Genomic DNA, 144,179 nt, shown 5'->3' on the forward strand with positions numbered 1-144,179 from the left:
TGGTGCAGCAAAAAAGAAAAAAAGGAAAGAAGCAAAACAAAAAGGAAACAAAATAAAGCACAATAGAACATGTGATTTTTAATTAATTGCTATTATTGAACACATATTCCAGGCACCATGGTAACCACTTTACATTTATTACCTCTTTAATCTTCCCAACAACCCCGAGGTTCTATCATTATTCCCACTTTATAGATGAGAAGCACAAGGTACACTGCCAAGAACACAAAGCCCATTAGAGGTCAGAACTACTAGTGTCTGAACCCTCCTACACTGGCTCCAAAGCCTATTCTCCCAAAATTTTAGACAAGTTACCTGTTGGATCCATGCAGCTTACCAATCTGGGAACTCTATTCTCAGCTACAAAGCCTCTTTCCTAGTTACTATGCTGCTCTGGTGACATCTTTCTGGGGGGTCACCTCCTGGGTCTTTCATTCTACATTATTATTCATTCCTTTTTCTCACCCACAATATAAAAATCCAGCTTAGTTAAATCCTTCTGTATCTGAATGCATTTTTTATCAACCTTCTCCTTTCTGCTTTAGCCCAAAATATAACAATAACAAGAAATCTTTTAGAGGATAAGAAAAAGACCCAGTGGCTTGTATAAAACATGAGCATTTGAGTCCTGTTAATCTCCAGTATACAATTTTAACTAGGCAGGGATAGATTCAGGTCAGGAGCCAGTGTTTTTAAGCATCACTGTGTACAAAGGATTTTACATCGGCAGTATTAGCATAATCTTTAAACAGACATCAGGAAACAAAACCAAAAGCTACAAGGAACCTTGAGAGGTCATCTCATCCCCCGCTGCTCTAGGAAGGGGTGGGCCTGAGCCAGCCAAGAGCGGCAGCTTTCTAATCTTTCATCTCTTCAGAAGGAATGTCTTAAGGTTCTTTGTTAATGCTTTATGGTTTACACTGCTTATTTTAGGGGAATTAATATCCGGATATGGCATTTTTTACCTTGACAAAGCGTTTCTCCTATTTAATAACAGGTCACATGGATGACACTATAATAGTAACTAATAATAATAGTATTAATAAACCTATATAGATATAGAAATATGAAATAATAAAATCCAAATCAATTGAATTTTCTGAACTTAGCAACCAAGCTCCTAGAGAATTCATTAATATGGAAAAGCCCACATTCATCTCTCAACAAAACAGCCACTCTCTGTATAGAGCAGGCAGTTAATACATTGATAACTTTATTTGAGGCTCAAAACCATTGTTGCATAGATAATATTACTGACTCTGAAACCAAGCAGCACCCTGTGGGGCCCTCCTGGGTACAAAAGCTCCTCTGTGTCCCCATTTGTTGTTTATAGAAAAAGGCTTTAGTCTCTTAGACCTTCCCTAAGCTCCAAAGAAAAGGCAGGCGCAGTTACTAATTAGGGAAGTATGAGATTCCAGAAACAAAAGAAAGCAGTTAAAGAAGAAAAAGAATGACAATAGTACAGTGATGAAACAGACCTGCGCTCCTCCTCAAGAAAAATACACAACGATCTGATGCATACTGATGCTTCTGAACTGTGGTGCCAGAGAAGACTGTTGAGAGTCCCTTGGACTGCAAGGAGATCCAACCAGTCCATCCTAAAGGAGATCAGTCCTGGGTATTCATTGGAAGGACTGATGCTGAAGCTGAAACTCCAATACTTTGGCCACCTATTGCAAAGAACTGACTCATTGGAAAATATCCTGACACTGGGAAAGATTGAGGGCAGGAGGAGAAGGGGACAACAGAGGATGAGATGGTTGGATGGCATCACCGACTCAATGGACATGAGTTAGTAAGCTCTGGGAGTTGGTGATGGACTGGGAGGCCTGGCGTGCTGCAGTCCATGGGGTTGCAAAGACTGAGCAACTGAACTGATGCATATCTCTGAGTAGTTCTGCAGGAACTAAGACCTCCCCGCAACCCAGGTGGAGGAGGGTCACTATAGGCTGAGCACAAGCACAAGAGCCCAGACTGGCTGGAACCAGAATGCTGATGATTAAGATTCCTGAAACATCACCCTGTCACCTCCCACAAACCAATCAGAAGAAAGTCATGCACCCTGCAGCCCTCCCCTCAAAGGCTGCCTTTAAAAGCCTTTGCCTGAAGACCATCAGGAAGTCTGGGCCCTTTGAGCATGAGCTGCCCATACTCCTTGCTAGGTGCCCTGCAATAAACACTGTCTTTTTTCCTTTCACCACAACCCAGTGTCAGTAAATTGGCTTTGCTGCGAGGCAGAAAGTGGACCCAAGTTTGTTCCAGTAACAACTCCAATTTATGGATGAGAAAAAGGAGGGGTTTTTTCTCCTTTTTCTTAAATAACGATTTAAAGCAATCAGAGGGTGGTTGATGAGCAATCAGAGGCTCATCAATCATGAGCTGATTGATTACAAAAACTGCAACTCCCCTCCCACACCTGACTTTTAAAAATGCTTTCCTGAAACCCAATAGGAAGTTTGGGCTTCCAGAGAACTAGCTGTCCCTGGGTGCCTTGTCTGATGCCCTGCAACAGAGACTGTACTTTCCTTCACCAGAGCCTGGTGTCGGCAGATTGGCTTTAACTGGGCACTCAGGCAGGTGGACCCAAGTTCAGTAACATCGTGAGGATAAAACTGCTGCTGCTACTGCTAAGTCACTTCAGTCGTGTCCGACTCTGTGTGACCCCATAGACGGCAGCCCACCAGGCTCCCCCATCCCTGGGATTCTCCAGGCAAGGACACTGGAGTGGGTTGCCATTTCCTTCTCCAATGCATGAAAGTGAAAGGTGAAAGTGAAGTCGCTCAGTCGTGTCCAACTCTTAGTGACCCCATGGACTGCAGCCCACCAGGCTCCTCCGTCCATGGGATTTCCCAGGCAACAGTACTGGAGGATGAAACTAGAAGACGTTAAGAAAAGTACTTGAAGTACTGCCCCACGTACTACACAAGCGGTATCTGTTGTTGTTCAGGCACCAAGTCATGTCCAGCCCCAAGACCCCATGGACTGCAGCACCCCAGGCTTCCCTGTCCCCCACCATCTCCTGGAGTTTGCCCACGTTCATGTTCATTGAATCGGCGATGCCATGCAACCGTCTCATCCTCTGTCGCATCAGCTATTGCTATTACAATTATTGTTACTCTTCCAGTCCCCAAATCCAGCCTTCTGAATTTATGCTGCAAAGTTTCTGGATCCCCTACTGGCACAGAAAGACCAGCTGGCTAAACATCTCTGAAAATGTACTCCCTTGAAGACTTAGAGCAGGAATTATGCAACCACAGCCCACTGACCAAATCTGCCTCCCGATCTCCAGCTCCCGCTCCAGGTCACGCCCTGCCACGGCCGCTTGCGTAAGTGTTGTTTATAGCTGCCTTTGCACTAGAAGGGCAGAACTGAGAAGAAGCAACTGAGACCATATGGCCCATAAAGCCAAAAATATTAACTCTCCAGCTCTTTACAGAAAAGAAAAAAAAAAAAACAAACCTGGCTGATTCCCAACGTAAAGGCATTTTGTTCAAAACAACATAATTAGGCTTTTAAAATTCAAGGTACGCTGCTTTCAAGCAATTCTAAAGAAGCTACCAACATACCCATGACCCTTCCTCCTTGGTCCCAGAGATCAAAGCTGAGCCTCAAATAACGAGAGAAAAGCATTACAGCCTCTGCTAACTACAGCCAAGGGTTCCACCCCCTGTACTTACTGGTGACAGTAAAAACAACTCTCTTGGTTTTTCCAAGGTCATGAACAAACCGCTCTTCATTGCTGTCTTCCTGAAACAGAGATATTTTAAGTCACTATCAGCGCTAACATTTTTGTTTGTACTGGTGTGTGTGTGTGTGCTGACGTGTGCGTGCGGCATGCTTGGCTGGATTCTGGGAATATGATTTTTGTTCCCAAGAACAATAAGATTTTTTTCTCAAAAAGTTTACATTCTAACAGAGGAATTTAAAAGCTCAGAAAAAAATATTTTTAAAAGGAGATCATTTCTAATAGTGATAAGAGATATGAAGAAAAAAACTGCTCTGGGATGGAGAGAGATTGGGGGGGGGGGGGTCTCCTTACGATTGGGTGCTAGGGAAGACTCCTTCAGGAAGAGGCATTTTGCTGAAACCTGAATGACAGGAGGAAGCCAATTTGCACAAAAATGAAAAAGGACAGAGCAGAGCAAAGATAGAGGCGGAAAGGAGCCTGATACGCTTGAGGAAGAAAACACAGTGCGGCTTGGCTGCAAGCAGTGTGAGGTGAGACAGAGCAGGGCCAATATTTCCCGTCACCCACTCTCAGGTGGGCAGCCACAGGCAGCTTTGCAGCCGAGAAAAGACGTGATCTGATTTACATCTGAAAAAGATCGATTCAGTCAACAGTGACTAAAATGGTGGCAGGCCCTTTCGGGGCCCCAGAATGGGCTCCTATCTAACACTCAGAAATGAATTTTCTGAGGAGACACACATGCTGAGAAAGCAAGAGATTTTATTGGGAAGGGGCACTCGGGTAGAGAGGGTAGGGGCGCCCAGGAGAATGCCCTGCTACGTGGCTCACAGCTGCAGGTTTAATAGTGATGGCTTAGGTTCTGGGTTGTCTCTGGCCAGTCATCTTGCTTGGCCCATATTAGTTCTGACTCAGGGTCCTTCCTGGTGGTGAGTGCTTCTCTCAGCCAAGATGGACTCCAGCACAAAGGATTCTGGGAGGTTGGCAGGACATATTATGGGTTGGCATCTTCTCCCTGCTTTTGTTCCCTCTGAATCCTCCCAGGAGCAGCACCATGCTTCTTGTCGGGGCCTTCTGCTGGGAGACAACTCAAGCAAGAGGTCATCATCATGCCTGAGCAAGGCACTTAGCTTCAATCAACAATTCCCTAACAAAATGAATGGTGCTTGGGAAGCAGTGAAAAGTGGAGGCAGGAAGACCAGAGATTTGCCTCTTGCAGGAACTCAGGGAGACTGTCAGCTGTAGTGGAGGTGAAGGGCAGCGCTGTGCAGGGGATATTTGGAGAATACAGTAAGTTAAGTTTTGGAAGGAGGAGCTGTGGGAAAACAAACAGGGGAAGAATCATGGGTGCCTCTAACCAGTCTTATGGTTGGTGGAGTAATTTTCTGAGATCCACTCATTTGTTCATTCAACAAACGTTTATCAGTAACACACTTTGTACCAGGTACTGTTCTAGACACCAGGGATCATAACAGCAAGTTCATTTCAGCTCAGTTCAGTTGCTCAGTCAGGTCCGACTCTTTGTGACCCCATGAATCGCAGCACGCCAGGCCTCCCTGTCCATCACCAACTCCCGGAGTTCACTCAGACTCATGTGCATCAAGTCAGTGATGCCATCCAGCCATCTCATCCTCTGTCGTCCCCTTCTCCTCCTGCCCCCAATCCCTCCCAGCATCAGAGTCTTCCAGTGAGTCAACTCTCCGCGTGAGGCGGCCAAAGTACTGGAGTTTCAGCTTTAGCATCATTCCTTCCAAAGAAATCCCAGGGCTGAATTAGCAGCAAAAATCCCTACTCTGGGGACTTTCCTGGTGGTCCAGTGGTTAGGAATGTGCACTTCAACTGCCATTGGCCCAGGTTCAATCCCTGGTCAGGTAACTAAGATCACGCATGCCAAGCAGCAAAGCCAAAAATAAGAAATAAATCCTACTCTGGTGGAATTTATACTCTAGGAGGGAATAGAAAATTCAGAGGATTAGAAGGGAAGCAAAGACTTTGGGAAGGAAGACAAGGGGAATCATTTACCAAATCCTTCATTTCACCGATTCTCTCTCCTAAACATTCCTTGCAGTAGTTCAAGCTGAAAACAGATGGCAGCTGCATTAAAGCCGTATTCAGGGTGTTAATCAAATAGGAGGCTGTTAGACTGATATGGCTCCAATGTCCTGGCAGCCTGAGTCAGCAAACCAAAATCTAAGGCTGAAATGCCTCAAGGTTATTAAAGCGAAACTAAGGACAGCCAATCACATTCACCCAGCCGGGCTTTAAGCTGTATCCAACTAGCAGGTCCCTGCCTTGCTTCCTACAAGCCAGTCTCTGAGCTCCAGCCGGTGAAGCTGCCTCAACACAGTTTGGTGCTGGCTGATTTGAATCAAAAAATGTCCAAATAAACTGTTAAAATATTTGAAATGCCTAAGTTTATCTTTCAACACGGAGCATATTCAAAAGACACTGAGGGGGACACTCCCCACTGGGCAGAGCTGCAAACAACGCCTCTGGTCCTTCACTTTGGACAGAAGTGAGACTGTATCAGTATTCCTGGGCAGTAGACAAAGGTCTGGGCTTTAGTCAGGGGTCTGGAAAGAGAAAACCTGGGAGATCAGAGACGAGACGATCTGGAGTGGAGGTACGCAGAGGCACACACGGACCCTCCATGGAGAGGATGGACTTGCGTGTCACACGTTCACACCCACCAGAAACACCCACATGGCACGCGGGTTGTGCATCCACTGAACAACCCAGGAGACAAAATGACTCAGTCAGCCGACGCTGTCAGCCATCGTCACTGGCCACCCAGAACTTAAACAAGAGGTGCGTGACGGAAGAAGTCACCGTGCCAGAGATGGGGCCAGAGACGGCCCCGCACTGTGGACTCGCGCTTTCCGAGGCGGATCAGCTGCCGCTGCCTCTGCATGTCCCAGCCAGCTGCGAAGGGAGAGCCTGTGGCCCCTCCGCACGGGTGTCAGGACTTCCCCAGTGGTCCAGTGGTTGAAACTCTGTTCTGTCTACACAAGGCACATGGGTTTGATCCTTGATCAGAGAACTAAGATCCCACATGTCGTACAGCATGGCCGAAAAAAAAAAAAAAAGGTAGCCTCACAGATGAGGATTCCAATTCCAGGCGTGGGTTTGCCTTTCCTGCCAGCTCAGCGGTCTCCATGTCCACAGGCATGGGACCCCTGACAACGCAGCTTCTGAGTGCTGGCTCAAACACTCAGGAGTTCCCCGGGGGATATCTGAAGCTGGCCCCCAAACACTGAAGGCAAGGAAGAACCAAAGCCAGGCAGGTAGGTGGCAGACTTAATAAGCAAGGGAACTTACATAGGAGGACTGGCTTGGGCCAGTCCAGGAGGTGTCTCCACCCTCCCAGCAGATCTTCACGTTCATGCAGAGACCTTAACCGGTTCAGTCGTGTGGTCAGTTCAGGAGGTCTCAACACCTCACTGCTCTCCCTCCAGGTTGCGTCCTTGCAAATGGGATTGTGGGAAAGGAAGGCGGAAGGTACAGTTCAAGGTTGGGGAGGGACTGAGGGGCCTCCGATTGCCTGGGGCCAGCACAAGTGTCAGCCCAAGGTTGCATCTTCTTTAAAACCTCCCTCGACACTGCAGGCCTTCCCAGTGGCTCCTCCAATCCCACTTGCACCCTTACTCCCTACAACGGGCTCTGAGAGGTCAGCAAGGCACTTAACCAGCATCACGATGGCTTGTGGCTTGTTCGGCAGCAATAGGCACATGAAGAGAAAACAGATATCAGAACAATTCCCAAATTAAGTAACACCTTTTCCCCATCAAGAGCCGCATGACCCAAACCATGGATTTACCAAAGTTCCCTTGGCTGGGGGTAGATCACTCAGGGTGTTCGCTTGTGTCTCCATGTGACTTTAATAAAAAAGACACACTCACAGATCCATCAGGTGTGAACATGAAACATCATGTTTAGACAACAAACACACAGGTGCCTCCTTGTGAAGCACTGAGAATGTCCCAGGCCATTTTAACTTGGAGGACGGCTTTTCTCCCTAGAGGCATTTCAGTGTACAGGGAGGGCTGGGTTTCCCGGCTATCATTCAAGGCTTGCTGGGTGAACTGGGGGAGGGCTTCTACATGGGCTAAAATAGCATCCAGGCCAATGGAGGGATGAAGGTGGTGGCCAGGTGATGACACCAGTGGAAAAGAGAACAGGCCCGCCTGTCCTCGAGGAGGGGGAGTTGGGCAGCTTTAGGACCTGACCTGGTTGAGCACACCACACATGCTGGCTGGGGGAGGCAGCCCTGTCAGGTGTGAGATGGACTAGGGAGGGGTCCACCAGACCAGGACCCCCTCTCTCCGTGGGTGCACAGTCCACTCCAGGCATACTGCATTTCCACAGCCAGCTGGCAGCACCACAGGGGTCCAGCGGAGACTGAGCAGTTCCCCCGGACACGGGAGTAGGAAGCAACCCTCCTACCTGGGTGGGACGTCCCACTATAGCTTCCCGTGGACACCACCTGTCCCGGGTGTGGGGGCTTGGTGCTCCCAGCAGCACAGCACATTGACTCACGGTGAGAAGCTGGGCACTGCTGTCTGCTGACGCTTCAATACTTCACGGGGTTGCGATTTTCGGCAGGGCCCCCAGGCTGGCCTAGGGGGTAACAGTCCCTGCCGGTTGATCACTCAAGTGCATAAAGTCTGGGACAGCGTCTCAGTCCACCCAGGCAGGGTGGTTGGACCTGTTAGTGATTTAATCTGCTGCCTGCAGGTTTGAGGGCAGAGGGAACCTCCTTTGAACACCATGCTCCTTTGCTAGTCTCACAGCCCAGCCTTTGACACGTGACCCCCATCACTGTTTGACAAAGGAGTCAGCTCATGGCACTCTGCTTCTCTGATCACCAGAGGGTGGCGGCCTGGTTCATGTGGTGACAGAAAAGCTTGAGTTAGGCCAGAAGCAGTGTCCACGCAAATCAAGGCATACTTAGAACCCTCACTTAGTTGATGTAATCCGGTTGCTGACCGATCGCTGGTGGGGAACTCCCGGGGGTGGCCCTGGCCTCCTCTGGCAGCTGCCGTGGGCACTGTTTAGAACAGGAGGTGCTGCTGCTGCATTAACCAACTCACTGTATTTCAAGGCAATGCAGGATCCTGGCAACACACCACCCCATGCTGGTGCTGCGGCAGACGCCGTTCCTGTGCATCCCACCTACTATGATTCTACTAAAGGCCAGTAACCAGGGCTGGTACCCAGACTGGGGCATCAGCCTCCTGATCGCCAGGGGTGTCAGCGCCTCGTGAATGGGGACATGGAAGACAAGTGAGGTGCCCAGTCTCTTGCAGGGGGGATGCAAACGTCTCTCCATACATCCTGACCACACCAGGGGTTATTTATGAAAATCCACTTCCGGGTCCTTGTTGTCCAAGCCACCAGGTTACTCCCTTGAGAACAGCCCGGCTGTCAGGACAAAGGGCAAATGGCCAGGGCTCAGGAGGGACCACCAGCTCAATGCTGGCTTCAGCCCTCAGCTGCCGCAGTTCAGCCCCTTGACAAGAACAGATTCTTATTGAATTTATGCAAATAACTGTATTGCCATGAAAATAAGAATACTCGTTCTAAAATTTTCTCAGTTCTGGAGAGATCAAGTAGGGAGGAAAAGATAAATGTTTCATCTTTGCTCCCAAGGGTATAAGTCAGCAAATTGCTGATAGTTTAAAAGACAAATGGTTTTCTTAAATCTGGAGAAAACAAAACACTGAAGAATCAACGTTTCCAATAAAGAGTCATAAAAATCATAGTCATCCTCAGCAGTTTTCCATCGGAACTCTGTGACTCTGTATTCAGTTCAGTGGTGTGATCTTAGTTCTCAGAAAGCTATGAACTGAAGTGAAAGTGAAAGCCGATCAGTGGTGTCCTACTCTTTAGGACCCCATGGACTCTACAGTCCATGGAATTCTCTAGGCCAGAATACCAGAGTGGGTAGCCTTTCCCTTCTCCAGGGGATCTTCCCAATCCAGGGATCGAACCCAGGTCTCGGGCGGATTCTTTACCAGCTGAGCCACAAAGGAAGCCCAAGAATACTGGAGTGGGTAGCCTATCCCTACTCCAGGGGATCTTCCCGACCCAGGAATTGAACTGGTGTCTCCTGCATTGCAGGCGGATTCTTTACCGACTGAGCTATCAGGGAAGCCCTTTGGAAAGCTATACTTTTCCACAAACCTTGAAGAAACGCTTCAAGATTCTTCTTAGAGGAACACTTTTGCAAAAGCATCAGAGCATGACGAATGTCTGTAAATGACAGAAGGACTTTAAAATGGCCGTGGATGAAGATCCAATGAGAGTTCATTATGGCACAGTTGGCAAGGAAATCTGGTCACCTCTGTGATTCGCATCCTCCTGACGACCTCCTCCGACACTGAACAGCAAAGACAGGCCGAGGGCAGAGGCCAAGGGCACGGGACCCCTGGGTTGTGCAACATACCCTGCCCTGCGGAAGCAGCCAGCCTCCCAGAAGGCCGAACTGCCTTCCAAAGGACCCTGGATCACCAGCTTAGAGGCAGCTCCTGAAGGGATGTGGCGCCTAGCCTCAGGATGCAGTGTATGCTTAAATCAAAGACTTTTCTTTCTCTCTTTAGTTGCTAACTCGTGTCTGACTCTTGGGACCCCACGGACTGTAGCCCACCAGGCTCCTCTGTCCATGGGATTCTCTAGGCAACAATACTGGAGTGGGTTGTTGTTTCCTTCTACAGGGGACCTTCCCAACCTAGGAATCAGACCTGGGTCTCCTGCATTGCAGGCAAATTCTTCATCAACTGAGCTATGAGGAATTCTGTATGGGGCTAAGTCCCCAGTAAGAAGAACCCCTGGGTACAGAAAGGGGCATGGGGAACAGGAGTGACCCACTCACCATCAGTCCCACTGATCCAGTCACGATAAGGAAATGCATGCTTTCCATCCTTGCCACCCTGAGCTCTGCAGGGTTAAAGCTCTGATCTCCAAACGGGACACACTCTCTGGCCAGGGCACACAGCCAGTGTCTTATTAGAATCAGAACACTCTGGCCTCCCGGTGCCCCAGGGACCAGAAAGGCAGCATACTGGCTGTGGGATTTGACCCCGACCAGCTATGAGAGGCAGTGCTTTTTCGCAGTGGGACGGGGAGATGAGGACACAACCCCAGCGGTCCACTTGGGTGCCTCCTGGTGCCCCCAGGCTTCCTGATGCCAAGGCTCTCTGACCCTGCAGCAACTGCTGAGAGAAGGGTGTGTGGTGGGACTGCCAAGGGCTGGCTTCCAGGAGTAAAGGTTTGAGCCACCAGGCAAGCCGCCAAGTCCTGCCGAGAGAATGGCTGAGGGCGAGGGGAATTTAGAAGAAACAGTGGCTTAGGGAGAGGGTGGCTCCCGACCAGGGCACACCTGAAAACAGACGCAGGGCCAGGGGCTGCTGCTGATCCCACTGACTGTCCTTTTCCGAATTTTCCTGCAGAAACGGAGGCCCGCAGGAACCGGAAGGGGCTGCCCCCTAAACCAGCTGGGAGTAGATGCCTGTGGTACAAGGGGTGCAACATCACAGCCACGAGACATGCGCAGCTCAGGAACCAAGGAGCATTCATTCTATAGAAGTATATTTGTATAAAATTCTAGAAAAGGCAAATCTTATCTAAAGTGACAGTAAGCTCTTCTGGAGGTAGGGCGACCGACTGCAAAGGGGCACGGGGAGATTTCTGCAGTGATGGAAACGCTCTATGCTCTTTTACCTTCAATCCTCAGGAGTCCCTTTATTGTTTTTGGCTGTGCTGCAAGGCTTGCAGAATCTTGTTTCCCCAACCAGGGATGGAACCCGCGCTCTGTGCAGCTGAAGTGTGGAGTCCTAACCACTGGACCACCAGGGAATTCCTGGAAGCGCCCTATATTCTGATTGAGGAGGAAGTTCCACAAGCGGAACTATTTTTATCAAACTTATTTGACTGTGTACTTGAAATGGGTACAATTTACTGCATGTAAATTATGCCTCAATTTACAGGCTCAACCGCCGCCTCAGCACAAGGCTGTCGGCCAGCAAAGCCACAACCCACGTGAGCTACAAAATCATTGCTGCCTCCTCTGCACCTTGCGAATCGCCTACAAGAATCTCTCAGGGCCAGCCCTGACCAAACATAAGGGAAAGTGAATTCTGGGAAATGTATTCATGGTTCAGCCTAGCCAACTTGACAGCTTACAGAACCATCACAACACTCCAAACATTCGATGGCTTCCAACTCCTCTCAGTGCTTATAAACTTACAAGGTTCTGGGACTTCCTTGGTGGTTCAGTGGCTAAGACACCATGCTCCCAATACAGGGGGCCGGGGTTCGACCCCTGCTCAGGGAACTAGATCCCACATGCTGCGGCTAAGATCTCACATGCTGTAACGAAGACCCACTGCAGCCAAATAAATAAATATATATATATATATATACATAAAACGTATATGAAAGAATAAAACATATATGACAATATACATAATTCATAATATCTATGAAAGATGAACAATATTATTTTTAAAAGTTAATTTTGTGACCTGATTTCCAGCAGACCTTCTGGCTTTCCCTCCTGCCCACTTCTCACGTTACATGTATTGGCATTCAGTGCTGGTGTCTTTCTAAATTTCCCAGTCTTTCCACACTAGGCCTCCTGGCTGGAATAGTCTTCCTTCCGTCCCTCTATCCTGGCTGAGACCTGTTCACCCTTAAGGCCTCAGCTGCTTTTAGGGAACCACTTCATTCTTGGTGGCCAGTATACAAAACCACGTCCACAGCTGGCTCCTAATAAACTTCAACTGAACGAACTGTGTGCCAGTGAGAATTACAACTGACGGTCAGTGAAAGAATATGGCTGGAGACTCGGGCACATAGGAGATAAAGCGCTATGGCAAAGGTCAGCGGGAAGGTAACACATGCAGCCTGTTAACATCTCACTTCTGTGCCCCCAGCCTCCCAGGAAACTCGTGGCGGTGCCGAGAGACATTTTTGGTTGTCACCGCTGGGGAAGGAAGGGTCACTGGAATCTAGTGAGCGGGGACTTGGAAGCTGTAAAGCATCGTACGATGTATAGGACAGCTCCCCTTTTCCCAACAAAGAAGTACTCTACGCAAAACATCCACGGTGCCAAGGCTGAGAAACCCAGACAAGAATAAAGGGTGCCTGGGTATCATTATACAAAAATATGCGTTTACATAAATGTATTATTTCTCAATGCAGTTTACAACAGTTAAAAACATCAATATTTAATTACATGTGATTGTCCTACATGCCAGCAATACAAAGTGTTGCATTAGTACCGCCGAAACCGAAAGAATTGGTGAGTGCAATTCGTCTGTTCTCAGCTTTCCAGTCCTGTGCCTTGAGTGGCACGTAATTGAGATCAAACTGCGGCTCTGTGCAGTCCAGGTTTAGAGTAGGCGGCAGTTTCCGATGGTAACAAGCCAGGGCGGTAAAGGCGGCCTCGGCCGCCCCGGCAGCCCCCAGGAGGTGCCCCGTGGCTCCCTTGGTGGAGGAGATGGCAAGGGCGTGTGCGTGGTCTTTGAAAAGCTGTTTGATGGCTTTGTTTTCAGCAGCATCTCCCAAAGGCGTGGAAGTAGCATGTGCATTGATGTAGGATACCTCTTCAGGTTGGATGCCTGCATCTTTCACAGCAGCGGCCATGCACCTAATAAATAAGAAAAAAGCAGTTGAACTCATCAGAACGACACTTCATTTTAACAAGCCCATCATCTGTGGGCTTCTCCAGTGGTTGGTTCAGTGGTAAAGAACCCACCAGCCAATGCAGGAGACATGGGTTCAATCCCTGGGTTGGGAAGATCCCCTGGAGAAGGAAATGGCAACCCACTTCAGTCTTCTTGCCTGGAGAATCCCCATGGACAGAGGAGCTTGGCGGGCTACAGTCCATGGGGTCACAAAGAGTAAGACATGACTGAGCGACTGAACACACACTCATTGTCCGTATGACTACAGATAATGGCTACAGAAATACCCAAGTACACTGGATGAAAAGAACCCTTTACGTTCTCATAATAGAACAGCATCTTGGATTACCACGTGCACTAGAATGCCATCTGCATGGGAATACCAAGGCACCCCCAGTACCCTGGACTGATTCATCACTGTGACATAAACATATAAGCCTATGGATTTTATAATCTCTAATAAAACATATTTCCATTTTATTTGAACTGTCCTTTTTTCCTGGAGGAAAAAGCCATGTAGACTCAACCTCAGAATAATTTTTCTTTGGGGAATTTCTTATCAGTGGGGTATGCATATAGAGTTAAAATAAGGAGAAAAGATTTATAACTATGTTTTAATTTTTTCTTTCACATTTAAATGTAAAACTCTGCATATTTCCCAATAATCTAAAAAAAAAAGTCCACACAAAAACGTGCCATTACCTTAATGCTTAAAATATCTTTCAAAACCTTCTTATTCAGGCCATAAGAATTCTAAGTCAATGAAGAAGTACAAAGGCAAACCTCCAAAAAGACAAATTGAAAAGTAAAATATTTCAAAAAAAATAAAACATTTCTTTGGGAAAACCTTCGAAAATCTCATGGATGTTAACACCTCCTTTTTCAGTTCTGGGCTGCCTCGATTTCTTAGAAGGAAATATAAGGGTATAATCTGAAGTGTGATGAAGGGTTTCGACCATCTCTTCATCCAGCTGGCTGCTACGCTTGACATTTCCAGTACCACTAACTACTCAATAAAACTCAAAAGGATGTTCAAACGTTTTCAAATATTTCAAACACGGTAAAACACCAAGGCTGGATACTACCATTTCCCCTAAGTTGAGACTCCAACAGTCTTAGCTGAAGAAATGGGAACACACGAGCAGTCTTTACCTGAAGGCACCCTCTCCTCCAGGGTCGGGGGCGGTTATGTGGCCGGCATCCCCGGAGAGTCCGTAACCCACAATCTCTGCGTAGACCCGGGCCTCTCTGCGGAGCGCATGCCCGTGTTCTTCCAGGACCAGCACAGCCGCGCCTTCTCCCATGACAAACCCGTCCCTCTGGGGGTGAAACGGTCGACAGGCGGACTTCGGATCCGCGTTTGTGCTCAGAGCCCGGGCTCTGGCGAACCCAGCAAGGGACAAGGGGCTGATGCAAGAGTCCGTCCCCCCGGCCACCATCACGTCCGCATCTCCGTGGGCTACGAACCTGAACGCGTCTCCCACCGCGTGAGCCCCGGTGGTGCAGGCCGTGGAGACCGCGTGGTTGGGGCCCTTGAGTTTATGGCGGATGCTGACTTGGCCTGCTGGCATGTTGACCAGAATCTTAGGGACGAAGAATGGGCTGACTTTACTGTAACCTTTGGTCTGAAACGTTAAAGCGGTTTCGGAAATCACTTCGAGAGGAACCATTCCCATGCCGATTGCGACGCCTGTAGCTGCCTGGTCAGCTTCTGATTGAGGGTGCCAGCCCGCATCTTTCAAGGCTAACTCAGCGGCAGCGATGGCCATCACCGTGGGACGAGACACGGACTTAGTATCTGACTTGGACACAAAGTTTAGCTCGTTGAACTGCCCTTCATCACAACCTCTTGGCACATAAGCAGCAACGCTGCACGGGATGCTCTGGTACTCGTCGCCAACCAGGGAGACGATTCCACTCTCTCCCCGGACAAGGCGGTCCCACACCAGCTGAGTTCCAACGCCAAGAGGGGTCACTAAACCGATGCCAGTGACCACGACCCGCCGACGCAATTCTGGTGCTGATGCGGTTGCCAAAAACCGCCTTTCATTTACTAATCGCTGGCATGATCTTGCGTGTATCAGATGACGTTTGGTAATCCTTAGGAAAATTTGCAAGCCATCGGACAGCATGGTTGAAATTCAGAGGGTCAGCACCTTTCCTGAAACAGACCACAACATGCCCAGCAGGTATATTCACTGTGGTTTAGAACACCTTAAAAGGTCTAAAAAACAACATCCAGGGTGTGGTTTTCAGGCGCTCGGTTGTGAGCTGTTAAGGGAACGCAGGGAAAATAACGTGACTTCATTTTAATTTATACTTATTATCGAACCACCTGTTTGCACGCAGCCCTTTTCAGACTCCAATTACCCTAAAATATTCGAAGACAAAGGGGTGAAACGACGATTCATTCGAATCACAGAAACAGAACTTGACTATGAAACACATACGGGCACTCCTGGCCTGATACAGGCTGCGGAAAGCACCCTTTTTCAGGATGGCTAAGACCATATTACATTTAATGCTTCTGGTATTAACGGAGTAAAACACATTTCGGGGCGTAGTCTTCGAAGTAGGGGTGAGAGGACTTTTCGGATCCTCGGCACGGAGAGAAACAGGATTTCTGCGACCGCGAAAGTCAAGGGCGAGGGGAGGCCGGGGACAAGCGACGGTGGCCAACTCCCAGCGCCGCCCCAGACACCCGGGGAGGGCGTGGAGAGAGGAACAGACAGCAGGCCGGGGTCCTCCACGCCGCTCTCCGCACCCGCCCCCGCCCCCGCCCCCGACCCGATGGATCGCTGCAGCGCGAAAGCCAAAGAGGGGCGAGCGGGACTACCTGCACCTGGCGCGGCCCGCGCAGCCGCAGTCCCCAGCGCCCGGCGGGCGATGCGCACGCGCACACGAACTTCCGAGCTCGCTGGCGCACGCGCACAGGCACGTCCGCGAGGGCGCGCACGCATGAACGCGAGGGAGCGCGCGCCCGCTGGGCCGAGCGCCCTTCCCTCCGCGTCCCCTTGGCGGAGGTCAGACCTGCCTGGGGCGGATCCCGGCTCCGGGCCTGTGGCCACCTCGGCCGCTCCAAGATAAGCTGGAACGCGCACGAAACGCAAGGAGAGAGCATTTTGCCCGTCAAGAGGGAATTTTTTTATTTTTTTCTAATAATGCCCAAATAGTCTCCTGTTGTGGGGAAAAGGGGCACCGTCAGATTCTGCTGGACTCCTAGGGAAGAGTTAAAGACGTTCCTGTGTCCTTCCAGTGATTTCTGGATCGCCCACAGCTGTTTGTAGTAGCAAAGTAGGCCGAAATAAAATGCCCAGCAGCAGGAAGTCGGCTGTGAGTTTTGTTGTTCGGTCGCTACATCCCGTCCGACTCTTTGCGACCCCATGCACCACAAAGCTGTGGTACACCTAAATGCTCTGCGGCCACTTGAAATAATTCTGCGTGTGACTATTAATGTAGGGCTTCCCGGGTGGCTCGGTGGTAAAGAAAGGCTTGCCGGGGCAGGAGACAACGGGGTTCCATCCCTGGAGAAGGAAACGGGGCAACCCACTCGGGTGTTCTTGCCTGGGAAATCCCAGGGACAGAGGAGCCTGGATAGCTACAGTCCACGGAGTCGCTAAACATGGACTTATTTATTTATTAGTGTGGAAAGCATTTATTAATGTGCAAAGCCATTGATACTTTGTTAGAAGATCCAAGTCGTAACTTGTGCTTTTACTTTTTAAAGGGGATTTGGGTTGGGCGGGGGGGTTGTCTGCAAAGTATGTACAGTAATAGTGATGTCCCTCCCACACACACCTTTTTTTCCCAGCGGTGCAGAGACTTGAGGGATCTTAGTTCCCCCTCCAGGGGTGGAACCCAGGACCACCCGCAGTGGAAGCGCTGAGCCCCACTGAACCTCCAGGGAATTTCCTCCCACCCTTATTTTTGCTTAGTGTTGTTTCCTATCTTGTCTACAGTATACAAATAAGCCTTTCTAATAATAAACATGTTTACTTTTAAATTTTATTTTCAGATCTTGCGTGGTGCTCAAAATATCACACCCAGTGTCTGACAAGAATGGAGACAGGAATAGAAAAAAGAAAAACGTAGACATTTATTTCTAAGTCTTTGAAAAATTCAGCAACTTATTTGCTCAGAGCTGACTGAATTTATGAAGGGGAAAATAACATGAGGGTATTTTTTAAAATGGAAGAAGTCAGCAAGGTAGTATTTAATGGAAGAGCAAACTCATTGGAAAAGACTCTGATGCTGGGAAAGATTGAAGGCAAAAGGAGAAGGGGGGAGTCAGAGGATGAGATGGTTGGACGGAATCATCAACTCAATGGACATGCATTTGCGCCAACTCTGGGAGATAGTGAAGGACAGAGGAGCCTGGTGTGTTGCAGTTCACGGGGTTGCAGAGTCAGACCTGACTTAGGGACTGAGCAACTACAGCTCATGTGCTGTCCCAGGTGAATTTTGTGTCCTTTTTCCTTTTTTAGTTTTTGGTCCTGCTGGGCAGCTTGCAGGATCTTAGTTCTCCAACTAGGGATTGAATCTGCACCCTCATCCCTTAGCAAAGAAAGCATGGGGACCTAACCACTGGACTGCACTGAATTCCCTGTCCTTTTCTCTCCTTTAGATAAAGGGTTGACTATATACTCTGCGTCTGAACCTGTCAGAGTGTTTGTTTCTTTCTGGGCAATGTCTCTTGAAGCATTTTTTTCCCAAGTAGAGGGCTTTGCCATCTTTCCCAGCTCTAGAGGATTTGGGAGGAACTTAGCTTTTCTTGGTTAGTAATGGATTTAAATGTGTCTGGAAATAAACTTTTTCTAAAATTGCTCCCTAATATGACCTTGAGTCATCCTTGATCCAAGGCCTAGTCCATCACTTCTTAGTACAACCTTCTTTCAATGATAGTAGAGTTACTTTAAGAGAAATTAAAACAAACATATGGTTATAAAATACAGCTAAAACTTAATGAGTGAGAAGTACCCAAATTTGCTCTCTCCTCTCTTCATTGATATACAGTGTTTTCGAGTCACAGTGTGAAAAGACCTAAAATATGTTTTATGAAGCCAAACTCATATGTAACATACAGTTTTAACACGCTGTTCTTTTTTCTTTTGTACACCACAAAATTATTTTGCATAACAAGTGACAAGTTGATTAAAATATTGTAGAAAAGTAAAGCCACTGATGAGTCATTTCATTTTCATTCCTCCCTCTGATCTTCCCTTTGGTCTGGAAAGGGGTGAGAAATTTTATGATATTCTAATAGCTGTATATGATTTAGTACCATGTGTGTACATGTGCTTAGTACATGTGCTTAGACTCAATCGTGGCTGACTCTTTGCGACCCTATGGACTGTAGCCCACCAGGCTGCTCTGTCCATGGGGATTCTCCAGGCAGGCATACTGGAGTGGGTTGCCATTCCCTACTCCACAGGGTCTTTCCAACCCAGGGATCAAACCCAGGTCTCTCTGCATTGCAGGTGGATTTTTTACCATTTGAGCCATCAGGGAAGCTCTTTAGTACCGTACTCTTTGCCAAAATACATTGGTATTTTATCTAAAACAAAAACCTTCTAAACAGCCCCACTTACCATAGTCTCTTGTTCAGCTATAGGTTTAAATTTTTGTGATTCGGTTCAAAACTGTATTTTGAGGTATAGTTCCCACTCTCTGTTAAAACAGATGTCCACCCAAGATGACTGTTCTCTTGCTCTGCGCACCTAGAGTCTGCTTCACCTACATCTGTTCACATGACTGACCTTCCTACATACTTGCCCCAGTCCCAGCGAGTGATTGTTCTGATCTTTAGATCAGAACCTCCCTAACATGACAGTTTATCAAAGGGGCCATGAGGGGTATGCCCCTCTGCTTTTTTCTCCTGGTAACCTATGAGCTAGCTGGATGCCAATGTGGGCCCCCTCCCACCGGAAGGAAAGACCCCTGCCACATCCTGCCCACCTGCCCACCATCTGCGGCACACATGTAAGATCCCTCTGTCCATTACACCATCAATGTCCCTGGGCTCTTTTTTCAGTCTTGAAGCAAGTACAGGATTTGCAAGCCTATGGGGTGCAGACCAACACCCAGCAAAACTGAGCTTATCGCCTCTGGATGGACTTCAGCTTCTCTTTTTTCATCTCTGTATCTTTGCTTGTACTTTCTTTTCTTCAACATTTCTGCCTAACCTGAGCCAGAAACTGGCATATGAAAATGAATAGGGTATGGTTCCTGCTTTCAAGAAATTCATTGTCTAGTAGAAGGAAATAGCCGTGAAGACAAATACGTGCCAAGTACTGAAACAGGTGCTATAATAAAAGAATATAACAGAATTATAATAACATGACAGAGACAACATAATACCATGGGTCAATACTACCTTCCAAAGTCAGGAAAGTCTTCCAAAAGGTTGACCTTTGAACTGCATTTTGAAGATGAGTAAATGTCTAGTAATCTCGGTGGGAAAGGGCATCCTGCCAGGCAGAACAGAACAAACTTCTGAGATCTGGTATCTTCTACAACCTGCTGGTAGTAGTTCAGTGTGGCCAACACTGGATTTGAGATGTGGGACAAAGCAACAGGGAAAGTCTGAGAGTGAAGAATGGGCTGATGGGAACAAGTCTTGGGTTTTGTGCAAAAGACTTCGGATTACTCCTGTGGGTCAGAGATGGTATGTGGGCAGCCCCAGTCTGCAACCTATGGACTGCAACCTTCTTTTATTGAATCTAAATTCCTCTAGGAAGGAAATGGTACACTCTCTAATTCCCTACCCCAGGCCCTCTGCTTCTCCTTTTTGTCTTGAACAAAGCCACTTACGTTCAAATTTCTCTCCTAATTCCTGACATCACTTGACTGTAGAGTGTGCTGAATTGCTGAAATTTGGTCTTTGTACGCTTGCGCTGGATTAAATCTCGGGGACAAGATTCTGAGTAAAACAAAAATAGCTTTATTGCTTGGCCAGGCAAAGAGGGTCATAGCGGGCAAATGCCCTCAAGACTGGGTGTCCTGCCCTAGAAGGGGTAGTGAGGAATCATGGTGTTCAAGGATCAGGGCATGGTCAGCTTGTGGATGTCCTTCTGAGTGGCTGGTGGAGAGGTAATCCAGAGTCAGCATCATCAGCCTTCTGGTTCCAACTGGTCTGGGGTCTGCCTGCTTGTGGGCAGCATGCAATTAACTTCTCCACCTGGTGGGGGTTTCAGAATCTGAAAAACAGCTCACAGGCCAAGGCTCAGAGTATTATCTATAGTCCTTGAGAAAGAACTAAAGGTCCTTGACTTTGTTTAATGGCCAAAGTATTGTTTTGTCCTGCTTCACTGTTTCCCTTTGACTAAAGTCTTTCTATAGACAGAAGGCAGGCAGAGGACATGGGTAGGGGGGGTCTGTTCCAGGAAGTCTTTATAAGGGTCTTGCTTAGTTACATGTGGGCAAGGGGTAGCCACAGAAGACTTCTCAGCAAAGAATAATATGATCAGAGGAGTGATTTAGAAAGAGCATCATTGCAGTATGTGCAGGGGGGTTGGAGGGTGTGGGAATGGCCATGGGGAAGAGAGTGCAGACTGGTGGGGCCTGAACGAGGGCAATGGCAAGGAGGAGAGATTGCTAGGATGCTGTCCTTAAGTGTGTGTGTATTTGGGGATGGACGGTGATCTCCCACAGCTGGTATGTTTGCCCCTTCCTCACCCCATTAACTTCCAAATTAAGGGTTCTGTTCAAATTCTTCCTCTTCCATGAAATTTCAACGACAGTGGAATTTTCCTTCCTCTAAATGAATACTTCTCAAACTTTACTGGGCACCTGAAAGGCTTACTGCACAGATTGCTGGGTCTCACCTGTAAAGATGGGGCTTGAGAGCTTCCCAGGTGGCTCAGTGGTAAAGAATCCGACTGCCAGTGCAGGAGACAGGGGTTCAATCCCTGGTCCGGGAAGATCGCACATGCCCCGAGCAACTCAGCCTGTGTGCCGCAACTACTGAGCTTGTGCTCTAGACCCCATGAGCCACAACTGTGGAGATCCGAGCACCCTCGAGCCATGCTCTGCAACAAGAAAAGCTCCTGCAAGAAGAAGGCTGCACGACACAGTGAGAGAGGAGCCTCCACTTGCCACAGCTAGAGAGAAACCTGCACAGCAGTGAAGACCCAGCACAGCCAAAAATAAATAAAATTATGAAAAAAAAAAGAGATGGGGCTTGAGAACATCCTGATGAATTCCCTGGTGATGCTGCTGCTGGTCCAACCAATGAGCGGACTCACAGGGACTCCTGTGAAGCCAGCGGGCCCGTGCTTATCTCCACCGCTTCAGTGTGCAGCACAGCACCTTTAGTAGCCACTGCATAACTATTTGGTGAGTGAATGAATTACAGAATGAATGGATAAACACATACACGTATGCATACGCCACTTTGTACGTTTCTTACCAAATGGTTTTTTCACAGTGGCTCTTTTTGTTTCATCAACTCAACAGCTATCTGTGTATAAGGTATTATTATTCGTTTTGTCCTTCCTACTAGATTAAAGGTTTCTTATGTCCTTCATCTCAGGCTGCTTTGCAGAGTGTGTGCTCAATAAATAGGAATTGGTTATATACGTAGTACGATCATGCAATAGTGAAGCATCACATTCTCCCGAAAGGCTTCAACCCCTCCCCTTGCCAGTAGTCTTCATTTAGGCCAACATTTTCATTTTTTATGATAAAACCTGTCCCAGGGAAATTTTAGTCGTATCTTTATTTCATCTAAGAATAGTGCCACCATATGTCATATGTCTTCTAAAGATGGTGTTCTTAATAAAGCTGGAATCCTAAAAGGAAATTCATTACTCTGAAGCAAAAAAAAAAAAAAAAAAAAAAAGTGAAAGAACAGAAAGTTCAAACCTGATTTAATACTAGAATATCCTTTTATGTGTTTGAAGCAGTGGTGGGTATAAAGAGATTAAGAGTAGCTTAATATCTTTGATTTTTCTACAGGAAATTGAAAATTCAAAATATTTTCAACTTATGTAAGCAGAAGAAGCAGACAAGGAAAAGAATGAGTCAAGTCCCTTATTATAATAAATTCCTTAGTAGCCCCATAAATGGTATCCTAGAGAGATTTTAGTTACTCAAAGTAAAGAGTAATTGGAAAGGAGTAAAATTTCAGGTGAATTAAAATAAACAGTAACTCAGTGAATTACCCTTGAAATGAGGATTTTTATTACATTATGGACTGTATGATATTATAATAGCATTAATCTTGTCATTATGATTGCATGTTTCCCACAGAAGCACCCCCAAGACCAACAACTGTCAAGGGAAAAGCTGAGTTGCTAATACTCTACTCCTCCCCACACCACATATGCATTCCTGCTTCAATCCTAGAGTGCTTCTACTTTGGTGTTTTATATATACTAGGTTTTCTCTTAAGATTTTATTTGGGGGAAAAAAAAAGAGGTGTTCTAGATCTTTAAAAAAAAAATCCTATTAGATAGTATATGGTAACCTTATATGATTATTATAGAATAAATACGTTGATGGAAAAAGAAACTCCAGGAGAATACAGTCTGTGATGGAGACAGCTAATCACAACCCCAACTCCCACCTTCATCCTCCCTGCTTGAGGGTTGTGGGTGCTCCCTGTCCAGCTAAGGACTACATTTCCCAGCCTCCCAACCTCCCCAACCCTGGCAGACTTTTACCTAGTTGGGGCTTCCTTTTCACCAGTGATACAGTAAAGAAAATGCTGTTTGTCATTTCTGGCCTCATGAAGCAGATATGCCTTCTTTGTGCCCAGCCACTAAGTAAATGCAGAAGTCTCTGAGGCCATATAGCAGTAGTTAACAAACCACAAGCTAAATCCAGAAGGCTGCTTGTTTTTGTAAATAGTCTCATTGGAACATACATAGCTATACCCATTCATTCTAAAGTACATTTCACCCTTGAATAACATGGGCTTGAACTGCCTGGGTTCACTTAATATGTGGATTTTTTAAAAATGTGAAATGCTACAGTGCTACATGGTCTGCTGTTGGTTAAATCCTCAGATTCAAACCCACTCAATACGATCCACGAGCTACAGTGGAAGCTCACATATATACAGAGGAAGTTACAGAATTTGACTGCCAGGGAGCGTTGGTGACCGTAACACCCCATGCTGTTCCCCCTAACACCCCATGTTAGGGGAGTTAAGAGCAAACTACTATTTGCTGCAGAGGCAGAGTAGTTACACAGTTGAAACAGAGACGGTATGGCCATAAAGCCTTAAACATTTACTAAATGGCAGCCCTTTCCAGTATTCTTGCCTGGCAAATTCCATGGACAGAGGAGCCTGGCATGGTACAGTCCATGGGCATGGGATTGCAAAGAGTCGGACACAACTAAGCAACGGAGCATGCATGCATATGGCCCTTTATAAAAAATGTTTGTTGATCTCTATGCTATGGGATGAAAGGAGCCTGGGGCCCTGAATCATTACACGGAGGAACTGACAAATGAGAACTGCATTGTTAAACTGTTGTGTGAACAAGAAAGGTATTTACGTTAAATCATGGAAATCTTTAGTTACAGCAGCTAACAACAAATTATCAGTTAAACACACTATTCTTGGGACCTGGAATATTATATTTATTAACATACAAATATTAATATATAAATAAATATTTATTAAAATCTTCTCACACATATCTGGCAATTGAACAATAATTGAACCTGGACTATTATATTTATTAACACAAATAAATATTAATATATAAATAAATATTATATTTATTAAAATCTTCTCACACATATCTGGCAATTGAACAATAATTTAAGTAGATAGTATAGCTCAGGGCCTTGCTCAGAGACACTGGAAGAAAATTTCGAACTTAAAAAGCAAACTGAAGATAAAGCATCAAGAAAATTTAAAGAAACTAACTTAAACAAAAACTAACCTATTTAAAACCTATCGTCAAGAAATATTTGTTGAGGTTTGGAAAGGAATTTCTGCAAAGAAAGGAGGCATTGGTAAAGCACATTTTCAAAGGCATGGAGAGGCAGAGCATGGATTAAAGTGGTTAGGATCCATCTTCTAAGAGGAATAGAGGACACTCATCATAGCCTCGACCTGCACAACAAAGTCACAAATTGATACATACCCTTACTATATGGGATGCATAACTTGCTGTCTCCCCTTTCCCCTCTATCCTATTGTCATTATTGGGTCTGTGTTTTATTTTGGTCAATAGAGTCCACCACCTGCAACCTGCAGTTTCGAAAAACACTTCTTTACAGAAGCACAATACTATCTGGGCTGGGAATGATGCAAGAGATTTTCAATAATTTATCTAGTTCTAAAAGGAATCCATAGAGGAGAATCCCAGCAGAGTTCATAGCTATGCCTTTGGTTTTGAAAACTGTTTGCTCCTTCCTCCTGGGGTCTTTCGTCCCTATTTATTTAGGAAGGCCTGACAACCTGCGAGGAGGAAGCCGTAAGATATTTTCATTCAGGAAAAAGCTGGCGGTTGGAGTACAAGGAGCTTCCCCACCGTCTTGGCTGGATCTATTGAGGCCAGCCTTGGGACACAGAGGAACCCAGGTTTCTGCGATGTACCAGCCAGCACCCACTAGCCCTGGCCAAAGCCCACAGCCCCCTGTACCAGCCCTTCCACCCCACCCCTGGCCCAGACTACTGAGTCAATTCCCAGGCAGGTTGGTAAGAAGCTTTCTCTGTCTCCTTTCATACTTTAATGAGACTCTGTTACACAAAAGTTCTTGAGTGATCAAGCCTGGTCCCTGGTCCCGAAGGTAACTCTTCTTCGGAGATCACGAATCGGATATATTTACTGGAAGCTATCACCACCAGACTGCTACTGCTGCTGCTAAGTCACTCAGGCCTGTCCGACTCTTTGCAACCCCATAGACTGCAGGACCCCATGGACTGTATCCTTCCAGGCTGCTCTGCTGCTCATGGGTTTCTCCAGGCAAGAATACTGGAGTGGGTTGCCATTTCCTCCTCCAGGGACTCTTTCCAACCCGGGGATCGAACTCGCGTCTCCTGCATGGCAGGCGGATTGTTTACAGCTGAGCCACTAGGGACGCCCAATACCCCTGGGCAAAGCCCCTTGTTCTGGAGGATCAAGACCCCGTCCCGGTCTGGTGGAAGCTCCTTGGGCCCTGACCACCAGGTTTCTCTCTCAGTCCAAAACCTCAAAGCTCCCAAACAGCCCCCAGCAGGCGGGGACAAGGCCCCCGCCCCGGAAGACCCAGTCCCTGGAGACCAGCCCCCGCCCTGGAGACCACTCCCCCCTCTCCCCGCCCCGCCCCCTGCCCCGCCCCTCTCCCCGCCTCCCCCCTGCCCCGCCCCCTCCGCCTCCCCCCGCCCTCCGGACCGGCCGCGGGCGCGGCGCGCCGGGGCGCCTGCTCAGAGCGCGCGCGGCGCGGGGCGGGAGCGGTCGGCGCGGGGCGGGGCTCGGCCGCGTTCGAACATGGCGGCGGCAGCGGCGGCGGCGCTGGGCGGCTCTGCCGGGTCCCCGTCCCCGGCCGTGGCCGAGCTCTGCCAGAACACCCCGGAGACGTTCCTGGAGGCCTCCAGGTTGCTGCTCACCTACGCGGACAACATCCTCAGGTGCGGGCCGCGGGGGGACGCGGACGGCAGGCGGGGCGCGGCTCCCGCTCGGCCCGGGCTCGGGGGGCGCCCGGCCGGTGGCGCCGGGGCGGGGGTCGGGGGGCGGGTCGCCGGTCCCGGGCCCCCCAGGACGGAGACCCGGCCCGCCCAGCCCCGCCCGAGGGGAGGCGGCGTCCCAACCTGACCTGGCGTCGCGCGGGGCGGGGACGGGGAGACGCGCCCGGGGCTCCGGCCGTTGAACCGTCTTCCGAGTCCGGACAGAAGCGGCCACAGGCGTCTCACGCCCCCTCGGGCGTTTTCCCCGCCGGGCGCCTTCACCTGCCACGGGCGGCTGAGAAGTTCGTTAGGGGCGCGCCGTTCTCCGGCCGGCGTCTTGCGGGCGTCCTCGCGCCGCCGTCGTGTCCGCGAGGGCAGCCCTGGCCGGGGGCGCTTTGTTCACCCCCAGAGCTCCGAGGGACCTCGCGGCTTGGGGGCGTCGGGAAGTGGAGTTCGGACGACTTCCCTCGGCTCTTAGCTCCCACGACGTGGTGCCCAGAGGGACCTGAGGAGAGGGGGGCGGAGGGCCCCTGAGGAGGAGGGTAGAGGGCACCTGAGGGAGGGGGGCAGAGGGGAGCCTGAGGTGAGGGGGGCAGAGGGCCCCTGAGGGAGGGGGGCAGAGGGGAGCCTGAGGTGAGAAGGGCAGAGGGCCGCCTGGGGAGGGGGGCAGAGGGCCCCTGAGGGGAGGGGGGCAGAGGGCCCCTGAGGGAGGGGGGCAGAGGGGACCTGAGGTGAGGGGGGCAGAGGGGACCTGAGGTGAGGGGGGCAGAGGGCCCCTGAGGGAGGGGGGCAGAGGGCCCCTGAGGTGAGGGGGGCAGAGGGCCCCTGAGGGAGGGGGGCAGAGGGCCCCTGAGGGAGGGGGGCAGAGGGGACCTGAGGTGAGGGGGGCAGAGGGGACCTGAGGTGAGGGGGGCAGAGGGCCCCTGAGGGAGGGGGGCAGAGGGGACCTGAGGTGAGAAGGGCAGAGGGCCGCCCGTGGAGGGGGGCAGAGGGCACCTGAGGGAGGGGGCAGAGGGCACCTGAGGGAGGGGGGCAGAGAGGAGCCTGAGGTAAGGGGCAGAGCGCACCTGAGGGAGGGGGCAGAGGGCCCCTGAGGGAGGGGGGCAGAGGGCACCTGAGGTGAGGGGGGCAGAGGGCCCCTGAGGGAGGGGGGCAGAGGGGACCTGAGGTGAGAAGGGCAGAGGGCCGCCCGTGGAGGGGGGCAGAGGGCACCTGAGGGAGGGGGCAGAGGGCACCTGAGGGAGGGGGGCAGAGAGGAGCCTGAGGTAAGGGGCAGAGCGCACCTGAGGGAGGGGGCAGAGGGCACCTGAGGGAGGGGGCAGAGGGCACCTGAGGGAGGGGGCAGAGCGCACCTGAGGTGAGGGGGGCAGAGGGCCGCCTGAGGGAGGGGGCAGAGGGGACCTGAGGTGAGGGGGGCAGAGGGCCGCCTGAGGGAGGGGGGAAGAGGGGACCTGAGGAGAGGGGCAGAGGGCACCTGTGAAGGCTCCGCCCGCCGTCCCCCCTCCCCGCTTTTCCCCTCCCCCTTCTCCCCGCTCTCCCCCTCGGATCTTCCCGACCCAGGGGTCGAATCGGGGTCTCCCGCATTGCGGGCGGAGTTTTTACCAGCTGAGCCACCAGGGAAGCTCTTCATACAGGTAACCTTCATGACTTTACAAGTGAATCGAAGGAATAACACATGGAGCCCTTGTCCTGAGCCAGGTGCTCCGAGGGGTGCAGTGTGCACAGCGGCACGATTGTGACCTATGTGGGGGCTGTTTGCCTCCTCTGTGACATCTTCTCTGCCCGCCTTCCCTACCCCAGGAGGTCGAACAGCTCTTCAGAGCTCAAGGCTGGTGCCAGAGGACTCTGCCAGGAGTGAGCCCCGAGGCAGAGTTCTCCAGAACCCATGCGCCGCCGGGACCTCTCGCCTGGGGAGCCACCCAGCTGTTCAGACCCTGTTGTTGGGAACAGGGAGTTGGCCTTACAATAAGGATTCACTTCTGCTTTCAACCCCGTGAAACCACAGATGGTGAGATCAAGGTGTTGTGAGGAACGAAATCCTTTTGCATTGCAGTCATCAATAGGAATGTTTACCAAACTCATAGAAGAAATTTGGCATGCTGTTGGTGCATGTTATAGTCTTTACCATGGTTTATGTTTTCTGTCTTAAAAAATGTAAGTTAGAAGTTGAACTCATATAAGTGGAGATGGTGTGAAAAACTACCTGTTCTAGTTTGTCTTAAGTAGTAATATGAGTTCCCTGCCCTCATATTCTTATAGTTCAAACTCCTTTGGTCTTAGTGGAGGCGACCCATGTTTTCTTCCCCTTCCAAGTCCATTTACTAGCTTGTTTACAGAAAAGCCCCAGACTTCTTGAGCCCTTAGCCTTTCTACACTGCAGGTATGCTAGAGAACAGAGGAGACCACAGTTTTCTGTTTGTTTTGATGCTTTAAGAAATTCTTTGAACTTAGAGATAAGGGAGGGGGGGTTGTCTTGATATCCCTTGCAACTACCTCAGGGTAGTTATAGTATTTTATAGGGTGAATGCTGAAATGAGGATTTCATTTGCAGTTTGTTTTTGAATAGCAATATTTGTCACTACACACAGGTGAAAATAATACTTTGGGTTAAATTTTAAATTTCTGCTTCGGATGATGCTTATCCTGTTCCCCAACTAAGAGTCATAAAGCTCGTGAAATTATAAAATGAAGTATATGCTATATTGCGTGCACAATATACCATGGGTTAGAACCTTTTTTTTTTTTTCCAGTTTGTTAACTTCTTGATAAAAATCTGCTGTCCTCAGTATCTACCTTTCAAGAATCTGTAATAGTTTTACTGACATTCCACATGGGCTTCCTGGAAAATTTGCTTCATTCATTCTTTAAAAAAACATTTTATTTCCCACTAATTTTCTTTGCGAACTGCACACAGTTACTGGTTATGAACTGCACTGGGTATGATTGGGAAGGGCTAAGAATGGAAAGTGGTTTCTTTCTTCAAAGATAATATGTCTAGGAGAAAGACACAGATACAGAAAATAGCCATAGCATAATACCTGGAGGACAATTCGAGGATGATGTTTAAATGCTTACATATTTATATGAGAGGAGATAGCAGGGACCTGATGTGGAACGGTTTTGAGAAGAAAGGTTTGATAAGATGACATATATTTGATGTGATAGGCAACAGAAAGCACTTGTAGTTTCTAGACTCAAAGCATAATGAGAGATTCATGTAGAATGATGACGTAAGAAGACATGGGCATGGGTTTCACGTCTGAAGTTGTTGCAGTCAGCATGTGCGTAACTGGATGAATGGAGAGAGAACTGTAGGCAGGGGCTGGCAATCCTTGACTGAGTGCCAGGGGTACAGCTGGTAACAGGAGGAAACAGAATGCCTGAGATAACTTCCGATTTCTCATCTGGGTTACCACTGACACCTGGAGAAACTGAGCCAGGCAGTTAACGGAGAATGGATGAGTTTGTTGGCAACTGTATGGTGGAGAGTGTTTGTAATCAAACCAGTGAGTGGGTTTAAGTCCCAGTCAGCCGTTTCCTAGAAATGTGATTATAGGCAATTTATGTAAACTCTGGGTATCAATTTCCTCATGTTTAACAACTTATTGACCAGAGACATATTAATACATCTTTTGTTACCCAGATGTTATTGACCAGAGTGTTTCAGTACTCAACTACAGAAATCATTGGCCACCGGTCTTAGTTTCTACAAAAATCCCCTGGTCAATAATGTGTTAACAGAAAAGAACAACACTTAAATTATAAAACTGTCGCAGAAATTAGAAATAAATAAAGGACATGGCACACATGTTTGTTTCTCTCATTCAGATTTTCATGTTAAGCTGGGTTATGTGCACGTTTCCCATGTTGTCAGCTACAGAGAATGGTAAAGTTAGTTAGAGCCAGAGATGGTTCCTAGATGATTCTGAAGGCAGAGAGATGTTTTTGAAATTTTACATGTACGTCAGAATAACAGTTTTTCAGAAGGTCTAAGAAATAGTGTTTCAAATGACCTACAAAATGACCTCTGTGATCAGTGATAAAAATACAAGATTATAGAATTCACTCATGTACTAAGTTTCCATTTGTGAGAGGTCTTTCTGGGATTGTGCATTCCAAAGAAGAGGACAAGTAAATTGCTCAGATATACTTAATTCCTAGCATTTCAGAAATTCTGAAGTAGAAACATTTATGTTTTCCTTTTCTGAGAAAAGGAAAGTTGTGACTCAGTGGGAGGCTTTTTGCTAGTATGTCTTAAAATCTTAGAAATACAGTTGATTATGACTTTTAGGGTGAAAAGCAGGGGTTTTTCTTACTATTCAGTTGTAAATTGTTGTTCAGTTGCTATGTCAGCAGGCTCCTCTGTCCTCCATTATCTCCCAGAGTTTGCTCAAATTCATGACCCCTGAGTTGGTGATGCTATCTAACCATCTCATCCTCTGCCGCCCTCTTCTCCTCCTGCCTTCAGTCTTTCCCAGCATCAGGGTCTTTTCCAATGAGTAGGCTCTTTGCATCAGGTGGCCAAAGTATTGGAGCTTCAGCATCAGTCTTTCCAATGAATATTCCTGGTCAGTTTCCTTTAGGATTGACTGGTTTGATCTTCTTGCAGTCCAAGGGACTCTCAAGAATCTTCTCCAACCCCACAATTTGAAAGCATCGATTCTTTGCCACTCAGCCTTTTTTATGGTCCAGTATCCGTATGTGACTACTGGAAAAACCATAGCTTTGACTGTATGGACCTTTATTGTCAAAGAGATGTCACTGCTTTTTAATACACTGGCTAGGTTTGTCATAGCTTTCCTTCCGAGGAGCAAACATCTTTGAATTTCATGGCAGCAGTCACTGTCCACAGTGATTTTGGAGCCCAAGAAAATAAAATCTGTCTCTGTTTCCACTTTTTCTTCTATCTTCCATGAAGTGATGGGACCAGATGCCATGATCTTAGTTTTTTTTTTAATGTTGAACTTCAGGACAGCTTTTTCACTTTCCCTTTTCATCCTCATCAAGAGGCTTAGTTTCTCTTTGTTTACTGCGATTAGTGGTGTCATCTGCAGGCCTGAGGTTATTGATACTTCTCCCAGCAATCTTGATTCCAGCTTGTGAGCCATCCAGCCCGACATCTCGCATGAAGTTATCTGCATGGGTGACAATATACGGCCTTGACGTACTCCTTTCCTAATTTGAACTAGTCCATTGTTCCACGTCCAGTACTGTTGCTTCTTGAGCTGTGTACAGCGGACCACGTTTTGTGAGAACTTTTCACTATGACCTGTCTTGGGTGGCCCTGCACAGCATGACTCAACTTCATTGAGTTAAGCAAGATCCTTTGCCATGACAAGGCTGTGTGATACATGAAGGGGTCAGTTGTAAATACAAACACTAATTTTTCTATAGATGAAACAATTTGGTAATACCTGTGGGTAAGACAACTCACAAGACACCAAAATGTTTTCAGAGTGATGGTTGAGTGAGATTCAGGAAATTTTGCTGCCCATTGAAGCCCCATATCTTCAACAGCAGCATCTAGCAACCAGGGGAAACCTCAAGCCAAGGTGCAAAGTAACTGCTTAACAAGCAAGATAAATACTGGAAGTCGTAGAAATAATTAATGCTCAGCAGATATAGGAAGAAAAACATCAAAGAGTTATAGCACAAAAAAGACTTGAGAAAAATCTGCAGAGAATTAACAGAATATCAGACAAAACTAAAGGTGATCCTTAGGGCTGCTTTAGACACCACAGGGTAAGAAGAGTAGTAATGAGCTCAAGGAGAGTAGCTGCACAAGGCTTAAACTGTGAAGCTAGAGTCTAGGCGTGTGTGTGTGTGTGTGTCTGTGTCTGTGTGGCGCTTTTCCAAAGGCAGGAAATGGGAGCTGATGGGTTTGAGGTCTGAAGGTCCTTAAGCCAAGTTCTCTAAGCCTTTGAGGGCTTAAGAGGTTGACTTTCACATCAGTCTATACACACGACCATGGCTGGTCTGCTCAACACATTTTAAAAGAGGAAGATAGGATTTGGGTAACTGGACGTTATTGCCATTTTTTTTTGTTGTTTGCAATATGCATTGAATGAGAAAAACAGATGAATAGTATGTGAGGTTCAAAGATAGTGTAGAAAGATAGGAAATTGCCTATTAGATGCTAGAGAGGAAAATCTAAAATATACAAACCCCATATCAAAGATGCTGCATCGACAGTTACTTTGAAACACATCAAACTAATTAGCAGAACAGCTTGTGTAAGTTCTATAAGAATTTTTAAACACTAGTGGAAAGGGGAAGAAAAATTAAAAAATTAAGTACGGTAAAAGACTGATTATGTAGAAATCTGAGAACTGTTGGGAAAAAGTAGATTAAGAGCTCCGGCACTTTTGCACCAGTAGACTGTACCATCCTGGTGGTACTGCTTTGTTTATCACCCTGTGGGATGTGTTGAGAATCATGAAAAGATGCCTCATTTATGTGTAACCAGCTTTGATAAAGGTAGGGTTATACTGTCATTTAATGTTTACATTGTAAGAAAGAGTGGCATACTTGTGACATAGTGTAGCAGAGAAGCCAGGGATGCTAAACATTTTCCTGTGCCCAGGTAGCCCCCACAACAAAGGCCAAAGGTCAGTATTGTCAAGATTTAGAAACTGATCTAATACACAGAATAAAATAGTAAGGCACCTGTCTCTCCTTGTGTTTCTGTCATTTTATGGCAGTGACCATTTTATGACCTGCAGTGAAGAACAGTGCTTTTGTTTTTAATTTCCAATCCTTTGTGGACCTATAACTTTGTGAAATACAATGAAAATTTCATGGCAATGTCAAGTTACTGTAATAATTAATAATAATTGAATGCTCTCAATTTCTGTATTCCTAGGCTGCAGTCCATGGAGTCACGAACAGTCAGACACGACTGAGCGACTTCACTTTCACTTTTATGCATTGGAGAAGGAAATGGCAACCCACTCCAGTGTTCTTGCCTGGAGAATCCCAGGGATGAGGGAGCCTGGTGGGCTGCCATCTATGGGGTCACACAGAGTCGGACACGACTGAAGTGGCTTAGCAGTAGCATGGATGAATAGCAAAGAATAGATTAGCACCAATCTGGACAGTTTAAAGAACACTATATTAAAACTTTTGTCTCCAAATATTCTGTAATAAACTTGTGTAGTTTTTGAAATTAAGGAAAAGAGGTTTTAAAAAAAAGTTTCATGTAGTGTTTATGACAGTTTTTTAGCAACGGGAGCTGCTCGATGGAAAAAAATGTGAAATTTGTTGAAACTTCCACAATTAAAAATCCCTATTTTGGTTTTGTTTTTACATCACAGTATAGAGAACATGTATAAGTTTAGGACTAAGGTGGCTGGTTATCTGCTAGCATTTGTCCACCCTGCCATTCCAGACCCCAGACTGATGGTCTCAGGACTTCTGTGGACACCTGACGCAGCCACAGAAACCGTAGTGTCGTGCTGAGGGAAGCCACTGCCATTGGACTTCCCTGGTGGCTCAAGATGGTTAAGAGTCTGCGTCCAAAACAGGGGACCTGGATTTGATCCCTGGGTCAGGAAGATCCCCTGGAGAAGGGAATGGCAACCCACCCCAGTATTCTTGTCTGAAGAATTCCATGAACAGAAGATACAACCCATGCGATCACATAGAGTCGGACATTACTGAGTGACTAACACTTTAAGTTTCACCATTTTTAAGGGTGTCACTGTCAGATATGAAACCTACTTATCCTAAATTATGTTCAGAAGGCCTTTTTGAGTATAATACCATGGTTGTCTCTAACTTTTTTTTTTCCAATAATCTTTCTGGTTTATCAAGATTATTAAAAATCTCAAAAATGTTTCATGTGCTGGTCTCACCCCATGTGTAATATTCAAAATCTTAATCATTGTAAAAGAAATTCATATCCATTTTATATTATTACCATACTTATTGTGACAAAAATATATCTTGAGCTGAAACAAGACTTGTAGTAAAAACAACCATTGGCCTAGGGAAGGAAGAAAAATCAAATGACTGTTAAGTTTTAACTAGGTTCGTGTTTGTCAGAAGTAAAGTCTTTGAGGAACTTTGGTTCATTTTTATGTAACTTCTTAGTTTCTTGTATTCATTAATTTCACAAGCATTTATTAATTTTTAATAAACTATAAATTATTAACACCATCTACATGTCAGGTGTTATCCTTGATGATTGAGATCCATCAGAACAAAACAGGCAAAACTTTCTGCCTGTGTCTGGAGCTTGCTTGAGTTTTTTTTTCTTAGCAGTCCCAAAACTCATAAAGGTCTCTAATTTTAACAGCACAGAAATAGAAAGTTGCATGTATTTCCCTCCTGGCAGCATTACTATGATCAGCTGTGAAGGTAAACAGTGATATTGTGCTAAATGTGCCCTGAGGGAAGAATCACCAGATCAGGGTGTCCGGCTGTCTGTAAAGTCGGGCTCTCTCCTGCCTTCAGGGAATATAGCCAGTATAAAACATAGAAAGAATGTAAAAACACGGTGAAAATTATAAATTGTTATATATAATCAGACTTTTTTTTTTTAATCAGAAACCCTAATGATGAAAAATATAGATCTATCCGGATTGGAAACACTACTTTTTCTACTCGACTCTTGCCTGTCAGAGGAGCTGTTGAATGTTTATTTGAAATGGGATTTGAAGAGGTAAGTGTGTTCATGGCTTTCTCTGCAGTTTATGTACAGAGCATTCATTGTAGTGTTGACCAGTGATTTCTAAACAAGATAATATTTTTTAATTGATTCGTTCAGGAAAGCTGGGGAACTAGTTATTTCTTCACTTATTGGACATTGAAAAATCACTGTAAATATACTTTAAAATCACAGTGAAATATAACTGCTCTCCCATGGGGAGAGTTCTTAACATCTCCGTCCTTTAGGGAGGTCAGACGTGCAACCCAAGGACTAAATTGTGGCTCTTTTTAGACTTTTAGCCAAAATCTACTATGTGAGCACAGAAGAGTGGCCTCCAACCCCCTGGAAGATATGAAAGGGTAAAAATGGAAAGGTTGAGTTAGCGGCCATATGTAAGGGTTCTCTTTTGTGATAGAAGAGAAGACTCAGTGTTTTGTGTTTGTTTTTATTTTTAGGTCAGACAAAAACTTTGGTGTTTCCATCTTGTGGAGTCTGTGGCGTAGTTTAATTTTATGACACAGGAAAGTAGCTGTCCAGATGATGAGTTTTCTGTGTGTACATCTGTGCTTAGCCATTTCTAGTTTATGGAGTACTGAAAGACATCAAACCTGGTTCTAGAGACTGAGTGATCAGTAGCAGTCAGAGCTGGCAAGGCTGTGGCCGCTGTTCAGGAGGTGCTGTCGCTGAGTGGCCCTGGGTGCACTTGCCTCCCCACCTCTCTGCTTCCCTCCCCCCGTCTACTTCAGGCCTTAGGAATCCAGTGGTGAAGAGGTAACAGATCCTTTATCTCACATGGAGCTTGAATTCCAATAAGGCAAACAGACAGATGTGAAAACATAGATGAAGTAAGGCTTGAAAAGACATCATAAGCCACCGTAGTTGGGAGCAGCCACGTAAGGAAGAGTGGTCGGGGAGGTCCCGGAGATCATGTTTGAGCTGGGACCTGAGCGAGGAAAAGCAGTTCAGGTCCCTGACGCTCTCGGGTGAGCGCTTTCCAGTCATGGAGATTGGCCTGGGCAGAGGACTTCTACCAGGTGTAGTTTTGGCACAGAAAGTAGCCACAGAGGTGGGCAGAGGTGTGGGCATGGAGCTTGGGGAACTGTGGTAAAGACGACATGGTGACAAGTGGGATGGGAAGCCACTGAAAGGTTTTAAGCAGGGAAGAATATTTTTAAGCATTGCCCTAGCCATTGTAGAGAGAATATTCTGAGTGTTCTGCATGAGGGTGAGGGATAAGCTCCAGGGCCAGGGAGAAAGCTTATTGTTCCCATCTCTCTGAGAAATGGCAGCGGTTTGTGTAAGCTCCGTGAGGGCGGGCTTTCTGTCTGTGGTGTTCCCTGTGCTCTGGCTCCTGGGGAAGAACCAGTACACAGAGGCGCTCAGTAAATGTCTGTTGGGTTAAAGACTGACAGCAGCGGGAATGAGGGAGTGGAAGGATCCAGAATTTCTCTTTTGAAGCAGAGTCTGTGGGACTTGCTGATAAATTAGATGTGGAGTATGAGGGAAAGGAAGAAGTCAGGGTAACATCTGGGTTTTGGTTTGAGCAACTGAGTGGATGAGAGTTCCATTCATTGAGACAGAAAAGTCCTGGAGGGTAGCAGGTATCTCAAGAGGAAAAACTACTAGCTGTCTTTTGGATAGTTGTAACTGGTACACTGTTAAATATTCAGGTAGAGGTGTCAGGAGAGCGTGAAGGCTATGATGATTGCAAAGGAGAGGCCAGGGTAGTCAATTATCGTGTCATCTGCTTGTAGCGGCTCACAAGCATCTGACCATAAAGAAGTTAAAACTATAGACAGGGAAAATTGAGAACATTGCTGATTTTGTTCAAGGAAATGCAAATTTTTTAGTCAAATGACAGGAAAATTAAGTAAATGATTCTTGGGTCGGGAAGATCCCCTGGAGAAGGGATATGCTACCCACTCCAGTATGCTTGGGCTTTCCTGGTGGCTCAGTTGATAAAGATATCTGTGGACAAAGGATTAATTTCTAAAATATACAGGCAACTTATACAACTCAACACCAGAAAAACAAACAACCCAATCAAAAAGTGGGAAAAAGGCAGACATTTCTCCAAAGAAGACATAAAGATGGCTAACAAACACATGAAAAGATGCTCAACATCACTCATTATTAGAGAAATGCAAATTAAAACTGCAATGAGACATCACCTCACACCAGTCAGAATGGCCATTATCAAAAAGTCTACAAACAATAAATGCTGAAGAGGGTATGGAGGAAAGGGAACCCTCTTGCAGTGTTGGTGGGAATGTGAATTGATACAGCCTCTATGGAAGACGGTATGGAGATTCCTTAAAAAACAGGAATAAAACCACCATGTAACCCAGCAATCCCACTCCTAGGCATAAACCCTGAGGAAACCAAAACTGAAAGAGACACGTATTCCATTGTTCATTGCAGCACTATTTACAATAGCTAGAACACGGAAGCAGCCTATATGTCCATTGACAGGTGAATGGATAAAGAAGTTGTGGTACATATACACAACGGAATATTACTCAGCCATAAAAAGGAACACATTTGAGTCAGTTCTAATGAAGTGGATGAATCTAGAACCTATTATACAGAGTGAAGTAAGTCAGAGAAAGATAAATGTTGTATATCATATAATCATAAATTATATGATATATATAAATCATAAATATAATGCATATATATGGAATCTAGAAAAATGGTAAGAATTTATTTACAGGGCAGCAGTGGAGAAATAGAGAATAGACTTATGGACATGGGGAGAGGGGAGGAGAGGGTGGGATGTATGGAAAGAGTAACATGGAAACTTATATTACCATATGTAAAATAGATAGCCAATGGGAATTTGCTGTATGGCTCAGGAAACTCAAACAGGGACTCTCTATTAACCTAGAGGAGTGGAATGGGGAGGAAGGTTCAAAAGGGAGGAGATATATGTATACCTATGGCTGATTCATGTTGAGGTTTGACATAAAACAGCAAAATTCTGTAAAGCATTTATCCTTCAATAAAAGTAATTTAAAAAAAAAGAATCTGCCTGGGATATGGGAGACCTGGGTTCGATCCTTGGGTTGGGAAGATCCCTAGAGAAGGGAAAGGCTACCCGCTCCAGTATTCCTGCCTGGAGAATCTCATGGACTGTGTAGTCCATGGGGTTGCAAAGAGTCAGACATGACTGAGTGACTTTCACTTTCAAGTAAATGACAACTGGAGACTACTAGTTTTTTATTGTTAAAGTTTGTTGTTAAAGATTCAATGGAATCAGATTTCTTTCAGCAGATATTTGAGTTCCAGGAGAGGTGGCTAGCTGTTGCAGTTGCCTGGGAATGTACTGGTTTCAGCAGTGAAATCCCACACCGCAGACAACCCCTCCACCACAGGCGGACTTGCTGTAGGTTGGCTATACCAGTGCCAGGTGACAAGCCAGGTTGAGACTTGGAGTAGTATTCGACACAAATGGAATCACAATCTCAGAAAAGGTTATCGTGTTTTCAGACTAATTTATATTTAGAGTTACTGGCTGGCTTTGGACTTCACACTTCAGGACCTGTAGAAGTAAATGTTTTATCAGTGTTAGCCAGTAGAACTGAAACTGAACTTTGCCTGCAGAAAGAGACTTGGTGGGCTTTGAGGTGCAGTGGTAATTCAAGACCTGTCCTGAAATTTTCAGACTATTCTTTTTTATGAAAATTCTGAGGAGGAGCTGGAGAAAGACTGGGATTCACAGGATGGGTGACCCATCAGGCTAGCTTAGTGGAGTGGTTCTCACCAGGAGCCGTACCCACCCCCAGGGAGGAATGGGCATCATAGTTTTGGTTGTCTGGGTGACTGGAGGATGTCACCAGCATTTATTGGGCAGGGACTGGGTTGACTTACACCCAGCAGTGAGAATCGCCTCAGCAAGAATGCGTTGAGAAACACAGATTTTGTCAAATACTGGAATCCTGGTTGGTTTCTTAAAATGTTGTTTGATCTCATGCATTAAGCCTGTAGTTTTGTCTTTTTCTGCAGTGCTGTTGATTAAACTTTTTGGTACAGACACTTCGTTCATAATCACACATTCTTTCAGGACTGGTCCTGAGGAGATGGAAGGGACGGCCTCCCCGCACCTTATTATGGGGCCTTTCTGAGCTGTTGACCAGGCAGACCGCTGCCTGTGGGGCTCCCCATTTCCTGTCCATGGTGTCGTCTGGTTTCCTCTGTGTTGCCCTGCTCACTGTGCGAGATCAGAGGCCTCCCTGTTTGGTTTGAAAGCAGGCGTCTGGTTTATCTTTCTAGACCTTGTCATAGATAGGAGGTGGTTCCTTTCTCATGTTGGAAAATTCAGTGTGTTCTAGTTTGTGCCAGTCATTGTGTGTGTAATCATGGCAGCTGTCGTAATGCTTTGCTCTACCCTTCCACTTGTTTGTACAGGCTTGTGGGATTTGATCTCTGTTCAGTCTTGGATGGAGGTAGTTACAGCGTAGCAATTATGGTTGTGTGAATCCTTTCACTGACGGTTATTCAGAACATCAAGCAGGTTATTTAACTTTTGAGCCTTCATATTTTCATATGAAAAGCAGGGCTAAACCTAGTACCTACCTTTCAAGGTGGCTATAAGAATTCTTTAGGTAATGTGTGCACAGTACCTAGAAACACATAAATGCAATAAATGATAGTGATCTTTTTTAACGGCTATTTTGGGTAATATATGGAGATCGCTGACCTCTCCCAGCTTTTTAAAAAGGATTCACTTGGGATTGATCTTCATGTCGTTATTGACTAAGGTCTTGGTCAGTTGATTCCTGTAGATCTGCCATCAGCAGGGAATTACAGTCATTCTCAATTGTGGAGTTTAATTTAAATGCTCATGGTCTGCAGGTTGGTCTGCTGCACGTTACAACTGTTTTCTCCCATTTGCAGTTGGCAGAATTGCTGTTTTAATACTGTTGGTTCTCAACACCTTAAACTTCGATTGAATAAATTTTCACTTTACTTTTTGTTTTTGTTTTGTAATTTGCCGACTGTTTTACACTGTGAGCTTTGTTGTAATGTTTATTGTACCTTAGGGCACTCTGTATTATGTGAATTCATTAACTGAATCACTTCTTAAAGAATTGGATTTTTTTGTTTGTTTGGTTGGTTGGTTTATATCACCTTTGTATTACTAAATAGCAATCTGTAGTTTTGAAATGACCATCAGGGTTTAATTTTTATTACCTTAGAAAATTAGTGGACCCCATAGACTTCTAATCATGCAGCTATTCTTAAAGACTTGAGCAAGATTCGAAGGTTGATATAGAACTTGTTATTGGTTTTATGTGATCATTTTGAATGGCCATATCGATAGTATCATTGTAGGAAATTTCATGGAGAATAGTTTTATCAAATCGTATTACAGAGAAGATAGGAATGTGCTTTTTTTGCAGTCTTTAGGAGGCTTTATTACAGTATTCCTAAAAGATGGAATGTTTTTAAAGATCTTTTGAACCAATAAGATAGGCTAAACATTTGATGCTAAAAAGGAGACAGATTTTAATTTTCTGGTATACCTTTTCCTGTAATTTTTTTTAAGAAGTGCCTTAAATGGTACAAAGAGAATGATTGTTAAAGTATGATGTATTCTATAGTATTGGCTCCATTCATATATATTTTCGTAATTTTTTAAACTCCAGGGAGAAACACATCTTATCTTCCCTAAAAAAGCTTCAGTGGAGCAGCTGCAAAAAATCCGTGACCTGATTGCCATAGAGAGAAGTAGCAGATTGGATGGATCAGAGAAGAGCCATAAAACAGAATTATCTCAGCACCTTGCACCCAGCTCCCAGCTTCCTACAGCACCGTCTTCACACCCTGATGGGGTGACCCAGTCTCCAGGGAACAGTGAAGGGCAGGCATCCAGACCCCCAGTGGCTCCAATGGTATGTTAGAGTTAACCCTTCCTTGACTTGTTCTTTTCAAAGTGTTGAAACAGCAGAAGCTTTACTTAGATGACTTCATTTAAAGGAAATTATCCTGCTTACAAAAATCCTTTTTAATAAAAGTCTTTAAGCATTTTACTCATAAATTTTCAGAAAAATTTTTGTCAGAAAAATTGTCATGATTTTTCTGTATTACTTTTGTCAGTAGCCAACTTAAACTCATGTCCTGTTTTAATTTTGTAAAACACCTTGTCACTTTCCTCAATCCAATAGAACCTTACATATAGAGTCAGTTGTTAAATCTCTTTTTCTCCGGCTGAATAATTCCAGAGCCTTTAACCTAACTTCCCTGGTAGTCAAGTGATGGCAGTCACCCGTTAGTGTGGGCTAGGAGTGTCCTAAGCTTGTCTCTGAAAAATAAAGAATAAAGGTGGTAGGGGCCGACAAAGAAAGAGACAGGGTAGAGACTGTCCTTTTATATAATTCCTGATGAGTGGTTTCCCAACTTTTTTTTTCAAGAAGATGACTCTTCTAAAGCATATTCTTTTATGCCTCAGTTGACTTAGGTTAACCTTTAAGTCTTTATAATATTTTCCCCTCTCATTAGCTTCACAGCTAATATTTATTTATAATAATAAACATAATTTTGTTGATGAATGCTTCCAAGAAGCAGTTACTGTGTAGTATTGAATTAACTAGTAATGATATTAAGTGGTTGTGGGAGTCAGGTGATACGGCATGTGTGAAAGCTTAATAAACTGTGAAGGGCTTAAAAATTTGCCCTTGGTAACAAGGCTGCTGCTGCTGCTGCTAAGTTGCTTCAGTCGCGTCCGATTCTGTGTGACCCCATAGACAGCAGCCCACCAGGCTCCACCGTCCCTGGGATTCTCCCGGCAAGAGCACTGGAGTGGGTTGCCATTTTCTTCTCCAATGCATGAAAGTGAAGTCGCTCAGTCGTGTCCGATTCTTAGTGACCCCATGGAGTGCAGCCTACCAGGCTCCTCCGTCCGTGGGATTTTCCAGGCAAGAGTACTGGAGTGGGGTGCCATTGCCTTCTCCGTTGGTAACAATAATTCTTTCTATAAAGTATCTCAGCTGCTGCGTTTAGGACAGAGTTATCATAAGTAACAGAAAAGAGGGACCACCCATCTCCAGTGTGACAGAATAGTAACCCTAGTTAGTCCAGTCCTTAGAACACTGATTTCCACTCTTTGTTTGCACATCTTACCAGTGACAAAGTGTTGAATACATAACTGGATAAGTGTCTCTTTACTTACAAGTTCCGTACTTCTTTGTGTGTATGTTAATATACCTTAAACAGGAGTCACCTACAGGATTAAAGCATGTCATTCGTTACACTTGGGGTAACTGGGGTCTTCATCAGTTTTGCAGTTAAGGTTGATACAGGTATAGAAGCATGCTTAACTTCTTTCTTGGTTTTTAGTATCTTGTGAGTTTTCTAATTAAAGTGTGAAATATATCTTTTAATCTTTTGTTTTGAATCTCAATATTACAGTTTAAAATGCACTATTGACCATCTTAGAAAAACATAAAATACAGGAAGATATTTTATTTTACAAAATAGCTCTTTGCTGGACTAGTTAGAATTTCTTTTTTACAAGTGTTCTGGCTCAGAAAATCCATTCAAATTTTCTGAACCTTCTTTAACCTCTTTGCTTTTTTTAAAATTCTTAACCTCAAAATTTAGTTATAGTTTGAGGTCTTTAGAACTCTGCTAATTGCCAGAAAACGTATGGATACTACACTGAGAACAAAATGACATTCTATTGTCAAAACCAATGCAGAGTTTAGAAGCAGTGAACTTCAAACACATAAGCTCTTAGAAGGCTGTTGTATATTTACTCTTATTTCTCTAGTTCCTGGGATATAGTATGTTTTCCTGTGTTTCTTAAGGGAGTTGGGAGAAATCAGAATGAATCTTTTATTTATATATATATATATAATTTTATTTATGCATTTTTGGCTGTGCTGGGTCTTTGTTGCTGTGCAGGCCGCTCTCCAGTCGTGGAGCAGGGGCTGCTCATCGCCGTGGTTTCTCACGTGGAGCACTAGCTCTCAGGTGCACGGGCTTCAGTAGTTGTGGCACATGGATCTTCCCAGACCGGGGATCAAACCCGTGTCTCTGGCATTAGCAGGCAGATTCTTTACCACTGAGCTACCAGAAAAGCCCTAGAATGAGTGTTGTTTTTTATAGCCAACTCCTAGTTCTATGGATCGCTGAAACACACTGTTTTTAAAAGTATTTTGTTACTTAAGCTCCATCACTGTTAATGGCTATACTACAGAGTTTGAAAACAATGAAAACACGACAACTCAAAACCTATGGGAGGCAGCAAAAGCAGCTCTAAGAGGGAAGTTTATGACAATACAATCCCACCTTAAGAAACAAGAAAAACGTGGAACAGACAACCCAACTTCACACCTAAAACAACTGAAAAGAACAAACCCCCCCAAAATTAGTAGAAGGAAAGAAATCACAAAGATCCAAGCAGAAATAAATGAAAAAGAAATGAAAGAAACAAGGGAAAGAGAAAGTGAAGTCGCCCAGTCGTGTCCAACTCGTTGTGACCCCGTGGACTGTAGTCTACCAGGCCCCTCAGGCCATGGGATTTTCAAACAGAGTTTGACAGTTATGTTCTCCTGCCTTTCTCATTTTGAGTGTGGATATTAACTGAATTAAAATGGACCAAGTCAAATAGCAGGAGAGAGATTAACAAAGCATTTAACTGCATATAAACTAGATATGTGCTGGGCACTGATGAGCTTCTTAACTAATATAATATTTCTCTGATTGAAACTGTATCGAGTAAAAATTTTGAAATAGAAGGCGACGTGATAGTCACTGATGATGTAAGATGTAAAATACTGGAATATATTGGTACTCGATGTCAGTAGTTTACTTAGAAACTTATCTTGCTGCTTTTCCTGGATATTTTATGTAAATGGAATTATGCACTGTGTATTCTTCTGCCTCAGGCTTCTTTTAGTTTGTTTTTGAAGCTGATCCATATTGCAGGCTGTATTAGTATTTTCTTCCTGTTGATTGCTGAATAGTATTTTCTGGAGAGCATTTGGGTTTGCCCTGTTGGCCTTGTTAGTGGGCAGTACTGCTGCAAATGTCTGCAGACCAGGCTTTGTGTGGACATATGTTTTCACTTCTCTTGTGTAGATTCCTAGAAGTGAAGCCACTGAGTTATATCCCAACTTTTATGTTTAATGTTTTAGGAAAGTGCAAGCTGTTTTCCGGAGCTGATACAGCGTCCTGCATTCTGACCAGCAGAGTGTGAAGGTTCTAATTTGTCAGTGTTCTCACTGGTACTTGTTAATGGCTTTTTTAGTCTCCTCTGGTGGCTCAGTGGTAAAGAATCCACCTGCCAGTGGAGGAGACTTGGGTTTGATCCCTGGGTCAGGAAGATCCCTTGGAGTAGGAAATGGTAACTGGCTCCATTTTTCTTGCCCGGGGAATCTCATGGACAGACGAATGGCATGTTCTTTATCTATTCCTCCACTGACGGGCATTTAGGTTGCTTCCACGTCTCGGCTGTTGTAAATAGTGCTGCAGTGAACACTGGGAGGTTTGTATCTTTTTGAATTATGGTTTTCTTCAGACGTATACCTAAGAGCAAGATTGCTGGATCTTATAGTAGTTCTCTGTGCTGTTCTCCCGGAGGAGGGCATGGCAGCCCACTCCAGTATTCTGGCCTGGAGAATCCCATGGACAGGGGAGCCTGGTGGGCTATAGTCCACGGGGTCGCAAAGAGTCAGACGCGACTGAGAGACCATCACTAACTCACCCATGCTGTTCTCCACAGCGTTTGCACCAATTTACATGCCCACAGACCAGGGGAGGAGGGTTCCCTTTTCTCCACATTTGTTCTTTGTCAACTTTGACGATGGCCATTCTGACCAGCGTGAGATGATACCTCATTTTTAGTTTTGATTTGCATTTCTCTAATAATTAGCATTCTTGAGCATGTTTTCATGTGCTTTCTGGATATCTGTATGTTTTCTTTGGAGAAATGTCTATTTAGGTATTGTGTATATTTTTTAATTGGGTTGTTTGTGTTGTTGTTTTTTTTTGATCTACACTAGCTGTTTATATGTTTTGAAGATTAATCTTTTATTGGGCTTTTCCTTTACAAATATATTCTCCCATTGTTTATGGTTTATGGTTTCCTTTTCTGTGTAAGAGCTTTTAAGTTTAATTAGGTCTCATTTGTTTATTTTTTAAAATTTTCATTAGTATGCAGATCCAAAAAGATATTTGCTACAGTTTATGGCAAAGGATGTTCTATGTTTTCCTCTAAGAGTTTTATAGTGTCACTTAAATTGAGGTCTTTAATCCATTTTGAGTTTATTTTTGTTAATGGTGTTACAAAATGTTCTTGTTTTATTCTTTTATGTGTAGCTCTCCATTTTTCCCAGCACTGCTTATTGAGGAGACTGTCTTTTCTTCTTTGTATGTTATACTGTGGCTTTGTTTCTGAGCTTTATCTCCTGTTGCCTTGGTCTATATTTCTGTTTTTGTGCCAGGACCATCTGTCTTGATTAGTGTCACTTTGTAGTATAGTCAGAAATCAGGGACCTGATTCCTCCAGCTCCATTTTTCTTCCTCAAGATTGCTTTGGCTATTTGGGGTCATTGTGTTTCTATATAAATTAAAAAAATTTTTTGTTCTAGTACTATGAAAACGTCCATTGGTAATTTGATAGGGATTGGGTTGAATCTGTAGATTGCTTTGAGTAGTTATTTTGATAGTATTGATTCTTCCAATCCAAGAACATAGTATATATTTCTGTCTATGTCATCTTCTTTCTTTTTTTTTTTTTTAAGCATCTTATAGTTTTCTGAGTCATAGGACGTTTGCCTCCTTAGGTAGGTTTATTCCTTGGTATTTTGTTCTTTTAGATACAATGGTAAATGGGATTATTTCCTTAATTTCTCCTTCTGATCTTTTGTTGTTAGTGTATAGAATTATGTAGATTTCTATGTATCAATTTTGTATCCTGCAACTTTACCAAATTCATTGATGAAATCTGGTCATTTTCTGGTAGCATCTTTAGGATTTTCTATGTGTAGTAGTATTTCATCTGCCAACAGTGACTTTTCCTGTCGAAGTTTTCCTCCTACTTTTCAAACTTGGGTTTCTTTTATTTGTTTTTCTTCTCTGATTGCTGTGGCTAGGACTTCCAGAACTTTGTTGAGTAACAGTGGCAAGAAGAGTGGACACCCTTGTCTTATTCCTGATCTTAGAGGAAGTGCTTTCAGATTTTCACCATTGAGTAAAACGTTAGCTGTAGGTTTGTCATATATGGTCTTTTTTATGTTGAGACATGTTCCCTGTACACTCACTCTCTGGAGATTTTATCTTAAATGTTGAATCTTGGCAAAAGCTTTTTCTGCATCTCTTGAGATGATCATATGGTTTTTATTCAGTTTGTTGTTGTGATGTATCATACTGATTAATTTCCAGATAGTGAAAAATCTTTGCATCCCTGGGATAAATCCCACTTGATCATGTTGTATAATCCTTTTAATGTGTTGTTGGGTTCAGATTGCTAGTATGTTGATGATTTTTGCATCGGTTCATTCATAGTGATGTCAGCCTGTAACGTGTGTGTGTGTGTGTGTGTGTGTGTGTAATCTTTGGTTTTGGTAATCAGGGTGATGGTGGCCTTACAGAATGAGTTTGGAAGTATTCCTTCCTCTGCAATTTTTTGGAATAGTTTTAGAAGTATAGGTATTAACTCTTTTCTAAATGTTTGATAGAATTCTCCTGTGAAGCCATCTAGTCCTGAACTCTTGTTGGGAGTTTTTTAATCACAGTTTCAGTTTCAGTACTTGTGATTGGCCTGTTAATATTTTCTGTCTCTTCCTAGTTCAGTCTTGGGAGATTGTACCTTTTAAAGGATCTGTTCATTTATTCCAGGTTGTCCATTTTATTTGCATATAGTAGTCTCTTATGATCCTTTGTATTTCAGTGGTATCTGTTGTAACTTCTTTTTCATTTCTGATTTTTTGATTTGAGCCCTCTCCCTTTTTTCCTTGATGAGTCTGGATAAAGGTTTATAAATTTTTATCTTTTCAAAGAACCATTGTTCTTTTCTGTTGTTTGTTTCTATTTCATTTATTTCTGCTCTGATCTTTATGCTTTGTTTCCTTCTAGTGACTTTGGGTTTTGTGTGTTCTTCTAGTTGCTTTAGGTGTAAGCTTAAGAGTTTTGAGATTTTTCTTGCTCCCTGAGTAAGATTATATTGCTATAAAGTGCCCTCTTAGAACTGCTTTTGCTGCATCCCATAGGGTTTGGATCATTATGCTTCTGTTTTCATTTGTCTCTAAATATTTTTTAATTTCCTCAGCGACCCACTGTTTAGTAGCATATTGCTTACTCTCCACATGTTTGTATTATTTACAGTGTTTTTCTTGTTTATTTCTAATCTCATAGCATTGTGATCAGAAAAGACGCTTGATGTGATTTCAGTTTTCTTAAATTTACTAAGATTCACTCTGTGGCCCAGCCTGTGATTTGTCATGGAGAATGTTTTATGTGCACTTGAAAAGAATGTGTATTCTGCTGCTTTCACATGGACTGCTCTGTAAACATCCAGTAAGTCTGGTTGGATGTGTCATTTAAGACCTGTGTTTCCTTGTTGATTTTCTGTCTGGATGACCTGTTGGCTGATGAAACTGGGGTGTTAAGAGTCTCCCACTGTTACTGTGTTGCTCTCAGTTTCTCCTTTCATAGCTGTAAGCATTTGCCTTATATAATGAGGTGCTCCTGTATTGGGCACATTTATATTTACAATTGTTCTGTCTTTGATCTGTTGATTTTTATATGCTGTCCTTCTTTATCTCTTCTAACAATCTTTATTTTAAAGTCTGTTTTGTCTGATGTGAATATTGCTGCTTCAGTTTTCTTTTGATTTCCATCTGCATGGAATATCGTTTTCCATCCTCTCACTTTCGGTCTATATGTGTCCCTGCATCTGAGGTGGGTTTCTTGTAAGCAGCATATATGCCAGATCTTGTTTTCGTATCCGTTCACCAGTCTGTGTCTTTTCATTAGTGCATATAGTCCATTCGCATTTAAGGTAATTATTGATAGTATATTCTTAGTGCCATTTTGTTAATTGTTCTGCATTTGTTTTTGTAGGCTTTTTTCCTTCTTTTCCTCTTATGTTCTCTTGTGGTTTGATGACTGGCCTTTAGTGTTGTGTTGGGTTATTTATTCTTGGTTATTTATTCTTGTCTGTCATGTATTTTCGGTTTTCAGTTACGGTGGGGTTTTGATTTAGCCTTCTGTGTATATGAACAAGATTGTTGTAAGTTGCTCAGTTTTGAATTTCAGATGTGTTTGTGCTCTCCTCCTCTCACAATTGTTAGTTTCAGTATCATGTATGTGTGTGTTGTGTGTGTGTGGTGGGGGTGGGGGGTGATTTCTGATCTTGACTGTATGGTTGCCTTTACTGATGAGGTTTTTCACTGATCATTTTCCTGTTTCTAGCTGTGGCCTTCCCTTTTCCTCTTAGAGAAGTTCCTTTAGCATTTGTGGCAAAGGTAGTCCAGTGATGCGGAATTCTCTTAGCTTTTGCTTGTTTGTAAAACTTTTGATTTCTCCATCAAATCTGAACAAGAGCCTTGCTAAGTAGAGTCTTCTTGGCTGTAGGTTCTTCCCTTTATCCCTTTAAATACAGGGTGCCGCTCCCTTCTGGCCTGTGGAGTTCCTCCTGAGAAATCAGCTGATAACCTTATGGGAGTTCTTTTGTATGCTACTTGTTGCTTTTCCCTGGTGGCTTTCTGTAAGTTGCCTGACTGCATCCTAGCATGTTCCTCCTCAGCTTTATCCTGCCCGGGGCCCTGAGCTCCTTGACTGGGCGACTGTTTCCTTTCGTGTGTGGGATGTTTCCAACTCTCTTCACACATTTTCTCAGGTCCTTTCTCTCTCCTCCTCCTTGGCTCCCTATAATAAGAATGTTGGTGCGTTTAATGTCCCAGGGGTCTCTTAGACTGTCCTTGCTTTCTTTCATTCCTTTTTCTTTCTTTTCCTCTGTGGCAGTGATTTCCCCCATTCTGTCTTCCAGCTCACTTACTCATTCTTCTGCCTCAGTTATTCTGCTATTGATTCCTTCCAATGTATTTTTCATTTCAGTTAGCATGTTGTTCATCACTGTTGTTTGTTCTTTAGTTCTTCTAGGTTATTGTTAAATATGTCTTATATCTTCTTGATCTGTGCTTTTATTCTTTTTCTGAGATCTTGGATCATTTTAAGTATCATTACCCTGAATTATTTTTGAGGCAGATTGTCTATCTGTGCCTCACCTAGTTCTGGGGTTTTATCTTGTTTCTTCTTCTGGAATATATTTCCATGCCATCTCATTTTGTCTAACTTTGTTTATTTGTGGTCTCTGTTCCTCAAGCTGCAGGATTGTAATCCTTGTTTCTGGTGGGTGAGTTTGGTGCAGGGGCTTGTGCAGCCTTCTTGGTGGGATGGACTGGAGACTGCCCAGTGGTGAGTGGAGCTAGGTCTTTGCCTTCTGGTGGACAAAGCTTGTGTCTCGGCCTGTGTGTATTTAGAGGCAGCTGTGGGGTCAGGCAGCCTGCCTGCTGATGGATGGGGCTGTGCTCCTGCCCGGCTGCTTGTTTGGCTTGTGGTGCCCCAGCCCTGGAGCCTGCAGCCTGCTCACTGAGGCCAGGTCTTGGTGTTGTAATGGCTGCCTTCCGGAGAACTCACGTCAGATGAATATTCCCCAGTACCTCCGTCACCAGTGTCCTCGCCTCCACAGTAGGCCAGAGTCGACCTCCACCTCCCTAGGAGACCTTCCTAAACCAGCAGGTAGATCTGGCCAAAGCTCCTGTAGAGTCACTGCTTTGCCCCAGGTCCCAGGGCACATGAGACCTTGTGTGCCCTCCAGGAGTGGAGTCTGTGCCCCCCCCAGTCCTGTCGAGCCTCTACACTCAAGCCCTGCTGACCTTCAAAGCCAGATGCTCTGGAGGCTTCTCCTTCCACGGCCAAACTCCTAGGCTGAGAAGCATGACATGGGGCTCAGGATTCTCATTCCTGTGGGGGAATCTCTGCAATATTTTCCAGTTTGTAGGTGTCCCCCACCCCGGGAAGTAGGGGTTTGATTATATTGTGAAAGCGTCCCTCCTGCCATCTCGTTTTGGCATTTTCTTTTTTGGAAGTAGAATATCTTTTTTCATAGGTTCCAGTTTGCTTTATTGATGGTTGTTCAGCAGTTGTGATTTTGGTGTTTTCATGAGAAGGGACATGCCATCTTTTGTCCTCTCTCTTCTGTTTATATTTTTAAATTGACACCAATTCTGTTTATTATATTCAAAACCCTTCTCTCTAATATCCACATCAGAGTTGGATTTATTGCACCTTGAGGGTGTTAAATAGTTAAGTCAGACTTGCAAAAGCTTGAAGTGCATGCCTAAGACAGTGGGAGCCCACAGAGAGGCGCAGCTTCCTGGCTGACCCGCCGGCTTCTTCCCCTGGCTGTGCACCTATGAGTTAATTGATTTTTTTTTTTTAAGACTGTTTCCTTTTTTTAAATTTTATTTATTTTTGGCTGCACTGGGTCTTTGTTGCTGTCCACAGTCTTTCTCTGCTGATGGCAAGCAGGGGCCGCTCTTCATTGTGGTGTGTGAGCCTCGCGTTGCGGTGTGCAACGTTCGTGTTGTGGTGGCTTCTCTTGTTGTGGTGCTCAAGCTTAGTCGCCCTGCAGCATGTGGAATCTTCCTGAACCAAGGCCTGAACTGGCTTCCCCCTGCATTGCCGGGTGAACTCGTAACCTCCGGACCACCAAAGGAGTCCCAGTTAGTTGACTTTAAACTAATTGAATCTGGTAAGACAACATCTTAGTTGTCTTATATGCAGTCTTTTTAAGAGAAGAAATCTCTGCTCCTATTGGCTATCTGGACAGAGGATTTAAATGTTCAGTTTATTATTAACCATTCTCAAGAGGAAGCTACATCTACATACCTTTCAATAGGCAGTTGCTGAAATTATCACGCATCTTTAAATTGACGTTCTTCATGTCCATTAAAAAGGATGATGTGGTATATTTTGACATGAAGATTATTACTATGTAGGAAAAAAGGTAAAAAATTCCAAAATTAAACAATATATGTTATATATATGTGAATATTTCTGTTTTTCCTGTTAAAAATGCTCATACATAAATATGTTTATTTTTTTAAAGTTCTGGAAAGCTGTACACAGCCTGATATTTTGAGTAGTGAAATTTTAATGATTTCTTGTTATTTATACCATTCAGTATTTCCTGGAAAATTTTTTGCAACATTTATTAATGTTAAATATAGAATAAAGTGGTTTTTGTAAGAAATTTCTCTTTAAGTCACAAATTGATTTTAGATATCATTAAAAATGCATTAAACAGAACTTCTGTATTTAAAAAGCAGGTTCTAAATGTAAAAGCCATGGAAGCAGAGGGCTGTAAAAAGGCAGAAAGAGGACTAATGGGCTTGGGAAGCCTGTCCTTTACTAAAAAAGTAAACTTGCTGATCCAGCTTCCTCTGCCTTTATCATGTGGTTTGACAGAAATACACATTGTACTTGTTTTCTTATAGAGTCTTAAAGGTCTCTCATCAGAAACCAAATAATTGAAATCCAAGTGTGATTAGTGAAGGAAAAAATCTTTTTAATCTAAAACAGACAGATTTCATATTTTAAACTCCCATTTGTACTCCAAATAACTTTAACCGTTAAGCAGTTAACTATTGCCTTATGTACATGGTTACCCAGCTGCTATAATTGCTGTGCAATCAGCAAACTGCTATTTTTATGACTTAGTTTTTTCTTTGGCATTGTGCCAAAGAAATAAGGCAAGAAAATAACCTTTATTGTTCAAGATCGTTTGCATGCCATTAAATACCACAGTGAAGGGGGTAATTTCCAGAGCAAAAAATACTAAATTGAAAATAAAAATTCTTTGGCTAAGTTCTTACCTTCCCAGCAAATGAAACTCTGCTTGTGAAAAGAAAAAAAAAAAAACCATAAAGCTCTCATCTTTATAGGAATTCTTTCAAATGGAAATGGAAAGCAGTTATTCTCCAATGAACAATAAATAAAGTAAGAATGGACACGTTCCACTTGCTGCTGGGTCAGTTCTGGTAGGACTTGCTCTTCCTGCTGTGAGTGCCCTGGGTTTCCCGCCCCCAGGTCTGCCCCAGCTCTGCGGTCGTCTGCTGCTGGAGTAAGTGTGTCTGCAGCTGCTGAAGGCCAGCCCCTCCTCTGTACCTGTGTTCCTCTCCTCCACTCTCTGCGGGGTCACAGGTGGGCTGTGCAGTCGTGACCTGCCCCTTTTCTTGGAGATTCTTCTCAGTGGCTTTGAAACCTTGCTTTAGGCCAGTTTTCATCTAAGTTTGGACCATCGATGTTAGAATAGCCTGGGTATGCAGTATTCCTAGGTGAACCCCAGACTGGCTGAACCAGGAGAGGGAACTTGGAAACGTGCATTCTTCACAAACAGGTCAGTGGTTACAAGCATTTCCTGTAAGCTCTTAGACACAAGTCAGCACACAAATATCACTAGATCCTGCCTTCCTGTATTTCTCATTTCCTCTTCACTGCAAGTTTCAGGGGGAGTCCCCAGTAGCCACCCCTGTCTTTACTCCTCATGTTTGTCTAGCAGGTTTCCACACTTTATGTGCCCCTTCCGCAAAATATTGCTGAGCGTGTCCTCTCAGTATATATTTAGTTGTTTCTACATTGTATACTTAGATTAGTGTGCCATTGTACTGGATACATTATAAAGCAGTGTACAGGAGCAGCAGAGGATGAGATGGTTAGATAGCACCACGAACTCGATGGACACAAATCTGAGCAAACTCTGAGAGATAGCAGAGGACAGAGGAGCCTGGCGGGCTACAGTCTACGGGGTCTCAGAGCTGGACATGACTTAGCGATTGAGCAACAACAAAAGAGGAGATAGGGAAATAAGTAGTATTTTTAATTTAAAAAAATGATTTAACATTATCATTCAACGAATGTAGACCTAAGTCTATATTTTAAATGCTCTTTTGATAATTTTGAATTTGGGAGGCTCACTTTATCAGATCTGAGGAGACTGTGATCTTTTTTCACATTAAAGTTTGGCTCTTAAAGGGGCTCATACTGAAAAAAAGACACATTAGTCCATTAGTCCTACTGTTTCTTCTTGTACACACTCCACACATTCTTACATAAGTATTAGCCTTATTGCTTTGAAATCCTTTTTAAGTCTTTAGGTCTTTGAAATTCTTTTTAAGTCAGGTTGAGGGTTAATTTAGTAAAAACTACATAATATAATCTGCAAAGCCGCTGAACCAGGCACATTTGAACTGCAGAAGCTTGTAGTATGGTGAGACCAAAAGTAGGAGTGAGTATGCCCCTGGGTACCCTCCACTCTGTGGGACTTTCTTCCCTTGGGACGGCTTCTGTAGCTGGGGAGGGGCCATCACTGATCCACATGCTCAATGTTATAATAACTTAGCTTAATTTGGGGGCACAAATGATATAAATAGCAGTTGTAATATTTTCTGTCTGTATTCCCGCAGACCACTTTGTACAGCTCCTGGCCCATGTTGGGACACCACTTAAACCGCTGAGTCTCCTACACTTTATTTTCCTTATTAACACTGTTGCAGAATTTATTACTGAGATCATCGCTGATCTCCATGCCCCTAAATTTAGTGGACTTTTTTGGGTCCACTTTTACTTGACCATCCATACTTTTCAGCTCAATTGACCATTTCCTGGCTTTTTCCCTCCTCTTTTAAGTGGTTCGACCATTGACCCAGTTGCTCTTACTGAAAATCTGTGGGTCATCCCTTGACTGCACGGTTCAGTCAGTGGGACCTGTTGATTCACTTCCTCTGTGATTCTGAATCCATTCACTTTTCTACCACCTCGGTCCCCTCCTGGTTCAAGCCTCTGCTCCTTCAGAGCTCAGCAGTGGTTCCCCTGTGGGTCTCCTGAGACCTGCTTTCTCCCTACCTCAGCTGGAAGCTTGGAGAACATGAAGCTGGCCGTTTTACTCCCTTGCTCCTTAGGTCTCAGACAGCTCTCCGTACAGCGCGAAGAGACAGGGAAGACCTGGCTGCCACCCAGCCCAGCTGCATGCTTGGTGCGCTGCACTCCAGACACCCTGACTTTCTGTCTGATCCCCCCCTTGGCATGCTCCTTAGCTACCTACCTGCAGGTTATCCCCTCTTCACAGGAATGGTCTTCTCCCTTGCCTGGTCACCAGCTGCTTCTCATCCTTCATATTTTATTACAGTATCACTTCTCCAGGGAAGTCTCATTGGAACCCCTGTCAGGCAGTTACACTGTTCCCTGTGTTTGCTTTATAGCTCTTACCATACATGTGAATAAACTAGCCGTTACATCCCCCGTATCTAACAGATCATAAAGACTCTTTAAATATTTGAGTAAATTGGCATTGTTGTAGCAATATTTTTTTCTATGTCCATAGACTCATTATCCTGTGAGGATAATGCCCTTGTCTGGCTTGGCCTCTATTATTTTTCTATCATCTAATACATTTACGCACAAACACACAAAATGTGTTGGCTTAATGTGAAGATTCTGTCATTATTTGTTCAGTGTCTTTCCCCCTTAGACCATAGAGTGATTGTCTGTTTTGTGCACACATGCCCAGTGCTTCGTATATTGACGTTATAGTCAGTATTTGGTATTTTTTAAATTAGTCTAATTCTGCCTTTTTCTATACACATTTAATCCATTCCTATTTATGGTAATTCTAATATGTTTAAACTTATTTCTGACATTTTGTGTTTTGTATGTCCTTGTTTTTTCTTTTTTTTTCTATTTTTGTTTAAATGGATCAAGTTTTATTCCATTATTTTCCCTCCAAAAGTTAGAAAATTAAATATCCTCTTTTAGTCTTCTAATTATTGTCTTAAATTTTTTAATGCAAATATTATTTTATATTTTTCTAGCATCTGTTCCCATCCCTGCCACCTTTCTTATGTGATTTTGCTTTTTAATTATTTATTTATAGCAAACAGAACTTAAGTTTTACTAGTTTGTTTAGTTTTTATTTAACTCACTTCTGCTTCTTTTATCCTGGGTTCTACTCTATGGTGTTCTATTTATTTACTTTGGTTCTATTATGTTTTGGGGAGACAGTACCTTTTATAATAATTTTTTAAAATAGGATTTGGGAGTGATGTATTTTCTGCATTGTTACAGATCAGAAAACGTGTTGTTTTGCTCTTCTTTGTAATTAGTTTACCTGGCTATGCATTGTATGTTCTCATTTTCCCTCAGTATTTCAGAGATTTTGTTTCACTGTTTCCAGTGAGATGTCTGATATCATTGAAGGCTTTTAGTATTTTGTTTTCATCTTTACCAGTTACAAAATGTCAATATTAGTTTAGTCTTTGTTCCCCCCACATCCCATTCATAGTGGCTCTTTCTTTAACCCTCAGAAATTCCCCATTATTTCTTTGAGAAGTGTTTCTCTTCCATTTTTTTCTGCTCTAGTTTCTAGATATTTCCTGTTAGCTGGATTTGGGAAGTTCTGAATTTATCCTAGTGTCTTTGTCCTTTTGTACCGTATTATCAGAAAACACCACTTCTCAGTCTTCTAATTGATTGATCACACAACGGTGTTTGTCTTGCTGTTTGACACACCACCTGTGCTTTCTTCTTCATTTCAGTGTTGAAGTTTTTCGTTTCCAAGATCTGTAGGTGTCTTTCTGTGGCTCGAGTGTACCCTTGAGCTTCCAAAGGTGGACATCTTTTAGTCTCTTCTGCATTTGCTGCCCTTGCTGCAGCGTTCCTTCTGCTGCTGTTGACCCCAGTGCTCCGTCTCAGCAGTGCTGGGTGTTGGGGGCTCACAGGGATCTGAGAGCTCCTGCTAGCCTGTTGGTGAGCACTGCGTCTGGTCCTGATGACTGAGGGGGAGGGCAGGACATGCCACCAGGTGGGCTGTGCCAGACCAGCACGGGTTCTGAGCTGGGACACCTCTTTCCTTTATAAACCTGGTCGTCCACCCTCACTGCTCAGAGATACGCCTTTTTTGTGGAGAAGGAGTGACCACAATGTTGAGCTGTGCCTGCTGCGGAGCCTGGCAGCCTGCCTGACATTTACTCCAAGACCCCCTCCAGCTCTGTGAAGCCTCCCGCCCATCCCTCCTCGGGATTATTTTCAGAACTTTGTTTAGTTTTACAACCACTTTCTCTAGATGGCATGTTGCCATTGTTTGTTCCTTTTGTCTATTTGTACCTGCCTTTCTTCTTTCAGGAATTTCTCAAAATTCCTGATCCCTTGAGATCAGTCCTCCTCAGCTAATACTGTATATAAAGGAAAAAAAAAATTATATTTATTGGGACTTGAAGTGGAAAGAGCGGTCAGAAGCACTGCTCAGAGTGCTGTCTTGATCCAAGCTGTGGTCAAGAGTTCAACATTTCCCTGTTTAAATACATCCTCAGTAACATCTATTCAAATGAAAATATAGACTTATCTTAGACTGTGATACAGATGTGGCTATCTTCTAGTACTAATTTTGTAAAGGTTTTCAGTATAATTATTATATTTCAGTGAATCTGTACATTCCTCTTATCTATGAACTCATAGAACCAGTATTTTTTATTATATTATTTTTATAGCATATGAAGAAAAGCTAATTTCATTGTTTTCTTTCTGTTAGGTTGCTGACAATTCAGTCATTCTAAAAGTTCTTCGGTCCAACATTCAGCATGTACTGGTCTATGAGAACCTTGCTCTCCAGGAGAAAGCACTGGCTTGTATTCCAGTCCAAGAACTGAAAAGGAGATCGCAAGAAAAGTTGTCTAGAGCCAGAAAATTGGATAAAGGTAATGGCTTTACATAACCATTCATTGCTAAATATGCATCATTACTAAATCAACAAAAATGCTGAAATGGTGCCCTTTACTGTATACATTGTAAATAGGTAACCCAGTTCTATTTGGATTTTTAAGAAGTACAACAGTAGTATAATTTTTTATTTCATATACCTCATGCACACTGCAGATGGTGATTGCAGCCATGAAATTAAAAGATGCTTACTCCTTGGAAGGAAAGTTATGACCAACCTAGATAGCATATTCAAAAGCAGAGACATTACTTTGCCAACAAAGGTCTGTCTAGTCAAGGCTATGGTTTTTCCAGTAGTCATGTATGGATATGAGAGTTGGACTGTGAAGAAAGCTGAGTGCTGAAGAATTGATGCTTTTGAACTGTTGTGTTGGAGAAGACTCTTGAGAGTCCCTGGACTGCAAGGAGATCCAGCCAGTCCATCCTAAAGGAGATCAGTCGTGGGTGTTCATTGGAAGGACTGATGCTGAAGCTGAAACTCTAATACTTTGGCCACCTCATGTGAAGAGTTGACTCACTGGAAAAGACTCTGATGCTGGGAGGGATTGGGGGCAGGAGGAGAAGGGGCCGACAGAGGATGAGATGGCTGGATGGCATCACCAATTCAATGCACATGAGTTTGGGTAAACTCCGGGAGTTGGTGATAGACAGGGAGGCCTGGCGTGCTGCAATTCATGGGGTCACAAAGAATCGGACATGACTGAGCAACTGAACTGAACTGAACATGGACACATCTGTTAAAATTTTTTAACTCAAATAATGTATTTTTAGTTTAATCATTGGCATGTGATTTTTTTAAAGATATAATATCACTGGAACTTTAGTCCATGAAATATGTGATGGCATTGTTAGTGAATTTTAATGTAAATCTGAGAAAAAGCTTATTCAGAATGAATTCATGTGATTCGACCACTGACTCCCTTTAACTGGCAGTTACTGCTGTAGCGTATGCATGTAGAAGCCGACTGACTGCCTGGGTATAGCTTGAGCTCCACCTCTCACCTTGCATCATTGAGCAAGGAATTTCATCTCCCTGCTTGTTTCTTCATTCAATAACAGGAATGACAGTTCTCAGAAATAGCTAGACTAGTGCATGTGAATGGTTCAGAGCAGTGCCTGCCACATTCATCAGCTGGTGCTTTGTTGTTTTCATGAATAGTCTTAGGATTTTAGTTGTTAAATTTTTCCAACTTCAGCAGTTTTACTTTGAATTTTTATATAATTTTTTTTTCTGTGAACTCATTTCCTAATACTATATTTTCTAGGGGTGTTCTGTAATATTCTTTTGGTGGTTGATCTAGTATGCAATAAACTTTTTTTTTTTTTTTTTTTTCAGTTTAAAAAGCTGTTATTTTACACTGAAGTAGAGTTGATTTATAATGTTGTATTACTTTCAGGTATCCAGCAAGGTGGCTCAGTTATATATGCGTATGTCCACTCTTTTAGATTATTTTCCTATTTCTATTATTACAGAGTATTGAGTAGAGTTCTGTGTGCTGTATATAGGTCTTTGTTTATCTATTTTATATATAGTGGTGTGTATATGTTAATTCTGAGTTTCTAGTTCATCTCTCCCTTAACTCCACAAGCATTATACAGCTTTCTGTATAGTGCAGGTAAGTTTAACAGAATGTCTCAATTCTTCCTTCCCATCCCTTGAGACCCTACCGTCCTTCATTTCATGGAACTAGACGCTGTCATCACCCAGTAGACTAAGAGTGAGAAATTTTGTGTTGCCTTCGTTCATTCATTCATTTGGACACTCCTCCAGTATGCAGGCCTGAGTTTTCTTCCTTCTGAAGAACAACCTCTTCTACTGTTCCTTTCAGGGCAGGTATTCTGGAGGTGAAGCCCCTCAGTTTTTCTCTGCCTAGGAAAGTCTTTATTTCTCCTTCGCTATTGAAGGATAATATCACTGGGATGTAGAATTCTAGGTTGGTGGGGTTTTTTCCTTTCTGTCAGTGAGACTTGATTCTCTCTGCTGTTGCCTGCTTGTGTATGATGAGAAGTCTGCAGTAATTTCTGTCTCTGTACTCAGAACCTTCACCAACCCCATCCCCAGCTTTGTGCAGGATTCTCTCTCCATTGTTCGTTTTCTTCAGTTTGAGTGTGACGTACATGGATGTTATTTTTTGGTATTTATCCTGCTTGCTGTTTCCTGAGTGTCCCAGATCTGTGTTTTGGTGTCTTATTAATCTTGGAAGATTCTCGGCCATTATTACTTCAAATGTCTCTTCTGCTCCTTTCTGTCTCTGTTTTCCTTCTGATACTCCAAAATAGGGTATCCTGTTATACTCTTATTTATCAACTGTTTCCACTTTTGTTTGATGTGCTCGGCCGTTACGAAAATTTTCCCGCCGTCATTGCATGTTGTGGGTGTTTTGTTCCTTTGTTTTCATTCTCTTTCTCTTTGACGCTCAGATTCTGGCGGCTCGTCTTCAAGGTCAGTGATCTCTCCTTGGCTGTGTCCAGTCTGCTGATGAGCCCATGAAACACATTATTTCTGTAACAGTTTTTGCTTGCTTCTCGTCCTTCTGCTTACACTGTGCATCTGTTCTTACATGTGGTCTCCCTTTCTCGTTAGAGCCCTGAGCATGTTAATCATAATTACTTTAAATTCTGTAATTCCAAAATCTGTGCTGTATGTAAGTGGTCCTGATGCCTGTTTTATCTCTTCAGACTTTTTTCTTGCGTTTTAGCCTGCTTTGTAATTTTTTGTTAAAAGTTGGGTATAATGTGTTGGGTTATGGGAACTGAAGTGAAGAGGCCTTTTGTGGAAGGCTTACGTGTCCACTCAACTCGTTTAACTACACTGTTTAATGCTTGGTGTGAGTGTCGGGGCCTTCAGGTTCCTCTGGTGTGCTTGGGGCCCTCTGTGGTGTCCAGGCCTCCCTGAGGACTCCTCCTGAGCTCATCTCCCTCCTGCAGATGCCTTCTTGTAATCGTGCCCTGTTGCTGTACTGGGGTCCTGTTGGTGGCGAGGCATGGGGGAGGAGCATCCTACAGCCTTAGGGCTAAGTCTCGGTGTTGTAGGGACCTGTGTTCAGGAGCCTGGGTCACCCCCACAGTGAGACAGGAAGGCCAGAGGGACCTCGAGTCAGGGAAGTCTGGGGCTTTAACGCGAGTAGGGCAGAAGGTATGCAGCAGGTAGTGTGCATTGTATTGTGAAAATCAGAAGAGACTGGGCTTTTGTGTTTTAAGTTTATGAAAGATACGTTGGATTTACAACCTGAGATGCCAAAGGACATGTGAAGATAGGGAAGAGGGACTTTGCTGGAGGTGCAGGGAGCAGTGTGCACAGGACAGCGGCGGCAGGTGTCAGGGGAAGGGTGCACGGTGCGGTCTGCTTGTGTCGGGTTGGGGGAGACACGTGAGGCGGGCCAAGACCATGTTTTGTTTGACATTGAATTTCAGGCAGAGCAGAGCATGCTGAGTTTATATTTCTGATCTTTCAAAAAAGAATTAGAGGTGAAATGAAACAAAGGACTTGTAATGAGGTTTTGAAGTAGAGAATAAGGACCAAGGAAATTTGAAGGATGAATGCATCTTAGAAGGCTAATGCTATGGTGTTAGTATGATTGAACTTAGAGCAGAAGTGCTAAATAACCTGTTCACTAGGCAGGAAGAAATAAGATGACTTCTCAGGAATGTCAGATGTTCTTGATGACTTAAGTCAGAGAGTTAGGCACTGAAGCATTAAGCAAGGGAAGGACAGAGGGTGCCCTTCAGGAAAATCAGCCTAGCAATCACTTGTAAGATAAATAGAATCAAGAGGGTACAGGAGAGAAGAATTCAAGCACAGTAGAAATAGAATTTCCCTAAGAGGAGTAAGGCATGCAGCGGATGAGACTGCAAGGGAAGCGGTGGGTGTGTGAGTTGTCGGGGTGCTTGCACTTGATTGGACATGGAGTCGGGGGTGTGGAAGGAAAATGTGCAAGAGGACCGCCTCTCTCTGAATTGTAGTCAGTGTGGGCAGGCTTTGAAAGGAGATGAGGGGTCTGCGTTCAGGCCCCTGCTGGACATCAGCTGGGCCCCCACGTGAAAATGTAGGCCTGGAGCTATTTTGGAAGTCACACCTTGACCTACACTTCACAGTGACAGGTGAAGCCATGCAAGTGAGTGAGATCACCCAGGTTGAGAAGACAAGGCAGCAGGGAGAAGGTGGGGATTGCAAAGGTTCTAGAAAGAAAGGTAGCATTGGAGGGTATTTACATTTAAATTAATTTATATTAAATGACAATTAAAAATTGAGTTCTTCAGTTGCATTCAATACATTTCAAGTACTCAGAAGCCATCATTAGTAGCAACCCTATTGGATAGTGTAGGTATGAATTATTTCCATTATTACCAAAAGTTCTATCAGATGGTTGCTGTTCTGACCTGTCTGAGCTCTTAACCTGCACAGACAGGGCTCCACTTGGAATTCTCTGAGTCATAGTTAAGGATCTTGCATAACCAGGGAACACTGACCCTCTCTCTGTGATGTGCTTGTTCCTAGCACACACCGTATCCCAGGAGGACACAGACTCGGAAGCAAAAGTGTGCTGTGTTCCCTCCTCCCATCCTGACTGTTTGCTGAACAGTGATGACTCTCAGTGATACTATGAAGCTTGTTAGTTCGCTCAGTTTCTGTCATTTATTCCAGTATTTACTGAGCACCTACTGTGTAGCAAGCTCAGCTGCTGAAGAGACGGCAAAGTCCCTGCCATCGTGGGTGAGAAAGCCAGAGACAGCTCCTCAGATCTGGCAGGTGGTGAGTTGTGCTGGGGAGACAGGCCAGGAAGACAGAAGAGAGCGCACGCAAGGTGCTCTTGGGGGAGGGTCGTCAGGAAAGCTTCCCTTGAAGCAGTGATTCCTTTTCTGGTGGAGGCCCTGCCAGCTGCACGGGCTCCCTGCGCAGGCGTGAGCACGCCGTGCTCAGGAGCTGCAGAAGAAGGAACACGACCAAATCAGGGAGACAAAGGGGGTCTGTTCGCTCCCTCCTGTGGCTGCTGGCGCAAGTTATCACAAACTTGGTTCCTTAAGGCAGAAGTGGACTGTCTCACAGTTGTGAAAGCCAGAAGCCCGCCATCCACATCCCTCGGCCAACATCAGGGTGTTGGCGGGGCCACACTGCCTGGAGGCCCTGGGGAGACTCTTCCCTGCCTCTGCCAGCCTCTGGTGGCCGCCTGCAGTCTTTGGTTTGTGGCTGCATCACTCCCGTCTCAAAGACCAACATCTTCAAATCCTCCTCCTCTGTAAAGTCTCCCACTGCTTCCCTCTTGAAGGGATACATGTGATGCACTGAGGGTCCATATTTTGTAACCTGGGGAATCTCCTTACCTCAGAGTCCTTAACTTCATCATATCTACAGAGGCTTTCTTTTTTTTTTTCCCCTTCACGGTGACATTCACAGGCTCAGGGGTTAGAATGTATATGTCTTTGGGGGGCCATTTTCAGCCTCCACATGGGCCAGCTGCAAAAATAAAAGAGACTTTGGGTTGTATTCTGAATGAGATAGAAAATCATTGGAAGGTTTCAAATGACATGAGCTGCCTTGTGTTTTTAAAAAGATTACTTTTCTGTAGGGACTCAGTGGAGAAGCAGGATGGCAGTGCTGTTTTTCCAAAAGTTCATCTTTGGAAATGAACATTCACCAATATCTCTTTGTTGAGAAGTTTTCATATTGTACAGGAAAAGCTAAGCTCTTCTTGCCAGTCAGTCTACCCTCTTACTCCACATTTAACAGCTGTTATCATGTGATGTGTGTCTTTTCACATCTTTCTCTGTTTATTTACATCCATAAGTAGTTAGTTATATATAAAAGTAAACTGTTTGTGTTGCAGAGGTTACACACAGTGTGTCGTCTCTTATGTGTGCAGCTCCACGGTGCTTTTCTCACACGTCTTGGAGGCCGCTGCCCTTCGCCCGTGCCTGCAGTGCGCACATTGCCACTCATACTGTGTCCCAGTGTTCCACGGACGGACATTGAGAGGGGGACCAGTGTCCTCTATTCTCAAGGCTTCCAGGGGAAATCCTTGGAAAGCATGCCTGCCTACCTGAAGGAATGTTTCCCTGGGATGGATGTAAAAGTATCAACGGCATGTGATGCTTCTGTACTACAGTGGGTCCCTGGCAAACAGGCTGTCTTCCAACTTGTAACAGAAGTGTCTGGGAGTGTTTGTTTCCACTTAATGAAATTATTGAACTTTCTTATGGACTTTGCTAATTTTTCTAATGATTTTGTAAATATTCTTCCTGATTTATAGACATTCTTTATATATTCTGGATACTTTTCTTTGTTAGATGCATTACATTTTGTTCTCAGTATTCTTTGATTTCATTACTGTACCTTTTGAAATTGAAAATTTATCAATTTTAATGTGAGAAAATTATTTTTACAGTTGTGTTTTGTTTTCTCCCCAAAGTTGTAAACATAAACTTCTGCTTTTATAATATTCTGTGTATGGTGTTTATATATATATGCGTTAGAAGGAATGGAGGAAGAATCTGATATCTGGACAGCTGCTTGTCCCAATACGATTTGTCGAACAGTCCCTCCTCTTAGAATTGCTTTAAAGGCTAGCTTTATTAAATACTGTGCATCACTTAGAAATCTGTCTTTCAGGACTCTTTCTTTTATTTCATTCGTCTGTCCTTTACCAGTATCACAATATTTTATTTAGAATTTTTTAATGTGTCTTGAAGTACTATAGGCAAATTTATCTTAAAAGTTGTGTTGACTATTTTGTGCATTTCCTCTTTCATATGAGTTTCTTGCAGTTAGCTTGTCACATTTTATGAAAAATTATTTTCTAGTGTGTGTTGGGATTTCATTAAAGTACAGGTTGATTTGTAGAGAATTAACAACTTGAGAATATTGTTTTCCCACTCAAGAACATAATATATTTTGGCTTTTTAATTAACTAATCTCTGTAGTTTTTTCTTTAAAAATTTTTTATAATTTTGAAATAAATATAAGAATAGAGTATAATAGATTCAATACCTGTGCCCAGCATCAGATTTTATTAGATCTTAATATTATGCCATATATTTCCTTCATATACGTGTTTTTTAACTATTTAATAATAAAACAGTAAAGACAGGAATGAGAGACCCATCTATGTCTCCCAGATTCTTTTCCTCTCTCCTTTCCTTCTTCCCAGAGATAACACTCCCTTGAATGTGGTTAGAGACCCTTTTATTTGATACAGTGAATATAATATGATATGTCATGTTTACTTGAAGGGTTGTTATATATATTATAAACATAGTTGTGCTTTTATGTGTTTTGTGGTAAGTATTTTCAGATGAATTAAATTGTACAGTTGAGTCGCTAATAGTAGAAAAGCTAGTAGGATGGCTTTTAAGATGCCCAGATTTCTGCGATTGCTGCCTGTAATTTTGTGATTGTTTCATATTTACTTGATTTATGTCTGATAACAGGTTTAATGCAGTCATTTAAAAATGTTTTTCAAAATCTGTTTTGGAGGGGTGGTGAAGTAGGAAAGGATAGCTTTATTACTTCGCTCGGCAGCAGGGGGACACAGTGGGCTTCTGGGAAAAGTCGTGTCCCCAAAGTCAGACTGACTTTCTTACTTTGCGCACGCGTGACGATCCCTGCGAGCCGGCCGTGCTGAGTGTGGTGTCGGTCGGAGGATGCAATACTCAAGCCCAACGGCTTTGAGCGTGCCTCCCAGTGCAGCGACAGCTCTGTCTGCATCCTCTCGTGAAGGCCTTTTAGATTGTCTTCTGTTTTCATTTATTTCAGCTTCATATTTGAGAATAAAATGTATGTGGGTGGTTTTTTTCTGCTTTAGGTCTTACTCAGTTCTGTTCTAACTTTCAGGTACTAATGTAAGTGAAGAGGATTTTCTTTTGCTGGAGCTTTTACACTGGTTTAAGGAAGAATTTTTTCACTGGGTAAATGACATTGTGTGCAGCAAGTGTGGTGGCCAGACTAAGTCCAGAGGCGAGTCATTACTCCCCAATGATGAGGAGCTGAAGTGGGGTGCGAACAGAGTGGAAGACCACTACTGTGATGCATGCCAGCTCAGCAATCGGTTCCCACGGTGAGTGTCCACTGATGGGGAAGTCAGAGCAGTCCCTCGCGGAGTGGTCAGGAGAGAATTTTACTAAACCAACTTCTGATCTTCACTTTTGTTATTAGAAGTATATTCCTCCAGAACACGGGTCAGCTAGCTGTGGCTGACAAGCTCAGTCCAGCCCACGTCCTGTTTTTGTAAATGAGGTGTTAATGGAGCACATCCGTGCTGCTTTGCTAACTCACGAACTGTTCTCGTATTACAGTGGTAGAATTGAATACTGGCCACAGAGGCCATATGGCCTACACAGTCTAGAATATTTGCTGTCTTGCTTTTTATAGGAAGAGTTTGTTGACTCCTGAGTTGAGTATTGTCCTAGCAGTGTAATGCTGTAAATTGTGAGTTTTTCTTCTTTTAATACATAGATTTTAACTTTCTGATAACATTAATAATAATACTGATAGCACATAAAAAATAATGCTAAAAGATTTTGAAACTAATTTTGTTTTTCCTTTTTAATGTTTACTGTCATGGGGTTATTAATTGAAGCATGCTCGACATATGTTACATTATTTTCAGGTATGCAGCATAATGATTTCACATCTGTAGACACTGTGAAATGATCAAAGTAAATCTAGTTACTTTTGGTTGTTATACAGTTAAAATTTTTTCTTTGTTATGAGATCTCTTAAGATTTATTTTTTAGCAACTGATGGGTGAATGTATAAAGAAGATGTGATATTATATATACACCATGCAGTTCTAGTCAGTCATAAGAAAAGAATAAAATCTTGCCATTTGCAACAGTATGATGGACCTTGAGGGTGTTATACCAAGGAACTAAGTCACACAGAGAAAAACATGTACTGCATGATTTCACCTGTGTGTGGAATCTAAGACCAGAGCAAATAAACACACAAAGCAAAACTAATAGACACAGAGAAAAAAGATTGGTGGTTGCCAGAGGGGAGGAGGGTTGACGGGTAGGAAGAGCATGAAGGGAACCAAGTATAACATCCAGAAATAAAATAGAGCAGTCCTGGGGGTATGATGCACAGCGTGGTGACTGTAGACAGTGCTGTTGTATCGCATCATATTTTATTTTTAATGAAGAAGTTTGGTGCTTCGCCTGCCAACCTAACCTACCTTCATATCTCTTGGTTTTAAACTAAAGGAATTGGAACTTTTCTGTTAATTTTTTCCATCCTTTAATATACAATATACAAGTCTCTTATTAGACATTCTTAATTGACAATACTTATAAAATTTGGTTGTGTCATTAGGTAAGAAAAGATAGCAAGTTTTTCTTCTTTTTATGCAACTTTTTGAAATACCTGATTTTAGGGGCCTCAGTACTCAGTTCTGTCCTAAGGGAGAATCAGTCCTGTGATATACAGAGCAAGATAAAGAGAATCCAGTATCCAATAATTATCTGTAATTTACACCAGTTGTTTCTTAATTTAGCATATATGTGCGCAGGTACTTGCAAAGATCTGAAGATAAAAATATATATCATTGTACGTAGATTGTCCTCATAAACTCTAGGCTGTGGGTATGGACTGATAGTGCATGGGGTGGGGACAGAGGCTAGGGAATACAAAGGTATTGTATTTAGACCTTGTCCTTTTCCCTGTGAATCGTGTACTCATCTTGGCTGTTCTCTGTGTAGGGTTGGGAGGATGGACACTACTCATTAGAGACTGGCCTTTCACCTTGACACAAGTGGCGTTAAGGCATGGAGGCACAGGACGCCGTAATTTTGCTGCTGTCACTTCCTCGTGTAAATAGACCACTTGTTTCAGTAACTACATTACCTAAATTATAAATTCATTTAACTTAGCATAAGCCAGAGCATCTGCTTGATTGAAGACAAGCTTGTCACTGCTGAGCCAGTGCATTTGTGAAGCTGTGTCCTTTCTGCCTGAGCTCATGGTGAACATTTCTTCTCAGCTGGGCACTTTCCCTGTGTAGCTTTATTAGCTTCAAATTCCTTTTCAAACATAATATGCAAAATTCCATGTTTTTCAGCTTTATGGTCATTTTAGAACTGGAGTAACTGTTTTTGTCTTTGCCCACACTGTGCGGTTTGCAGGGTCGTAGTTCCCTGACCAAAAATTAAACTTGGGCCCCAGCAGTGAAAGCACCCAGCCCTGACCGCTGGACCGTCAGGGAAGTCCCTGGAGTAACTTTTTAAAGAATGTGGAAAATATATTTCAAAAAACCACTTCCAAATTAGCAAGCACCTTCAAGTGAATTGGAAGAATAAAAGTGTAATCCAAATGATCATTAGAAAGAAAAATAGTGTTTTAAGTATTAATAAAATTGAGTTCAGCTAAGCTTTCAAATCTTTATTGAGCAGTTTATTAAAGTTGTTTAAGTACAATGAGCTAATTATATCACTTGTTCGGCTAACACTCATGCTTAAAGCAGATTTCGCAGAGAATCTCTGTCTCTCCAAAGCCTGCCTGTCCTGCAAGGCCCAGTTCAGGGGCAGTGTCTCCTCCCTGAACCCTGTCCCATAACACCGATTCTGACCTGTTGTGTGGCTTGTATCATGTCCTGTCATGTACTGAAATTATCTGTATTCTGTCCTTTTCTCTCTCAGGACTGTAAGCTCCTGAAGGCTGTGTACCAGTGTTTAGTCATTTTTCACCCAGGATTCTAGCACAGTGCCTCTCACATTCTAGACTCTGTAATCGTTCTTTAAGAATATGAAGTTAAGAAATATTACTGTTTAGCACAAAGGTGGCTTCCCTCGTGATTCAGACAGTAAAGAATCTGCCAACAATTCAGGAGACTCCAGTTCAATCCCTGGGTGGGGAAGATCCCCTGGAGGAGAAAATGGCTACCCACTCCAGTGTTCTTGCCTGGAGAATCCCATGGACAGGGGAGCCTGGCAGGCTACAGTCCATGGGCTCACAGAGGGTCAGACATGACTGAGGGACTAACAGTTTCTTTCAGTGTAAATTCTTTAGAATTCTTGGTTTTGATAATGAATCGGCACTTTTTATTGTTGTTACTTTAAACCAGGTATAATAATCCCGAAAAGCTTCTGGAGACGAGAAGTGGACGGTGCGGGGAGTGGGCCAACTGCTTCATGCTGTGCTGCCGAGCCCTGGGCTTCGAAGCCCGCTACGTCTGGGATTACACAGGTGCGCGGCATGGGGGGCGCCCTGAGGCTGGGGCGCACACTCCTGCCTTGTCAGTCTGAGGCTCCGCTTGCTTTCTGTAAGGTAACAGGATTTTTTTATGGGGAGCACGGGATCTTTTTTTTTTGTTTTAGTGGCTAGTACTTTGCATCATAAATATTCTTTAACAGTTTGTAGATGCCACGCCATTTTTAGTCATGCTGTTTCTCTTTGGATAAGAACATGTGCAATAATGTTCTTTAGAAATTCTTTATTTTTGTAGAGATTATAAGATTTAGTAATTTTAACTCAGTATACAATAAAAAATAATAAAAGCCATATGAGATTTATATTGTCTTTATTTACTTATAACTTGTGTCACTTACATGTTCTTAGATTTTTTCACTTGTATGTTTCTGTTGTTTTCTTAGGGTAAAATGAAAGCTTCACTTAATAGTTACTTGGGTTTTTTTTTACCAATCAAATAGAGACCAGGAATAACCAGACATCCACTGTTAGATCTCTGCTGGCCTACAGTTCCAAAGTGGAATTAACTCCTCCACATTAGCAAACTGTGTGTATTAGCCCCATGTTTTTTGTTTTTTGCTTTTTTAATTTTTAAATTTTAATACTCATGGGCATAATTTCCAAGTACCATGGGCTGCTCGATTGCTATGCGTACTTTTTTTTTAAAGGATGATGCATTGTTGCTTAGTGGAAATTTTATTGATCATTTGTTAATATTTATTTATTGGCTGTACCGCCAGAATGCAGGATCCTAGTCCCCTGACCAGGGATTGAACCCGTGCCCCCTGCAGAGGGAGCATGGAGTCCTAACCACTGAGCCACCAGGAAAGTCTCAGCTCCATGTTTTTGATGCTGTTGTTCAGCTTGTTTGCCCCTTTTAGAGTTTTCGCTCACATGATTTCTAACCAAACCTAACACTGACTCTACTGAAGTAGAGTTTGCAAGACATTTTCCAAAATTTCAGAGAGAAATCAGAACAGCCACTCTAGAGTCTTGTATAGCATAGAATGGTCAGGCTTGCTCATTCAAGTTCCGTGTTGCCTGTTGCTGTGTGGTTCTCCTCTTGGGCGCGTGTACAGTTACCGAAGATCCTTCTGGTTTTATACACTGAACTTTTGTTTCCTACCCCCGCTGCCTGTCGCCCGCCCATCACGTGTGTAGACCACGTCTGGACCGAGGTGTACTCTCCGTCTCAGCAGCGCTGGCTGCACTGCGACTCCTGCGAGGACGTCTGCGACAAGCCCCTGCTCTACGAGGTTGGCTGGGGCAAGAAGCTCTCCTACATCATAGCATTCTCTAAGGACGAGGTAGGACATGGGGCGGGGCGGGGTGGAATGCGTCCTAAGAATAAAATTGGTTTGCTGCTGACAGCTTTTGAAGGTATAATTGACGCAGACTGAGCAGCATATATTTGAAGTGTACGATTTAATAAGCGTTGCCCTCTGTCCACGCCCCTGAGGTAACCTTTGCAGTGGAGTCGTGAAGACACTCGTCTTCCCTGCAGTCTCCCTGTTGCTTCGTCTTCTCTCGTCCTTGCCCCTCTCCCTGCAGTCCCCCACAGCTATTTTCTGAGACCAGAGATTAATCTGCATTTCTGGAGTTGTGTGTATAAGTGGAATCATACTTATTCCCTTTGATGGGGGGGGGGGGGTGCTTTTATCTTACTCATTGTAACTGTCTTGAGATTCCTCTGTGTTTTCATGTATCAATTGTTTATCCTTTTGCTGAGCAGTATTCCACTGTATGAATGTACCATGCTTTGTTTATCCATTTGCCTGTTGATGGACATTTGGGTTTTTTCCAGTTTTTTACTATTTCCAGTGCAGCCGCTATTGTCTTTATATGACAGTATAAAGGCACAAGTCTTTGAATGAGCATGGCTTTCTTTTCTCTTTGGTAAATGCCTACAAGTGGAATGACTGAATCACATGGTAGGTGACTTTAACTTTTTGAGAGGTTAGCTCACCTATTTTCCAAAGCCATTTTCTCTTCTCACCAGCACTGTGTGAGGGTTCCCAGTGTCTCCATACTCTTGCTAGCAGTATGGTCTGACTTTTTCTTGTTGGCTCTTTTAATAGATGTGCAGTGATTTCATTTGCATTTCCTCAAGGACGAATACTGAGCAGCTTTTTATGGACTTGTTTGTCATCCATTTCTCCTCTTTGCCCTTTTTGTTTGTTTGTTTAATTGAGTGGTTCATTTTCTTATTCTTGGGTTTTGAGAGTTCTTCATATATTCTGAACACAAGTCCTTTTTCAAATATGTGCTTTGCAAAGATTTTCTCCCTGTCTGGCTTGTCTTTTTAATTCTGTTAATGATTTTTAAAGAGAATAAATCGATGGAGTTCAGTTTATCTATTTGTTCTTTTGTGGATCTTGCTTTTTGATGTTACATGTAAGTGATGTTTGCCTATCTCAAGCCACAAGGGTTTTCTCCTAAGTTTTCTTCTACAAGTTTTATGCTTTTAGTTTTACATTTGTGTCTGTGATCCATTTTGGGTTAACTTTTATGTATAGTCCAAGGTGTGAATTGAAATTCATTATTTTGCATATGGATAATGATTTGTTGTAGCACAATTTGTTGAAAAAAATTATTTTGTCTACTAAATTATCTTTGCACCTTTGCCAAGAAACAGTTCTATAATGTTTATATATATGTACCATTTAGATATTCAGTACGATAAAATGGAGTTTTTATTTTTTGAATTTTATGAGATCAGCTTTGTAGATAAATTTTGATAGCTAATTGTTGGGAAAATTTTATCTCCTAATCACAGTCTTCCTTGGATGTGTACCAGTTAAAATATGAGTAAAAAGCATATTTGATTTTTTCTACAGATTTAAAAATTTTAATGAAAAGATTAGCATTTAAAAATTTCTATTTAAGAATTACATGCTTTCTAGGTGTTTAGCAAATTAACATTGATGGTTGTAATCTTGTTAAATATTTGTGTCTTGTAATTCGAGGTGGTTGATGTCACTTGGCGATATTCTTGTAAACATGAAGAGGTAATTTCTAGAAGAACTGAAATTAAAGAGGAATTACTTCGAGAAACTATTAATGGACTTAATAAGCAGGTATGTGATGGGTGTTTGTCATTTTTGAGAGGACATTTGAAATTTCTTATATAATCAAGAATAGCAGCCAATTTTTAACCCATTGCAGTTCTTGAAGTAGTACACAAACAAAAATATTTAAATATATTAAACGTCTTTTTTCATTAAAAATTTTGAGGACTCATTTTAAATTTTGTGGGTGGGTGTTTTGGGCTTTTTTTTGCCTTAAATTGTCACATTTCAAAGTGAAAAAAAATTCAATATATGTAATACTTGACATAAATATTTTGCCTTGGACGTCCCTGGAGGTCCAGTGGTTGAAGACTCTGTTAATGCAGAGGGCATGGCCTCAATGCCCATGTTCCCTAGTCAGGGAGCTCAGATCACATGTGCTGCCAGGGGTGACCAAATAAGTAAAAGTCTTTACCAATCCTCCTGTTAAAAAAAAATACATATGATATATAACCTTATTTTTCTAAGTGTCACTTGAATATTATTACATGCAAGTATCTACGTGGTGAAATTTCTGAAAGAAGGCACAGGAAATTGTTAACTATGCTTACTTCTGAGGAGAACTAGGGGTCCAAGAGGGAAGTTTCAGCTTTGATTTTTTACTCCTTTTGTGTACTGAAATTTTTTTACTATATATATGTGTATTATTAATATTTTTCATGATTTAAAAAACAACTAAATTTGCATCTTGCAAGCAGTTAGAACAGGGCAGATCACCTTACAGTGGCTGAGATCCAAGGTGAGTCTCCTCCTACCTGGACTTCTGCCATACCCCTAGTGTGCAGCCTTCGCGAGTGCCTCACCTGAAACCCCAGGGTGTTTGCTGGAGGCTGGGAAGGGCCTGGACTCGGAGACTGGCCCCCAGCACTGGCGGGCCTGCTGCGTCCGTGCCCGGCGTCCCAGCACACCCGCCTGCTGGGAGCGTGGCTCCCCTTGCCGTTTGGTTGGTAGGTGGCAGGTGCCTGGCAGGGAGTTCAGTTCTCCTCAGTTTGCTTCTTCCCTTGGGCCACCGTGGTAGCTTTCTGTTGCATTCAAACAGGTGTGGTGTGGGTGTGTGGTCCCCTGCTTTCCTCGTCTTCTCAGCAGGACAGCTGGTCTTACTCAGAAACAGAACCCTCTGCCTCTGTTTAAAATCTGGGCCAACAGAGGCCATGGAAGGGCTCCCCAGGTGGCGCAGTGGTCAAGAATCCACTTGCCAGTGCCGGAGATGGCAAGAGACCAGGGGTTCAATCCCTGGATCAGAAGGATCCCCTGGAGCAGGAATGGCAACCCACTCTAGTGTTGTTGCCTAGGAAATCCCTTGGACGGAGGATCCTGGTGGGCTACGGTCTGCTGCTGCTGCTGCTGCTGCTGCTGCTAAGTCACTTCAGTCGTGTCCGACTCTGTGACCCCATAGACGGCAGCCCACCAGGCTCCCCCATCCTTGGGATTCTCCAGGCAAGAACACTGGAGTGGGTTGCCATTTCCTTCTCCAATGCAGGAAACTGAAAAGTGAAAGTGAAGGCGCTCAGTCGTGTCCGACTCTTTGCAACCGCATGGACTGCAGCCCACCAGGCTCCTCCGTCCATGGGATTTTCCAGGCAAGAGTACTGGAGTGGGATGCCATTGCCTTCTCCAGGTCTATGGTCTATGAGGTCACAAAGAGTCGGACACGACTGAGGACACACACATGCACACATACGCAAAGGGTGTGGAAAATTGGATATGGGTGCTAAATGATTTCTCAACATGAAAGTTACAGAATCATTTTTAACTTTCCACAGTATCGTTTTTATTTTCCAAATAATTGTATGTATGAAGATAAAGTTGGTTCGTTGGACATTATTAAAATACAAATGTGTTAATTATAGTCATGCTTACAGATGGACTCCTGTGTTCTCTTAATCTTTAATGACTTTTTGTTTTTAAACCTGAATTATAGAGGCAAGTATCTTTGTCAGAAAACAGAAGGAAAGAACTTCTTCAGAGGATCATTGTGGAACTTGTTGAATTCATATCTCCCAAAAGCCCTCAGCCTGGAGAGCTTGGAGGAAGGACGTCTGGGTCCTTGGCCTGGAGAGTCGCCCGAGGTGAAGCGGGTCTAGAGGTATTTGCTTCATTGCAGCCCGATAACCTCCTCACTTTCCCACTTCTGTCCTGTACCCTTTTTATGCAGAAAACCCGCTGACCACTACCTTTCAATGAACTTTGCAGAGTAATTATTCCAAAGTGTAAACATTTGAAGAGAGCTAATTGACGTAGTATAATTGCACACAGGAGTTAGCAAAGCAGTTAAAATGGGACTTTTCTATTGTTACTTTATGTAAATTTCTAGTGCAGTTATAACTTTTACTGAAGTACATGAAAATGCATGAATTATAAGTGCACAGCTTAACAGATTTTCACAAACTGTTAAACACATAACCACTAACCAGAATGAGAAGTAAACGACCAGTCACCACCTTTCACCCCTAGGAGTGACCTTTATCCCGGTTTCTAACATCAGGGATTAGTTTTGCCTGTTATTCTGCCTTATGTAAATGGAATCACACAGGATGTACTCTTCTGTGGACAGTTTCTTTCTCTTACATTATTTAGTGAGATCCGTAGTTGTTGCTGCGTGTTTATCGTACATTTACTCTCAGTGTTGTATAATATCCAACTGTGCGGATATTCTGTAATTTATCCACATCACTATAGGGTATTTAGGTTGTTTCTCAATTTTGGTTTAAAATTGTTGTACTGTGCTGTTTACAATGATACCCAAGATATGGAAGCGGCCTAAGTGTCCATCAACAGATTAATGGATAAAGAAGTTGTGTTGTATTTATACAATGGAATAGTATTCAGCCATTAAAAAATAATGAAATAGTGCCATTTGTAGCAACAATGGATGGATGTACAGATTATTATACTAAGTAAGTCAGAGACAGATATTATATGATATCACTTATATGTGGTATCTGAAAAATAATACAAATGAATCTATTCCAAAATAGAAGCATACTTTGCACATATAGAAAACAGCCTTCTGATTGCTCAAATGGGAAAGGGGTGGGGGTATAAGTTAGGAGTGTGAGACTGAGAGAGGCACACTACTGTATATAAAATAAATAAACGACAAAGCTCTCCTGCATAGCACAGAGTACTCTACTCAGTGTTTTGCAATAATCTATAATGGAAAATAATCTGAAAACAGACATCTGTTTGTGTTTGTGTCTGTGTTGTGCTCAGTTGCTTCAGTCATGTCTCTTCATGACCCCATGGACTGTAGTCCATCAGGCTCCTCTGTGCATGGGATTCTCCAGGCAAGAATACGGGAGTGGGTTGCCATGCCCTCCTCCAGGGATCTTCCCAACCCAGGGATCAACCCACATCTTCTGCGTCTCCTGCATTGTAGACAGATTGTTTACCCACTGACCACCTGGGAAGCCCTATCTATGTATAATTGAACCACTTTGCCATACAGCTGAAATTAACGCAGTGTTGTCAATCAGCTACCCTTTGGTTTTTTAAGCGTTGCTGCTGTGAACACATGCAGACATGTCTTTGGTGAGCGTTGTGTATGCTCAGGTGGGTGCACACCCGGGGGCAGAAGAGCCGGGTCCGAGTGTGAGGACCGGCGGCTTCCAAACAGCTTCACACTCTGCCCAGCAATGTGAGATTTTTGTATGTCTTTACCTGTGGTTCCCTGTCTTTTTCATGTTAGCATTTCTAGTGGTATATAGTATTATACTGTGATTTTTTTCTCTAAGAAGCTAATTTTCTCTGGAAATTGTGGTGGTTTTCTGTTCTTTAGCTTTATCTGTTTCTGACTGCTCTCCGCTGCCATGCCTGGGCTTGCTCTGGTTGTGCCGGGTGGGAGCCACTCTGTAGCTGTGGTGTGCGGGCTTCTCGCTGCGGTGTCTTCTCTTGTAGAGCGCAGGCTCTGCGGCTCGCAGGCTTCGGTGGTGGCGGTCGTGTACGGGCTTATTGTCCTGCAGCATATGGGATCTTCCCAGATCAAGGATGGAGCCACTGTCCCTGCATTGCAAGGTGGATTCTTAACCACTGGACCACAAGGGAAACCCTGTAGTCTGATTTTTATAATTTATTTTTTATCGAAGTTTAGTTGATTTACAATTGTGTTAGTTTCAGGTTTACAACAGAGGGATTCAGTTTTACATATATATCTTTTTTCCCCCTGTTTTAAAATGTACATTTTGGTGCTGAATAATGACATTGAATGTCTGTCTTTAAACTTTCAGATACCATCTTTTGTGAAGTCCCGTTCAGTGCTGTGAAAACTTTTTAAGTACAAGTGGGGAACATAATAGAAATCTGGGTCATTCTGCTAGTGAAGGTGTTCATTTCTTACTACATTCTTGACCACATCTAGTTTTGGCTAGAAATTGTTGTTGGTGTGAGTACTATTACATAGTCAGACTTTTTGTAAATATTATCAGTTAATCTCTCAAAATTAAGTGATGAACAATGGGAATATAATTCCTAGAGTTAGATGCTAGCTGAAAGCATTGTGCTCTGTAATGGACATTAAGAAAGTTCTTTGCCCTTAGGGAGCTTAAAGTTGACTCACTAGAAAGCATTTATTATAAACGCCTAAGAAGATAAGTAATGAAAAATGCTTGAAAGGAAAATTACCAAAGCTTTATATCTACTTTTTCCAAATTTGCCATTATTACACCTCATTTCTCTAATAAAGGAAGAGTGGTGAATTATCCCTAGTCAACATTGTTTACTTTTAAATTTATCTCATCATATTTAGCAGGCGGTTAGAAGTGGTGGTTCAGCCATAGAATAACGATCTGAATTCAACAGATAACTCCCATCCCTGCTGATGCAGTGCTCATTACAAGTAGAGATCTAAATGAAGCCAATTTGAAAAGAGCCGGTGTCACTCACAGCTGTGTTCAGTTTAAAATATGGGTATTTAGGTCTTCATTTCTTTTTCTTTTCATGGATGAGTGTGCTTCCTCTTGCATGGCATATAAGTTAATTAAACTTTGAAAATAGGAATTGGGCTATATGCCCAGATTATTTTCCCTTTTGAAAAAATTTGAAATTTCTCAATTATGGAGATCAGTTTAGAGCTGTGAATTTTAAAAGTCATTTTTCTCTTTAGAAATAGATGTTTATTTTAAAAGTCAGTCCTAAAAAATTAGGGAACTATATGTCTTGAAATCAGCTGGACAAAGAAGGAAACATTAGTGATATTTTCAGAAAGAGTTTTGTCTTAACCTTAAATTTTAAAGCATTTATGAAATATTAATGTTATAAATGATATAGTCAGTAACATACATATTTTTCTTTTCCTTTTTAAATTAATTATCCTTTAGTAAAGTAGTAGATAATGCTACTTAAAAATTTTAATTCTGTCTGGTTTATGGCAGTACTCTGAAATATCTTTGATAATGAAATATCTTTGATAAAGAAGAGAAGAATGGGGAAGTATTGTTATCTGCTAGTATACTAATTGATATTTAGAAAATCACCTTCTAAAAATAATAAACTGATTTTATTTTTTACATAGTCTTTGTGGCAATAATAATCACAGGTTCTAGGGAATTATCTTCTTATTTATACATTTGTAAATACTTTCTAAGATATTTTATATTCTACTTACTAATCTTTGTACATTTGTTTGTTTGTTTTCTTTTTAATTTTCCAGTTATTTTACTTACAATGTCTACTTTCTTTTTTTTCTTAATTTTTATTTATTTTTTAAATTTATTTTTTACTTTATTGTATTGGTTTTGCCATACATCAACATGAATCCGCCACAGGTGTACACGTGTTCCCCATCCTGAAACCCCCCTCCCACCTCCCTCCCCATACCATCCCTCTGGGTCATCCCAGTGCACCAGCCCCAAGCATCCTGTATCATGCATTGAACCTGGACTGGCAATTCGTTTCTTATATGATATACATGTTTCAATGCCATTCTCCCAAATCACCCCATCCTCGCCCTCTCCCAGAGTCCAAAAGACTGTTCTATACATCTGTGTCTCTTTTGCTGTCTCGCATACAGCGTTATCGTTACCATCTTTCTAAATTCCATATATATGTGTTAGTATACTGTATTGGTGTTTTTCTTTCTGGGTTACTTCACTCTGTATAATCGGCTCCAGTCCATCTACCTTATTAGAACTGATTCAAATGTATTATTTTTAATGGCTGAGTAATACTCCATTGTGTATATGTACCACAACTTTCTTATTCATTCGTCTGCTGATGGACATCGAGGTTGCTTCCATGTCCTGGCTATTATAAACAGTGCTGTGATGAACATTGGGGTACACGTGTCTCTTTCAATTCTGGTTTCCTCAGTGTGTATGCCTAGCAGTGGGATTGCTGGGTCAAAGGGCAGTTCTATTTCTAGTTTTTTAAAGAATCTCCACACTGTTCTCCATAGTGGCTGTACTAGTTTGCCTTGTACATTTGAAGTTTTCACATTGGTTAATACCTGGTACCCAGTGTTTAACCCCCCCCCCCCAGAAAAAGCATTGCCTAGTATCTTGATTGATTAGTCAATGATTAGTTAAAAAGCAAGACATTGATACAGACTAGAGCAGTGGTTCTCAGCAGTGGGTGATATTACCTTCCAGGAGACATTTGGCGTGGTGTCTGGGACATTTCTGGTGTTAGAACTGAGAGGGGTGGTCCCACTGGCCTCTCATGGGTGAGACCAGGGAGGCTGCCACAGGGCACCTCCCCATCCCCCTTACCAAGGAGGACTGACCTGACCTGCAGGCGTCTGTGCTTGTGTGTAAGGGAGAAGGGGGCATGGTGTCGGTGCCATGCAGATGCAGGGTAAACGCAGCATCTTTCTCAAACTGTAGATTCACTCAGTGACTACAGGAATTTAGGGGACTATTTTGCATTAAAAAAAACTATTTATTTTGTAAGAGAATGCAAAATTGCCTGCAATTTTAAGGTAGAAGTTTTTGTAGCAATTCACCCCGTGCAGAAGATCGTTTCCAGCTATCCTCTCCTCGCTTCTAGCATCAGGAAAGGACGCTGATGAAATGACTTTTGGCTGCGGCCTGGAGGGGGAGAAAGAGTCAGGTAGCTGGAGAGTAGCAAGCACAGCCTTCCAAATGCACGTGTCAGGGCCCCGAGGCAGGAAGGAGCTGGCTTTGTAAGGAGCTAAAGGAGAAGGGACACAGTGGGGGCATGGAGGCAGCAGGGAGGAGGAGTGTGGGGTCAGGTGGGGGAGGTCGCAGAGGACGAGCCGTGTGCGGCCACCTTCGCAGGGGCCTAGGGTCTCAGTGCAGCAGGAGGTCAGTGCAGCGAGGTAGGCAAGTGAGTGATGTGCCCCACTTACGTCCTTAGCAGTCGTTTAGACCTGTGTGGAGAGGTTGAGTCGAAAGCTAGGAACAGCTGTAGGGGACGACTGGTGTCCAGTTAAGCAGTGGTGGTGGGAGTGAATTCATGTTGACGCACAGTCCCCAAAATGTAAGTCACAGCTGCAGTTTATGTTTCTTCTTTTCTGCTTAGTAATGTCTGTTGCTATGTCAGCGCCACACTGATGATGTTTAACCTGTAAGAGAATTTCCGAATTCCCCAGCGGTGCCACCACACTTGCCCGTTGAAGGATCGCTTCACCCTTCTCCATAGCGGTACCTCTTTGTGCACCTGTTTTCTATTATGTTGAAAAACTAATTCTTCTTTTTTTTCCAAGAGTAAAGAAACCCTGTTCATCCCCTCTGAAAATGAGAAGATTTCCAAACAGCTCCACCTTTGCTATAATATTGTAAAAAATTATTATGTCCGAGTTTCAAGTAATAACCAAACCATTTCTGGATGGGAGAATGGTGTGTGGAGAATGGAATCCATATTCAGAAAAGTTGAAACAGACTGGAACATGGTAACGTAATGCATGAAACTCTTTAAAATCTCAGTCATTCTTTAAACAAAGAGAGATCGGCTTCATTTGTCACTTGGTCTTAATGTAAAAACTGATATGAGAATTATGTTTAGTTATCCTTAAACTTGTAAAAGAAGATCCTGCTCCCAATGTTTAATGAAAAGTCCATTAGATATTTGTGTGTGTGTATCAAGAAAGTACCTGTTTTCATCAGAGGCCGAATTTAATTCTTTCGTGGGGGGAAAAAAATTCATGTGTATGAGCAACTCATGTAACTAGTTTTTGCATGAATATATGGAGTATATTATTACCCATTTCCTTTGTGGATGTGTATTAATTGCCTGCTACAAAGCAGGCTACTAGCTACCATAACATTTAGTTTAGAATCCCAAGAGCTAACCATTCGACATGCTTCCATTTCAAGGGATTATGGCTGGTTGAGCAGCAAGATTGGTTTATTTCTTCTGTTTCCTCTAGAATAATGGAAGAAACGGATGCTGGGACTGTGGTGGTTCATTATACCAACGTGTACATTGTTGTCACATGTTATCTGTAATAAGAAAGAGGCTTTGCTTTTAAACTACCCCCTCCCTTAGAAAAACTCACCAAAAATAAGTGCAGAGCTACTCACATGCCCTCGCTAGGTCTGACCCTATACTGATAGATTTCATGGGAGTGAACGAGCTTATGGGCCTCTTTAACTTGCCAAGTGAGAGGTGCAAAGTCGTTCACTTGTGAGACACTCAAGTGGATGTAGCAGGAGAGTCACGGAGGAGCAGCTGCTGGTGTTTCTGAGCATCTGCACCATGCTTATCCTTGTGCTAGGCGTTCCCCAGCGTGCAAAGGGTGCACACCGATAAGGTCCCTGCTTGCTTCTCTTTTTCCCCACAAGTTTGTCTCCTAAACTTAAATTGGTGCACATTTTGACCATGTTTTTTTGTAATATGCTAAAAATGATTTATAGGCTTATTGAGATTGTAGATGTAGGAATTTAATTCTTTAGTTAGAGAAGGACATAGATAAAACAAGACTTAAAGTTTCCAGATGGGTGTATCTGTAATTGACTTGTTGATGAGCAAGGATGGACTCCTAAAAGACTGTCCTTAGTTGCAGGGTTGCTCTGAACAGAAAGCAGGAAGGGACAGATGTGGCACCAAGGGCTTGTCTGCTGGCTCCCACACGGAGCCCAGCGTGCTGGAGGAACCACTGTGCCGGGAGCAGAGGCGGTCTGTGGCAGGCTCTCGGTCCTGACCTGCAACCGTCCACCTGCACGTGAGGGCCAAGCACCTACTGTGCCCGCAAGGACACGAGCGTACTGGCCTGGAAACTCCCGGAGGGAGACATGCCCTGGGTGCGGGAGCCGGCAGAGAGAGCTCCGTGGAGTGGGCGGCACTGGAGCCCAGCGCTGGAAGGAGAGAGGTGTGGTCAGACAGGAGTGGCAGGTGCTTCTAGAGCTCTGAGTAGATCTCAGAGCCGGGGCGGGTGTATTGTGTGAGAAAGCTTCTGAGTAAGGTAAATGAGATGTGAGGGCCATTGCATGCAGACACGCCTACTTAAGTGTGTGCCTTCATATACTTTTACAAGGGGCCCTGTTTTGTTTTTTTTTAAAAGCTGAATGAATACATTTCCAGTTCTAAATGAAAAATGCTAGAATTGTAACTGTACGTGTAGAAACTGGTAATTCAGAAGTAATATGTTGCCATTAAAAACGTGGGTTTTCTACTTGCACCTGTATTTTCGCTCTTTCCTAGTTCCCCACTAGGGACTCTGACTGCACCAGAAGCAGGACCCGTCTCCCCACACTCTTCCTCGCGGGGGCCACGGCAGGGCACGTGCAGCCGGCCGGTGGGTGTTGAGAAAAGACCTTTCCCTCTCCCAGGAGTACAGAGACTTGCTGAATTTTACTGCTTACAAATATACCATTCAACGATTCAACGATGTCTGGATTTGAAAGGAACATAAAAAGCTAAAGAGTTTACTGAAGAGTTCACTTTTTAAGGGCACTTTTTAAATGTTCTTAGATGCTTATTTTTGAACAGTGTTATTCTCTTTGCAACTAGAGTTAGTGCTTTTTGATGCATGACGTGATGTCAGGAATTGATGCAGTCATTCAGAATCAGGTGCTGTGCTCAGCTTTTAGGATCTAGTGGTGAATTTCGAGACAGACTTGAAGCAAGGGTCCGCTTGTGCCAGAGGAAGACACGTGGACCAGCTGCAGAGACGAGCAAGGGAAGCGCCGTGTGAGACAGAGGAGCCGCCAGGTCCCGGAAGGCCTGGCAGGGGAAGGGAGTTCTGCGCTGCCAAGGCCGGCAGCAGAGGAGCCTCTCAGAGTGCAGTGTGAGAAACACTATATGCAAACACACCAACCTGAGAAACAGCTGGCAGGTTCAGAGAAGAGGGGGTCGTGGGGAATATGGGGAAGTAAAGTTGGAGGGGTGGATGGGTCAGGCCCCAGGGGCTTGGGTGACCTTGCAGTTAGGCAGTAGGAAACCACGCAGGCGTTCAGGCGAGGGAAGCCCGTCGTCACACTGGCCATTTGTAGGCTGCGAATAGAAGCACGGGAGGCGTGGACCAGACAGTGGGAACTGATGGTGTTTGATGGACCTCAGCGAGGAAATGGAATAACCAGAAATAAGACTCCTGAGCAAGGGCAGTGAACTCGCATTGGAGGAAGACTTGAAATACAGCTGCTCTGCTGGAGATGCAGGCATGACTGACTGAACAGTGAACTTAATTAGAGCTCATTCAGCAGCCTCAGCAGAATGCTGATTTTTAAGAGCATGCTAGAGAACCACTTCCGACAAGAGCAGTACACACCAGACCTCCAGGAAACCGGAGCAGCGGGCTGACCAGCCTGGCATGTAGTCATCAGAAGATCGTTCCGTGAAGGTCTTCACAAAAATGGGAGATACGGGAGGAAGCTGACGTGCACGTTGTTCTCAGTCTTGAGAGCAGTGGTCGTGGCCACAGCCCCCAGGACCGGTTCCGTCTGGGTACCTTGTGAGCAGCACGGCTTTACCCCACTCCGGCAATCTCGCCCCTCTTCGCAGGCGGTCTTGTGCCTTCTGTCCTCACAGGTGCCGGAGTGGGACCAGGGCGCCTCACCTGTGAGCTTAAAAGGCAACACACAGACGGGAGTTTGCAACAGGCAGCAGTTACAGAAGTGCTTTTTTTCACCTTTAGAGCAAACAGTTGACTAAGAGGTTTAAAGTATTTTTTCTTCTAAATAAATTATAATTACTAGTTCTGTTGGTTTTACACATAGACAGGACCACAATTGGAGGTTTATGTAAATCCTGTTGTTTTGATTTCAAGTTACCAAACTTGAGTATACTGTATATAGTAACATCCTACTGGCTCTAAAAATGCTGAGTTAAATAAGTTGGCTAAAATGCTACAGATAGAATATATTGTGCAAAAAAGATGACATGAATTTTCAACAGAAATAAGACCTGTTTTATCTCCATGTGCTCTTCCTTTAACCTAAGGGAACTTTTATTTGCTCACAGTGTGTTTAAAGGTTTATTTAAGCATTTAAGAATTCAGTGATGAATTCCGTCTTTTAACTTTTCAGAGTCATTAAAAACTGATGCCTTTAGAACTGAAAAATGTGAGTCTTAGAAAAAGCAATTCTCAGACAGGTTCAATAGCTATCAGAAACCTTTTGTGATAGTTAAAACAGTTCTGGCCCAGGCCCACCTGATACAATGAAGGCAGGTCTTAGGGGCAGCTCGAAATTTGAGGTTAACCTGACTTTAGCCTGTCTCATGCCTACACTTTTATGGGGGGCATTTGAAGCTACTGAGCTCTGAAAACACACAGGGTGTAGAAGACACACAGAAGTAAGATCACTTTCCCCCAGTCTTTTCATTTCTTTCTACCACCTTTCTTCTAGTAACCCCTCTGTTTGACTCATTGTTTTCAGATGGCCTCCTTTACTAACCTCTGCTTTGGAGGAGTAGTTCAGTCATGGATAACCCATAGAGGCCCTGTCGTTCAGCAGAGGTGAACCCTCTGGCCCCCAGGAGCACAGGTGCAGCCCTGAGCCCAGGTCCCCTGCAGACAGCTGCAGGGAGGCTGCGGTGGCCAACTGCGGGCCGAGGTCCTGGAGTCAGGCAGGCGGCAGCGCCCATGTCTGGGTCTGCTCTGCAGAACAGCAGTAGGTGGGTGTGTATTTCTGGTCTCAGGAGGTTAAGTCGTTTTCCTTGGAGACTGATTGTTTAATGATTTTATTATTGCCACCTTGCTAATTCTGAGAACTCAAATTAGCTGACACATTTAACCTGGAAGAAAACTAACTATAGGTCGCCAAATAGAATGAAATATCAATAGCATGCTGGCAGTGATTGACTTCTTACTTGACTGAAAGCTGGAATAGTACGGAATTGGATGGCAGGTGTGTTTCTTGTGGTACTTCCAGCTGTTTGCCCCAGAGAAGTAGATTAGATGTTTCTGAGTGTGTGTGTGTGTGTGCGCACATGTGCAGGTTTCTGGTACAAATAAATACTGTTTATTAAACCCTGTAAATCTAGAACCTATGCCCTAGAGAGTAGTTTATGATTTGGTTAAGTTACATAATGCAAGTACATCTGAAATGAAATAGTTATACTTGGGTTACAGAGTATTGGCAGTTCAAGGCGGGATGAAATTCTGGAGGACCATGAAAGCCAGGAGTTTGGATGTAATGTGAGAGGCAGGCACTTGCTGTGAGTTCTAGACCAGGCAAGTGAAAGGAAGGAAGTGGGGTTTAAAAGCGTTGGTGCAGAAAAATGAGAGTAAAGTCGTGGCCATATTGACCAGGAAAGAGGTTTTTGGTTTTGTTTTTTTTTTTCCCCAAGACTTACAATGCCCAGATTGTTATGTGGGGAGTTTGGACACTGAGCATAAATGATTAGAGTCAGATTCTCAGGGGGTTGAGCTGGGGTGAGTGGACATCCATTTTCATATCAGCATTTGCAGAGTGTAGATGAACCTGTGAGAGCAGATGGACTGGAGGCTTCGGTGAACCTGGACGCCTCCTCTAGCATGTTGGTCAGGGCACTGATGGCGGAGGCCTGGGGAGCGTCCTGTTCAGAGAGGCACGAGAGGAGCATGGACATGACCTTTTTAACCAGCACCATTACTTTAGCAGTAACTGAGGTATCTCTTGGTTTATAGTGTGTGGCCCATTTCATTCTAGGAAAGCTTATCTGAAAACCCAGGCTTAGAAAAGAAGATAAATTAAGGAATAACTGCATTTAAGAGGACTCTTCATTTTCATCCATATTCATCATAAAGTTCATTTTAAATAGCTGGACTTAATCACTTAAAAGAGAATATAATTCACCAAAATTTGGTTAGTGGGCAGCCTTAGGGCTATACTAATTGATGCACCTGTCATTCAGCTATTACCTTCCGTCCCTAGCAAGAGATGCTAGTAACATGAAAAATTGTTAGCAGTAAAAATCTTTGCTAAGCTGCTAAGTCACTTCAGTCGTGTCCAACTCTGTGCAACCCCATAGATGGCAGCCCACCAGGCTCCCCAGTCCCTGGGATTCTCCAGGCAAGAACACTGGAGTGGGTTGCCATTTCCTTCTCCAATGCATGAAAGTGAAAAGTGAAAGTGAACTCGCTCAGTTGTGTCCGACTCTTCGAGACCCCATGGACTGAAGCCTACCAGGCTCCTCCGCCCATGGGATTTCCCAGGCAGGAGTACTGGAGTGGGGTGCCATTGCCTTCTCCAAAAATCTTTGCAGTGGAGAAAAACGAGGTTTTTAATAACCAGTTGTTCATAGTACATGTGACAGACTCTGACGATCTGTGCTCTTACACTGTTTGATTATTTCTGACAGTCCGTTTTTCCCCTCCCTCTTTACAGGTGTATTTAGCCCGCAAGGAAGGATCATCTTACGCTTACATTTCCTGGAAGTTTGAATGTGGGTCAGTTGGCCTAAAAGTAGATAGTATTTCCATTCGGACAAGTAGTCAGACCTTTGAGACCGGAACGGTACAGTGGAAACTGAGATCTGATGCCGCACAAGTAGAACTGACAGGCGGTAAGCATCTGACTGGAGAACTAATCATAAAGGGTGTGTTTAATGCTCTGAAGAGCAGTTGTACTTATTTGAAGTGTAGTTAAGGGTTTTTCTTACCCTGGAGTTATTCATAGTACTACAGTTAAAAAAAAGAAATGTTTCAGTTAAAACCTGTACTTTAACCTCATTATAATAAAAGGCCTTATGTTTCTTATTGTAAAGCACAAATGGAAAGAGAAAAATCATTCCTTTTTCAGAGGACACATTTCTTCCATAAAGAAAAATTTGTATTTAATTTTTTAAGGGTTGATTTTTACCTATAAGGTAGTTATGTAAAATGCATTCAAAGCTATCTCTGTGTTCTTATCAAAAGCGAGGTATTAATTTTTTTTCCTCCAATAGATAAAACGCTTCGCTCCTATCACGACTTTTCTGGGGCCACTGAAGTTATTCTGGAAGCAGAATTAAGCAGAGGAGATGGTGCTGTTGCTTGGCAACACACCCAGCTGTTTAGACAAAGCTTAAACGACCATGAAGAAAATTGTTTGGAGATAATTATAAAATTCAGTGACCTTTGAGAACCTGAACATTACAGAGAAGCTGGCAGTAATCAAGGACACAGCTTGTTCTAAAGTAGTCTGTTGGTGCCATGCATGCTTAGTTGGCAGTCTGCTCCCCTCTGGTAGCACATTTCCCTGTTGGCTATCCATCATGTAACCCTCATGAAAATATATCTTTATACCATGGACCATAATGAAACCTCGAATTAAAAGCTCCCTTCCATATGTGACTCTGATTTGGAGTGAAATCTTACTGCCCTACTATGAGAATTTAACTTAAAAATTGTAATTGTTGGCTTTAAAAGTAAAGGGAAGGTATTCATGACTAAATGCTATTCAGGATTATGATAAAATCTTCAGCTAATAATAGTAATTTGACAGTTTCTGATCAGCCTTTACTTTTTCCATAAGTAGCTGAAATAGATCTCCTAAGATTTTAAATTTATAATAAATGTGAACATGTATCTCATGTTATAATGCATGAAAATTTTTATGATTGTAAATATGTAGGCATTTAAATAAATTATTTTGCGTTACATCTTTTTAGTGGTTACTTTGGCTAAATAAAAATCTTAAGTATGCTAAATATTGAAAACCACTTGAATAGCCAAGAATTATGAAAACAACATTGCATAAATTCAAAGATACATTGTAAATCCATGGTATGTGGACATTTCTGAAAATGCTTTACTGTTGAGTTTATTTTTGAGTATTTTTATCTACCTCATTGAATAAAATGTTTTTTCTTGACTTTGAAACTATGTAACTGTATTATTCAGTATCCATACAATGTATCAAGAGTTTTCATGCTATGTTGGGTGTAACTTCTCCAGTTAAACTTCCTGAACATGTGTGAAGTGTTTGTGTGCAAGAGTGCTGTGGGGGCGGTGAGAAAGATGACCCCTGCATTCCCAACCTGCAGAGGCCTGTGTTGACAGTCTACAGAGGGCTTTCCCAGCTCTCCAGGCCAGAAAAGGACCTTCTCAGACTTTCTCACCCTGTGTCTGCCCGGTAACGCGTTTACAAGCATTATAAAATACCTTCCGAAATTCTGAAACAATGGTATTCTGTTTTGTTTTTAATTGTAGTCAAACTCTGTTGAGGATCACTTTCTTGCTGAAAACTTAGATTTAAAAGAAAGGTAGCTTGTACCTCTAAATGTATTAATATGTCTTGAATATTAGAAATTTTTCTGGAACTCTCAAACTCTGAAGTTAATCACAGATCATGGAGTGGCCAAATAGGTAAACTTGGGGGGACTTGACTCCCACCTATCTTGTGAAGTGTCTGGTTTCGGCACAGTAAACATTTGGATGGTAAATGGACCAACACTCCTTGTGAGAAAAACTGGAGTGGGACAAGCAGTCTCATAAAGACCCTTGCTCCTTGAAAGAAAAGCTGTGACAAACCTAGACAATACATTAAAAAGCAGAGACATCACTTTGCCAACAAAGGTCCGTCTAGTCAAAGCTATGGTTTTCCCAGTAGGCATGTGTGGATGTGAGAGTTGGACCATAAAGAAAGCTGAGTGCCAAAGAATTGATGCTTTTGAACTGTGGTGTTGGAGAAGACTCTTCAGGGTCCCTTGGACTGCAAGGAGATCCAACCAGTCCATCCTAAAGGAAATCAGTCCTGAATATTCACTGAAAGGACTGGTGCTGAAGCTGAAACTCCAGTCCTTTGGCCACCTGATGCACAGAACTGACTCCTTGGAAAAGACCCTGGTGCTGGGAGGGATTGGGGGCAGGAGGAGAATGGGAAATTGGTCATCGGTGGTCTGACCAGCATCATCTTGATTGTTTTAGGTACAGTTAGTTTTCACTTCCTGGGTTGATTTGTTCCCATTTCATTGAAACCAGTTCTCAGAACTGACAGCTTATGTCATGGACTAAAGCCTGGCGTGCTACAGTCCGTGGGATCACAAAGAGTCAGACACGACTGAGCGACTGAACAGCAACAATGTCATGGCTACAGTCTGGTCATCATGCAGTTAACTTCTTCCATCTGATGGGAGTTTCAGTATAAGGCAGCTCACAGGAAACAGCCCAGAAAATTATCTGTCGCCCTTGGTGTTGGTATGTTAGTCACTCAGTTGTGTCTGACTCTTTGGGAACCTATGGACTGTAGCCTGCCAGGCTCTTGTGTCCATGGGATTCTCCAGGCAAGTATACTGGATTGGGTTGCCATCTCCTCCTCCAGGGGTTCTCCCCTCCCCAGGGATTGAACCCCGGTCTCCCGAATTGCAGGCAGATTCTTTACCGTCTGAGCCACCAGAAAAGACCCTTGGACTGCTTGCTCTGGAGGAAGATCATTGCTGTGCTAGGAGGCCTCTCAAGCAGGTGTGGAGAGGAACCAAGGACTCCCTCCAGCCCCCTCCAGACTTCAGGGACGCCTCAGGAGAAGGCGTCACACAGTTGGACCTGCCCAGCTGAACCACTGCTGAATTCTTAATACACAGAAACCAGATCTAGTGAGTGGTTTTTTTAAAACGTGTGTTTATAAAGCTTGAGGTTGCTGTCATGGACTGAATGTTTGTGTACCCTCCCCCAAACTCATGCATTGAAATCCTAACCCCCAAGTGTGATGGTGTTAGGAGGTGGGGCCTTTGGGAGAGAATTAGGACATGAAAGTGGGACCTTCTTGAATGGGTTTCTTGCCCTTAGGAGAAGAGAGGCGAGAACCTCAAGAGAGGCCATCCGGAAACCAGGAAGAGGGGAGGGCGTGCAGCAGGGACTCGGCCCGATCTCAGAGCTCCTAGCTCTGCGAGAGATGCATGCTTGCTGTTGAAGCCCCCAGTCTATGTGATTTGTTACTGCAGCCCAAAGTAGACCAGTTAATTAAAACAGCATTGCTCTTTTTGCCCATCTGATGGGTGAAAAATACCTAGTTTTAACTTCCATTTCCTTGATTACTGTGAGATTTCAATTTACCGTGTTCATGAGCCAGTTTGGCTCCTTTAAATGTTACCTATGTACAGTCGTCCCTCAGTATCCACAGGGGTTGGTCTAGGACTGTCTACAGGTACCAAACACAAGGATACTCCTCAGTTCCCTTAGATAATATGCCATGGTATTTGCACACAACTTACACACATCCTCCTGTATACTTTTAAGTCATCTCTAGATTGCTTATAATGCCTAATACAATATAAACATGCTATGCAAATAGTTTCTGGCATGAGGCAGATTCAAGCTTTGTTTTTTGGCACTTCCTGGAATTTTTTCAGAATTTGAAGAGGTTTTTGTTTGTTTGCTTTTACTGTTTTTATTGAATGAGAGATTCTTTACATCTATGGTACCTTAAAATTTTCCAGCTTCACGCAGTGATCTCATAGCTGCCGTAGGAACCCTTCTTTCATTCCCTACCTCTGTATTGCCCCTACCTGCTTCTCTCCCCGCTGGTAGCCACTAGCTGGTCCGCTGTATCTGTGAGTCTGTTTCTTTTTTTGTTTCATTCACTAGTTTGTTGTATTTTTTATATTCTACTTAGAGGTGATATGTGATACATCTGTCTTCCTCCTTCTGATTTGCTTCACTCAGTATGATCATCTCTGGCCGCGTCTGTGTCGCTGCAGATGACACTATTTCATTCCTTTCTGTGGCTAACACCCCACTGTGTGTAGGTACTGCATCTTCTCCGTCCATCCCTCTGCTGGTGGGCGTTTAGGTTGCTTCCCTGCCCTGGCTGTTGTGCACAGTGTTGCTGTGGACACTGGGGTGCCTGTATCTTTTTGAATTATCCTTTTGTCTGAATATATGCTGGTGAATGAGACTGCCAGATCATCTGGTAGTTCCATTTTTCGTTTTTTAAGAGACCTCCATGTTGTCCTCCATGATGACTGCACCAGCCTCCATTCCCACCAAGTAAACTTTGTCATTTTTGCCGTTACGGCCTGTGTGAGGCAGTACTCTGCCGCTTCACTTTGTGTTTTCCTGCTGACTGGTGGCTGGAGCGCCTTTTTACGTTTATTGATCATTTGAGCTCCCTGCTCTGCGGTTGCCTGTTTGGATAGCTTGCCCCCTTTCCTATTGGATTCTTTGTCCTTTTCTTACTGATGCTTAGTTCTTTATATATTGGGACAAGAGTCTTCTGCTTGCTTTATATCTGTCTCCATCCATGATCCATCTTTTAAATAAATATGTTGATGATCCTTGTCCAGACGGAAACAACAGAGGGCCCTCTTCTCTGCAGGATCTATTTAGGAAGATAACAACCTTTGACTGTATACCCTTTCATAAGCCCTCAAGCCAGTCTTACTAGAAAAAGGGCTTTGTGGGAAGAACAGGAACAAAGCTATATCTGGTGACAATAAAGAATGGTGTGTTGAATTCCTGATGTTCTTGAAACATAACACTGAATGAAATTCCATGTGTGATGGCAGTATGCTTACAATCGGAGAACATCTAAGAGAGCTTAGAAAAGAAAAATGCTTGAAGGCATTCTCATGCTAAATTCTTTGGTGGAAAGAAAAACTGTCATCTGAAATGTAACGGTATCCCTTGCAGATGTGTAAAAACTAAAAAAAAAAAAGAAGCAAAGAAGACCTTTGATCTTCACTTAATAAATATGGAACCATCAAACCTTTGTAGTCCTCGTAAGCTTAAATTTGAAACAGATTAAATGCCAAGGGAGAAGGATGGCAGGGAAACGTTGTAAAATGAATCACAAAGTAGTTGAATTTAAAAAGAGGCCAGCTGAGGAAATGTATACTGTAATTTCAACTGGATTCAAATCATTTCTCAGGATAAGGAGTGTCTGTACCAAATGGTCACACAATCAGGTCACGCATCTTTGCCACTAAAGGGAAATTAAGGTAATTTTTCATTAATAAAATACTATTATCCTGAAAATGCTGGGTGGCAGAGGAGTTGCCCAAAGAAGGTGGTGCAAGACCTGAGTACCATTTTTCCTTGTCCAGGCCCGGTGGGAAGGGGCGGCTCCACTGAGGTGTCATGAGGTAGCTGTGCTCTCCAGCCCACCAGCCAGCAGCAGCAGGCACTGCCCCTCCCGCCCTCCTCCCCCTGGTCCGTAGGGCACTCCCACCCAGCCCTACACCCCCAGGAGCCGCAGGACTGGCTTGCTAACCAACAGGCAATCAACTTGCTAACCAGCCTGCTTGCTAACCAACAGGAAACCATCACTAATTTTAAGACACATGCTCAGTAAGAGAATGGAATAGCCTACATTAGATTTCTCATTCTCCACATCATAATTCATAAATCAATATTTGAGGGAAACTTTTCATTTTGCTTTGAGAATACAAGTTAATTATTTTTCTTAGTGGGAATGCAGTGTTGCCTTTCAGCCTCGTCTTCTGAAAATATAATTTTGATTTCACTGAAGAAGGAATTACATACAGATTAAATTATACTGTTTATGAAATAATTCCTGTTTTAAACTGTGATGTATTACAATGGGAACATATAAATGGAAGCAGGGAGAAAAGAAATGGCAAGTTGCATATTTAATACTTCTGCTATTCCCCTTTTGTACAGTGATACATGGCACACAGGATCTTTCAGGCAGTGTTTCCCAGAGTGAGGGATATCTTCCACCATCTGAGGGCCCCCCTTAAATGCAGATTCCTGGGCCTTGTGCAGGAGATATTAAGTCAAAACCCTGGGGTTAAGCCTAGAGAATTTGGTTTATTAACAAGTCCCTGATTTTTTTTTAATTAAACTTATTTGAACTGGAGGATAATTACAATATTGTGATGGTTTTTGCCACACATCAACATGAATCGGCCACCACATACATGTGTCCCCCCATCCTGAACCCCCTTCCTGCCTTCCTCCCCACCCCACCCCTCTGGGTTGTCCCAGAGCACCGGCTTTGGGTGCCCCGCCTCATGCATTGAACTTGCACTGGTCGTGTATTTCACAGATGGTAATGGTTTCTCTAAGTCATCCCACCCTCGTCTTCTCCCACTGAGTCCGAAAGTCTGTTCTTTACATCTGTGTCTCCTTCATGTAGGATCGTCAGTACCATCTTTCTAAATTCCATATATATGCATTAATGCACAGTATTTGTCTCTCTTTCTGACTTACTTCACTCTGTATAATAGGCTCCAGTTTCATCTACCTCATTTGAACTGACTCAAATGTGTTCATTTTTATAGTTGAGTAATATTCCATTGTGTATATATACCACACTTTCCTTATCCATTCGTCTGCCAATGGACAGCTAGGTTGCTTCCATGTCCTAGCTATTGTAAACAGTGCTGCAATGAACATTGGGGTACACGTGCCTCTTTCAATTCTGGTTTCCTTGGGGTGTATGCCCAGCAGTGGGATTGCTGGGTCATTTGGGAGTTCTATTCCCAGTTTTTTAAGGAATCTCCACACTGTTCTCCAAAATGGCTGTAATGGTTTGCATTCCCACCAACAGTGTAAGAGTGTTCCCTTTTCTCCACACCCTCTCCAGCATTTATTGTTTGTAGACTTTTTGATGATGGCCATTCTGACTGGCGTGAGATGATAGAGACCTCATAGTGGTTTGGATTTGCATTTCTCTAATAATGAGTGATGTTGAGCATCTTTTCATGTGTTTATTAGCCATCTGTATGTCTTTTAAGAAATGTCTGTTTAGGTCTTTTGTCCACTTTTTGATTGGATTGTTCATTATTCTGGTATTGAGTTACATGAGCTGCTTGTATATTTTTGGAGAATAATTCTTTGTCAGTTGCTTTGTTTGGTATTATTTTCTCCCATTCTGAAAGCTGTCTTTTCACCTTGCTTATAGTTTCCTTCATTGTGCAAAAGATTTTGTTTAATTATGTCCCATTTGTTTATTTTTGCTTTTATATCCATTAAGAATAAGACAAGAGTGTTCACTCTCAACTAATATTCAATATAGTTTTGGAAGTCCTAGCCACAGCAATCAGAGAAGAAAAAGAAATAAAAGGAATCCAGATGGGAAAGGAAGAAGTAAAACTCTCACTGTTTGCAGATTACATAATCTTCTACATAAAAAACCCTAAAAATGTCACCAGAAAATTACTAGAGCTAATCAACGAATATAGTAAAGTTGCAGGATATAAAATCAATACACAGAAATCCCTTGCATTCCTATAGACTAACAATGAAAAATCAGAAAGAGAAATTAAGGAAACAATCCCATTCACCATTGCAGTGAAAAGAATAAAAGAACTTAGGAATAAATTTACATAAAGAAACAAAAGACCTATATATAGGAAACTATAAAACACCGATGAAAGACATAAAAGATGACACGAATAGATGGAGAAATATACCATGTTCTTGGATTGGAAGGATCAATATAGTGAAAATGAGTGTACTATCTAAAGCGCTCTATAGATTCAACGCAACCCCTAGCAAACTACCAATGGTATTTTTCACAGAACTAGAACAAATAATTTCACAATTTGTATGGAAACACAAAAGACCTCGAATAGCCAAAGCAATCTTGAGAAAGATTGGAGGAATCAGCCTTCCTGACTTCAGACTATATTACTAAGCTACAGTCATCAAAATAGTATGGTACTGACACAAAGACAAATATAGGTCAATGGAACAAAACAGAAAATCCAGAGATAAATCCATGCACCTATGGATGCCTTATCTTTGACAAAGGAGGCAAAAAAGTCCATGACTGTTAAATGGACAAACATTTGATATCTTCTGTGCTAGCCTAATTCTCTCATTTTTATGAGGAAATTGAAGATCAGGGAGGTTGAAACATTAGTCCAGGACCACACAGTGAGTTAGCAATTCCTTACCCAGTACCTAGTGTTTGGAAGCCTCAGCTATTGCTAACCTGTCTCGTTCTCATTTTTACCAAGATTTTACTGTTGTGAGATTCTTTTGTTCTTTCCCTTGCATTATTATGTACTAGCATCATTATCGTTTGCATCGTTATGTTCATTTTTAAAAATTTAATAGAAAAGGAATTTTTTTGCTGGTTCTCTCAATTCTTAGAGCAGACCAAGGTTACCTCCAATGGGAGAGAGGAAAAGAGAGAGAGAAAGAAAGAAAAACTGGTGTTCTCGATTAACTGAGGCTACTTCTTTGCATCCTGTTTCACTTTGGACTCACTGAAGTTTGTCCTCTACCTCTCTGCTGTTCGGCAAGCCCCTTAATTCCAGGAAAAATGTGCTATTCTCTTTTGTTACTCCAGCACCCAGAAGGGGTGGAGTCAGGCTGCAAAGGATAAGCAGATAAACTCCAGAGTGAAAGGAACCCCAAGTGGGTTGTTCCAGGGTCTCCTGGGAACTGCTACTCTGAGGATATATTTAGCAGTTTTGCCCCAGGACACGCACACGTTTTGCACCCACTGTGCTGTGCACTCACTGAAGCTCTGCTCCTCTGCTCTGCTGGATCTTTACTAGTCTCCACATGGGTATCTTCCCATCCTCCCTTCTTCACCAGGGACTCGCTCTCAACCTGCATTCTGGTTCTTTTTCTGTTTGGATCTATCAGCATAATCCACACTGGTTTTCTGTTACCCTAATCATTTCAACCAGTGCTGGTATTATTATTATTTAAATTAAAATCTGTGGTTGAAATAATCACTGGGGAGGTTTGGGAGCTAGTGGCACATACCACATCCTAAAACTTTTTTTTTTTTTTTGTGGGTGTCAATCCTTATCCATCTTTCAGTCCTCTTTTACCAATAAGATCCTTTACCCAAGCTCCATCTTGAGCCCTCTTTCTAATCCCACCATTCCCCTCTTATTTATTTACTTTTGTCTGTGCTGGGTCTTTGCTTTTGTGTGGGCTTTCTCTAGTTGCGGCTACTAGTGTGACGGCTATTCTATTTGCCGTGCGTGGGCTTCTCATTGCAGTGGCCTCTCTTGTTGTGGAGCCACGGGCCCTAGGGCTTGAGGACTTCAATAGCTGCAGTACATGGGCTCAGTAGTTGCAGTTCCCAGGCCCTAGAGCACAGCCTCAGTAGTCGTGGGGACCGGGCTTAGTTACCTGGCAGCCTGTGGGATCTTCCCAGATCAGGGATCAAACTGATGTCCCCTGCCTTGCAAGGTGGACTCTCTGCCGCTGGACTTCCAGGGAAGCTCTGTTATAGAATGGTGCATATCTCGTGGTCTCACTGATCAGCCTGGACATAGCTGACTCCCATGGTTGGACTTCATGCTGACACCTAGGGAATGTCTGAGCTCCCCACCTCCAGCCACAGAGGTTCCTTTCTGTGCAGCCACACTATTTGCCCTCCTCAGACCCAGCCTAATCTGTACCAGGAATTATTTCAGGTATGGGAAACACAGCAACAAGACAGCACTCTCAGACCTCGCAGCATTTGTATTTTGGAGAAGGAGGTCACTTTTAAGCAAGATACACACACACCTTTAGATAGGGATATGCAGACAAACAGATTTTTAAGTAGTGATAAATTCCAACGAAAAATGATTATATTACCAATACACAAAGTGAGTCTGATGCACCAAGAGTGACTTGGCTGTGATGAACCGAGCTGCCTCCCCAGCCGCCGAACAGAATGACCAACAGTTGGGTCTGTCTGTCCTGCCTCCCCTCACCTGCATCTGACAGGTGATGGTTACAGAGAGGGTACACTCCCGTCCGTGACCATCTCTCACTGCAAGCAGTGAGCAACTGATTTTGCACAATTCCTTGAGCTGGCCACAAACATCCCCTGCATCTGTGTGTCCTTGGGATAAGCCCGACACACTTTTTCTTCATACAAAAAACTTCACTTCCCCGTGTATCCTGTGAGTGGTGTTAACCGCGGCCCCCACGTGTGGATGGACTGGCAGTTGGCTGAGTGGTACAGGAGTAAATGTTGATAAGGAAACTCAGCAAAACAGCACTTGTCAGCATCTCTCCATCTTTACTTGGGCCAAATCTGCACCTTCGCTTTGGTCGCACTGTTTTCCAGTGGTCATGTATGGATGTGAGAGTTGGACCATAAAGAAAGCTGAGCACTGAAAAATTGATACTTTCAAACTGTGGTGTTGGAGAAACTCTTGAGAGTCCTTTGGACTGCAAGGAGATCCTACCAGTCCATCCTAAAGGAGATCAGTCCTGAATGTTCATTGGAAGGGCTGATGCTGAAGCTGAAGCTCCAATACTTTGGCCACCTGATGCGAAGAACTGACTCACTAGAAAAGACCCTGATGCTGGGAAAAATTGAGGGAGGAGAAGAGGACGACAGAGGATGAGATGGTTGGATGGCATCACCGATGTGATGGACATGAGTTTGAGTGAACTCCGGAAGTTGGTGATGGACAGGGAGGCTTGGCGTGCTGCAATCCATGGGGTGGCAAAGAGTCGGACACGACTGAGCGACTGAACTGAACACTTAATACCTTGTCAGCCCCGGTACAGCCACTCGATCACATAGTCATATGGGTTTAAGTAAGTTCCTCCTAAGTCTGTTTTATTGTGTGGCACGTAGAGACAATTCCAGCATCTCAAGAATGTGGTGAGAGCTGGAGATATTTCCTGTAAGGTATTGGCATAGCACTTGGGTATACTAGGACCCAGGGCATGCTAGTGGTGAGTGTCATTGGTCTGCCCTCTCCCTAGAGAGCCAGGCCTGGCCAAGCTGTATCTTCTTCCTGAATTTTGGCCTTGGCCCCTCCCGCTTACATACCTGTCTCCTCTCCCTCATAATCTGGCTTCATGTTTGTCATCTTTTGTAAATTTTCAGTTCCTGTTTTCAAAAATGTAGGGAGAAAATGAGCAGTATTGAAGATATGTAGTAGAATGCAGTATTATTTAATTGAAAGCAATTAAAATTGGGGATTTTTTCTTAAAAGTTTTTCTTATATGTTCACTATAGGAAAAAAAACTAAAATACAGATAAGCAAAAATCACCCGTAACCCCATTGCTCAGAGATGATCACTTTTTAGATTTGATACTTGTCTTTTCATACATAGGGATACATATTTTAAAGTTCAGGTTATCTTTTTTTTTCCAAAAATAGAATTTCACTATACATCCTGTTTTGTAATGTAAATGTTTGTGAATCATAATGTGCTTTTCAGTTTATAACCGTTTTATCACAGGCTTTTCTCTGGTTGTGGCAAGAGGCGGCTACTGTCTAGTTGCAGTGCACGGGCTTCTCATTGTGGCGGCTTCTCTTGTTGCAGATGTTGCCAAGCGCAGGCTCAGTAGCTGTGGCACAGGGGCTTAGCTGCTCCACAGCACGTGGGATCTTCCCCGACCAAAGGCTGAACCCGTGTCTCCTGCATCGGCAGGCAGTCTTTACCGCTGAGCCACCAAAAAGCTGTTTTCACTATGTTTTATGATTGCATAGTAATCAACTATACAAAGTCATCATTAGATTTTTAATGGTTTGATTAGTTTGTTGTTCAGTCTTGATTCTTGTCAGGGTTTTTTAAGAGAAAGAGATACATAAAAAAGAAAAGATGGCTCTTAGCTAGTATTTCCCCCCAACGATCAAGATACCTGGAACATGTCCTGAAATGATGCAGATTCAGTCTAGTTTGCCATACTTTTAGTAACATCGTAGTGATGGAACTGGTGCATCGTGACCAACACAAAGCACTGAATTCCCCCCCTCCCTCCTATACATGGAGCATGATAGTGGGAACTGAAGTGGCAGGACAGCGTTCAAGAACCTGCTCAGCTCCTCAGCACAGAACTAATACTTTTGGAGGAGAAAATACTTAAGCCTGGGTTTTATAAAGACCTTTTTGATTTACTCTAATATAAATTAAATCAGCCAGATTTTGTGGTTTGTGTCATTGCTACAGAGATGCTCTTTAAATTCAAATCTCAAATTTATTAATATCTAAACACATGGGACATCAAGCATACCATTTCCCAAACTTCTGGTTTCTGACTTCCTTATCCTGTGCTTAAAAAAAAAAATTCCATTTCCTTGCTTATTCTCTTGTAATGTAAAGATGAACTGAACGTGCTCACAACTGGAATGGACTTCCATGATCTGTGGCTGATACAGTTGGCATTACAGGACACCAGTCATTCTGAAGAGGATGTGAGACTGAAACAGAGGATGAGGGATTCCCTGGTGGCCCAGTGGTTAGGAATCAACTCTTCCACTGTCAAGGGCATGAGTTCAGTCCCTCATCAGGAAACTAAGATCCCACAAGACATGTGGCAGAGCCAAAATATTTAATAATAGTTAATTTAAAATGGAAAACATTTCTTCAGGTCAGTTCAGTTCAGCCGCTCAGTCGTGTCCGGCTGTTTGTGACCCCATGAATCGCAGCACGCCAGGCCTCCCTGTTCATCATCAACTCCCAGAGTTCACTCAAACTCACGTCCATTGAGTCAGTGATGCCATCCAGCCATCTCATCCTCTGTCGGCCCCTTCTCCTCCTGCCTCCAATCCCTCCCAGCATCAGAGTCTTTTCCAATGAATCAACTCTTCACATGAGGTGGCCAAAGTACTGGAGTTTCAGTGTTAGCATCATTCCTTCCAAAGAAATCCCAGGGCTGATCTTTAGAATGGACTGGTTGGATCTCCTTGTAGTCCAAGGGACTCTCAAGAGTCTTCTCCAACACCACAGTTCAAAAGCATCAATTCTTCGGCACTCAGCCTGCTTCACAGTCCAACTCTCACATCCATACATGACCACAGGAAAAACCATAGCCTTGACTAGACAGACCTTTGTTGGCAAAGTAATGTCTCTGCTTTTGAATATACTTCAGTTTAGTTCAGTTCAGTTCAGTCGCTTAGTCATGTCCGACTCTTTGCGACCCCATGAATCACAGCACCCCAGGCCTCCCTGTCCATCACCAACTCCCAGAGTTCACTCAGATTCACGTCCATCGAGTCAGTGATGCCATCCAGCCATCTCATCCTCTGTCGTCCCCTTCTCCTCCTGCCCCCAATCCCTCCCAGCATCAAAGGTACTGGAGTTTCAGCTTTAGCATCATTCCTTCCAAAGAAATCCCAGGGTTGATCTCCCTCAGAATGGACTGGTTGGATCTCCTTGCAGTCCAAGGGACTCTCAAGAGTCTTCTCCAACACCACAATTCAAAAGCATCAATTCTCCGGCACTCAGGCTTCTTCACAGTGCAACTGTCACATCCATACATGACCACAGGAAAAACCATAGCCTTGACTAGACGGACCTTAGTTGGCAAAGTAATGTCTCTGCTTTTGAATATATTATCTAAGTTGGTCATAACTTTTCTTCCAAGGAGTAAGTGTCTTTTAATTTCATGGCTGCAGTCACCATCTGCAGTGATTCTGGAGCCCCAAAAAATAAAGTCTGACACTGTTTTCCCTGTTTCCCCATCTATTTCCCATGAAGTGATGGGACTGGATGCCATGATCTTCATTTTCTGAAGGTTGAGCTTTAAGCCAACTTTTTCATTCTCCTCTTTCACTTTCATCAAGAGGCTTTTTAGTTCCTCTTCACTTTCTGCCATAAGGGTGGTGTATCTGCATATCTGAGGTTATTGGTATTTCTCCTGGCAATCTTGATTCCAGCTTGTGTTTCTTCCAGTCCAGCGTTTCTCATGATGTACCCTGCATATAAGTTAAATAAGCAGGGTGACGATATACAGCCTCGACATACTCCTTTTCCTATTTGGAACCATCTGTTCCATGTCCAGTTCTAACTGTTGCTTCCTGACCTGCATACAAACTTAAAAGACCATAAAAACTTAAAAAATAAAAATAAAAAGACACCATAACATAAAATGGAGGCTGATGGTTGAGTACAGGCCAGGTGGTCCTGGAGCTGTGGACAATAAAGCATAGACATGGATGTTCCCATTCTTAGAATTCCAAGGTCCACAGTGAGCTAAACACACTGGCTTCTGTGATCCACTTTAAAGAGAACAGCAGACTAACTCAGCAGTAGGCAAGAGAGCCAGTCTCCTGACAAGCTGCCCACAGGGGCAAAGTTTGACTCTGCCGCTACTGCTGCTGCTAAGTCGCTTCAGTTGTGTCTGACTCTGTGCAACCCTACAGACAGCAGCCCACCAGACTCCCCCATCCCTGGGATCCTCAAGGCAAGAACACTAGAGTGGGTTGCCATTTCCTTCTCCGATGCACGAAAGTGAAGAGTGAAAGTGGAGTCACTCAGAAGTTTGACTCTATTGACTGTCAATTGGCAAGATGTAGACAGTATTTTGGAGAAGGCAATGGCACCCCACTCCAGTACTCTTGCCTGGAAAATCCCATGGACTGAGGAGCCTGGCAGGCTGCAGACCATGGGGTCGCTGAGAGTCGAGCACAACTGAGCGACTTCACTTTTGCTTTTCACTTTCATGCATTGGAGAAGGAAATGGCAATCTGCTTCAGTGTTCTTGCCTGGAGAATCTCAGAGACGGAGGAGCCTGGTGGGCTGCCGTCTGTGGGGTCGCACGGAGTTGGACATGACTGGAGCGACTTAGCAGCAGGAGCAGCAGCAGCAGCAGCAGACAGTATTTGCCAACAAAGTCTGTCTAGTCAAGGCTATGGTTTTTCCAGTAGTCATGTATGGATGTGAGAGTTGGACTATAAAGAAAGCTGAGAGCCAAATAATTGATGCTTTTGAACTGTGGTGTTGGAGAGATTCTTGAGAGTCCCTTGGACAGCTAGGAGATCCAACCAGTCCATCCTAAAGGAAATCAGTCCTGAATATTCATCAGAAGGACTGATGCTAAAGCTGAAACTCCAATACTTGGTCACCTGACGTGAAGAACTGACTCATTGGCAAAGATCCTGATGCTGGGAAAGATTGAGGGCCAGAGGAGAAGGGGACGACAGAGGATGAGATGGTTGGATGGCATCTCCGACTCGATGGACATGAGTTTGAACAAGCTCTGGGAGTTGGTGATGGACGGGGAAGCCTGGTGTGTTGCAGTCCATCGGGTTGCAAACAGTCAGACACGACTGAGGAACTGAACTGAGCCAGTATTCATTGTGAAAGAAAGTAAGGTTTCAAAGATACCTCTCAGCTTTCTGTAATAGGTGTTCTCCCTGACCTGCATTCATTCAGTTCAGTTCAGTCGCTCAGTCGTGTCTGACTGTTTGCGACCGCAGGCCTCCCTGTCCATCACCAGCTCCGAGAGTCCACCCAAACCCATGTCCATCGAGTTGGTGATGCCATCCAACCATCTCATCCCCTGTCATCCCCTTCTCCTCCCACCTTCAATCTTTCCCAGCATCAGGGTCTTTTCAAATGAGTCAGCTCTTCGCATCAGGTGGTCAAAGTACTGGAGTTTCAGCTTCAACATCAGTCCTTCCTGCATTTATTAATGGAAAGGAAATGTGGAAAAGTGTGCCTCATAGATTGCTTCTTTCAAAACTAACGAATGTGTAAATTATGGAAGGCAAAAATTGGGAAGCAATTCCATGTACTCCAGATTCTCAGTTAATCAAGTCAGTCCAGCAATTATTTAGAGCAGCAGTCCCCAGCTTTCTAGGCACCATGGACCAGTTTCACAGAAGAAAAGCTTTCTGCAGACTGGGGTAGGGGGTTGGTTTCAGGATGATTCAAACACGTTACTTTTATTGTGCACCTTATTATTATTACATGGTGGTATATAATAAAATAAGTATATAACTCATCATATTGTGCAGTTCACAGTGGGTTCCTACTCCTATGAGAATCTAATGCCGCCCCTGTTCTGACAGGAGGCAGGGCTCAGGCAGGAATGCCCGCGATGAGGAGCAACTGTAAGTGCAGCTGAAGATTTGCTGGTCTGCCCACTGCATGCCTCCTGCTGAGTGGCCCACAGACCAGTACCTGTCCATGACCCAGGGGCTGGGGACCCCTGATTTAGAGCCACTGTCATCTCAAACTGAAGGTACTCTGTCCAACCAAAATCCAACTCCTCGTCTCTGGGTGGTTCCCTTTCCATTTTTTCCATTTTCTACCAATAATGCCACTTTATCACGAGACTTTATCAGGTCCTCCTTGTTGATTATTCCTTTAAAATGTCTCTCTCCCACTCATTTCTTTGTCTTCCCACAACAGGACCCAGGCACTCATCCCTTCCTCATTGGTTTTTGTGCCTCTGGTTTCCCTTTTTTAAGATATGCTGTATATCGCTGCCTGCTAACACGATATGTGATCTTTCTAAATTATTCATTTCATCGGGTCAGCCCTTGATGTCCCACAGATTTAGTTCCTGGCACACAGTAAGTTGTTAAGAATTGTTGAGGGAACTCGATGGTTGGTGAATGTGAGGTTTCAGTTTTGTTGTAGCTTAAACATGTGATTCACTAAACTTGAACTCGTAACTGTAGAACTGTACTTCTTTTAGGTTTATTTTACTTACAGCTATTAAGTGGGGCATTGTGAAACAACTGCTGATAGTGAAATAAACTAAGGAGATGAAAGCTTAAAGGATATGTCTACCTTGTGGAGTAATTTGAAGTTACAATCTGACTTTCCGCAAAAACTTGGATCATTCACAATGTGTGTCTTAAGTTGAAAACACTGATTTTCATAATCCTCACTTGCAAATCAGCTTCATTATTTTCTCCATCTCTACGTGTGCACAACCCTTCTTCCCATTCTTTTATTTTTAGATCCAGCCAACCTGCCAATTTTCTGTGAGCTGCTCATGAATAAGACCATCCCTAAACAGAATTACAGCGTTAGGGGTTTCGGCTTCTGCACAAGTGTTTGTAAATTACCTAAATTCATTGAACAAGTGGAGTTGAATGATTTTACATCAAAAAGAAGTTTTACATGAAGTGTTCGGTGTTTACATGTGGGTTGCAAGTGCTTTCTCTTCTTCTGCATCCCCCCATCTTGGATTTGTAAAAGTTGTGACAATGTAACTTTCAACAAGGTTTCTAAGAACTTCAGATAAATCACAGAGCCCAAAATGATACATGTAATCCAAATTCACAGATTGAACAAAACCAATGAGTTGGTTAAAACAGTTCCTGGGGTGATTCTGGTATATCATCTCTTCTCATTTATCCCAGTTCTTTAGGAGAATTATGTCTTAGAGCCCAAAGTATCAGCTGATAGGAGAGTTTCCTTTTCTCTCTCAGCTTAATTTTTATAAGTACTCCTGAAACTCCACAACTTGCTGATAAGTGACTGAAAATGAGGCAAATGAGGTAGATTCGCTAGGTGTCCTCTGGCGGCTTTGGATGAATGTGGATAATGAGCTCCTGAACGACTGGCTGCAATCTGCATGTTTCTTTGGGTCATAGCTGGAAGGTCTTTTAGCTCCCCTGACTGCACTCTACACTTTCTAATTGTGCGCTGGGGGTCAAGTTGCCCATGTTCCAAGCAGACTGAGAAGAAATGTGGGAAGTTCTCTTCTGTTTCAGAGTTATTTAAAACCTGTATGGCTCTTCAGCTGTGGTAGGCTATTTTTGCCAATAAGCTAAATTTAACATTTCTCTCAATGTGCTGCAATGAGGTTGCTACTATAAATTGCTGTTGTGTAGACTGCAACTTCAGAGAGTGATTCTATGTGCCGAGGGCTCCAAGCCGACTTCTTGACAATCTTGCCTGTAGCCAGTGTGATAATACTAGAAATTACTTACTCTTCAGCACAAGACAACACCTGTAGCAGAGTCTGGAAAGAGCCAACAACGACCTACGAGTCAGTCCCAGCTGAAGTGGAAATCAGCAGGAATGTATGACATAAAAGGTGAAAAATGCAGGCACTTCCTTTGTATGCCTGATGGTGGGCATTATTTTAAAAATTGAAGGATTATTTTATGCGGGAGCACTGTTTCCTTCTGAGGGCTTTTTGAACATTCAATTCAGTATTATGAAGGTTTTGTTATTTGAATTAGGAAATGTCAAATGAGTATATATTGTAGATTTGATTCAATCTGTACCATATAATGATGAGTCTTAAGTGTGGAAAATTGAGGCACATTTTATAGAGATTTTTTGGGAAAATGCAAGGTTGTTTTTTTTTTTTCTTTTATAAAATGAGTTAATGCTTCTGATATTCATGAGCACAGATTTTAGTTTACTGTTGGCTTGTGTTCCATAAGTCTGATTTGAGCAATTAGTTATAGTGAAAATGCCAAGGGCTTGTAAAAAAAAAAGCCAAACCTGGTTAAAATTTGGTCTATTATTTCTTAGCTGGATAAAGTCCCTTAACCTTTCAGAGACTCGTTTTACATGTGTGGGGGACGAACAATATCTCCCTGAGTTGTTATAAAGCTTAAAGGGAATATATGTAAAATGCAAAGAATAGCACTTGAGACATAGTAAGTATTCAATTAAGTTCAGTAATAGATTAGCACTAGCAGTTGTCAGAACTTAGAATTAATAGCAGAAAGGTAGGTTACTTCTGCTATGCATTAAAATGAGATTTTGTGGATCAGCCTAAAAATCCCATCTAATTTTAAAACCAAGGTGAATGAGATTTTCTTCTTAAATTAAGGTTCAATTCCAAGATACAAAGCTGTTTCAGACCAACTTTTAAAAAAATCTCATGAGGGAATTAGCCTTTGGGGGAAGAAGCTTGTAGTTTTACAAGCTGAAGAAACTTGTGGATTAAAAGAAAGCTACTGAAAATACTGGCAGTGTTCTCGACCTGAAAGCCAGACACCTGCCAGTATTTGAGAAGAAGCAAAACAGAGACAAATTTCACTCCTCTTTTTCTGTCTCCAGAGCTTCTGAGTTCATCAGTGTGTCCTTGGGGGCTCTCTCAGAGGTCAGCCCCACTTCACAGATGCAGAAACTGAAGGTCAACCAGAATCACTTGCCCGAAGTCACACAATGAGTTAACAGCAAAGTGGAAACTAGAATTAGTCCATTCTAGTTACGGAAACACGTGCGGAGTGTGTGCCAATAGTGGGCATATGGCCACAAGGCCTCCTCCCCAGCCCCTCCTCCCACACCACACACCCTCTAAGCCTCCCTCTCCAAGATTGCAACTGTCCCTTCTGTTTGGACCAAGTAGGGCTCCATCCCCGTCTTTGTCCATTTGCCTCTATAACAAAACATCAGTACCATAAAGCAGGTGGCTTGTAAACAAGTTATTGCTCACAGCCCTGGAGGCTGGCAGTCGGCACAGCTGGGCCAGGAGAGGGCCCCATCTCTGGGCTGCAGGCGTCTGGTGGTGTCCTCACGGGGAGGAGCTCTCTGGAGCCTCTTTTGGGAGTCCCTAATCCCTGCTGTGAGTGCTCCACCCTGGAGACTGAAGCATCTCCCAACGGCCCCGCCCACTGAAAGCATCACATTATGTTAAGATTTCAACAAATTAACCTGGGGATGGGGCACAAACCTTCGGAGCATTGCACGCCCTTTACCCAGTGCTCCTGTATCCTGGAAGTCCTCAGAAAACAGGAGCGATTTCTTGTTACAAAGCAGAGAGGCGCTGGGAATTCCAGAGCGTCAGCATCACGCAGATTTGAATATTTGTGTTGTTGACTGCATACTAGTTGACAACTAACAAACTGTCGGTTGGGTACCTCTTGAAGCACCAGAAGTTAAAGTGTCTGATTTTCTACAATTCAGTAACATTCTATTGTTCTCTTTAAAAAGGCTTTTTAACTGTTTGTTTGGTTTTATGGGGTTTTTTTAAAACATCTTCTAAAATTGAAGTTTAGTTGATTTACAAGTGTTTCAAACTTACACACACACAAGAAAAACTCTCATCCCAGTTTTGGAGAGCTGTAGGGCAAGGCCTAAACAGACACAGACATATATCCGAACGGATGGTCAGGTTTCAAGAGCAGACGTACGGCTTCACTTTTTTTCTCCCTCCTGCAGTGTTCAAAATATTTTAAGAAGAGAATCTCTGATGAAATAAATTGAGGTATTGAGGTTTTCAAGATTCAGATCATGAGTGGGTTTTATTACTTTCCTCCAAAGCATAATATATTGCTGGGTTTCTCAGCTATTAGCTTTGTGGAACTGTGTTCTCTTGCCCAAAGAGGAAATTCTAATTAACTCAAAGCACTTTGATTCAACCTCTAAGCCATTTACAGACTGGGGGTTGTGCTACAGTTAGTTTTTTTTTTTTTTTCTCAAGTCCTTTGTTAGCTTCATAAAACTTCTACGGATATGAATCTTAATAGATTTCACTCTTGTTCTATTTTCACATTCCTGCTTGTCCTAGGGGAGTAGTATAGTGTGCTTAGTGTTGGTCTGGCATGCAGCTGGAAAAAGAATGTCAAGTTTATGGGAGAGGGGGGTGGGGTCCCTGCTTGTTTCTGCTGCCAGAAATGTGTGTCTTGCAACTCCTAGCGTTTGTGCAAGACATGATATGAAAGGAAATGAAACAGCAGAGGCTAGAGCCTCGGCACATGAAATGGGCAAGTTTGGGGAAGGATGTTAGGGGACAGGATCGAGGCTCCACAACTGGTAAGCCCTTTGACATCTTCCTTTTGTTCAGCCTCTCAGCCTGCTCCAGGTGTTGCTTCCCTTCCCGCCCGACCGAGCCTCTGGGCCGCGGCATTTTGGCTCCTGCCTCACTCACTCTACCACCCTCATCCATCGCTCAGTGGTCCAGTGCCCCCCGCACCCCTGCATGTGGTGAGTCAGGCGGGTGGCCTGTTCTGCAGCCTCGTCCTGCCTGGCATGCTCTGCTTGGGCCCCTGCTTTGAGGCTGCACCCAGCGAACCTGTGCTGGCATGCTGCAGAGCTGGGCCTGCGGGCCAAATCTCTGTCCTGACTTCCAGCCCCATCTCCCCCCATTTAGTGCAAATACTCAGATGTCCCAGGCGGAGTTCACCTATGTCTCTCTTAAATCTCCAGCTCTTTTGATGACTGCCAAGACCCTAAGGTCCTTGGGGGGTGGGGGGGGAGCGGGGGAAGCGAAGAAATCAAAAGCCAAGAACCTGGAGTCTTTCGCCTCCCCTTCTCCTCCAAAGCTAATCAGAGCTAGTGCATCAGAAGGCTGGCTCTGTCTGCTTCGCTCTTCAGTAACCTGGTGATCTCAGTCACTCTGTGCAGAAGGTCAAGGCTTCAGGATGGGACATGTTCATTTGTTCGTGGTGTCAGCAATGATGCCAGATATGGGCCTGGAATATGAAGATCTCCTTAGATAGATAAAGACAGGTTGTGCTATCGTCTTTACATGCACTGCACGATTGTAAACATTTCCTGAATAACCAGTTTCCCTGGGGAATCCGCCTTTCTTCTAAACGTCTGTACACTGCCCACCCCTCCTTCCGTGGGAGGAGTTTGCATTTAGAGCGTTGTCTCAATGTATAACTTTCTAAAGGGGCTATAAAGAAGGCCATAGATTTCCTTTAGGATCTCTATAAAGCCAACGTCACATTGCATAGGAAAAAATCATATGCCTCAGCTTCCCTGGTGGCTCAGATGGTAAAGAATCTGCGTGCAATGCAAATGTGGGTTTGATCCCTGGGTTGGGAAGATCCCCTGGAGGAGGAAATGGCAAACCACTCCAATACTCTTACCTGGAGAATTCCATGGACACAGGACTCTGGTGGGCTAAAGTCCATGGCATCGCAAAGAGTCGGACATGACTGAGTGACTAACATTTTCAACACTTTTTGGCCAGGAGAGAACTACAGGATTAGGAGTGATTAAATCTTACCTGCAGGGCTGAGTGTTGGGAAGGACTGAGTTGTGGAGCAGGTTCCAGGGGCCGTTGATGGCCTGGCCCTCGGCTCTCTCAAAAAGGACATGATGATTTGGGTTTTACTTCTTCAACCAACAAAAATCGTCAAAAAATTAAGGTGCCCATGTTGAGGTTTGGCTTCTCTGCAGGGATTTGTTCAAGTAGAAAGAGCAAGGAGCCACAAGAGAGCTTGAGTTCCTCTGAGCCATGTGATCTGAACCAGGTGACTCTGTTTTCCCGGCTTCAGTTTCCTCTGCTGTTAAATAACGATTCCTGTATTCCATGTGAAATCATTTTGGACCTCTAGTGAAACACTCAGGAAAGTCATGTTTGGGATAAATATGTTTCTGTAGCACAGACAGACCATATCTTTAAGACCTTGTGATTCTGATTCTAAGAATTCCTGTATTGGTTATTTTTTAAAATTTATTTTTTAATTGAAGGATAACTGTTTACAGAATTTTGTTGTTTTCTGTCAGAGGGGGTATATGCACACCTATGGCTGATTCATGCTGTATTTTTGTTTTTAAGAGCAATGCTTGGATTTGAAGTACTTTTATTGTTGGATGTGAAAAATTAATTTTAAATTAATAACTTCAGGATTATTGGCTGCGAGCTCCTAGTCGCCAGGCCCCCTTACACAGAATAATGCTATATGTGAAACTGGAGTGTTGTATCCTGGGGGCCTATGAACCCTAAGGAGAGGAGGGGTGTGTCAGAGTCAGGACGAGGGACGGGCCTTTCCTGGAGACGGAACGGGTGGCGGGGCAGCTGGGGAGGGTGGCCGGGCTGGAGGCCCGTCAAGTCAGAGCAAGCCACTGGCGCTGGAGACTCAGGCGGCTCCACCGCCCGGGGCGGACCTGCGGCGCCCCCGCAGCGTGCAGGACCCGCGCCGGCCGCGCCGCTTCCCCAGACCCGGCGCCGCCCTCCCGCCGCCCCCTCCCCGCAGTCTGCAGTTGTCCTCCCAGCGCTCACGGCCTCGCTTTCTTCAGGCTTCTACCCAAATGCCGGCTTATGGGGGGACCTTTCCTAACCACCGCAGCATCAAGAGCACTCCTGCTCCCGCTTCCTTGGCTCCTGGTCCCTTCCTTTCCCTTACCTGCGTTTCTGGTTCTCAAGCCCCTGCATGAATGCAAGCGAAGTCGCTTCGGTCGCATCCAACTCTGTGAGACCCCATGGACTGCAGCCCACCAGGCTCCTCTGTCCACGGGATTCTCCAGGCAAGAAGACTGCAGTGGGTTGCCCTGCTCTCCTCCAGGAGATCTTCCCGGCCCAGGGATCGAACCTGCGTCTCTTACGTCTCCTGCTTTGGCAGGCAGGGTCTTTACCACCAACACCTCCTGGGGAGCCCTCTCATGCCCCTGCCACCACCTCAGGTCTGACTGTTTATATCAATCTGTCTGTCCTCCTCAGGTGAACATCGAATGCAGGGGAGAGGCGATACCTAACTATTATGGTATCATCAGCACCTAGAAATGGCCCATGGCAGATGCTCAATAGACCATTTTTTCCTTTGATTTCTTAATTTTTACTGGAGTATAGTTGATTTATAACGTTATGTTGGTTTCAGGTGTATAGAAAAGTGAGTCAGTTACACATACACGTATCTGCTCTTTCCTAGACTCTTTTTCCATATAGGTCAGTTCTGTGTGGGCTCCCCTGGCGGCTCGGCGTAAGAATCCACCTGACATTGCAGGAGACGCGGATTTGATCCCTGGGTCGGGAAGATCCCCTGGAGAAGGAAATGGCAACCCACTCCAGCCTTCTTGCCTGGAGAATCCCATGGGCGGAGGAACCTGGCGGGTCGCGGAGAGTCAGACCCGACTGAGTGACTAAGCAACGGCATTACAGAGTATTGAGACGAGGTCCCTGTGCTGCGCACTGAGTCCTTATCAGTTCTCTCTTTTATATTCAGTACTGGGGGTGTCAGTCCCAACCCCTCAGTTCTTCCCTCCCCCGCCCCTGGCCCGATAAGCCATTATTGAATGAAGAAAAGCAATGCTTCCGAGACTTGCGGAAACAGGTGTCTCGGTTCCATCGAAGAGGAACCACACGGAAGGAGCTGAGCACCGCAGGTCCCGCGGGGAGGCCTGGGGGGCAGGCGGGCTCTCTGGCATTTGGGGGGAGCGGGTGAGGAGTGAGAGGAGGCAGAGCCAGGCCTGCGTCCCGGGGACACCGGCCCTGAGGCGCGGGGGACGGGGACAGACCCGTGAAGGGGACTGAGGAGGGGCAGGCACTGAGGGCAGAACAGCCCGGCTGGGCGAGGGGAGCCCGGCTGGGCGAGGGCAGCGCTGGGAGCAGGGCGGGCCGCGGCGCCAGGGGGTGCGGCTGGGGCCTCGGCGGGCTCCCTCGTGCCCTGAAGGCAGAAGCCGGCGGCGGCGGGCTGAGGAGCCGGAGACCAGAGGAGCCGCCGGTGGTGCAGGACTGCGCCGAGGCCCGAACAGCGGCCTTCTTCAGTGAGAGGGGAGGTGAAAGGATGCAGCGAGAGCCGGAGGTGGGTGCAGACCCGGGGGCACGGCCCGTGTGGGCAAGCCGCGCGGTCTGAGGTTGGCACGGGGCGGGGGCAGGGGCAGAGGTGAGCCGGGCCCGACGGGAGCTAGGCCGGGGCGGCGGCGGAGGACCGGCGCCTTCGGTCCCCGCGCCCGGCATCACCAGCAAATCAAGGCAGAAGGGGTGCTCTCGGGCTGGCGAAATGGGAGAAGCCAGGGATGGACTTCCAAACAGCAGGTCAGCTTCGGGGAAGGGGTTGGCATGGGTGCCCAGCGGTGGCCAAGACGACCTGGGACTGGAGGCCGCGTTTCTTTCTTTCTTTTTTAACTTCTTTATTTTATACAGAACACTTCAGCAACCTGTGTGTCATCCTTGCCGGGCGGCGGCGGACCGGCTAGTCTTCTCTGCATCGGTCCGCGGTGAGTGCGTTTGCTGCTGCCGCAGCGAGCCGAGACCGCGAGTCTCGAGCAGCCCCGGTGTTCCGTGTCTGGCCGGCCAATTTTCCGGGGCGGGGGGATCACCTGGGGATCTTGCTAAAAACCGTGAGTTCGGACTCTGCGGGCCCAGGAGCTCCGCGGGCGGCCGAGGCGGCGGGCTTCCCGTGGAAGGCGCTGGGGGATGTTCTTCGCCCGCATCCAGCGGCCCGTCCTGCGTCAGAGCGCGGGGCGCGGGGGCCTGGGGGTCGCCAGGCGGGCTCCGACAGAAGGGAGGGGAAGGGAGGCTGAGGCGGCTGGAAGGCCAGGCCGAGGCGAGGCGCTTCGGCCTGGAGACGCTGGAGATGGACGCGAGCACTACGGAAGCAGGCGCCTGAAGGGTGAGCGCGGCGGCCCCAGAATCGGAGGTGAGTGCGCACCGGGCCTGCGCTCGCTGGACCGGACCAGGTCCTGGGCGCCGGGGTGTAAGTGCATCCCCCCGGGGCCGGTACACGCGAAACGGGGAAGGGAAAATGCCAGCAGTTTACAGTGCCTTCTAAGCACACACGAGTTAAGCCAAAGGGCGTTAAAGTTCTTACCCTCTTTCTTCGTAATTAAACGTCTCTTCTTCTTCCTGTTATTCTTGTTCCGGATTTTAAATGTCAACTGGGCCGAGATTTTCCTTTCAGGTTAACACGTATACCCTGATGCTGGGAAAGATTGAAGGCAGGAGAAAGGGATGACAGAGGATGAGATGGTTGGATGGCATCACCGACTCCATGGACATGGGTTTGGGTGGACTCCGGCAGTAGGTGATGGACAGGGAGGCCTGGCATGCTGCGGTCCATGGGGTCGCAAAGAGTCGGACACGACTGAGCGACTGAACTGAACTAACAGGTGTACAGCCCTACATGGCACAGGGAGCTGGCTGGTCAACATGCTGAGGGAATTCCCTGGCTGTCCAGTGGATGGGACTCGGGGCTATCTCTGCGGTGGCTGATTTCAGTCTCTGGCTTGGGAGCTAAGATGCCGAAAGCCCTGCGGAGGCCAACAATAAAAACGAACCAACAAACAAAAAACCCAAGTGCTGAAATACTTTTCTTCTGGGCAAGCACATGGACTCAAATGATCCATGACTGTGATCATTCTTTATCAGGAAAATCTGTTACCATCATCCTCACATTATTTCACAGTTATTTTTCTTTGGAATAGGGCATCCCTCACATGCCTAGAAACACAACTCTGGTAAAACGCTGAAATATGTGGCAAGCCCATAAGTCTTAAGAATTACACTGACCAATTATACTGTGTTTTAAATTACTTTTTGTTGACATATAGTTGATTTACAATGTCTTAAATTTCTGCTGTACAGCAAAGTGACTTAGTTACACACATATATATGTTATTTTCCGTTATGATTTATCCCAGGAGATTGAACATTGCTCCCAGTGTTACACAATAGGACCTGGCTCCTGATCCATTCTCTATAGTAGTTTGCATCTGCTAATCCTAACCTCCCTCCCCTCCCCTCCCACAGTCACCAGTCTGTGACAGGCTCGTTTGTGTCATATTGTAGATTCCATGTGAAAGTGAGATCATATGGTGTCTGTCTTTCTCTGGCTGACTTCACTTAGTGTGATCATCCCTCGGTCCATCCGTGTTGCTGCACGTGGCCTTATTTTGTTCTCTTGTGGTTGAGTAATGTTTCATTATCTATACACGCCTTCTTTATGCATTCCTCTGTCCATGCACACTTAGGCTGGCTCCATGTCTTGACTGTTGTGCATAGTGTTGCTGTGAATATAGGGGTGCATGTCTTCTAATGATACTTTTTTTTCCCCCAGTTATATGCCCAGAAGTGGGACTGCTGGAACATAGGGCAACTCTGCTTTTAGTTAGTTTTCTGAGGGACCTCCATACTGCTTTCCATAGTGGCTGCACAGATTTACATTCCCAGTTATACTGTTTTATACCAAGATCTCATATTTGAAGGATTCATTATTGACAGTCTTTAGGACATGGTAGTGCCTGATGGGAATACAGAGGCCTAAAGTAGGGCCCCTCCCCTCAGCTCTAATCAGAGACTAAGATGCACATGTGTGTGGGGGTGTCTTGCAAGCAGCATCAGGCAGTATGTTTAATTAAGTACCAGGATGAAAAAACTTAAGAACTTGTACTGAAGGCACCTTGAAAGGAAAGGTGCTTGCTTAGCCGCTCAGTCATGTCCAACTCTTTGTGACCTCATGGATTGGAGCCCACCAGGTTCCTCTGTCCATGGGGATTTTCCAGGCAGAATACTGGAGTGGGTTACCATGCCCTTCTCCAGGGGATCTTCCCAGCTCAGGGATTGAACCCAGGTCTGCCACATTGCAGGCATATTCTTTACCTTCTGAGTCAAGTCCAAGTAATTCAAAACAAAAAGCAGTTACCAGATTTTTCTGCTTTCGGATCAATTTGAAGGTATGGTTTCCAATTAGCATTAATCCTAACTCCGCCTTGATTGCTAGGTATTTTTCAAAAGCTGAAACCAATATTAGCAGTTGTTACCAACCAAACTAAAACTGAACGATTTTAATTATACTCCTTTAAAAGCGTAAACTCTTTCAAGCATACACAAAAGCATAAAGAACAATGTACAAAAAAACTATTCTCTCATACTCACCAATCTTTATCCTGATAGGTACGCAGTAAATGTTTGTTGAATGAATAAAGGATTCTCATTTATTATTAAATACCTTGTCTCCATATTTATTGCATCCTTGGAACCAAGGACGATGTTTTACATTTGTTTTCTTTTCCATAGTGCCGTTCAATGATGCTTACGTGGTTGGTGTTCAGTCAGTACTTGTAGACTGGCTGATTATTTAAGGTCTAGGCTCCCTATGTTTGTAACTGCTTTTACACTTGAGCCCTAACTGGTAGCTTTTTTTTTTTTTTTTCCCCACTCTAAGCCAATTTTAACTTAATTGAAATGATTTTAATTGTAACACATTATTGATGAAGTACACCTCTAAAACTTGAAAGTGAGAGAAGCTGAAAATCATTTAAGCTATAGCTTTTACTGAATTTTATTATAACATCCTAACATCTTTTATTGCTACCTTCTATTTTTAATGTTCGAATTAGCAATTTGTTTAAAGCCCTGAGTTTTAATTAGAGTAAGAATAACTCAAAGGCTGATATTGCAAAATGTTTAAACACAGGTTTCTCTTGTAAGGGGAAGAGGAAGACTTGGTTTTTTCAGGGTCCTCTTGTGACTACTACAGATGCCACAAAATCCCAGAAATTATATCTACGCTGCCACATGCATTTATTTTTGGCTACTTCCTCTGGTTCACTGTTTCAGTGTGGCTGGAAATCTCTGGGGCCCTTGTGGTACAGGTCCCCGACTCTCACCTCAGTCGTCCTGTGTCCTAAGCAGGACGAGGGGTAGCAGGCTGGTGCCAGCATCTTTAAGGGTTCCCTGTGCTTCTTCAAGGTGCTAAACTTGGATGAAGTGTTAACTGCTGCTATCTTAGCTCGGCTTTCTTGTTTGACTTTCCCTCTCACAGTAGCTCTCCATTTCTGTTCCCATTTCCCCCTTTCTGCTGATCCTTCCATACCCCATCCCTGCCCCCACTCCAGCCCCTCCCTCAAGGGTCTCTTCCCTCCTCCAAGGCCCCCATGGTCCACCCCCCAGTTCAGAAACTTTGCAGTAACCTGGCTCACAGAATCACTACCCCGCCTCACCTAAGTCTCAGGGGATGTAGTCACCAAAGACACTGGGAATCATTATTCTGTTTCAAGTGTGACGGGCTATAGATCAGAGCTATTCAAAGGAGCCTGTTCAGGAGATAAACTCAGGCTTGGATAATGAGTGCACACTTTCCTTTTGAGGAAAGTCTTGCTACAATCTCATATTTTGGTGCAAGCTCAACTCTTCATGGACTAACAAAAAGTTCATGGAAAGCACAGTTCCACTAACCACATCTTGAGTATTTGTGCTATAGATTATTTTTGGGGAAAAGCTCTATTGAGATATAGTCGTATACCATAGAACTTCCCTGGTGGCTCAGACAGTGAAGGATCCACCTGTGATGCGGGACACCTGGGTTCGATCCCTGGGTTAGGAAGATCCCCTGGAGGAGGGCAGGGCAACCCACTCCAGTATTCTTGCCTGGAGAATCTCACGAACAGGAGACACTGGTAGGCTACAGCCCATGGGGTTGCAAAGCGTCAGACGTGACTGAGCAACTAAGGACACCACAGTCATGTACCATGAAGCTCATTTCAGTACATGAAAAGTGACACAGAGTTTGCAACTTTCACCACAATCAACTTTGGAACATTTTCATCTTCACTGGGAACTTCAGAAAGAAACGTGATGCTCCTTTAGCTGTCAACCACCTGCCCTTCCATCTCTTTCCCCAGCTAATCACTAATCAACTTTCTATCACGGTATCCTTTTCTGGATATTTCACTTAAAGGGAATCACAGAATATGTGACCTTCTGTGACTGGCTTCTTGCACTTAGCATAATATCTTAAAAGTTTCTCCATGTTGCAGCATGCATTAGTAGTTGATCCCTTTCACAGTCAAATTCCAATGTCTAGATATAATTTGATTATTCATTTATCAATTGATGGACATAGTTTCCACCTTTTGGGTACTATAAACAACACCACTGTGAACATTCATATGCAAGCTTTTGTGTGGATGTACATTTTCAGTTCTCTTGGGTATATAATTAGGAGGGGAATTGCGAAGTCAAATGATAATTCTGTTTAAATATTGAGAAGCTGTCAGATGGCTTTCCAAAAAGTGACTGAACTACTTTATGTTCCTATAGCTGAGTATGAGGATTCTGATTTCTCAATATTCTGCAAGCACTTCGGTGACTTTTACGGTCATCTTCCTGGATGTGAAGTGGTACTGTGGTTTTGGTTTGTCTTTCCCTAATGACTGATAATGAGTATCTTTTCATGTACTTATTGGCCATGTGTCTATATTCTTCAGAAAAATGGTAATCCAGATTTTTTTTTTTTGCCCTCCTTAAAATTGGCTTATCCTTTTTATTGGAATTATAAAAGTTCTTTATTCTGGCAACAAGCCCCTTATTAGCTCTGATTTGCAATTTTTTCCCCTCTTCTGTGGTTTTTCTTTTCACTGTCTTGATAGTGTCTTGTTGCACAAGAGTCGTTAATTTTGATGAAGTCTGCTGCTGCTGCTAAGTCGCTTCAGTCATGTCCGACTCTGTGTGACCCCATAGACGGCAGCCCACCAGGCTCCCCCACCCCTGGGATTCTCCAGGCAAGAACACTGGAGTGGGTTGGCATTTCCTTCTCCAATGCATGAAAGTGAAGAGTGAAAGTGAAGTCTCTCAGTCGTGTCTGACTCTTAGCGACCCCATGGACTGCAGCCCACCAGGCTCCTCCATCCATGGGATTTTCCAGGCAAGAGCACTGGAGTGGGGTGCCATTGCCTTCTCCGTTGATGAAGTCTAATTTGCCTTTTTTTCGTTAATGCTCAAGCTTTTGGTGTTTCAGAATTCATCCCAAATTCAAGGCCATGAATACCTACCCTTGTGTTTTTCTCTAATAGTTTATAGTTTTGACTCTGCATGTAGCTCTTTGATCCACTCTTTAATTTTGCACTTGGTGTAAAGTAAGGGTCCACCTCCAGTCTTTGGCATGTGGCTATCCAGTGTTCCAGCACCATTTGTTACAAGGCTACTCTTTCCCTATTAAATGATCTCGGTACCCTTGTTGAAAAATCTACTGACTATAGATACAGGATTTACTTCTGGATTTTCAAGTGTATTCCACTGACCAATATGTTTATCCTTATGCCAGTTCCTCATTGTCTTGATGAGTGTTGCTTTTGTAAGAAGTTTTAAAATTGGGAATTTGGGGGTCTTCCAACTTTGTTCTTCTATTTCAAGATCGTTTAGCTGTTTGAAGTCCTTTGAGTCTCCTGTGAATTTTAGGATCAGCTTGTCAGTTTCTACAAAGAAGCCGCCTGGGATCCTGCTAAGGATGGCATTAAACCTGTAGGTCAATTTGTGGATTATTGTCATTTTAACCTATTGTTTTCTAATCCTTGAATATGAGATGACTTTCCATTTATTTAGATCTTATTTGATTTCTTTCAACAATGTCTTATAGTTTTCAGAGTATAGTTGGTACTTATTTGGTTAAATTTATTCCAAAATATTTTATTTTTGATGCTATTATAAATAGAATTGTTAATTTCATTTTGGATCATTCATTGTAGTTCTTACTCATTAGGGACACATAGAGGAAAAAATCAGCTATTGCAGGGAAAACTTGGCTAGTCTTCTGTGAACTAACATTTCCTAAAAGAAATTGCTTGAGATTCTATGTAGAGAAAAAGTATTCCATCTCAAGTAGTCATGGAAGATGTTTCCTGTTTGAAAGCTTCATGATCTCTGTGAACATATAGAATAATCTGAGAAATCAGGCAGAAGTTTTAAATCCTAAGGAAGCAAAGTCTTTTGTCTGTTTTGAAGCACTTAATCCTGAATGATTTTCAGACCCTTCTTAGGATGTGATGAGACAAGAATTTGTGTGGCCAGTGTCTCGAAAGACAAGCTCAGTTCAGTCGCTCAGTCGTGTCTGACTCTTTGCGACCCCATGAATCGCAGCACGCCAGGCTTCCCTGTCCATCACCAACTCCCGGAGTTTACTCAAACTCACGTCCATCAAGTCAGTGATGCCATCCAGCCATCTCATCCTCTGTCGGCCCCTTCTCCTCCTGCCCTCAATCCCTCCCAGCATCAGAGTCTTTTCCAATTAATCAACTCTTCACATGAGGTGGCCAAAGTACTGGAGTTTCAGCTTTAGCATCATTCCTTCCAAAGAAATCCCAGGGCTGATCTCCTTCAGAATGGACTGGTTGAATCTCCTTGCAGTCCAAGGGACTCTCAAGAGTCTTCTCCAACAACACGGTTCAAAAGCATCAATTCTTTGGCACTCAGCTTTCTTCACAGTCCAACTCTCACATCCATACATGACCACTGGAAAAACCATAGCCTTGACTAGACGGACCTTTGTTGGCAAAGTAATGTCTCTGCTTTTGAATATGCCATCTAGGTTGGTCATAACTTTCCTTCCAAGGAGTAAGCGTCTTTTAATTTCATGGCTGCAGTCACCATCTGCAGTGATTTTGGAGCCCCCAAAAGTAAAGTCTGACACTGTTTCCACTGTTTCCCCATCTACTTCCCATGAAGTAATGGGACCAGATGCCATGATCTTTGTTTTCTGAATGTTGTTATGCTATTTCATAATTTTGCCTAGAGTAGACATTGTCATGGTTGGTCATAATATTCTAAAATGTACTGTTAATGCTAGCAAAAATAGTTCTTTTTGAAAGTGACATTTAAATTCACCCAGTAATATACTGTCTTTTGTTGAATTGTTTCCCCCTTGGATTAAGTATCATAAATGTTCATAATCAATACTGTATAATGATAAGGATAGAGTATTCAAGACTGAAGAAAGGGGCCTTGGGGAACTATTAGATGAGTAAGCTTTGGGGAGCTATTAGATGATTAAGCATACACAGTTTGGAGTTTAGGAAGGTAAAGACAAAAGACAACGTGGCCTGGGAGTTGGACATGTTCGTATTAGACTCTCAACTCTGTGTGTGTGACCTGAGTGATAGTGAACATGTGTAAAACTGAATCTCAGTTTTATCACTTAAAAAAATGGCCTTAAGAGCTGTATTACTTTATAAAATGTATAGTACGGTACATACATAACTCAGACATAAAATGGCTTTGTTCTCTAAAGTGGGGCTATAAACATTTATATCCCATTTTGCATATGCTTTACCTATAACCTTCAGATTTGTGTCTGATTTGAAAGAATGCTGGGGACTGAATTCCTGGAACAAGTTTAGGGCCTTGCTTCAAGACAGTGGACCCAAGCACTCCAGCTTTGTTACTGTTGTTGCTTTAAAACTGTTTCTTGCTTTTGGCTGTGCTGGGCCTTTGTTGGTGCGCAGGCTTCTCGATGCGGTGGCCTCTCTCCTTGTGGAGCACAGGCTCTGAGCCCGTGGACTCCAGAGCTGTGGCTCACAGGCTCAGCAGTTGTGATGCCCACACAGGCTTAGTTGCTCTGCAGCACGTGGGATCTTCCTGGATCAGGGATTGAACCCGTGTCTCCTGCATTGGCAGGCAGATTCTCTACCACTGAGCCCCTAGGAAAGCCCTGCAGGCCAGCTTTGAATCAGGCAACTTACCTGGAGTGTTCCACCATTTTTTTTTCCATCTTCTTTCCCTCCAATTCATTCCCTCCTCTCTGAAATATGTCTGTCCTGACAAAACTAACTTTCTGGAAAAGTAATGTCTTTGAGCTGCTGTAACAAAATGCAAGACTAATAAACAAACATCGGTCTCTTAATTCTGCAAAGCTGGAAAGTCCAGTATGATGGGACTGCCAGACTTAGCGTCCAGCTAACCCTCTTCTGGGTTCCTGTGTCTTCGTGTGGCCTAAAGGGCCAGGGAGACCTCTGTGTCAGGCCTCCCGTTGCCCTCCCCCTGCCTGATGCCTTCATCTCCCTTAGCATCTAGCTTATTTCTGAGCAGCATCAAGTGACCTTGGAAACAACTGCTCAGTCTCATTTTCCTTGTACTTACTGGTTTTTTCCATAATTTCAAATGCCTAATATACTGTACCGATGGATGGTACGGGAAAACTTGTACATTTTCTTTTATTGATAAACATATGATTTTAACATTATAACTAGTGTTACAGATTGTTCTCCCCTGATTTGTGATTTCTTCAAGGGCAAGGCTCTACCATATTCATGTTTCTCAGCCCTTTTAAAAATAAGGGCATTCATCTCTGAGAGTAGACCCTTCGGCTAAAAACTTCCACAAGGCCCCACCTCCTAATACCATCACATTGGGCATTAGGATTTTAGTATGATGTTTGGGGGGAACACAAACATTCCAACAAAAATACGTAAAGTATCATCTAGTTCAGTTGCCGGTAGCAGTGATATTTGGCAATTTTTCTGTCTTCTCTAAATATGGACTGAAAGGCATGGTTTCCCATTAAATGTTGCAAGTTTGTCATGGAGGGAGGTGAGAAAGAATGGAATTCTGTTTTGAACAGATGACCCTTTCCTGATGCTTCTGGTTTTATTATGTTTGCCTGATGACTAATTCCATTATACTTCTTCTACTGGGCTCTGAATCACCAGTTAACTTTCTGGGGAAGGAAAGCACCAAATTCGGGGTTTTGATGCTTTTTTGGATTTAGATATGGTCCTATAGGAAGTTGGTGTGGAAAAGGAAAGAATAGCTAGTTACAAGAGATGGGGTAGAGAGAGAGAAAATATCAACAGAATTCATGTCCAACACCAAAGCGTAACAGTGCGGGGGCTAGACTTGGTGTTTACTTTCTCCCAAACAATTTTTTTGTGCTGGAGATAACAACTCTCTAAGCATAACTGTTGACAGGATGATTGAATGATAGCAAGTTACCAGGGGCCATAATAGTGTTTTTGTTTTTTGTTCTTGAGTTTATTACAATTTAAGTTTATTAGCAAATGATTTGGGGACTGGTTTTGAGCTGATTAAAATTAAATGTAAAAAATCAGTCAAGGGGTAGAACAAGGGAATTCTGGAAATAAAAACAACTCAATTCAATAGAACTTCACCCAGTGCATGTAGAGGCCATTGAGGGTTTGGAGAAATCTAGGTAGATCTTCCTCAGTAGAAGTGAATGAAGAGTGAGCTCATTTAGGGTCTGAACAGCCTGAGCAAAAGGATTTGTCTCGTTGTGTTCAACTTTCTCCAGTGGAAGAGGCTGGCTGATGACATGACGTGAACCTATCATTTCCAGAAGCATGGCTTCTTCCTCCATGGTCTTTGAAGAGGACATTTTAATGAAAGGAAAATATACCAAAATAACATTTTAATAGCAAAGCACAATTTTAAAAAATGCTATTGGGCTTCCAGATAGCTCAGATGGTAAAGAATCTGCCCGCCATGCAGGAGACCCAGGTTCAATCCCTGGGTCAGGAAGATCCACTGGAGAAGGGGATGGCACCCCACTCCAGTGTTCTTGCCTTGAGAATCCCAGGGACAGGGGAGCCTGGTGGGCTGCCGTCTATGGGGTCACAGAGAGTTGGACATGACTGAAGTGACTTAGCAGAAAGCACTGTGTTTAAACATTTGAAAGGAGCTTCCCTGGGGGCTGTCAGTAGAGAGTCCACCTGCAATATAGGAGACCTGGGTTTGATCCCTGGGTCAGGAAGATCCACTGGAGAAGGGGATGGCAGCCCACTCCAGTATTCTTGCCTGGAGAATCCCATGGACAGAGGAGCCTGGAGGGCTACAGTCCATGGGGTTGCAAAGAGTAGGACATGACTGAAAAACTGTCACTTGGACTTGCAGTTGATTTACAATGTTATGTTAGTTTCAGGTTACAGCAAAGCAAATCAGTTATACATACACACACACACATTATTTTTCAGATTCTTTTCCCATTTAGGTTACTACAAAATATTAGTGGAGTTCCCTGTGCTATACTGGAGGTCTTTATTTTACATATAGTGATATGTACATGTTAATCCCAAACTCCTAATTTAACCCTTCCCCTTACATTTCCCCTTGGGTAACCTCAAGTTTGTTTTCTAAGACTGTGAGTCTGTTTTGTAAATAAGTTCATTTGTATCGTCTTTTTAGATTCCACATATAAGTGTTACATGGGATACTTGTCTTTGTCTGACTTCACTGAGTTTGAGAATCTCTAGATTCATCCATGTTGCTGCAAATGGCATTATTTCATTATTTTTTTATGGCTGAGTATGTATTATGTACGTGTATGTTGTTGCTGTTCATTTGCTAAGTCGCGTGTGACTCTTTGCAATCCCATGGACTGCAGCACGCCAGGCTCTCCTGTCCTTCACTATCTGCTGGAGTTTGCTCAGATTCATGTCCATTGAGTCAGTGATACTATCTAACTGTCTCATCCTCTGCCACCCTCTTCTCCTTTTCCCTTCAATCTTTTCCAGCATCAGAGTCTTTTCCAATGAGTTGGTTCTTCCCATCAGGTGGCCAAATATTGGAGCTTCATTTTCAGCATCAGTCCTTCCACTGAGTATTCAGGGTTGATTCCCTTTAGGATTGACTTGTTTGATCTCCTTGCAGTCCAAGGGACTCTCAAGAGTCTTCTCCAACACCACAATTCAGAAGCGTCAATTCTTCGGTGCTCAGCCTTTTTTTAAGATCCAACTCTTATATCCATGCATAACTACTGGAAAAACCATAGCTTTGATTATACAGACCTTTGTCAGCAAAGTGATGTTTTTGCTTTTTAATGTGCTGTCTAGGTTTGTCATAGCTTTCCCTCCAAGGAGCAAGCATCTTCCGATTTCATGACTGCCGTCAACATTCAAGGTGATTTTGGAGCCCAAGAAAATAAAATCTGTCACTGTTTCTACTTTTTTCCCTATTTGCCATGAAGTGATAGGACCAGATGCCATGACCTTAGTTTTTTGAATGTTGTGTTTTAAGCCAGGTTTTCACTCTCCTCTTTCACCTTCATCAAGAGGCTTTTTAGTTCCTCTTCACTTTCTGTCATTAGAGTGGTATCATCTTCATATCTGCGGTTGTTGATATTTCTCCTGCCAATCTTGATTCCAGCTGGTGGGTCATCCAGCCCAACGTTTCTCATGATGTGCTCTGCATATAAGTTAAATATGCAGGGTGACAATGTACAGCCTTGATGTACTCCTTAACCTGTCAGTTGCTCCATGTCTGGTTCTAACTGTTGCTTCCTGACCTGTATACATGTTTCTCACACAGGTTAAGTGGTCTGGTATTCCCATCTCTTTAAGAATTTTCCATAGTTTGTTGTGATCCACACAGTCAAAGGCTTTAGGGTAGTCAGTAAAGCAGAAGTAAATGTTTTCCTGGAATTCCCTTGCTTTTCCTATGAGCCAACAAATGTTGGCAATTTGATCTCTGGTTCCTCTGCCTTTCCTAAATCCGCTTGTACATTTGGAAGTTCTCGGTTCACTGAGAACCTCTATTATCTAAAGCCTAGCTTGAAGGATTTTGAGCCTTACCTTGCTAGCATGTGAAATAAGCATGATTACATGACAGTTTGTATGTTCTTTGGCATTGGAATGAAAACTGACCTTTATCAGTCCTGTGGTCACTGCTGAGTTTTCCAAATTTGCTGACATTTTGAGTGTGGTGCTTAATAGCATCATCCTTTAGGATTTTAAATAGCTTTGCTGAATTCATCACCTCCACTACCTTTGTAGTAATGCTTCCTAAGGCCCACTTGACTTCAGACTCCAAGGTGTTAGGCTCTAGGTGAGTGATCACCATTGTGGTTATCTGAATCATTAAGACCTTTTTTGTGTAAGTGAGTGAAGCCGCTCAGTCATGTCTGACTCTTTGTGACCCTATGTACTGTAGCCTACCAGACTCCTCTGTTCATTGGATTTTTTAGGCAAGAGTACTGGAGTGGATTGCCATTTCCTTTTCCAGGGTATCTTCCCAATCCAGGGATCAAACCTGGTTCTCCTGCATTGTAGGCAGACGCTTTACCATCTGAGCCATGAGGGAAGTTGGAGGTTAGATTTCAGAGACCTGAAGCTTTTTGAATAGTTCTGTGTAATCATGCCGCCTCTTCTTAATCTCTTTTGTTTCTCTTAGGTCTTTATTGTGTCCATCCTTGCATGAAATGTTCCGTTGGTATCTCTAGTTTTCATGACATCATTTCTAGTCTTTCCCATTCTATTTTTTTCCTCTACTTCTTTGCACTACTCATTTAAGAAGGCCTTCTTATCTCTCCTTTCTGTTTTCTGGAACTCTCATTCAGTTAGGGATGTCTTTCCTTTTCTCCCTTGCTTCTTGCTTCTCTTCTTTCCTCAGCTGCGTAAGGACTCCTCAGACAACCACTTTGCCTTCTTGAATTTCTTTTCCTTTGGGATGGTTTTGGTCACTGCTTCCTGTACAATGTAATGAACCTCTGTCCATAGTTCATAAGGCACTCTCTCTACCAGATCTAATTCCTTGAATCTATTTGTCAGCTCCACTGTATAATCACACGGAATTTGATTTAGGTCATACCTGAATGGACTAGTGGCTTTCCCTACTTTCTTCAATTTAAGCCTGAATTTTGCAATAAGAGCTGATGATCTGAGCCACAGTTGGCTCCAGGTCTTATTTTTGCTGACTGTATAGAGCTTCTCCATCTTTGGCTGCAAAGAATATTATCAATGTGATTTTAGTATTGACCATTTGGTGATGTCAGTGTATAAAGTTAGTCTCTTGTGCTGTTGGAAAAGGGTGTTTGCTATGATCAGTGCATTCTCTTGGCAGAATGCTGTTAGCCTTTGACCTGCTTCATTTTGTACTCCAAGGCCAAACTTGTCTGTTATTTGGGGTATCTCTTGACTTCCTACTTTTGCATTCCAATCTCCTATGATGAAAAGGAATCTTTTTTTTTTTTTGGTGTTAGTTCTAGAAGGTCTTGTAGGTCTTAATAGAAATGTTCAACTTCAGCTTATTTAGCATCAGTAGTTGGGGCATAGACTTGGACTGTTGTGATGCTGAGTGATTTGCCTTGGAAACAAACAGCAATGATTCTGTTTTTGAGACTGCATCCAAGTACTGTATTTCAAACTTTCTTGACTGTGAGGGCTACTCCATTTCTTCTAAGAGATTCTTGCCCACAGTAGTAGATATAATGGTCATCTGAATTAAATTTTCCTGTTCCCATCCATTTTAGTTCACTGATTCCTAAGATGTCAGTGTTCACTCTTGCCATCTGCTTGTTGTTCAGTCGCCCAGTCGTGTCCGACTCTTTGCGACTCCATGAATTGCAGCACGACGGGCCTCTCTGTTCCTCACCATCTCCTGAAGTTTGCCCAAGTTCATGTCCATTGCATTGGTTATGCCATCCAGCCATCTCATCCTCTGATGCCCTCTTCTCCTTCTGCCTTCAGTCTTTTCCAGCATCAGGGACTTTTTCGTTGAGTCAGTTGTTCGCATCAGATGACCAAAATACTGGAGTTTCAGCTTTAGCATCAGTCCTTCCAGTGAATATTCAGGATTGATTTCCCTTAAGGTTGACTGGTTGGATCTCCTTGCAGCCCAGAGAACTCTCAGGAGTCTTCTCCAACACCACAGTCTGAAGGCATCAATTCTTTGGCTCTCTGCCTTCTTTATGGTCCAGCTCTCACATCCATACATGACTGCTGGGAAGACCACAACACTGGCTATACCCACCTTTGTTGGATGGTTTGTTGGACCTTTGTTTGCTTTTCAATGCACTGTCTAGGTTTGTCATAGCTTTCCTGCCAAGATGCAAACGTCTTCTGATTTCATGGCTGCAGTCACCATCTGCAGTGACTTTAGAGACAAGAAGAGGAAATCTGTCACTACTTCCACCTTCCCCCCCTCTATTTGCCATGAAGTAATGGGGTCGGACAGCATGCTGCTGCTGCTGCTGCTGCTGCTAAGTCGCTTCAGTCCTGTCCGACTTTGTGCGACCCCATAGACGGTAGCCCACCAGACTCCCCGTCCCTGGGATTCTCCAGGCAAGAACACTGGAGTGGGTTGCCATTTCCTTCTCCAATGCAAGAAACTGAAAAGTGAAAGTGAAGTCACTCAGTCGTATCCGACTCTTTGTGACCCCATGGACTGCAGCCTACCAGGCTCCTCCACCCATGGGATTTTCCAGGCAAGAGTACTAGAGTGGGGTGCCATTGCCTTCTCTCAGACAGCATGATCTTAGTTGTTTTTTTTAATATTTAGTTTTAAGCTGGCTCTTTCACTCTCCTCCTTCACCTTCATCAAGAAGCAACGTTCCTCTTCGCTTTTAGAGTGGTATCATCTGCCTATCTGAGGTGGCCGATGTTTCTCCTGCTTGTAACTCACCCAGCCCAGCATTTCTCATGTGCTTAGCATATAGATTAAACAAACAGGGTGACAGCAGACAGCCCTGTTGTACTTCTTTCTCAGTCTTGAACCAATCAGTTGTTCCATACAGGGTTCTTAACGGTGGCTTCTTCACCCACATGCAACTTTCTGAGGAGACAGGTAAGATGGTCTGGTATTCCCATCTCTTTAAGAGCTTTCCACAGTTTATTATGATCCACAAAATCAGAGGCTTTGAGGTAGTCGATAAACAGAGGTAGATGTTTTTCTGGAATTCCCTAGCTTTGTCTATGACCCAGTGAATCCTGGCAATTTGATCTCTAGTTCCTTTTCCTTTTCTAAATGCAGCGTGTACATCTGAAGTTCTTGGTTCGCATAATGCTGAAGCCTAGCATGCAAGATTTTAAACATGACCTTATAGCATGAGAGGTGAGTGTAATTGTCCGATGGTTAGCACGTTCTTTAGTACTACCCTTCTTGGGAATTGGGATACGGATTGACCCTTTCCAGTCCTGTGGCCACTGCTGGCTCTTCCAGATTTGCTGACGTAGTCAATGCAACACCTCGATGGCATCATCCTTTAGGGATTTGAATAGTTCTACTGGAATTCCATAGCATCCACTAGCTTTATTAACAGCAGTGCTTCCTAAGGCCCACTTGACTTCACTCTCCAGAATATCTGTCTCTGGGTGGCGGAGCATACCATTGTAGTCATCCGGTTCATTTGGATCTTTTTTGTGCAGTTCTTTCCAGCTTTCCTTGATCTCTTCAGCATCTACTAGGTCTCTCCTGTTTATGTCCTTTATTGTTCCCATCTTTGGGCAAAACGTTCCCTTGATATCTCCAATTTTCCTGAAGAGATCTCTAGTCTTTCCCCTTCGGTCGTTTTCTCCTAGTCTTATACACTGTTCATTTCAGCAGGCCTTCTCGTCTCTCCAGGCCATTCTTTGGAACTCTGCACTTAATTGGATATACCTCTCCCTCTGTCCCTTGCTTTTTGCTTCTCTTCTTTCCTCAGCTGTTCGTAAGCCCTCCTCAGATCACCTGCTTTGCCTTCTTGCTTTTTCTTCCTTTGGGATGGTTTTGTTTGCTGCCTCCTGTACAATGTTTCGGACCTCGGTCCATAGTTCTTCAGGCACACTGTCTACAAGTTCTAGTCCCTTGAATCTACTTGTCACCTCTACTTCATAAGGGATTTGAGTCGCACCTGGCTGGCCTAGTGGTTTCCCCCGCTTTCTTTAGTTTAAGCCTGAATTTTGCTACGAGAAGCTGATGATCTGAGCCACAGTCAGCTCCAGGTCTTTTTTTTTTTTTTTTTGGCTGATTGTATAGAGCTTCCATCTCTGGCTGCAAAGAATGTAATCAATATGATTTCAGTATTGGCCATTTGGTGATGTCCATGTGTAAAGCCGTCTCTTGTGTTGTTGGAAAAGGCACATTCTCTTGGCAGAATTCAGTTAGCCTTTGCCCTGCTTCATTTTGTTTTCCAAAGCCAAACTTGGCTGCTACTCCAGATGTCTCTTGACTTCCTACTTGAGCATTGCAATCCCCAATGATGAACAGAACATCCCTTCTTTTGGTGTTAGTTTTAGGAGGCCTTCTAGGTCTTCATGGTCTTCTGTGTGGCCATGTCCAATTTACCTTGATTCATGGACCTAACATTCCAGGTTCCTATGCAATGCTGGTCTTTACCGCATTAGACTTTACTTTCACCACCAGACACACCCACAACTGGGCATCGTTTCTGCTTAGGCCCAGCTACTTCACTCTGTCTGGAGCTGTTGGTAAGTGCCCTCTGCACATTGGATGCCTTCCGACCTGGGGGAGGGCACTCATCTCCCAGCGTCATCTCTTTGCCTTATCACATTGTTCCTGGGGTCTTGCAGCAAGAACACTGGCGTGGTTTGCCATTCCTTCCTCCAGTGGACCATGTCTTGTCAGAATTCTCCACTATGACCCATCCATCTTGGGTAGCCCTGCATGGCATGGTTCTTTGCTTCATTGAGTTGTGCAGGCCCCTCCAGCACGACAAGGCTGAGATCCATGATGTGTGTGTGTGTGTGTGTGTGTGTATCACGCCTTCTGTGCCCGTTTCTCTGTGGGTGGGCATTTAGGTTGCTCCCTTGTCTTGTCTCTTGTAAATAGTGCTGTGGTGAACATTAGGTGCATGTGCCTTTTCAGATCACACTTCTGTCCAGACACACGCCGAGGAGTGGGGTCATACGGTGGCTCTTCCTTTAGTTTTTAACAAATCTCTGTACTGTTCCTGAGAGTGATTGTACCGATTTACAGTCCCACCAACAGTGTAGGACTTTTGTCCACACATGCCCTCTCCAGCATTTGCTGGCAAAACTCATCTTTGACATTCCCCAAACCAAGCACAAAATGGAGCAAGTCACACGTCTCTCTCCCGTTTAACTAGAATATTTGATTTTTGAGCCCTACTCCAAACAATGGATGCTCTCATTCAGTGCTGCTGAAAGGAGCCTGGTTGTATTCATTTTCTCAAAAACCAACAGTGTGGGCAAAGTATGCAACGTTTGGTATCAAGTTACAGAAAAGAAGGTTCTGTAAAATCATGAAGGGGTAAATGCAACTCACTGGTCCTATTTCTCAAATTATTCCTACATTTGAATAATGGGAGAACTAAAGGAAATGATGGAAACACTCAGGAGTATCAAATCCAAATTCTTTACATTTTACAGGGGAAGAAACCAGGCACCCCGAGAAATTACGCTTTGAAACAAATGATTTAACCAACAAAACCTGTAAAATTGAGGCCAGGGAATTAAAAACAGCTGTGAAAAACATTCTTCACGGTTAGTTCCTGCAGCTCCTTGAACAAACGAGATGTAACATGACCAAGTGAAGATGAGAGATAGCTTAATTAAAGAGCAAGAAATGTGTGATAAGTTCCTGAGAGAAATGCACAACCAGGGTAACGGGCAAAACATTTCGGGTTTTCACTCCTCTGTATTATCAGGTGAAGCAGTCATCCTGTGGTTGTCAGGCGACAGTCTGACGTCTAGGTTGCTTCCCTGTCTTGGCTATTGCAAATAACGTTGCAATGAACATTAGGGTGCATGTGTCTTTTGTGATTTATAATTTTGTCCTGATATATGCCCAGGCTTTCCAGGTGGTGCTAGTAGTAAAGAACCTGCCTGCCAATGCAGGAGACATGAAATGTGGGTTCAATTCTCGGGAAGATCCCTTGGAGGATGAATTGGCAGCCTACTCCAGTGTTCCTGCCTGGAAAATCCCATGGACAGAGGAGTCTGCTGGGCTAGTCTGTGGGGACACAAAGAGTCGGACACGACTGAAGTGACTTAGCGCAGATATGTGCCCAGGAGTGGGATTGCTGGATCAGATGGTAGCTCTGTATTTAGTCTTTTAAGAATTTGAATGTTGACCCTCTGGAAAGGGTCAGCTCAGATGCTGTGGAGACTACTTCATCACCAGTGAAATGAAAAAGCAGTGACTTTCCGGATGGTGTCTTTAGGAGGGCAGATTTTAAAATGACGTCTCATACCTGGTGCTTGCCTGGACTTAGAATCACTGAGATTTTTTTTGTTCTTAGAACTTTTAATAGCAATCAATATTTATTCATCATATTATTCTTCCACCAGGTAATTAGAAGGAATATTTTCAGTTTACAGGTATGAAAAGTAAACAAAACAGAAGCAGAGAATCAATAGCAACATATCATCTGTTAAGCTTTTGAGGACTTGGTTCATTGTTTTGCCAGAGGTCCGAAAATCCCCAGTAAGGGGGAAATTTTAAGGTCACTGCTGTGAAGGAGCCATTACTTGTTAAAAAGAGAACAACAACCCTGACCCGCTTTATCTTATTTTTCTAGGAGGGAGAGAATTTGTTATAGTAGGCAAGTTAGGCTAATCTTAGAGATTAGATTTGGGCTCTGATTTGACAGGAAGGCCTGGCATGCTGCGATTCATGGGGTCGCAAAGAGTCGGACATGACTGAGTGACTGAACTGAACTTCCTTTTCTGTAAGAGTAAGATAACTGTAATAATATTCAAACAAAAAGACTTAGGAAACTCCAAATGTAATCGTGAGACTCCACTGCTCACAAAACCTCCATTGATTCCCCCCCACCTTGGACTGTGTCGGAGCAGAGAGTAAAATCCGTGACGTGACCGCATGTGCCCTGCTTCGTCTAATCCTGGCGCTGTTCACCTTCTCTCATTTCCTCAGCTACCCCATGAGCCAGCATCAAGACAGGCCCACTTGTGCTGTGGCCAGTCTTGAGTGTTCACTCATGCTCCATTCTCAGAGCTCAGCATGTGTTTGAAGCTTTTTATTTTGTACTGGCGTACAGTTGATTGGCAGTGTTGTGTTTCGGGTGTGCAGCAAAGTGATTCAGTTCTGGATGTATCGATTCTTTCTCAAATTCTTCCCCCATTTAGGTGGTTTTATAATATTGAGAAGAGTCAACATGTTTTTAAGGGAGCCTCTCCCCTCCCCCTACCTTGCTATGTTCACCACTGATCGGTTATTTAAGCAACTAGTTATCAAATGTCTTTTACATGCTTAACCCAAGGCAGGCTTCATGCCGCTGGTTTGCTCCTGTATCTCTAGCACCTGGTGCCCCATCTGATACCTAGGAGAGGCTTAAGTATTTGTGGAATGGAAGGCAAGAACAGCTGATTGCAATACGCAGTCAACATTGACAGCTGTTAGTTAACAGATTGATTCTGAATTTGTGTCTCACTCCCTCTGTTGCTTGATCCGCCTGGTTCACAGTTGCTCAGGGTTCTGAGATGTCGGCCCAGCTCTGGGGACTGGTGGTTTGCCGCTGTGTGCGGTAGGAACTTTGTATACGTCTGCACTCACTGCTGTGAGGACAGGTCTAGGATCCTGACCTTGGATCTGCTACCGGCATAAACTTGCTTAGCTTTCAGGGCACTTCATCATCGTTGGACATATTAACTGTGGTGATGCTACCTCAGCTCTCGCTTTATAAAATTCATGAGGTTTCCTGTTTAAATGTTTATTGCAGATGACTTGTTCTGCTACGGGCACATTTTAGAAAGCAGAAAGAATTTTAACTCCTGGTTCTGTCTGAAAAAACTGAAAGATGTCTGTGAGAACTGCTTTTCTATTTATTTTACTCTCAACAGTTAGTGATACTGTTCAGACAGTCTCCTTTAGAGTGGCTTCTAAAACAACCTCTGGATGTCAACTTAAGTAGAGCTAAAGATTAAAATCACAAACTCTGGTGACAGGAACAGGCTGGGTTCCTATCTCCCCTTTGCTACTTAGAGCAGTGGGACTTCAGGCCACCAACCTTCCTAGCCTTGGTTTTTCCATCCTGTAAAAAGTAGTTTATAATCACACCAAGTTGTTAGGAGAAACCCTTTCGCATCGTCAAAAATAACAATGTGAATATCCTATGCCAGTGGCTCTCACTGGTGGGGGGGGGGGGGAAGGAGTTTTGTCTCCCAGCAGACAATTTGTCTGGAGATGTTTTTTCGTTTGTCATGATGTGGGTGGGTGGGTTGGGGGAGAGGTGGTTTGTTACTGGCTTCCAATGGGTGGAGGCTGGGAATGCTGGTAAACATGCCACGATGCATGGGGCAGCTCTTTTGTTTTTTCAATTTATTTTTATATTTTTATTTATTGGTGAAGGAAAGTGCAGTGTTTGTTTTCTGGCCATACAAGTAATCTGGGACAGCTGGTGTTCAAAAAGCCCAAACTCTCCCATGGGTTTCAGGAAAGGGTTTTTACTTACCAGCTCTATGACCTTGATTCTTTTACTTAATCTCACTGTATCTCAGTTACTTAATAAAATGATGGCAGCCTGTATGGGAGAGAAGTTTGGGGAAGAATGGATGCATGTATATGCATGGCTGAATCCCTTTGCTGTGCACTTGAAACTATTCCAACATTGTCAATAGGCTGTGCTGTGCTTAGCTGCTTCAGTCATGTCCCACTCTTTATGACCCCATGGACTGTAGCCCACCAGGCTCCTCTGCCGATGGGGCTACTCCTAGCGGGAATACTGGAGTGGGTTACCATGCCCTTCTCCAGGGGATCTTCCCAACTCAGAGATCAAACTCAGGTCTCCTGTGCTGCAGGTGGATTCTTTACCTTCTGAACTGGTGGCGGGGAGGCGGTTAATAGGCTATACTCCAGTATAAAATAAAAAGAAAAAGGATGGAGGTTTAAAGACCAGATGAGGGAAGGGGGGGTCACAGGGGTTAACATCATCAGTCCTCAGGCTATAGGAGACCTGGGGGCTGTGTGCTTGTGGTCATCAAGTAATTAAACATCTTCCTGATGGGAGTTTTAGCATCTGTAAAACAACTCAGGAATGGGCATCAGATGGTGTTATCCAGGTTCTTCAGGGAGGAGCTACAGCAGAGCACAGAGGGGAGGGGTCTGTCCCGGGAAGACCCCGTAGGGTCTGCTTGGTTATAGAAGGACTGTTGAAATCCATGCCTCTGCCATCCCCTCTCTGGGCCCCTCTGGGCATTCCAGAGTATGGGGAGTCACCTCCAAAGTGAGGCAGTGCTGGGAGGGAGCTCGTTGTGAAGCCAGCATCAGGAGGCCGTCTCTAGGGTGGAGCTGAAACCGCACGGCTCAGATGGGGACTTGAACCCTCTGTCTTTTTAACTAAAATCACACACCTGGTCTCAGGTCTTAATGCAGCTCAGGCACCTTGTGTCTCATTGCAGAAAGAATGCAGTGAAAAACAAAAGTGATGGGGAAGAGGTGGGTTTATTTAGAGAGGTACACATTCCGTAGACTGCCGGGAGCCAGCGTGAGGAATCCCGCCCATGGCAAAGGTCATGAGGAAGGAAGCCTGACAAAACGCAAAGGCGTGATCTGGCTTCAGGGGTTTCTCCTGGGTTTTCCTGAACATCTACCCCCCAAAACCAGAGTCTGCCTGCCTTATTGTACTGTGCTTTCCACACACCACCACCTTTCTCTGGAAAACGTTAACTTAGAGCTCCAATTAGTCTTCTGCATATGAAAAGAATGTTCCAGCTCAAACCACTTTGATGGCTCTCTAACTTGCCTGACAGGTTCCCCTGGACTTTTTGCAGCTTGTGAACTGCTTACAGCCCCCCAACTGCGAGAGGCACAAAGCTTAAAGCATCTTAGAGATACAGAGCCTTTTCTAAAGAGCTAAAAATCATGTTGGTGATGGGTTTCACTGTTGAGTCGATGACTGCTGCCAGGCCTCCATATTCTTTATCTTTTAGGCACCTGAAAGGTATTAATCAATGTAATTGGGATATAGGAATAGGAATATAGTAGTTTTGATGTTAGCAACACTAGACTCTTGAGTTAATTACTTTTCTTTGTTATATATCACTGCACTCCTCTTGTGTCCTTGCTATGTAAGAATGTAACTTTATTTAGTGCTTTCTGAGAGTGGCACCATACTTTGGGAAGAGCAACACAAATAAGTCTTCTGGTTGACAAACTCTTACCAGAAAAGGGCCGTAAAATGTTAATTGGCCTTCTGGCCAGAAGATGATGTAAATCACCTAAGACTTGTGTATACGACTAAGTATGCAGAGAGAAAGCCTGGTCTCAATAAGAGTCAGGGCTGCTGACACTGCATAATTTTATATTATCCATTGATCTCTATGTACAAAAAGGTATAAAAGACCTTTCTGAACAATAGAGGAGGGGCCAGTCATTGGAAAGACTGGTTTCCCCCATGTCGTCTTTTCTTACTCTATTTTCTGGCTGAATTCCCATCTGGGGCGTGGAGGCTCGCCATGTCTACTTACTTGCCCTGGCTTCTAAGATCCATGAGAGAGGGAGCCCAATGCGGGGCACCCCCCGCTATTCAAGAGGACACTGGTGGCCTAACATAGATGGTGCAAGCTCCTTGTCTTGGAACTTTATTGGTTTTCCATGTAAACCAAATTATTCAGCCTCTTTTCTCCACTAAATTTTCCTACTACACTATTTCTTCCTAATCTCTCTTTATATTTCTAATTAAATAAATAAGTTTTCCTCGCCTACGCCGTCTCCCCTTTGAATTCCCTGGATCCACTGGGACAGGATCCCAGCAGTAGACAGATTGCAGTCTGGCTCAAACAGTGAGAGCACCCCCAGGGCATGGGGCCATCTGGGAAGTGAGAGTGACCCTGGGAGAAACACCCCCGGACAGTGTGGACTGGCTCAGAAAGTGGGGGGCAGGATGAGCCTGTAAAGAATCCTCCAGTCCAGGGGCCTCGCTAGTGGTCCAGTGGTTAAGACTCCATGCTTCCAATGCAGGAGGTGTGGGGTTGAGCCCTGTTTCAGGGAACTAAGGGGCTTCCCTGGTGGCTCAGCTGGTAAAGAATCAGCCTGCAATGTGGGAGACCTGGGTTTGATCCCTGGGTTGGGAAGATCCCTGGAGAAGGGAAAGGCTTCCCACTCCAGTATTCTGGCCTGGAGATTTCCATGGACTATATAGTCCATGGGGTTGCAAAGAGTCGGACATGACTGAGCAACTTTCAGGGAACTAAGATCCCATATGTTTTGTGATGCAGTAAAAAAAAATTTTTTTAATCACCCAATCCAAAAAGTCCATAGTGCTCCTGGTTGAGTGCCTGCTTACTGTGAATGGTTAAATAATTTCTGCAGCTATTAAAAAAAAAAATGAGGTCTATGCACAGACAGACATAGAAGAATTTCCAGGGGTCACCAAGTAAGTAAAGCCACTCAAAGGCATGTATTTATATTATGATCTCTTAATCACTGCCTCTCTTCCATGCACACATGTGTTTCCACATACATACGAAAGATCTGGAAGGGCAAACACCAATGTGTTAATCATGGATATCTATGGGGGAAAGACATGTTAAGGAGTGTCTGTATTTCTTACTGGACACACTTTTTACTGGATTTTTATAGCCAGAAGCTACTACCTTTATAATTTGGAAAATTCCTAGCTCATACTGTTCCTGTAAGAATTAAAGTAGATAATAAAAGTAAAATGTTGGTACTGTGCCAATACATAGTAAGCCAATAATAGTTAAAATTATTGTTTATTAGGACAATTCTATATTTCTTGAAAACTGAGGGAGTTTAAGAAGTGAATATGGTAGTTAAAAGATTTATTATTGATTTTTCCAGAGCTTCACATGTGGCAGCAAATTCATTTTTTTTTATCACAGAAATTTCCTTTTCTGCTTCCTGAAAGAGCTGTTCAACCTTACATCATTTTGGGGGGCACACATAATAAAGGAAACCATGAAGTAAGTTAGTGAGGGTACTCATGCTCAGGATACGAAGCTTCTAAATCAGTGATCAACCCAGAGGCATCAGTGAGCCTGTCTTCACCATATACTCTCATCCTTGTTTCTTTCAAGTGTTGGTGATACAGTATTTGTAAATTTTATCTATTCTTTTGTGGTGCACTTGAAGGATCTTAGTTCCTCGACCAGGAATTGAACCAAGCCCTTAGCCATGGAGGTGCCAAGTCCTAACCACTGGGCTGCCAGGGAATTCCCCAAAGTAAACTTTTTAATTAACATTCATTTAGCAAGGTATAAAATTAAAATATGCACACTGGGATGAACTTTCAAAATGAACATAATCATGTGCTCACCTTCTAGTTGAAAAGATAGAAATTACCAGCACCTAGCCTCCTCCTACAGGCAGCCGCATCCTGACTTCTAACAGCACAGGTTAGTGTTGCCTGTAAAAGGGACTCACACAGTATGTACTCTTTGTTTGGCTTCTTTAGCTTACCATCCGTTTGTGACATGTTCCTGGTGGGTGAAGCAGTGGTCATATTATTGCTGGACTGTTTCCCACTGTGCACACATATGATAGATCCAATATACCATTGGTTGTATCTGGTTCGGGGCTCCTACAGAGAGAGTTGCTTTGTACATTCTTGTCTGTGTATGCATTTCGATTTGTGTATAACCAGGAGTAGAATTTTCCATTCATATTCTATATAAATGTTTAGCTTTGGTAGATACAGTTTGGTAGTCAACTTTTCCAAAGCAGTTTTGCTAAGCTATACACTACTCACAATATATGAGACTTTTTGTTGTTCCATATCCTCACCAACAGTTGATATTTTAATGTTAGCCCGTCTGATAGGATGGAACTTCTTTTTAAGTTTTAAAGAACTCACTAGCACTATTGTTGTCCCCTTAAAAAAATATGAAAGTATGTTTTTGAGTATTCACAAAAGGAATGAATGATGGTCACCAAATTGTTAATAGTGATGGAACTGTGGGGTCATTTTGTTGTTTGCTTTAATACTTATACTTTCTAAACTTGTAAAATAAACATGTTACAATAACAGAAATAATATCAAAAGTAGCTGCATTTTGGAAAGTATTTTCATTGAAACAAAAATTCAACAATGTTACTAGATATCTCTGTAAATAGGTTCAAGGCTAAATAAGTTTGCCTTTGTTCCCAACAGGGTTGCTCAGAGACCTACAGGGCTCGTGTATCCGATGGATCTCTTATGCATGGGTACTACGCAGCAGTGTGCGTGGTTTCTGGGAGTTACAATTTCCAAAATATCCACGAATGACTCAAGGAGCTAGTATATGGCAAACATTTGAAAAATGCTGGAATGGGAGATGAAAAAAATGTAATACCTAAGAATTATTTGCCTTAAAAAAAAAAAAAGTTTTTGGTTGAGCTGGATCTTCATTGCCATGCATGGGCTTCCCTAGCTGGGTAGGGGGCTACTCTGTAGTTTATGGCGCATGGTGGCGGGCTTCTCGTGGTGGAGCACGGGCTCAAGGCATGCAGGCTTTAGTAGTTGCAGTACTTGGTCTCAGTAGTTGTGGCTCATGAGCTTAGTTGCTCCAAGGCATGTGGAATCTTCTGGACCAGGGATCAAACTTGTGTCCCCTGCATTGGCAGGTGGATTCTTATCCACTGGACCACCAGGGAAATCCAATTTGCCTTTTTGTAATTTATTCTTATCATAGATGGAGTGTCCATAAGCAAGTCTTCCCTGGATGACTGAACACTCTTGAGGATTTTTAATGCTGCTTAAAGTATCTTTTACTAAATGAATTTGAAGTTCTCCAGACTGTGAATCCGAGTCCAGCCCCTTTGTACTTCTATATTTCCCTCCTTACATCTGAAAGTTAACTATTTGAGAGATTTCTATGATTACAAGACTGGATTTCTATTATAAGGTTTAAAATCATGTAGATGGAGAGATGTCCCAGGACTCACAGGTCCAAGATCTCAGGTGTTGATGCTTTGGACTGATTCCAAAAAGCAACTTATTTTGTAACAAGGTAGGATAAAGCAGAATCAGGCTAGTTTCCAAAAGTGCTCATCAGTCACACAAATTGTGGGTGCTTGTCACCATAGTTCAACGATAAAATGTAACAACTGAAGGGTTTTACCAAGGGCCAGATTTATTCACCAGTATTGCCAGCTCCCTAACACACTGCCAAGTGGGCTCTATTGCCAAGTATGTTAGCCAACTTGGCAGTGTGACCAAAGGGTGTGGTTTGGACCAAGACAGACTTGGGTTTGAATTTCAGTTCCATCATTTATTCAGCTCTGTGGCTTTCTATGACATTTAATTTCCTCGACCGTGAAATAGGAATGCTAATAATTCTCTTAGGGTTGTTGAAAGTTAACTAATATGTGTGAAAGTGCCTGCTAGTACTGTCCTAAACAGATAACAGGGTTCACGATAGATGGGGTCTTCCTTCTTCATAAGATCAAGCATGAGCATCGGCTGGGCTGCAGCTGAGCTTCCATAAGCGGAACATAGTCACTTTCTCCACTCAGTTTCAGTCAGTCTTCTGCCCCCACCCCCCGGTTCTTTTTTCTGGTTCCATAATCTCACTTCTTTCCCTCTTTGTACCATCCTGTTCTTCATTCCTAAAGAAGAGAAATGCTTTAATCAATATTTTTAGAAAACATTTCTATTTATTTATTTGGCTGCAGTGGGTCTTAGCTGTGGCTCCTGGAATCAGTTTTTGCTGTGGCATGTGAGATCTCTAAGTTGCATCCTGTGAACTCAAGAGTTGCTTCATGTGGGGTCTAGTTCCCAGACCAGGGATGGGACCCAGGCCCCTAGCTGATAAAGTGTAAGCAACTTTCTCCTCTCTGGCATTCAACCAAGAACACTTAAAGAAACAAGACTTAAGGATCCAGGCCAAATGTCAGCATCATTGTAAGGTGGGTGAGATGTTTTGCTTTGAGGAACTTTTTGATATGCCTCAAATTCATTCTTTGAGAAGTTGCTTATTGAATACCTACCATGTGCCAGGCTTTCTAGGATTGGGTAGCTCTGTGTAATGTGCCATTTACTGATCAGACTGGTCTTTCAGTTTTTCCAAACAACATTTAACCCAGAATATATTCCTTAAAGAGTTAGCATTCTTTGCTTTGGGATTTTTCCATATTCAAACAGCACTCTCAAAGTGAAGAAGAAAGCTATTAGACAAAGGTATCAGTTACATAAGATATCTGGGTTAATCTGGGCTTAATTGTTTCAGAAATAGGGAACAGTTGCTTTTTGTTAACTGGTACACTAAACGGTGGAATGTTTTCAAAGTTCTGACTTTTAATTATCACCTTAGGTAACCTATGGGTATCTTTATTGTTCTGTTCCAGAAACCCCTCTAACTTTTGACAGTGTTCCATCTTAGATTCTTCTGGTGTAGAAATTTCTCACATTTCCTTGCCCTGACCCCCGGCTGCCCGTGCTACTTCCATTACATTAAAAAAATATACTATAGGATATTTAAAAATATATCCTATACATTAAAAAAAATACTTTAGAACTTGACAACTCCAGCTTTAGAGTTCCTAGCTCTTCTGAAATGCAAATAGTTGATTTAGGAAAGCCACTGCTATCTCATTTCTTTAGATCTGAATCTTAGAAGCTTACTAAGTCACTGACTTTGATTCTCCAGAGATTTCTAGTGTCAATACAACATAGTGATACACACGTTAGGATCACATCATGTTCTGTGGGTGAAGGTCAGGTGAATGATGGTTTCCCCAAGACAGAGTTTGGGCTTCCCTGGTGGCTCAGTGGTAAAGAATCTGCCTGCCAAGCAGGAGATGTGGGTTCAGTCTCTGGGTTGGGAAGATCCTCCAGAGAAGGAAATGGTAACTCACTCCAGTATTCTTGCCGGGGAAATCCTATGGACAGAGGAACCTGGTAGGCTACAGTCTATGGGGTTGCAAAAGAGTTGGACATGATTTAGCAACTGAATAACAACATAGATGGAGTTTGCTCAGAACAAAATGCTGTTTTGAAAGCTTGAACCTAATGTTATTCCCTTTCAAAGCCCAAGTATAGTCTTTTAAATGATATGCTAATCACATGCTAATTAGATTTTTCATATTACACAATTTAGGGTTTTTTTTTTAGTAGAGTATTTAAGAGGTCTGATCTATACCATCTGAAATAAGTGAAAATGTCCATTCTGTCTGTTCAAGTAATTAAAGATGTCTGTCACCAGAGGATCAGCATAGTTTGGCTTGGCCAAAACCAATCAAAATAAACTTCTTCAAAGCAAAATGTCAGACAAAAACGAACCTCCCAGAATTATTATAGGTAGAAATCAAAGACCATTAGCCTTTATCTGTCTTCCCAGTGGTGGTAATACTCAGGAATGTGGTGGTCATTAATGTTTTCCACCATCAATAAACACCTGTTATCTTTGGTGCATAAGTATCTTTTTAAAAATAAAAATATGCTTAGGAAATGCTTGGAGCAATTGGTCTCAGAATTAATAATCATTATAATATTTAGGATAGAAATGCTAAAATACAAACGGCTACACTGATGGTAGCTTTCCTCTTTAACATGAGCATATACTTCTCAAGAAATATAACAAAGTAAATTACATTGAAAACAATAGTCATTATCTAGAAAATCATTTATTGGGTTTACTGAATTGTTCTTATTCTTTGCCCAGCAACTTTGTATATGTTATTGGTCTATAAAAGCTAATATGATGAGAGGAAGGGAGAGGTAACGTTGCAGATGCTGAATTTTGAGTCAAATATTAACTTCTTTAAATGTCACTGAGTGAAAGCTTAGCACCTCTCCCCTCACCTCCCAACTGAACCTCAGTATTGGAACAAGATATGATTTGAGTGGAAACTTTTGAAATTTTGCCACGTATCTCAAAGTATAGTTTTGAGTTACTCTCTTAGTAAAACTATTGTATTTATTGACTAACAAACCTGATGAAAGGTTTGAAACATCAGGTCAACTGTCTATTGACAAGCAAATGAATACATATAAGTTTTTTTTAAAGTTTCTCTCAAAACTTTCAATATATTACAAAAGGTGTAAACTCAAGGCCAAGACTACATCCTCATAACCTTTTTGAATTATGAGGTCCTGAGTACCTAACATATAGTAGGCATTACTTTTTTGTATTGCCATAATAGGGGAACATAAGATCTAAGACTAAAAATTCTAAAGTAGTTAGATTATGGAAGCTACTCAGAAAGCTTGATTAAATAAAGGACTTTATTTCGACAGTTAATGGTTTTGATTTGTACAATTTTTCATTTTGTCTAGTGCTAGCTATGAGGTGGAACGTAAGTCTTTAAATGTAATAAACACATGAATAAAAAGTAGTATTACAAATGAGACAAACCTTGACCCAGAAGCTTTTTAAATTGAAATGTTGTTGATTTACAATGTTGTGTTAATTTCTGCTGTACAGCAGTGATATACATATATACATTCTTTTAAATATTCTTTTCCATTATGGTTTATCATAGGATACTGAATATAGTTCTGTGCTATACAGTAGGACCTTGTTTATCCATTCTATATATAACAGCTTATATCTACTAATCCAACCTCCCATCCCATCACTCGCCCAAACCCCTTCCCCTTGGCAACCACAAGTCTGTTCTCTGTGAGTCTGTTTCTATTTCATAGATAAGCTCATTTGTGTCATTTTAGATTCCACACATAAATGATACATGATATTTCTCTTTCTCGGTCTGACTTCACTCAATATGACAAGGACCGTCAATGTTGCTGTAAATGGCATTATTTCAATCTTTTTTATGGCTGAGTAATATTCCACTGTACATGTGTACCACATCTTCGGTGGCTCAGATGGTAAAGAATTTGCAGGCAATGTAGGAGACCCAGGTTCGATCTCTGGATTGGGAAGATGCCCTGGAGAATGAAATGGCTACCCACTCCTGTATTCTTCCCTGGAGTATTCCACGGACAGAGGGGACTGGTGGGTTCTATGACCACAGTCCATGGTGTCACAAACAGAAGGATACAACTGCGCAACTAACACTTTCATTTTTTCACCACGTCTTTATCCATTCCTTTGTCAATGGACATTTAGGGTGTTTCCATGTCTTGGCTATTGTAAATAGTGCTGCTTGGAAATAGGGATGCATGTATCTTTTTGAATTAGTTTTGTCTGGATATATGCCCATGAGTGGGCTTCATTGTGGCTCAGCTGGTAAAGAATCTGCCTGCAATGCTGGAGACCTGGGTTTGATCCTTGGGTTGGGAATGTCCCCTGGAGAAGGGAAAGGTGTACCACTCCAGTATTCTGGCCTAGAGAATTCCATGGACTGTATAGTCCATGGGGTCACAAAGAGTCAGACTTTCACATGCCCAACAGTGGGATTGCTAAGTCATAAGGTCATTCTATTTTTAGTTTTTTAAGGAAGCACCATACTGTCCTCCCTAGTGGTTGTACCAATTTACATTCCCACCAACAATGTAAGAGGATTTCCTTTTCTCCACATCTTCTCCAGCATTTGTTATTTGTAGAGTTTTTAATGATGGCCATTCTGACCTGTGTGAAGTGGTAGCTCCTTGCAGTTTTGATCTGCACTTTTCTAATAATTAGCAATGTTGAGCACTTTTTCATGTGCTTATTGGCCAGTTTTATTTCTTCTTTGGAGAAATGTCTACTGAGGTCGTCTGTCCATTTTTAGACTGAGTTTTTTGTTGAGGAATTTGAGCTATTTTTATATTTTGGAAATTTAAGCCCTTGTCAGTTGCTTTGTTTGCAAATATTTTCTTCCATTTTGTAGGTTGTCTCTTTGGTTTTGTTCTTTTTTTTAATTGTTTTTATGGTTTCCTTTGCTGTGCAAAAGCTTGTAAGTTTGATTGGGTCTCATTTGCTTATTTTCATTTCTATTGCCTTGGGAGTCTGACCTAAGAAAACATTGGTACGATTTATGTCAGATAATGTTTTGCCTATGATCTCTCATGGAAGCTGTTTAACATGGCGATTATTGCTATGATTACTCAGTAAATGGAAGTTATTTGACAAAGTCCCAGAAGGGAATGCTGTACTGAAGTTCAATACAATCACTTTTATCATAAATACGTGTTGTTGGCTGCTTGAGGTTAAACAGGTCATTGTGTCTTCAGGAGCTGGGAAGCTTGTGATCTAGGTACTTTTTCCCATTTATTGTGAAGCTCTGCTTTAAACTGTTGATTTGCATTTCTATTCAACAGCTCCTTTATTTGTGATTTTTTTAGGTAAGTCAGTATTTTCAAGAGAATAATCTTGCTACATTTACTAGAGGGTCAAGCTACATTTATTATAGGGTCTTCATGCTTAGAAGGCTAAAGACCTCAGTACCTCACATATGAAGCAAGTGAAAAGATGAACATGAATTTCCATTAACCCATCTGGCTTTTGAATATATGATTTTATTCATTTGAAAATTTGAGATTGAAGAGCTTTGAAAACTGAGGCTTAAGAAAAAGATATGGGTATAAATTTTATAGCTTGGCTTCTATTTAATGCATATATCTTTACTAACCTCAGGGCCCTTATTTACCCCTTTTCAAACCTGTAGAGTATATGTGTACTTTGAAGAAGTAAAGACACAGTAAATACAAGGGCAAAAATCCTCAATTTAAGGAGGTGCAAGCAGAGAGGTCCATGAAGGTAAAATAACAAGGCAGGGATACTTAGCTGATCTGGCTCAGCCCAGACTGGACCCTCGTCTGATTTACAAGCTGGCACCTCAAGTTCAAGGTAAAGAAAGGCTTCACTGTTCTGGACTAAAGTCCCAGATATGCCAAACTTACATGGTCGCTAGAGAGCTAATTAAGAACAACTATGTTTAAATTATTTCCACCTTTCCGAGTTCTCCACCTCTTCAGATTCTGAAGTCAGTTGAAAGCTGTGACCCGAGACATTTTTGTTTCCCCTCGAGGGGAAACACACAGTTGGAAGTTCACAAAACACACCGTTTCGCCAGGCAGCAATAAGGTTTTCACCTTCTCAAAAAGCTCTCTTGTCCCAGCTATTTGGTGGCACGTCGCGCCCTCAAGTACTCATGTTGGATGATAGCTCCCTTTTAGCCTGTCTTTCGAGCCAGGTTATAAACGACTTGAAACCAAGGCCCGGGTTTTATCTTGAGCCCGTGGCACAGCCTGCCACAGGGTGGCATGGATTTCTCCTCAAGAGCAGGACCCGAAGTCAAGCCATTTTCGTCGGCTAGGCTGAGGTGCAAGCCATGTGTGGGTGATCTTCTGAGAAAGCTTAAAGGTCAGTGACACGGCTCCTCGGAGGTGCGCTGGGACACTGAGAGGTTAAACGTGCTCCCTCTTAAAGACAGGAGGCGGCACGGCTGTGGGCCGAAGAGGCTCAGAAGTGACAGATGCATGCTCTCATTGTTTGGAGGAGAGGGAAGGTCACCGACGAGGCGAACCCTCACGCCGCCCGGCCTCCTTCCCCTGGAACGTTCTCGGCGCGCCCCTTTATCAGCTACGTTCCTTCGGAGCGGGTTTTTTTCTCCAGACGGACCGGGTGTCTTTTGGGGGGGGAGAGAGAGGAGGTGGAGGAGGGGCAGGTCTGAGCGGAGGCGCCTCTCACCGCGGCGCTCCCCCGGGGCCTCGGGGCCCCTCCTCGCACCAGCGCTCTGCAACGTCCCGCCGGCGGTCACAAGCGCTCTTTAAAAAATACTTTCCCTCCGGGACGCCCCCGGCTTCTTCCGGCCCCCACCCGCGGTCCCGGGCCGAGGAGCACCCCGTTTCGCCCGCCGGTCTAGAGGAAACGGCAAGCTTGGCGGATTCAAAACCGAGCCGAGGCCAAGTCGACCCTAATCCTCCGCCGCCCTCAGGTGACCCCTGACAGCAGCCCCTGTGCAGCCTTCAAACGGAAAACCCCCTCAGAGACACCACACCACACACACACACACGCACACACAACAAAAACCCCAAGTCTTCCCTTCGGTTGCTACCCGCAATGACGTTTCCCCCCCTCGGGTCCCGCCCCTCCGGGGGGGCCTGGAATTTTGGGATAGGCCGAGAGGCTTGGCGACAGGGCCCCGATTGGGCGCCGCGGCGTGAGTGACAGCGGGGCAGGCCGCTCGCCCGCCCTCTCCCCGCCGGCCTTCCCCAGCCCTCCCTGGGTGCGAGTGTGTGTGCGGTGTTATGCCGGACAGGAGGGAGGCGACCGCGGCCGCGGCGGCTCCGCTTATTGTCCGTCTCGGCGAGGGGCTGTGAGGAAGTCGGGCTGCTACGCGGCCGACATACGCAGCTTCGGCTTCAGCGGCGACCTCGCTCCAGCTCCCCGAGGGGCGGCCTCCGCGGAGCCCGAGGAGAGGCAGGGCGCCGCCGCCGCCGCCGCCGCCGCGTCCGGACGCCCGACTGCCGGCCGCGCTCGCCGCCCGCACTCGGGGCCTCGGCCCGGCGGGGAGGAGGCCGCGCCGCCGCCCACCGCCGGCCTCGGCGCTTCCTGCTCCGGCGCCGCCTCCTCAGGGCCGCGCTAGGCCCGGGCGCCGCGGCCGCGCGCCTCGAGTTTGAGGGCGGCGGGCGGCGCGGCCTCCTCAGCGGGCTCGGCCGGGCGTCCGCCCCGGGCTTGGCGATGGGGCGCGGGGGGCGGCGCCGCTAGGAGCGCGGCGAGCGCGCGGTCGGTGCGGAGCGGAGCGGGGGGCCGGGCGGCCGGCGGGCGGCGGAGCGGCGGCCTCGGGCCCGGAGCGGAGGAGGCGCGCCATGGCCAAGGCGGGCGGCGGCGGCGGCGGCGTGGGAGCCGGCGGCCACGGGGCGCTGACCTGGGTGGTGAGTGGGGCGGCGGGGCGGGCGGGGGTCCGGGCCGCGGCATTGTCCCCCGCCCGCGGCGCCGGGGGTGGCGGGGAGGAGGGTCCCCGCCCGGCCGGAGGAGGGCGGGAGGACAGGGAAACCCGGCCTCCCGGACGCGCGCCCCGTCGGGGCGGCTGCCAGCCGAACCCCCGCCCGCCCCTTTCTTTCTTCTCTGCCTCGGCGGAGGTTCGAGCGCGCAACGCGCACCTGAAACTTGGGGCGACTAGCCGTCCGTCAGCAGCGCCCGGAGCCCCGTCTCTGCTCCTCCCCGGGGCTCTGGGCCTGGGGGCGAGGGGCGGCAGTGGTGCGTGTGCGTCCGTGTCCTGAGATGTGTCCTGAGAGCCACCGGAGAGGCGCCCGGCCGCGAATGTGTGTGCGCGCGCGCGTGCGCGTGTGTGTGTCTGTGTTGTAAATGCTGAACCGCGTCTGACGCCCTCCTCGCGGAGGAGAAAGGGTTTGGCCGGGGCGCTCGGCTCGGGCCAGTTCCCTTCGGTCCCGAGAGGCTCGCCGGGTGGAAAGCGCGTTCAGGATGCCGTCCGCCGCAGTGAATGTTACACTGTAGGGCGTCCATCTGTCACAGCGGGATTATTAAAAGAAGCGCTTACCTGTGTCAGCATAGCAGGCCAGACGGGTGGGGGCTGCGCGGGGAGTGTTGGAGAGGTGACCCGAGTGGTTCGACCTGGAGTTGAAGGCTTGAGGCGGCGCTCAGTTCCTGCTGGCAAAGTAGTAGAGCAGGGAAGACCTTAGAGGGATCCGATTCCCACGGCAGATCGATAATTCACCCGCATTTCACTTGCTCAGCACCGAGTTCAGACCAGGGTCACTTCC

At 44.0% G+C, this 144,179-nt stretch overlaps 2 protein-coding genes across 3 annotated transcripts; one reads left to right on the plus strand and one right to left on the minus strand.

Moving 5' to 3' along the window:
* Nucleotides 1-12,881: 12,881 nt before the first annotated feature.
* On the minus strand, nucleotides 12,882-16,282 carry OXSM (3-oxoacyl-ACP synthase, mitochondrial). 2 transcript variants are annotated; one of them, XM_052661407.1, is made up of 3 exons: nucleotides 16,208-16,282; nucleotides 14,524-15,532; nucleotides 12,882-13,334 (listed from the first exon to the last, which is right to left on the minus strand). In XM_052661407.1, the coding sequence occupies exons 2-3, from the start codon at nucleotides 15,501-15,503 to the stop codon at nucleotides 12,932-12,934; spliced, it is 1,383 nt and encodes a 460-aa protein (XP_052517367.1). In that variant the 5' UTR covers nucleotides 15,504-15,532; nucleotides 16,208-16,282; the 3' UTR covers nucleotides 12,882-12,931. The 2 variants fall into 2 exon arrangements, with proteins under 2 accessions (XP_052517367.1, XP_052517366.1); XM_052661406.1 differs by lacking the exon at nucleotides 16,208-16,282 and having other exon boundaries at nucleotides 14,524-15,977.
* A 9,517-nt stretch (nucleotides 16,283-25,799) lies between these two features.
* NGLY1 (N-glycanase 1) lies at nucleotides 25,800-85,763 on the plus strand. Its single transcript, XM_052661417.1, has 12 exons — nucleotides 25,800-25,939; nucleotides 34,523-34,637; nucleotides 40,274-40,519; nucleotides 56,221-56,386; nucleotides 64,237-64,459; nucleotides 67,463-67,584; nucleotides 68,749-68,894; nucleotides 70,554-70,664; nucleotides 72,577-72,741; nucleotides 78,316-78,501; nucleotides 84,359-84,536; nucleotides 84,918-85,763. Exons 1-12 carry the CDS (start codon nucleotides 25,800-25,802, stop codon nucleotides 85,091-85,093), a joined length of 1,974 nt encoding a protein of 657 aa, XP_052517377.1. The 3' UTR covers nucleotides 85,094-85,763.
* The last annotated feature ends 58,416 nt before the right edge of the window (nucleotides 85,764-144,179 follow it).

Source organism: Budorcas taxicolor, chromosome 24 (genome assembly GCF_023091745.1).
Source record: "Budorcas taxicolor isolate Tak-1 chromosome 24, Takin1.1, whole genome shotgun sequence".
NCBI classification, from domain to species: Eukaryota; Metazoa; Chordata; class Mammalia; order Artiodactyla; family Bovidae; genus Budorcas; species Budorcas taxicolor.

Excerpts from the sequence above, each read along its gene's own strand:
- NGLY1 (XM_052661417.1), top strand. The coding sequence starts at position 25,800 with ATGGCGGCGGCAGCGGCGGCGGCGCTGGGCGGCTCTGCCGGGTCCCCG. Across the intron at positions 67,585-68,748 it reads CTACGTCTGGGATTACACAG|ACCACGTCTGGACCGAGGTG; the intron begins GTGCGCGGCATG and ends TCACGTGTGTAG. Across the intron at positions 78,502-84,358 it reads TTGAAACAGACTGGAACATG|GTGTATTTAGCCCGCAAGGA; the intron begins GTAACGTAATGC and ends CCCTCTTTACAG.
- OXSM (XM_052661407.1), bottom strand. The coding sequence starts at position 15,503 with ATGCTGTCCGATGGCTTGCAAATTTTCCTAAGGATTACCAAACGTCAT. Across the intron at positions 13,335-14,523 it reads GGAGGAGAGGGTGCCTTCAG|GTGCATGGCCGCTGCTGTGA; the intron begins GTAAAGACTGCT and ends CTTATTTATTAG.